Below are 137,038 nucleotides of genomic sequence, written 5' to 3'. Positions count from 1 at the left end.
GCCTGTCGTACCACCCTTAGTGATTTCAACCCAATCATCAGAAGTAGGCCTTGGCCGTGGCAAAGGCTTAAGGCAGTTACAGTTGATTGGTTAAACTCACTTCTACACCATAAAGAAAAAGGCCCTTTTCAGGGCCAGCCATATTTCTCGAAAAGAAATACAATTTCAATTTGCCAATAACTCAAAAATAAACCCACCCATTTTACCCTTATAGTACGTGTCTGTGTATGAGTGCGTGAGTGTAGCTTCTTATTTTAAAATCAAAACTCAAAGACACTTACCTTATATCATTCATGTATTCTTTTATCCATTTTTTTACAATCCAATTCACAATTCACCACAGAACACTTTAAAAAGTTCGTACACTTCTTCTTTTTCATTATTTAGTCTCTCTGTTTTTTGAATTTCTTCACCGTTTTTTCCTCATTTTCTTCCCTTCTTCTTTTCTTCTCCTGTTTCTTTGCCTCTTTTAAACAGAATTGTCTTCTTTCTTCCTCTTATTCCCCTGAAGAATCCCTCTCTTCTTCCGAAGAATCCCTCTCTTCTTTTGAAGAATCCCTCTTTTCTTTTGACTCCTCTTGTTTCTTTTTTGGGCAATCTGGAGACCAATGTCCTTTTTCTTTACAATGATAACAGGTATCTTGACTTTTGTCTCTTTTAGCCCCTGTTTTTGTTCTTTTTTGACGGTCTGGACACTCAGAAGACCAATGCCCTTTCTTCTGACAGATATAGCAAGTATCTTGACTTTTATCTCGAAAGGAAGGAGAGTAGTCTGTCGGCTGGTCTGAAGAGAATTTTCTAATGACCCCTCGCAAAGCTCTGACGAAACGTTCCATCTGGGTAGTCTCTTCCATCGTTGTGCTCAGCTTGAGAGTGAAATGAATAGTGAAAGGACAAGACACACACCCTTTTTATATACGCTGGTTTGCCAAGACTATAAATTAGTCTATGGTGTTTAAACTTGAGTCATTTGACGTTTTGCACTCAAGATGAAACGATCCCATTCATTCGAGAAGAAAGAAGAAGAAGAAAGTAAGAGGCAGAAACGTGATCTATCGCCTCGTACCAGGGCTGAAATCTTGGCACAAATTCATGCCAGTGATTTTGAAGAGGACGTGAGTGAACCAGAATCCGAACCCTCTAAACCAAGTTCACCACCCTTAGTCAACCCTGAAAAGTACTATTCCATTCGAGAGACGGAAAAGCGCTCCTCTAGAAAATTTAGAACCACGGCTTACACCTACACGGTGAAGTTTAAAGATTTCAAGGCCGACGTACCCTTGGGATTCTTTGCTCACCGCACTCAAGCGACAATGTCAACCCAAAGAAGACGATCGCTTGACACTATCCATAGATCACGACGGTTTGAAATCCCCTGTTTGGATCGAGTTTAGCAGACCCGCAGAACTGACCCCTTCGAAAGTCATGGACAAGATACAACACGTACAACAATCTAATGACCAGTTTGACATCACCGATGGTAAAGCCACACTGAAAATGGCCCACGTCTCTCCTCCTTAAGGGACAGGACGCAAAAAGATGTTATTGGTGGACGACCTTCGCAACACCAGAAAGAGTCTCGTCCGAATTAGCAACCCTCAAGACCAGATGTGTTTAGCCAGGGCCATCGTGGTGGGACGAATCTATGCCAACAAGAACGACACGGTAGAATGGAAAAGAACCTGGAACACTATTCAACAATCCGACCGAGCCAGACAACGAAATGAAGCAGAACTCCTGTTGCAACAAGCTGGCCTGTCCAAAGACACACCCTGTGGCATTCCTGAGATGCAAAAATTGCAAGATGCCCTAGCTCCACGCTACACCTTGAAAGTGCACCATCAAGAAATGCGCGGGTCTCTGTTGTTTCGAGGCCAAGACTTTAAGGACGGAAAATACATTCACCTTTATCATCACGATGACCATTTCGATACCATTACCAGTATCACCGGATTCCTGGGATACAGATATTACTGTGAGAAATGTGACTATGGTTATAATAATCGAGAGCAACACAAGCATTGTGGATGGAAATGCCCAGGATGTTTGGCCTCTCCACCCTGTCTGAGCGAAGAACCAGTGCCTTGTTCGACTTGTCTGCGCACGTTTGTCAGCCCTACCTGTTACCAACAACATTTGCAAACACAAGGTTCACAGAAGAAATGTGCTTGTCAACTCGTGAGATTGTGCCCTACGTGTAGACAAGGCATACGTACCAACAATGCCAAGGCACACGTATGTCGAGGAAAGAAAAAATGTCACATTTGTCACCACATCGTGGACTTGGAACACCAATGCTACGTGCAAAAATACCAACCCCCACCAGAGAAAGAGGACGGTCACAAGAAGAAAGGCAATTTCATCGTTTTCGATTTCGAATGCATGCAAGAGACTGGCATTCACATTCATAATTTCTGCGTGGCTCATCGAGCGTGCGAGAAGTGCATTCAAGAACCTATCTACAGTCATTGCCCTCACTGCAGCAAGATTCCTGGAGGACGTGAAAAAATCTTTCGGGGACCAAACACGTTAGCCGATTTTGCCCGATGGGTCTTAGACCCCATCGACAAGACGTGGAGCCAAGAGGACATCGAACGTTACGGAGATTGTCATCGTCATGCCACGGTGATGGCTCACAATTTCTCCGGATACGATGGACAGTTTCTTTTGAGGTACTATACGGAACATGGCACCGAACGTCCTAAAGTGATTTTCAACGGAGCCAAAATCATTTTCATGCAAGTGGGACAAGTACAGTTTAAAGATTCGATGAGTTACTTGGCCATGCCTTTGAGCCGAATGCCTAAAACGTTTGGAATGACAGAAATGGCTAAAGGGTACTTTCCACACTTTTTCAATACGGAAGCCAATCAACATGCTGTTCTACCCCATTTGCCTGAGGCTCACTATTACGACCCCGACAACATGCGTACCGAACAACGAGAAGCTTTCTACACTTGGCACCAAGCTCACGCCTCGGACCCTTTCGACTTTCAGGAAGAAATGTTAAAGTATTGTCGTTCCGACGTGGACATTTTACGGCGTTGCTGTGGAAAATTTCGAGAACTGTTCATGGAACACGGAGGGGTCGATCCTTTGAAAGAAGCTTGCACCATTGCCAAAGCGTGTTCCTTAGTGTACCGCCAACGATTCATGCCTGAAAACACCGTGGCTGTCATCAGTCCTCAAACGACCCACTATGTCAAGCGTCAATACTCGGTCAAAGCCCTACGTTGGTTACATTACTTGTGCGACAAGGAAGACAAATGGATTCAGCATGCCCGCAACGGAGGAGGCGAAAAGACCATCGGAACGTATTCGGTAGATGGGTGGGACTTAGAAAACCCCAAGATCGTGTACGAGTTTAACGGTTGCTTATTTCACGGATGTCCCGTCTGTTACCCTGACCGTGACACTAAAAATCAGTTTTTGCAACGAACCATGGAAGACTTGTACCAGGACACTTGTCAGCGACGCCTAAAGTTAGAACAGCAAGGATACCAAGTGGTGGAAATGTGGGAACACGAGTACGATCACCGTTTGAAAACCGATCCCGAGTTTAAACGCCTCGTGGAAAGTTACCAGTTCATGGACCCGCTGAACCCGAGGGATAGTTTGTACGGAGGAAGGACCAATGCCACCTGTTTGCTGTACCAAGCCAACGAAGAGAAAGGAGAAGAAATCAAATACTTGGACGTGTGTTCGCTGTATCCCTACGTGTGCAAATATTGTCGCTTTCCTGTAGGGCACCCGCAATTGTTCACGGAACACATCGACCTGAAAAACATTCGACAATACGAAGGCTTGATCAAGTGTAAAGTTTTGCCTCCCACGAACCTATACCATCCCGTCTTACCTCACCATTGTCAAGGCAAACTGATGTTTCCCTTGTGCCGTACTTGTGCCGAAACGTGCAACCAGGACCAACCTTGCCATCACAGCCAGGAAGAACGTGCCTTGACGGGAACCTGGGTCAGCGTGGAATTGTTCAAAGCTCTGTACATGGGATACCAACTGTTAGAAGTGTACGAAATTTGCCACTTTCCCAAGACACAACAAAACCACAAGGGTGACCCTACTCAGAAAGGCATTTTCGCCGACTACGTGGATGCCTTTTTGAAACTGAAACAAGAAGCCAGCGGCTATCCTTCCTGGTGTCACACTCCCGAAGACCAAATAAAATTCAAAGAGAAATACTACGCACAAGAAGGCATCTCTTTAGACCACATCAAAAAAAGCGAAGGCAGGCGATCGTTTGCCAGAGTGATGTTAAATTGCTTGTGGGGTAAAATGGCACAACGACCGTGTTTACCCAAGACGGAATATTTGACAGAACCTTCCCGCTACTTCCAGATGATTCACGACAAAACCAAATACATGAAACACGTGGACGTCGTTCGAGAGGATTTGATCTTGGTCAATTACGAAGAAGATCTGGACTTTGTACAAGACGACCCTTTTGGAAATGTCATCATTGCGGCTTACGTGACAGCTCATGCTCGCTTAAAATTGTACGAAGCTTTAGAACTGTTAGAAGAACGCGTCCTGTACTTTGACACGGACAGTTGCATTTACATCCATCACCCGAGTCAACAGCACCCTGACATCGAAGGAGACCGTTTAGGAGCCTGGACAGACGAGCATCCCGACGACAAGATTCTAAGTTTCGTCAGTGGTGGTCCCAAAAATTACGGCTACGAATACCGGGACAAACAAGGAGAGGTGCACACGACGTGCAAAGTGAAAGGACTGACTCTGAATTATCGTACCAGTCGAGTGGTCAACTTTGGGGTATTGAAAGAAGCCTTGCAATCGGGAGAGGATGGAAACTTTAAAGTGACCACCTATCAACCGAACAAGATTGTACGTTTACCCACTCACCACATCGTCAGTCGACCCTTGGAAAAAGTCTATCAAATTGTATACCAGAAGCGAGTGCGACTTCCCAATCACTTCACCTTACCGTACGGACACGTCGGTATTGGTCTGTATATGAAAAGGAACCCTAGGCAAGATCGATAGTTCATTGTTCATTGAAGTAACTTACCATGTCGTTGACGAAGAAGAAACCAGATTGGTTAGGAGTCAAATGTTGGACATCACCGAGACCAGGGCTTTGAGGCTTGGACACAAGAGGTGGCCCAGTATGCACGAGAGTTATTCAAGGAAAAAAGTTACTTTTCAACCTGTGTTAGTGACGGTGCCAGAAGAACCCGTCACCCAGGACAGGACTGTCGTGGACAAGCCTGAAAGACCCTTTCGGGAGGACACTTGTGTGACCTTACCCTTACAATAGAACTGGTTAGAACATTACCCAAAACATGTTGTACAGACACTTGTGTTTATTCCACGTTCATGGTTATCATGTGCCTTTTATTCTTGTACTTAAGCCTTTGGCTTTTATACATTTTTGTCTTTCGTATTCATGTTTGAAACATTCAATAAACGTGTTCTGAAAAAGTATATAAACTCTTGTCTTGTTTGTTTTTTCGTGTCACAAGTGACATTTCTCACACCATGGCTACCCCTGCTGTCTCTGCTCCCTCTTCCTCTACTGTCAAAGTCATCGACGAACACTTAGATCGTGCCAGTTGGGAGGCTTTGTATCTTCGCCATCCCTTTAACATGCTCATTGCTGGACCTAGCGGTTCAGGCAAAACCGAATTCGTCAAACGTTTCATCGAACATAAACATCATTTGATCGATCGACCCCTTCAACGAATCGTGTGGTGTTACAAAGAGTGGCAATCGGCGTACAGCCTCTTGCGAGAAAGTCAAGGCGATTCCATCGTGTTTGTGGAAGGCATTCCTAAAGAAGACGACGGCATCGTCTCTGACTCCCGTCTAACCCATTTGGTCATTTTCGACGACATGTTAGGAGAAGACAAAGAAGAAATTAAACTGTGGTTCACGCGCAAAGGGCATCACCGTAATGCCAGTGTCGTTTACATCACCCAAAATTTGTTTCAACAAAGTAAAGCCCATCGCACCATCAGTCTCAATGCGCATTACGTGGTCTTGTTTAAAAGCCCTCGAGATAAATCGCAAGTGCAAGTCTTAGCCAAACAGTTAGGAACGCCTTGGCTGACTCAGGCGTACGACGATGCCACTCAAACGCCACACGCCTATTTACTCGTCGATTTGAAACCTACGACTCCCGAGGATTTGCGATTTCGTACCCACTTGTTTCACCACTGGTGCCAAGACGGAGGGCCTGTCCTGTACACGTCTCCGTCCTCGACTTCATTTCACTCCCCATAAAAAAATCTATAAAAACCTCAGACCCTTTTTCGTCTGTCTCACTCTCAGTGCGAACATGACGTCCCTTCAGTCGCATCTTCCCGTCAAATTGATTCGTGCCTTGTATGGCATCAGTCGAGAAAAAGATCCACAAACACGAGCTCGTGTCTTAGAAGCTAGTCTCAAAGAAGTCTTACGATGGTTCACGGTGACGGCACGTCAATTACTCCAAGGAATCATTCAGATTCCTCATCAAACCAAACGCTTTTTCGATCGAAACAAAGTCGCTTTGGTCCAACTGGCCGATCCCCGCATCGACACTCAAACCAAAAAACAAATCATTTTGAAACCTGGAGGGAGCGGTACTCTAGGAGGGGTCATCATTCGCTCACTCTTAAGATGGGATCCTTATACCCCCAAAGTTAACCCCAAGACAAAAGTCCAACGAAGCCCCAAGTAGAAAAAGACCAGGTCCCCAAGGAGAACTTCTCCTGTGGCAGGACCCTCCTCTGACCAGACACCACCACCACCCCGGAAAAAGAAAAGAAGCCCCCAGAAAAAGAAAAGTCCACAGAAAACTAGTCGAAGAGAGGCACTTCGGCCAGGACGCACCCTTACACTCGCAAACCACGACCTGCCACGGCGGTGACTGCGTCTCCGGCAGCTTCACGTTTGTCCACTTCTCCGTTAATGACACCCAGAACTGAAGAGTACTTGGAGACGTTGATCACACCAAGAACTTCTCCGTTGATGACCCCCAAAAGAACTTCCCCAGTGGCAGGACCTTCCAATTTAGTGGCAGTGGCTGCTGCTCACAAAGTACCTTCTCCCAAAATCAAAGTTCAAGAAAGATCGGGCATGTTACAAAGTTTGCTGGATTTGTCCAAGCAAGAACTGGCTCGATTTAGTCCGTTACGTACCCCTGCACGACGTGTCATGCCTGTCCTCAAACTAATACGACGTAAAGACAATCAGTGGCGACGCGTTCCAGTATAAAAAAGGCCTGTGACCAAGTCGGGTATCAGTGCTTTTTGGTGCTCCTGAAGACTCAAAGATGTCACCCTCCAGAAAACCCCAAGGAAAGAAAAGGAAAGGACTGCCACCACGTTTAGCCAAACATGGGGACATGTTATCTGTCCTGTCCAAAGCTTCTCCACCCCTACGAAAAAAACTCATTCAAACAGCCTCCAAAGAGGTCATCGATACCGTGTGCGAATGTTGTTTGAACGTTTTGAAAGGCACGATCCCTTTGTCCAAACACCAGAAACAATGCTTAGGCAAACATCGTCACGTTCCTCGCCAAATGGTTCAAAAGAAAATTCCCATTCGTCAAAAAAAGAAGATGTTAGTGCAACGTGGAGGTATTTTACCTCTCTTGTTAGGCCCCATACTGAAAGGAGTCTTGGGAACCATGTTGGGAGGACTGGTGGGAGCAAGATAAAAAGGCCTCGGAAGTTCCAAGATCTCAGAATCGACCCCTGACAACCCCATGGAAGGACGAAAACTAGCTTTAGTACCTTACAAACGATGGATGGAATACCATCGGTGGCAAGAACAACACACCCCGCATTTACCTCCCAATCCCCATTTGAGCGAGATGTCCCAGTTACAACACGAATTGCAGTCCTTGATGGATCGCCAAGATTTGTCCGAAACAGAAAAATCGCAAAAGTACGGTCAACTCTTGCAACGACTGCAACTCTTTCACCAGAAAGCTTTAGACGAAACAGCTCTACCCACTCTGAAAGATTTTAAGACCTTGATGAAAAGTCCAGCACCATCACCAGTACCAGTACCAGTACCAGTACCACCAGTACCCGTGACCAAGACAGAAAAAGGAGAAGAAGAGGAAGGGTTTCAAACTCCACCAGAAAAAGTACGCAAGTTAACAACACCACCTACCTCCAGAATTGGATGGATTAAAAAGATGATGGCCATCCCTTCTTCCTCACAAGAGAAAAAGAAAGTGAAGACAGAAGTGAAGACAGAAGTGAAACAAGAACCGATATCCCCCGCTCAGACATCCTTCTCCTCTTAGACACCTATTGCTGGCCGCACACGCAAAGCATTGCAATCCAAGAAAATACCACAAGAGAAAAAGAGTAGCATCCTCCAAGAGTGGGTGTCTTATTAACACACCAACCAACACAAAGAAAAATGGAAAAAGTCTTAGCCAGCATTTACTACGATCCCTCCCATCCTGCAGGTTACGCAGAAGTTCAAAAATTGTATCGTGCTGCCAAAACGCGACTGAAAAGTCTCCGTTTACCTCAAGTGCAACGATGGTTACAAGAACAAGCTACCTACACTTTACACAAACCCATTCGACGCAAGTTTGCCAGAAGTCGCACCCGAGTGGAAGGCATCGATCATCAATGGCAAGCAGATTTAGCCGATGTCTCTCATTTGGCCAGCTACAATCGTGGCTACAAATATTTGTTTTGTGTCATCGACGTCTTTTCCAAATTTGCCTGGGTCGTGCCCTTGACTTCCAAATCGAGCAGCGAGTTAGTGCGAGCCCTGCAACGAGTGTTGAAACAAAGCGGTCGTCACCCTCTTCGATGGCAAACGGACAAAGGTACCGAATTTCTGAACCAAGCTTTCCAAAAAGAATTAAAGAAACGTGACATTCATTTTTTTTACCACCGAGAATCCCGAAACCAAAGCCAGCATCGTGGAACGTTTTCAACGCACTTTGAAAGAACGCATGTGGAAATATTTTACGCATCACCACACTCTGAAGTACATCGACATCTTACCGCACCTGGTGCAAGCGTACAACCAAACTTACCATCGAAGCATCGGACGTGCCCCGCAAGAAGTGACTCCCGAGAACGAAGTGTTGGTGTTTGAGCGCCTGTTTGGTACGTCCCCGACGAGGGCTGTCCCCAAGAAAAGTGGAGAGTTGGCCGTAGGAGATTGGGTGCGCATTGGCAAAACCAAACGCACTTTCGACAAAGGTTACTTACCTAACTGGACGACCGAATTGTTTCGCGTCACTGGACGAGTGCATGGCCGTCATCCTGCCGTCTATAAATTGGAAGACATGAACGGAGAAGTGCTCAAAGGAACGTTTTATTTGCCCGAGTTACAACGTGTGACCAAAAAAGAAGACGACGTGTACGACATCGAAAGCATTCTCTAACGCAGAACCCGTAAGGTGGGCAAACGACGTGTCAAAGAAGTCAAAGTACGTTGGAAAGGATATCCGCCCAGTTTTGATTCTTGGATCGACGCTTCGCAAGTCATCGACTATAAAAAGAAGTGACCATCATGCCCTTTCACACAGCAGACGCAGCTACGTCGACCACTCCTCCTTCCCCTAGTTCTTCTGTGCAAGATTTACAAAAACAACCCTTGTGGGTGTGGTGTGGAGAACGTGTGCCTAAAACGCAAATCGTCTTTTTCTGCCAAATCTTCGTGGTGTATTGTGTCATCGGGGCAGCCATCGTCAATTTGAGTTTGCAACAAGGAGACAAACAATTGTGGACCATTTTATTGAGCAGTTGCATCGGTTACCTGCTTCCTAATCCCTCCCTGAAATTCACCTCGAACGGGAACCCCGGGAACCTTGTGTCCAGTGCCAGTGCCAGTCACCACTTCAATCACAACCAGAACCCCATTTTAGACGGAGACACGCCTCTGACGTCCAGTAACCCCTCGGACAGCCACAGAACTCTGGAATTATGAGTCACCAAAGCCAATTTTACTTAACTTTACCCAGTGACAGTTCCATGGAGGTGTTTCCCAAGAACACGTTGTGCTGTTACACGGCCAAATTACCTCAGGCCATCCCCTTAGATCACGAAGCCCATTGGGAAGTGGCTTTAGTAGAAATGATTCACCCGACCCAAGTCCTCAATGTCCTTCCCAATCAAAATTTTTTTGATGTGGAATTTCATGACGAGCAAATGCAACAGTGGATGGATAGCAATGTCAAATATGACAAGAAAACCCGTACACAAAAGTACACCACCTATCACTTGTTCATTCCCCCAGGCTATTATTTTAGTGGTCAACATTTGGTCAGCACCATAGCCTCCAGGTATAATGTCGTGTTTCTGAAAGCTTTGGAGCATGTCAACAAAAGTGTCACCATGGAGTACCACAAAGCAGCTCGTCGCTTCTTGATGAAATTTGAACGAAGTAAAATCATGTCCATTTTATTTTGTCCTGAATTGTTTGACATGTTGGGCGGAGACATGGACATGAGAAAGGCCATGCTCAAGAAAAACGAATTACCCATCGTTTACGACAACGAGTCTTTGAGCAAGTTATTTCGTGCCCCGGTAGAACTGAACCAAGGACTGAATTTGATGTTTCTTGTATTCCGATGTGGTGGAGTACAACGTGGTGGGACACACCTCCGTACCGTTACTGCGTGTCATTCCTTTCAAAGTAGATTCTGTCACGAACGCTGACGAGGAAGGTGGAAACACTTACCACGTCCACCGCGAATTTGTCCATACTCACTATTTGCCTGTCAGTAAGTCGTATTTGGACACGGTCAACATTGCTATAAAAGGAGATCTGGGACAAAATATTCCATTCACCAAAGGAAAAGTCACGGTGAAACTCCATTTTCGAAAACGGTTCTCTCACGACTCTTAAGTCATGTATCCAGTGTACCGAGGGGTTGCTCGACAGCGAGGACACGGCTTAGGAGATATGTTAAAATCGGCCTTTCGTTCGGTGGCCCCGGTGTTGAAACCGATGGTGACACGCGGATTGCACGCCTTGAAAGATGCGGCACTGACGCAAGGCAAAGAATTTCTCCAAAATGTCACCATCGACAAACAAAACCCTAAAGAAGCCTTCATGAGGGCAGGCAAAAATGTCTTGCTGCAAACGGGCAAAGACATTTTAGGCCAACGAGAAACACCTATAAATGCCCTGCACGCTACCGAGTCAGGCATTCAGCAAGGACAAGGCAGAAAGAGACGACGAAGAAAACACCCTTTCACCAGACTTCAAGTGAGAAAGGCCAAGAAAAGAAGAACCGTTCGAGACTTAGACGTTTTCGATTATTGAGAGAAAAGAGACAAAAAAATGATGCACCGAGAATCTTGCGCTTGTTCCAAGACGGAACTGGATCTGTTTGCCATGCCCCCCACGATGATGACGATGCAAGAATCCCAGTGGGTGGAATTTCACCCCGTTTCCTCACTGACCGATTCCGCTCCCATCGAGTTTGAAATCAAAGGACAGCCCGAAGATTACATCGATCTGAATAGCAGTTACTTGTACCTGAAAGTCAAAATTCTAGATAAGACTGGAGGTGCTATAGACGATGAAGCAGTAGCTCCCGTCAACAATTTCATGCATTCCTTGTTCAGTGGAGTGGACTTGTACTTGAATAACAAACTGGTCAGTAGCAGCATGGATACTTACCCTTATCGTGCCTACCTGGAAAATCTCTTGACGTACGGAATAGATGCCAAGAACACTCATCTCAATGCCTGTGTGGTATGGGAAGCTGACGAACCTACCAAGTTTGAAATATTGGAAACTGATGAAAAGAAAGACAGCAATGATGGATTTGTAGAACGAAGAAAGAGAATCACGGGAGCCGACACAAGTTTAGAACTGATGGATCGTTTGCATTTGGACATGTGGTTGCAAGAAAAGTATTTGCTGAACGGGGTGGATGTCCGCCTGAGACTGAATCGTAGCAGTGCCGCTTTCCATTTGATGGCTGATAGTGACGGTTACAAAACCAAAATCCTAGAAGCCAGACTCTACGTACGCCGTGTGGAAGTGTTACCTAAAGTGGGAAACGACATCAGTCAGACGTTGAGTAGAACGACTGCCAAGTATCCCATACGACGCGTGGAAGTGAAAACCTTCACCATTCCCAAGGGACAGCGATCCATGATCGAAGATCATCTGTTCCAAGGACAGTTACCCAAACGTTTGATCGTTGGTATCGTCGAGAATACAGCCTTCAACGGAGCTGCCGAAAAAAATCCTTTCTACTTTCAACACTTTGGCGTGTCCAAAATCGAAGTCAGTCGCGATGGCAAGACCTTGTGTACCCGACCTTTCGAACCTGACTTTACCAAGAAGAATTACTTGAGATCGTACTTGTCCTTGTACGAAGCCACCGGACAGTTAGGAACCAATACCAGTCACGGTATTACGTACGAGGATTATGCAGGAGGCTACGCTTTGTGGGCTTTCGATTTCACTCCAGACCAAGGCAGCGACGAGGGACATTTCCACCCTACAAAATCCGGCCAGATTCGTGTGGAAATTCAGTTTAAAGACCGAGACCCTGATGAAACGGTGAACGTCATCCTGTATGCAGAATTCGATAATACCATAGAAATCAACAGTTTGAGAGAAGGCATCCTAGATTACTAGAAACCATGGAAGACTGTTATCCCTCTTTACCTAGTGGAGAAACTTTAAAGATGGAATGTGATGAGACTGTGGAAAAAAATGTTGTGTTTTGAAAAGAATTGTTTGATGTTATGATGTTGGATTATTGTTAGAAATGTTAGAGTTGTTGTTTAGTGTTAAGTGATTTTTGAATAAAAAATGTTGTGTTTTGAAAAAAATGCCTTTGTCTTTTGTTTAGCTATAAGAATGTTGGATTGATGCTCTTTCATTTCTTACTATCCCTCTCATGACACTCACTAAACGTTGCGACTCAAAAACCGTGTGGGGGATGTTTTCCTTCACGTCCGCGCTTTGACTTTAAGAACCGGGTTGTTTCCAGTCTAACCATCCATTGTCGACTCATCCTCCTAAGAAGATGTGCTCCAAACTAGCTAAACTCAACGAAGCCTACGTGAATTTGCATAGGGTCAGACACAGTCTGATACCGAAGCCAGAAGAAATAGAGAATGTGAGAATGTTAAAAAATCACTGAAGACCTGATAGAAGAGCTCTTCAGAGAAGAAATGAACAGGGAAAAAGAAGAATGGACAGAGAAGTACAGACTTCAGAGACAGCAGCAACAACAACAACAAGATCAGCAGCAGCAACCTGAACCTGACAGAGGCTCTGTCGATTGCCGTATCGACACCAAAGAGTTCTTCTTTTCTTTCCGAAGAAGCAGACCTATCGCCAGAAAGTCTATCCTCAGAGGACATCGCATTCTAAGAAGCTAAAAAAAGAATGCCATCAGGGCTACCCCAATACTCTAGAAAAGAAATAACGATCGATTTGCCAATGTGTGTAGGTAGAGTAGTGTGAAAATAAACACTAACACTTTTTTAAAAAATGTGAGGGTATGTGTTTGTGTGTTAGTAAGTGCTTAAGTAAGTTGGTATGAATAGTAGATTAAAATCATGTTTTTTTTGGTGTTTGAGGTGTATATTTGGAGTTAGATTGGATTGCTTTGCGCATGTGGATAGTCTAATGAAGTGATTTATAAAAAATTTTAAAATAGTGATGGGTAGCATAAAAAGGTGAGTGAGTGTTTCTTTTAGGTCCGCGCGTTGTTGTTTTTGGTCATGATGTAGGTAACATCAATTTTATGTTTTTTAGGGGGATGTTTTCCTTCACGTCCGCGCTTTCACTATAAATTGAAACTCGCTGGGCAGTCTAGCTACCCTTGTTGATTGATCAACACCAAAAATGAACACGAGACTGTCTAAACTGTTGGAACTTCATGTGCATCTGGAATATGCCAGGCGCCTGTTGAATGAACTGGCCGCGGAAGCCATTGTGGAGGAGGGAAGGATAAGAGAGGAGGAGGAAAGAAGAAACAAAGAAGAGGAGGAGAGAAGATATAAAGAAGAAGAAGAAGAGGAAAGAAGATACAAAGAGGAGGAGAGAAGAAACAAAGAAGAGGAGGAGGAGGAGAAGGAAAAGAAGAGAAGAAGAATAAATTTCAGAATCCCAGAGAGCGAAAATTGGGATTCTGAAGCGACATATCCTGCCTCTGCTCTCTCCCCCAAAAAAGTAAAAAGTAACTGGGGGATAAGATGTGTATGTGGCGCCAGGCCTGGAAGGTGCCACCATTAACCAGGTGTCCATGAAGTTCCAAAAAAACAGCCCTTTTCAGGGCTACCCAATACTCTAGAAAAGAAATAACCATCAATTTGCCAGTGTGTAGGTAGAGTAGTGTGAATATAAACACTAACTCTTTTCTAAGATAGTGTGAGGGTATGTGTTTGTGTGTTGGTGCTTGTAAGAGCTAAGGTATGTTTGTGTGAATAGTAGATTATGGGTTTCTTTATTGTTTCTTAGCGTATGTGGAGATTATAGTTTGGGTTTTGTAACCGCTCACGTACGATTGTGTGGATAGTAGATTATGGATTTGTTTATTGTTTCTTAGCGTATGTGTTTGTGTGTTTGTGTTTGTGTGTTTGTGTTTGTACCCGCTCACGTACGATTGTGTGGATAGTAGATTATGGATTTGTTTATTGTTTCTTAGCGTATGTGAAGAGTATAGTTTGGGTTTTGTAAGCGCTCACGTACGATTGTGAGGATAGTAGATTATGGATTTTGTTTATTGTTTCTTAGCGTATGTGGAGAGTATAGTTTGGGTTTTATTATATGAAATGAAAAAGTAGGGGATGTTTTCCTTCACGTCCGCGCGTTGTTTGGTCATGATCTAGGTAAGATCAATTTTACGTTTTAGGGGGATGTTTTCCTTCACGTACGCGCTTTAAGTATAAGAACCCACAGTATTCGTCGTTCAAACCATTCTGCAAAGAATAAAAAAAGAAGATGGCTTCTAACCAAATGGACAAAATACAAACATTACAAGACGTTTTAGACAACTTAGGAATGATGGAGCAGATGTTGATAAGACTGGTTGAAGACCATTATTCCTATAGTCCCCATCGTGTAAAGATGGAAATTAATAACTTAAAAAAGGTAAAGGACAAGATTAGTGGTGTCATGAAAGAGATAAAGGAGGAGAAGGAGGATGAAGAGGAAAGAATAAGAATAAGTAAATGGAACGAAAAGATTGAAAAAGAAGAAGAAAATGAGAAGAGGAAGAAAGAAGAGGAGGAAGAGAAGAAGAAAGAAGAGCAGGAGAAAAAAAAGAAAGAAAAGAAGAGAAAGAGTGTTGGAGATAAAATAAGAACTTGGTGGAGAAAAAGAAGAAACTAGAAGCAGAAGAAAACCCAAAGGCCCTTTTCAGGGCCAGCCATATTTCTCGAAAAGAGATAGCCTTTCCATTGCCTACCCCTTTTTTTAAATTTAAATTTAAATTTAAATTTAAAAAAACTTTTTAAAAAAAAAAAAAAAAAAATCCCAAAAGCCCAAACTCTATTCCCCATGTTAATTTCCCTTGTCCCTAGACAGACCCAAACTCTATGTTAAATTCCCATTGTCCCTAGAGTTGCCCACGATTTTTCTCCATGTTAAATTTCCCTTGACGCTAGAGTTGCCCAAGGGGTCTTGTAATGCTAATTCCCATTGACGGTAAAGTGGCCCACTTAACTACTGACGTGTAGCTTTCTGGCATCAACTGCAATTTTCTTAAGGTTTACTTGTAATAGGAAGAACAAACCCAATGTACATACCACGTACTAGTTTGCATTCCATGTTTGCAAGAATGTCTTAAACATGCACAGTACAACGATATTCGTATGCATGTTTGTCTATGCGCTTGAAACAGTATGTACATTCTCCCTGTCTATGACTAATCGATAGGGAACATTGAAGAATAAATGGTATCTTTAGCAACCTTGTTATATAAGGTATGTTACATTGCTGGTGAAGGGGCTTCGAGTAGCCGAGTGGTCTAAAGCGCTCTTCGTTACGGATCACTGCCATCTCACCTCTGTCTGCGTGGGTTCGAGTCTCAGATTCAACTAATGTGGGTATGTGAGCAAGCTTGCCAGTAGCTTCTCGTGGGTCAGTGGTTCTTTCCGGGGTTTCTCCAGGGATCTTTCTCCACCATTAATACTGGCTGCCATTCATAGCCTATCGCGTGCTGAAATATGGCGTTAAACCCTACAACAACAACAACAACAACAACATTGCTGGTGAAGGTTTCGTGATGTTGATTCTACTGGTATACTTTCTTATTTTACATTTTACGTAGGAATCTATTCAGGTAGTCATGCGTATGTATTATTTTAACATGTTCTAATTATTTCAAGTATGGAATTTGTGGACTTGCGGCAAACCCATGCCTCCAGATAATAAAAAATATGTGTCACTATCCTATCAAGCAGATGCTTCATCGATTTTTGAGTTCCATTATCTTGTCAGCGCAATAAACCGTGGATGATGGTGTGATTCATATTTCCCATTCTCTCTAATGTATACATTGTTTGCTATTCCAAAGACACCGCCATTAACTGAAAATTCGAGCACTGTGATTTAGATTTTCTTGCCCTCAACTTGTCCGTACGCTAGGTTTAAACTATACAAAATGGTCGTACCTTGCATTATTAACAATGATACGTGCAAAATGTATGCCACAATATGATCTTATTTACAATTAATACGAGAAAATATTAAGTTGTTAATTTGGATGTGAAATTAATGATATTTTGCTTAACGTATATAATAAGTAAACAGTATAAGTGTAAAGTTGTTGTTGTTGTTGTTGTTGCTGCTGATGTGGGGTTTAATGCCATTTTTCAGCACTCGATAGGCTATACCATTTTTCAGCACTCGATAGGCTATACATGGCGGCCAGCATTAATGGTGGAGGAAGAACCAGGGAAAACCCCGGAAAGAACCATCGACCCAAGAGAAGATACTGGCAAGCTTTCTCACATACCCACATTAGCCAAATCCGAGACTCGAATCCACGCAGACAGAGGTGAGATGGCAGTGGTCCGTAACGGAGAGCGCTTTAGACCCCTCGGCCACTCGGGGCCACTAACTGGGAAGTAATAAGGCAGTAAGTTGAAATAAAATACTAGACAGTATATCACGATTTATATATCAAGGCTTGGTTTGCATAGATAGATAGATAGATAGATAGATAGATAAACAAACAGAAGAAAAAACCTAATACAAGGAAATAAGACTTTATTGAAGAGGATAATATGACTGAGATAAAACTAAGATTAATAAAACTTCATTACACCTATAGTGATAAACCACACAAATGTCTTTTCTAAGGTTTGTAAGCATGTAATTCCCACTTGTTAATGGAATACGGTGTAATCATGTCAACCTACGTACATGCAACACACATGGCAATATAATAGAGGAGAAAAAATATGGTATGCTATTTCAGAAATATGTCACTCTCAATAAAAGTACAACACATGAGTAATCAAGACTGTCACCTGTAGATATCTTAATAGTTTCAATCGGTTGTCGAAGTTGTGCCAAACTGATCAATTGGTGCATGACAACGCCCATCCAAAATGACCAAAAAGAAGAAATAAAATTTACAAGCAAAATGGGGTAAAATTCCAACAAAAATATAATGATATCCGTCGTAAGATTTAGCAAGTAAATGTATCATAATATAATTGTCTTTCCCTTTCATCTGATAATGAAATTTGTTGCACCAATGGACTTACTTTCACAGCATTACCATCTGATCCAAATGTTTGTGCACGTAGAACATGTGTACACAAATCCGAATGGCTCAACTAATGCGATCAATGCAACTTCAATCTGACGAAACGTGACACTTTATTTCTGTTAAAATTAAAATTAAAGTTCAGTGGAAGGAATCCTTTCTGATATTTGCCCTTTTCAAGAGAGAAGAAATAATTTTTATCTGAAGTAGCTTAAACAAAGCTCTTGGTTTCAGACCATTTACATTTCTTTGCTCATGATGCATTTCGTTATACATTAGTACAAACAAATTAGGAAACTCTAACTGATCCAAGATGAAGGTTGTCTCTACTGGGTATAATACAAGATTGATCAATCAGACGTTTGCTTAGAAAGCTATACATACAAATATATAATATTAGCCATTAAAGGCATAGGTAAAGTCATACTGTGTGTTCTTTTGGTCAAGCATATTCGGTGTTAATATTTTAAATGTCTTTAACAGAATACAGGATGAGAATAAAATAGGAAATTAATATTGTCTTTATGATCTAATTTCTTTGAAGGATCAGTTACATTTTACTAAAATAAGAAACAGCACATGATTTTTCAGGGCATTGGAACATCTAAGAAACATATTCTAATACAATTAATTAAAATCTATTCTAATATAAAACATTGCAAAACTGTTTATTCTAACTTCAAGCTCTTGTAAAGCTAGCACTAGAAGCTTCATATGAAATGTTATGAATAACCAAGATATGGTCATTGCATCATTTTGCAAGCATATAACATCACAATAAAAAACACGCATTAGATTAGAAAGATAGTTTATCCAGTATCTAAATTGATCCAAACGCGCATCCACGGAATTTAAATGAACGATTAGTATGTAACTGATGCATTATTAACCATGATCAAGCAGATCAAAATGAGATTACATGTATGTATATTGGTGTTCAGCCAGTAAGGCCTGCATACTCTGTCTACTTTTTAGTAGTTATGACAGCAAACTAAATGAAAGGATAAAATACTAAAAGTGGACATTGACCTATGAGCATCTTTGGGCCATTTATGTGTTTTATAACAAATTCTATTGCCAAAGAGTTCTCAGTATCGTGCTAAATTTATCACAGATCTTGTTCACACCTGATTTTCTTTTAAAACGTCAAACATATGATTTCATGAAAATTGTTGGTACAATATTTTCAGATGTTTAAAATGAAATCGCTGTAATCAAATGTATTAGCAATAAATACAATTTCTGCATTCCCATAGAGCTTCATAATATGCACCCCTGACCCAGTGAGAATAAATATCAAGGAAAGCACAGGTTTGTGAGGATCACGTGGCAAAATTAAACCATAGACACGGTGTCTTGTATTTAGATAAACTTAGCAAGCATAGGTTAAACAGTCTAAAGACCTTCTGTGGTGGCCGTAAAGGCATTTAAGAAAACATACATGACACTATCCTTAGGTGTCACACGAAAAGAAAAAACATCTTACAGTAAAGTACTATATTGTCAAATATGCATTTAGTCCAGAAAGTATTCACATACATGTTATGCATGAAATTGGAAGATGAAAAATCACATCTGCACTTTCTACATACAATATGCTACATCAAACGACCACAAAATAACAAATGGCAGAACCTCTTTACTTTCTGCCGAAGATGGTTGCAGGAGCAGTTCTATGAATCTTTGACTGAAATGGCATAAACCTTTATTCATTGCCGGTTACTGCGATATAAATTACGCAGCCCACCAATATCAAAACTGCTGCAATCACAACGAATTTGAAAAATATAATAACCAAGGCTACCAGAACCACCAATAATGCAAACAAAAGGAACATATGACTGTATTTATTGCTCATGGTATTTTCCTGTCTGGACAAGAAGTCATCTGCAAAATCAAGTATATGTTCGAGAGCCAGAAGCGAAAGATTACTGATCTTTTCATTTAGATCCGTTTCTTTCTCATAATTTTTGATGGGATAAATTTTATTTTCCTCAATACCAAGTTTCTGGGATACTAAATCCACAGCCTTCTTGACTTCCTGACTATAGAAAACCTTGGATACATCATCACCTAATGGTATTGAGAACTGGTCAATCTTCGTCAACAGAACAGCTCTTGGAAGCCCTGTATCAAAATGAAAAAAGCAAAGGCATGCTCAAACAAATCAATGTAAAAGAAAAAGTGACATCATCTGCAAATAATGCGTCTCTATTGTCAGTTGACCCTTTTTTCAAATTTCTGATGCATGCGTGGAAGGCAGCATCACTCCACAAACACAAATGTAAAAAAAAAAACAATAAAAACAAAAAAAAACCAAAAACAATTAAACATCTTATTTATTGGTGTATTCAATAGGCAGGGAGGAACAGTAACCACAATCGACCAAACGATGGCCAATTCCGTTTTGAAAAATGTACCCAGATAAAATAGTTTGCTAAAATTTCAAAGAAAACAGATTAGCTTTAAAGTACCTATTGTTATAAAAATGTACTAAGCAAATGGAAATAAAATCAGCCCCAGTCATGTAATACAATTATTTGATGATGCCGCCACAATACGAAATGGGCTTTTGTTTGGTTCTCCAAAGCTGTCCTTTAGTGGTGACTTCAATAAGGCATGCACCCTTTATTAAAAAGTCGACTATAATCTGTAATAAAAACAGAGGACCTTTCTTCAAAGGAAATCAGTACCAAACTTAATTAAAAGCAATGAAATCTGATGGATTGTTTCATTTTCCACGTGACTGGAACATGTTTACTGTGCCACGAAAGTTTCCTTTTTGCAGGAAAAAAATTATGCTTATGAACGCTACCAAAGTCGACTTTAAACGCAACTAACGTTTACCAACTTGGGCCATAGTGAAACGTACATGTGCTTCATCATTCGTTACGTGATTGTGCTATTTTTGTCCACTGAATTCTGCCTATATAGCCTGTGACAAAAATTATTGAATATTTTAAATGTGTGTGTGCACATTTTTCATGGAATTACTTGTATTGTGGATTCAATGTATGTGATGAGATTCGCGGGTGAGTACGCGGTCTTGATACGCTATTCAATCTATATGTGAGACATGTATATATAACGAGTGTACACGTATATGTACCAGTGTGTGGTCCTCTGAATAAAGTAAATTATGACACATGCCTTCTGTTTTCACTACAGGTGTATTTCTCATTTAATATGCATCGATATAAGATGGTAACTGTGCCAATTAAGCATATATTTTTGTGCCTGCATTTATTTTCTACACCCCATTAACCCACCCCCCCACCCCCCACCCACCCCCGCCCCTGCAAATTTTTGGGGTACATGCATCATTTTTTCAGTTAACTGACCTAGTTGCTTAACATGGTTCGGACTATAACACGGTCGGGTACTATGGCTCCCATCTACCGTGTTATAGCGAGGTCAAACTGTACTAATACCAAGACACAAAGACAATAACGGCCTGTATCACATATATTCCTCTTCATTTTCAAGAACCTCTGTAGTAGTAAATATGTGATTTTCTTGAATCAGAAGATGCTAGCACTGAACGATATTTTGGACTCGTCTAATTATTAATAAACCACGAGAAGTGCACTTTAAAAAATGATGTCCTTCGTTTTTTAAATCGATAAATTCAGCCAATATATTTTCCTAATTTGTTATAAACTATTAAAGATATGTATGATTAAATATTAAAATACACTAAAGGCGGATAATTTCATATTTAAGACAAATATATCATTCAATATCGTCACCTTCATCTGACATGTAGTGAATGGCAAAGATAATTATTACCTTTATTTTTCATTCGAATTTGTAACTGATTCAACTTCTCCCAAGTTGGATCCGCAATAATGCCGACTGATGTGGCATCAAACACAAACACGACACAATGCACCATATTCTTTAGTCCTGGGTGTTTGATGAAGCCAGGAATGTCTTGTGTGATCGGCGCTGATGGATTGAACTGTGAAAATGAAGGAACATGTGTGAGCCTGAGATTGCTCTCTTGGCTTACATTTCATCAATCTGAAAGGCAAACCTAAAGGCAGTTGGTCAAAGGCTTGGAGGACGCTGTCTGTCAAACTTTCATGGATTTTGTAGAATGGCCCAAACCAAAATGCATTCTAGCAGTTAGCTTTGCGAAAGCTTGTCACAAGGTTGCAGCTTGTATCATCCAAATAAGCTTGCAAATAAATATTTGTTAGCTTGTTCAAGCTTGCGCAAGCATGGCACCATTTCTGGTCATTTCGTTACCAGCATCTCCAAGCTTGCATGATTCTCAAGCATATCAAAAGCACAAGCTTCCACATATTTCCAGATCCAATATATTATGGAATTTTTGGTCATTGCAGGTTATTTGCATATAAACTGCGAATAACTATTAAACAATTTCGGATAGCAAATATAAAGAAATAATTTTATGATAAAGATGACCTCAGTTAATTTAACAATGCAGATTATTTAATTTCGAGCAATTATATTTTGTTATATTTAATATTATCAAATTGATACATTTTCATTAAGGTAAATATCAAAAACTTTTAATACATCTACTACTGCACTTATAATAATAATAATAATAATAATAATAATAAACAACTCCACTATTTACAGACGAAAGATAAGCAAATTAATATGATTTTATTTCTTGTCGTTATACATTTCCCTAAAATATCAATGCTTAAATAATTAATCTTTTTCAACCCAAAAGGATGGATAATCAGCCCTTATTAATAAAATTCCATTGTTCTGAAGCTTTTGATTATCATCATGCATAGTATGTTGTAAGTGTTGTTGTGAATAGGATGATGATGATGATGATGATGATGATGATGATTAGAAACAAATCATTGGCAGTTCTTTTTATACTAAAAAAAAACCAACTTAAAATGTATATAATTATTGTTTTCTGAGAGAGAGACCATTCTGCCAACATTCTATAAATAATTAAGGTTCATGAATTTATTTTTATTTAAAAAAGAAATAACATAATAAAGTCATCCAAGATGAAATGTGGTTTTCCACGACAGAAACCTATTTCGCCATCAAGACATCAGCAAAGGTTACTTCCCTTGTTTTCAGTCTTGAGACTGGTGTACGAAGCCGAATCTGTACATAACATATCTAAGTCAAATAAAAAACAAGACAGCCTCAGTTTCAAACCGGGCTCCATTTTCAAAATGGGACCGTCACAATTTAGCTTGTCAATTCGGGAAATTTCATTGCAAGCAGTACCAACGCCCAAGTAGGGGCGTTATGCAAATGCGGACCAGGGCCTCGATCCCACCCATCTACTCTGGAGGAAACAAAGAAACTATAAGTGCCATAAACAAAAATTAAATATTAGCATAGAAACGAAAGTCTCTCTTCAAGCTAAACTATAATATAATGTAATATATAATTTAATGAGAACTCTGTTAAGTAATACTTTCCTTAATTCACCATTTCCCCTTAAGAGGGATGGAACAGGGCAACTATGTGGGGTAAGTACGAAGTAATGACGCCATGGGGCTATATCACATGGCGCCACACGAAGTGGACAGGCCCATGAAAAAGCCTAAGAAAAACATCCCACGTAGAACACAAACATACACATACAAACATAACATAAACAGAGGGATTAGGAACTCTTTCAAACCCTTCTCACTTTCTATATTTCCTCTGAACAACTATACAGCTCCCGTACTTTATAGTTAAATAAAAAAACATTTGTAACACTTTGGCTAATAACCTAAATTAGGAGCGGGCCAAACTCTTGTCTGGAGATATACAACTAAATAAACAAAAAATATGGACCCTAACTCGAGTACAGCCACCTCATTTTAAGAACAAATTCTAAGAGGAGTGACACACGTGATCACACACATAAAACAATAGGTTTTCTTTTTCTAATCATAATTAACGTACCACTCACTCGTCGAAATTCGAAATTATACTTATATATAATAATAATATAGGTCAGTATGACAACTGGGGTGATTGAAGAATACTGCTGTCCCGACACGAAAACTATATATAGCACTCACACAATATAGCAAAACACACATAGCAAACATGGAACTTAGGAGACCTCTAGCAAAGGTCACAAATATATTCTAGGGAAGGGATTACTAGTAAGGTGAAGGAAATCTAGCTCGGATGAACAACCTTATAGAAAACGCTAGGAAACTATAAATACCCCATCACAAATTTAATCAGAGACATTTTTGATTGAAATTCTTATTTTAAATATAACAAACAACACACCTTCAAGGGATACACATACACATAAAACACTTTTTTTTCCTTCGGAAATTGGGGGGGGGGGACATCTTTCTGGTGCCCCCCCCAAAAAAAATATATATATATATGCAGCAATTGATCAAGGAATCCCAGAGATAATCCAAGTTCACGGAGTTATCATATTTTGGGTACAATCAAAGATTATTTTGCATTTTGCCCATTTACTGGTGACCAAATTAGTATTATATATCACTGATTATTTTTGTTCTGGTGGCAGGGTTCTGGTTCTAACCCTACCGACCCCCACCCACACACACACAACACTGATGCTGATATTAGCATCTCCAGAATGATAATGAAAGGTTAGGTACTGCTTGTTTTATATCAGTCTAAAACTATTTCTAAAGCACATTATTTACTTTAAATGTGTGATGTCTTTAAGTTTGCTAGAAGAGTTTATAGAAACTTTTCACTTCTGTCACTGACAACATAGCATTTCTGTCATTCACTCCTAACATTTATAACTTCCAAATCTTTTCTTGACATTCATGAAACATTGTAAAGGAATTTTGATTTTGTACTGAAACTATGCTGGTAAACAAAGACCAAAAGCATTGTAGGTTGCAAACCATTTGAAATCTTTCAAGAAATGCAGTCAGTCGGTCATAACTCACAATGTAAATAATGCAATGCTTTTTGCCACAAATTAGTCACTTTTCTGAAAGCGTAATACCATTTTTAGTATTGCGCACATAAAGTTTTCCTTTATACCATTGTACTAGATAATGTCCAAATATGTGATACGTACACAACTTTTGACATAAACCATTTTCAGCCAAATTCTTAAGGTGGCAGGGTCCAGTTTCGTAAATTGGCCCCTGGCAAATTTCTTAACTTAAGACTATGGTGTGACTTTTTCAGCTATTTAAAGATATGGATATATTTGTGAACTAGGTGCTTTGGGCGTGTGTTGTTCTTGAAATTGATGTCAGGCATATACACCTTCCATAGCTACTCTGCAGTATGTTGATAGTGAAATACCAATAGTCGGCTAGGAAGAAGAGCTAGCCTCCCATAGCAGTAAACACATGGGTTTGGGAGAAGTAGAATAATTCAAATCGGCTTGGATGACAGCTATTTTCAATTGCATCAGCCTGTTTAGTACACACTGTTTTCAGAACTGTCATCTAGGAAAAGGGCTTGTGTTTGCACTGTGAGCATCACATGGTGTCAAAAATGACCTTCAGACATGAGAAATGAGGTATAAATTTGGGGGTTGGGGTGCATAAACATCTTCTGCTATGAACTGCCATTAACTTCTCTGGTCAAGTGGATACTATTCTTATGCTTTGTTTTAATATATGTATCCAAAAATATGGACCTTTTTGACCTCACTTGTGTATTTGGTTTTTTTTAATCATTTTTATACTAGGTCATTGATTGTGGCATTAAATTTGTACATAAAAAATGGCCCTTGCCCCCTCTGGAGTGTAGCACTAAAACATAAACAACATGTGATACGTCCTACATAGTAGGACTAGCAGCCGATTTTACTGTAGTATTATTGCTGCGCAGCATTTGCTTACAAGACATTAAATGTTCAAAGGTGTCTTTTTAATCTTCCTCCGCATAATCACTGCGATCATTATTATTTACTGCTGTGCCTGTCCAACTGCAGATTTCTATGCAATGTTTTCAGTTATCGAAAATAGGTTGATGCAAGCGTCAATCTCATTTCCGTTTTTCTTAGGGGCATTTTTATTCTCGCATATCAAATTCGACAGACTGCTCCGGTGACCTAGTGATTAGAGCGTCCACCTCGGATGCAGGAGGTCGAATGTTCGAACCCCGGCTGAGTCATACCAAAGACTTATAAAAAGTGGTACTAACAGCTACCTTGCTAGGTGCTCAGCATTAAGAGGTTAGTGTTAGGACTGGTAACGCCTGGTGCCAGACTAATGTGACTGGGTGGGACATGATGCTATATGTCAGCGACATGATGCCCCAGTGCTAAACACAACTATAAACTGCCACACTGCAGACATCTTAGCGATATGACTGAAAATTGTTAAAAGTATGTTAAAAATCCAAATCACACACACAAATTTGATAATCACTTGCATGCAATTAACTTTAATTTAGATAAGTTCAGAGGTCACTGCACTGATCTGTTTTTTTTTTATTTAAGCTTTTAAGTTTAATAAAAATGGGAGGATTTCTAAGCTCTCCAAGTATCAACTGAGTAATTTCATTCCTTTCTTCTGTTTAAAGATGTATAAAGTACCAATCATTAGGCAGATGTCATATCCCTTCAAAATGGATGGTAAAACTAATATTTAAGAACGGTTTAAATGATGGCTAATTTGTGTTAACACTTTTAGAAGTTTATATAACTTGTGAAATATTTCTCTAATGTTGAACTTAAATGAAATGCCTTTGCCAAAGAGGTAAAAAGATAAATATTTTGACCAGTTTAGGTAATAAATGTTGCTGTAATCTATTTCAGTGGACCTGACTAAAAGAAGCAGGGGAGGATGAAGGATTTTTTTCTGAGAGGATTTGCTTAGAAGAGGTGGTTAAATGTATTCAAATGACTAACACTGTTTTTCACCTAGTATTATACAGTTTTAACAGAAGGAAGGGGAATGTAACCATCTAACACCATACTTCCCCAAATGAATTTCTATATGGATGTGAAGTAAAAAGTTTTTGAAGTGAAGCCATGCAGACACAAATGTGAAATTTTTTCCACATATTCAAGAAAACGACTGTGCAAGACTCCTCAGACTGAAGAGCTTGCTTTTCTGTGTAGCATTCAGAATTTCTGGAATGTTCCCTTAATACATTAGATATGATACGGCTTATGTGAGTTTCAGATTTTGTTAGACGATATTACTCAAGTGAGTTCTACGTAATTTGCATGTTAAAATGCGCACAAGACTAACATGAGTTAGATATAATTTAAGCAAAGCTGATACTGCATTTGCAATCAGCAAAACAGGATTTTGGATTCCAGAAAGTATTAAAAATTTACCATTCATGCATTCAAATACAAAATCAGTATGCACCCATAATGGTCCAAGTTGTTTTACAGTGTCTGGTAGATGCAGCATCTGATGTAAATTTGCTGACATATGCTTTTCACCATACAATATAGAGAATTAGCAAAAGAATTTTATAAGAAGTTTATATTTTCTTTTTTAAAACTTTATAAAGAAGGCTGTTTTAAGATATATGTACTTTGTAAATAAATCTACTTCCAAAATAGTTGAAATTTGTTCCATTTATTTCAGATATTTTTAATATATAATCTTGTTTCTAATTTAACTGCAACAATTTTATCATCACAATCAGTATTCTAGATTGGCCTGTAATGTCATTCTTCATGCAAAATTTGTATGGCAAGGAACCTTGCATAAGCTTGCACAAGCTTGTTTGTCTATGCAAGCTCGTTGTTTTTCTGCGCAAGCTTGCCCTAGCATGTTGTTCACTTAGCATGTATATATTTAGGAGTGTACAAGCTTGCAGCAGTCTTCTGCAAGCTTGTAGTGTTTCTTACATGTGGTTCATGCAAGCTTGACATTTTTTCAGTGCAGACTTGTCTCAAGGTTTCAGTATGCAGATTACAGATAGACATATAGTTATCATATATTTATATGCAATTCTCAATGATGAGAAGATAACAACGATACTTTCAAACAGACTACCTGTTGGCTGCCGTGAGTTTTATCCAATGTTTTAGGCCATCTAATGGTGGCTCCATTTAACTCCCTTTGTTTTGTACAACATGCATAATTTCAAAACATCATTACCAATTTCATGTCTCAGTTACACTTGGATGATATTCAGATGTTATCTTCAAAACAGAAGAAATAATGAAATTTCCTGTTGCAAAGAAAATCTCATCTACAACAAATGGGGGCATGGGAATAACGTTGAGTACCAACAAAATCAATCACATTTTATTTCCTGCAGATGCAAAAGTCTGCTGCAGCCACAGTTACTTGTATTTGTTAGTGAAGACGGAAAACTATTGACTACACCCAGTCTTATTCTGCAATTTTCTTGCACAAGGTGATAAACTTGAACAGTTTGAAATCTGCTCCATTGCTCATTCTATGCTAATTTCATTTATTCCATCAGCATTTTCATTCACTGGTTAAATATCTCTGCATGACTAGAGAAATTCCAAATTTGTTTCCCATGTACAATTTATGCTGACAAGATTTTATCTTAAGGGAGACTGCCCCCTTGATCAAAGAAAAAAGGAGGGGAGGAAGAAATGGTCATAGGTCAATATTTATCTAAACTTCAACATCTGTTTCTCTTTCTTCCTACTCTTCTTTCTTATAGCTCTACTGAAATCAACATCTTTGACAGATGTCATCTCAAGTTATATAAGTGTTAATCGGTTAATTAATTCTGAGCATACTCTGCTCTTTTTCGTTACATCAATATTGTTTTGTCCTTCTTTCTGAAGGGGCATATACATAGCTAGCTTTGTTAGCTTGAATATGTTGGGATACTGATCTTTGTTACTGTTATGTACAATTTTCCAGAGATGAAAGATATTATCGTGCTGCATAAATCTGCTCCTAAATAGGATTTTTTATTAATCTGCACCACTAAAAATATGCTCTCTCAGAACGCTTAAAGCTGGTGCAGACAAATAGCGTCTAGCTAATTTGGCAAAGTATGGGAACTGAAACCTGTGAGTGTTCCACCAGCTGTATATGTCTTCTCGTGTCAACAGAGGGCTGGCCAGATACAATTCAAGCATCGCGTCAACGGAGTTGTCCATGTGGATTGTTTCATTGACAGTACGGACAGGTTCGTCACAGGCCACAGAAACACATAAAACAAATCCCAGAGACACAACGTTGATGGTCCAGTGGCATTTGTTTAAGTTTCAGTTTTTCTTTTTTTGATTGGGGGTTCCTCCTGCTTGTCAGCTGACGCAACTATGATGCATTCTGCTCTAAGCCATTTTTTGGATCTGGTCACAAGTAATTCTTCGCTGAATAGACGATGTTTGAATCGTGGATCCAAGATGGTGACTAAGACAAACTTCTTGTTGCTGGCAACGTCAGCACAGCGTATGTTTAGTGATGTCAAGATATCACGGCGCATTGTCTGAATACCTTGACTCGCTTCATGCTCGCGAGCCAGCAACATTCTGAGCATTTCCAGCATAGTAAGAATGATGGATACTGATGTTTGGCTATCACTTACTTCTTTGGTAATGTCCATGAATAGGCCTAACGTGTCCACAATATTGCTAATGAAGACCCACTGTTGGGCTGTTAGGCTAGGCAGTCATAGAGAGTAGCATAAGCCCCCAAGACTTGTTTCTTTTCATATAACAAAACCAACATATTGTATGTAGAATTCCAGTGTGTCTGATTATCCTGGATGAGCTTCGTATGGGCAATGCCAAATTTGTCCTGCTGTTTCTCGAGCTGCTGTTGTGCCTGGATGGGGTGCCAGAACTAGCTGACTATGGATCACGAGATCGCCAAAATTCTTAGACATCTCGTTTCAACAGAATGCCATCACTGACAACAAGCTGTAGCATGTGTGCAAAACAGCCGATGCTGTCGATTTCATCCAGATACATTGTTTTCAGCATGTTTGGACCTCCGTAACGCAGAAGAACATGGATATGAGTTTTGGGAATGTTGCATTCGTACATAATTTGTCCAGTTTGCTCGCCAAATATTCTCCTATGTGATTCATTGAGAGGTGTTGCTGCTAAAATCATCTGTTTCCGCTGAAAGTCTTCCGTCAGCCAGTGTGCTGTAAGACTCAACAAGGCTATGCCGATGGACAGGTCTGACCATGCATCATAAGTCAAACTAAGGTCAGATTAGGCAGAAACTAAATCAGTCACCTTGCTTTGTATCGCCTTATTCATGTCAGGTATCAAAGATGTGGAAAAGTGCTTCCGACTTGGAATTTTATAGTACGGTTCTGCCTTGGCGATCAGACATCGATAAAAAAAAGTCTTCAACAACCTAAAATGGTTGCACATCTACTGTCATGAACTCTGCAATAGCTTGTTTCAACTAATAGTTCTTGGGTCATCAAATGAAAATAGCTGCTTACGGTCCAGCATGGCATCAGTAGTCAGAGTACGAGGAGTTGTTGCAGCTGCTGAGGTTAACTGCGCAGCTTCTTTTTCTTTTTTTATCTGCCAGAAACAGACCATGTTCGACGATGTGCTTGCAGCGCAAGTGCTGGACCAGATTTGATGTATGATGGAAATGCATGCTTTGCAAAGTATGCAATTTGCTTTGGACTCGTCGACTGCATTTACTTTGAAGTAATTCCAGACTAAACTTGAGTGCTTCGAGTTCGACATTATGCATAGGCTTGGTAGTATATTTATTAGTGTATAATCGCTAGTCAGTATTAATAATCAATTGATTCGCACTCTTGAAACAGTGTTTTAAACTGAGTAAGTAACTACTAAGTTGTCCACATTGCTGGATGGATGTATGCACCATGCTATGAGTCGTGCGCTGAATCAGCTCAGCAGATGGAGTATCCAGGGTTAACATTGCTGGTGCTGGCATGCCATTATCAATGCTGCAAAATATTTGTATGTCAGTGTTCATCTGCTTCAGCGTGTGACCGCTATTCATTGATTAGCAGCATTGTAGGACTGGTTACAGAACAGAATAGCTATAGTGAGTCATAGTTTCGTAGTAGTTGGAAATTTCGCTACCTATCTAATCTGCCTAGCTATCTGCTAATGTGTATGCTGAAGTTCAGCAGCCACACAAGGCCTCATTGGCTGGTTGGCTGTTGTGACTGGGATGAGTGCATGAATGGTATTGATAATTTGTTGCGTGCAGACAACCAGCGGTAGTTTACAGCAAGCGTGTTAAAAAGTATTTACTTTTAAGAATATATTGTCTTTCAGTTAACCCCCAAATCAAATGCTTATTCCTTAATTTCCGCTATTTAAGTCTGATTTAAAATTCAAGCCATGTCAAGATGAATGGTATGATTGAATTTATATTTTGGAAATTTGTTTACATCAGCACCGATTATTTCTGCCGATACTCATTATACTGATTGTTCTAATAATCGGCCTGTTTATGAGTACGACCAGTTAATCGGTACAGCTTTACTGGATATTTAAATATCTCAATTCGTTTTTTCATACAAATAGATAAGTAAAAGCATTGAATCAAAAATATTCAGCCTTTTAAAAGAACTATCTTGGAAAATATTAACACATCATACTGCACTTAAGATCTAAATGACGTTGAAATGTTTACCAGATGCATCAGATATAAACATCCTCGGCCTCAAACCTCTTATTAGGTAATGAATAAACAGATCACGAGGAGAAATGTCAAACATTCTAAACTCAGAAAGTGTATTATACTAATATTTAAAATACCCGGTAGCCATCTGGAACATTTCCTTCAATAAGAAACATAAGCTCCGCCAGATCAGGGCCCTGGTTGTCTTCTATTCCACATGTGTCGCAAAGTTGGAAATTCAAATATTTACCTGTCGTATGTCCTTTAATCTTGTACTGTCGATACTGAAAAATAAGAAAATTCTTGTCATCCCTTTTATGATAATACATAATTTAGAAATAACATATCTATGAAAAGCATGAAATTTAAAACCTAACTGAAAATTCCCTGTCTTTATAATGGAAATGTTTAGTTTCTTTCCATTTAGACATAACTAAAAACACTAGGAAATGCAAAAATAACGAAAAATCTCATGTGTCTGACAACCATGTAGATAAATGGAACAACAAAAACATAGATTAATAGATGGAGTTGCAGTAACTTGCAGTCATAATTACTGAATGCTTTTTCTAATTCAATCTTAGTTAAATCTCTGCTAAATCAACCCTTAAAGTTCTTCTTACAAAATCATTGTTAAACATCTGCTAAATATCACAATCTTGACCTGAGGAGAACATCTTTAATAACAACCTATGTCGGACCACATACTATGAAACCTCATTTCACTGCTGGAAATAGTCGAATGGGAATAAATTTAAAACATGATGTTGATTCAAGATGTTTACAGGAGACACTTTCTGTAACCAGCAGACATGCAGGTATGAGAGAACTGTTGGTTATAAATGTTCGTTTTCTCCTCCTCCTTCTTTGAACATTGATTTCTTTCATTTTAAAAAAAAGGATTGGAGGAAACATTTGCAGGCAGCGTATTGATTCAGTCCCATGAAGTATAGTTTCAGGTGAAATGTTTATAAGAAGGTTTTCATTTCCTGCATACACAACGGTATTATAAACTTTTTAAACAGGTGCAGATAGGAGAATATCTGCATCCTAGTTTATAAATGTGGTCTAAGGTTGACATTGCCCGGGGTGGGAGTGGGAGACAAGCGCCCCAATCCTCCAAAATGCCCCATACGGCCTGCGTCTCTTACTGCCTCTGTCAACTAAAATCCAGCTCCTGGCCTTCGCGAGTGGCTTAGATTTGAAGCCCGGCAGACCATGTTTTCTACTAACAGGAGAAGGCGTGAAGGCGGCCCACTGGCGCCTTAAAACCAGTTGCTTCGGGTAGATGGGACTCGTAAACCTTGGATGGTAGCTCATCTAGGAGAAGGAAAACTCCGATTCCAAACCTCTGCTGCCTTGTGGCTATACCCACTCATGGGAAAGGCTAAGGGAGTAAACCCCGACAGAAAATCCGGAGATGGAGTCCCTAAGGCGGTATGACATTGACTTCAACGTCATTCCGGCAACTCCTGCGACGCCGTTGGTGCCAAGCTGTATCGGCATTCGTCGTTCCCTTGGGCACACCAGCTGCGTGGAGAGGGAGGATCTGCTGCATGGGCAACAGATGATTCTCCATACCACCCTGCCCAGGCTTCATAGCTCCACTGGAGAGGACACTCCAGCGTCGTCGTACGGCGTCGGCACAACACGAGAAGTAGCAGTTTACCGGTTCTAAGTCAAAGCTCGATTGGCGTAGAGCTTGGCGCCAGGGGTTACTTCTGACGATGGGAGAGATCATCAGGTCTCACTGGATAGCTACCGCCCGCCTCAAGCTGGGCAGCCCCCAGTCAGTAAGGCGCTGCCCGCCATGGCCTGCCTACTTCACTGGGTGCGTGGAGCTTAGAGAACCATCTCGACAAGTGGGCCACAAAACTCTGCACCAGGAAAGAATAAAAGAAGAAATAAAAAGAATCCAACTCTTCGTTTTGCAACCTGGAACATCAGGACCATGTGTCCTGGATTGACCACTGACCTACAGCAGATCGACGATGCATGGAAGACTGCTGTCATTGACGGAGAACTCTCCCGACTGAACATCGACATTGCCTGCCTCCAGGAGACCCGACTGGCTGACAGCGGCACAATCAGGGAAGCCAATTACACATTCTTTTGGCAGGGGAAGCCCTTGGATGAACCTAGGCAGCATGGTGTAGGCTTTGCCGTCAAGAACACGCTAATCGCCTTCATTGAACCTCCATCATCAGGTACTGAGAGAATCCTTGCCCTCCGGCTGTCAACATCCTTAGGCCCGGTCAACATCTTCAATGTGTACGCCCCTACCCTCTACTCCACCTACGAGGAGAAAGACAAGTTTTATGAGGCTCTGGATCAGGCAATATCCAGTATCCCCAACAATGAAAGCCTTTACTTACTAAGAGACTTCAATGCTAGAGTGGGAGCTGACCATGAGGCCTGGTCCACCTGTCTCGGCTTTTACGGAAGGGGCAAGATCAACGAGAATGGTCAGCGACTGCTGGAGATGTGCTGCTCCCACAGCCTATGTGTGACCAACACTTTCTTCAAATGCAAGGAGATCCACCAGGTGTCGTGGAGACACCCACGTTCACGCCACTGGCACCAGCTAGACCTCGTCATCACCAGGCGTGCAGAACTGGCCAGTGTCCTCCTTACCCGCAGCTACCACAGTGCCGATTGTGACACGGACCATTCCCTCGTGGCCAGCAAGGTGCGAATATTACCCAAGAAGCTGCACCACGCCAAGAAGAAGGGTCACCCACGTATCAACACCTGCTGTGCAAGCAACCCAGAGAAAACACAGCAGTTCGTCAGCAAACTGAAGGAAACCCTCACCAAAGTGACACCTGATGACACCATTGATTCCAAGTGGTCCCATATCCGTGACTCTGTGTACAATTCAGCCATCACAGCTTACGGGAAGAGGGAGCGAAAGAATGTCGACTGGTATGAGGCAAACTGGGAGGAGATGGAGCCCGTGACTGAGGCAAAGAGGAAAGCCCTCCTGGCATACAAGGCTGCACCTAGCCCCAGAACACTACAAGCCCACAGGATTGCAAGGAATAACGCCCAGAAGACCGCCCACCGCTGTGCAAACACCTACTGGCTGAACCTTTGCAACAGTATACAGACAGCTGCTGACACTGGGGACACAAGAGGAATGTATGAGGGTATCAAAAAGGCGACAGGCCCCCCCCCCCCCAGCTACAAGACAGCCCCCCTCAAGTCCAAGACGGGCGAAGTCATCACAGACCAGGGGAAACAACTGCAGCGATGGGTTGAGCACTATCTCGAGATATATGCAACCCAAAACAATGTCACTGGAACTGCCCTGGACGCCATTCCAGACCTGCCTGTCATGGAGGAGCTAGACACACAGCCCACCCTGGAAGAGCTCGGAAAAGCCATCGATTGCCTTGCCTGTGGGAAGGCTCCTGGAAGAGACGGCATTCCGCCTGAAGTCCTTAAGAGCGGAAAACCAGCACTGCTCCAGCCCCTACACACACTCCTCTGCCTTTGCTGGGAACAGGGATACATCCCACAGGACGTGCGTGACGCCAACATCGTCACTTTGTACAAAAACAAAGGAGACCGTAGCGACTGCAACAACTATCGGGGCATCTCCCTCCTCAGCATCGTCGGAAAGGCTTTCGCCCGTATTGCCTTGGCGCGCTTGCAGATCCTAGCCTTCCGCGTCTACCCATTTTTCCAGTGTGGATTTCGAGCCGGCAGGTCAACTGTAGACATGATCTTCTCACTACGTCAGCTGTAGGAGAAGTGTCGCGAGCAGCAGATGCCACTCTACATTGCCTTCATAGACCTGACGAAGGCGTTTGACATGGTTAGTCGGAGTGGACTCTTCAGACTCCTGCAGAAGATCGGCTGCCCCCCACGTCTGCTTGTTGTCATTATGTCGTTCCACGAGAACATGCACAGCACAGTGTGCTTCAATGGCGCAACATCTGAAGCATTCCCAGTCATTAGCGGAGTCAAACAAGGCTGTGTCCTTGCACCGACGCTCTTTGCCATCGTCTTCTCCATGCTTCTCCAGTACGCATTCAAGGACTTCAGCGATGGAGTGTACATCCATACCAGGGCTGACGGCAAGCTGTTCAACATCGCCCGTCTCCGTGCTAAGACTAAAGTCACAGAGGTACTCATCCGTGAATTGCTCTTTGCTGACGATGCAGCCTTGACATCACACACGGAAGATGGACTTCAGCAGCTGGTATGCTGCCTCTCCCATGCATGTAAGGAATTTGGACTGACCATCAGTTTGAAGAAAACAAATGTCATGGCACAGGACACAGACTCCCCTCCCTCTGTCTCCATCGATGGGTACAATTTGGAAGTTGTCGAGAACTTCACATACCTCGGGTCTAACATCTCCAGCTCACTCTCCATTGATTCTGAGGTGGGCGGCAGGATTGCCAAGGCAGCAGCAGTGATGGCCAGACTTAACCAGAGGGTCTGGAACAACCCCAACCTCACAGAGAAGACCAAACTGCGTGTCTACCAAACGTGCGTGCTCAGCTCACTTCTCTACAGCAGCGAAACATGGACCACCTATGCAAGACACGAGAGGAAACTCAACAGCTTCGGGGATGTCTGCGGCGCATTCTGCACATCCAGTGGCAGGACAAAGTACCCAACACAGAGGTTCTAGAACGCGCCAACATGAACAACATGTTCTCCATACTCAGCGAGAGGCGCCTTCGCTGGCTCGGCCATGTCAAGAGAATGGACCCAGGTCGCATTCCCAAGGACCTGTTATATGGGGAGTTAGCAGAAGGTGCACGACCAACTGGACGACCACATCTGCGCTACAAAGATGTTTGCAAGAAGGATATGAAGACAGCAAACATCAATGTCAACGACTGGGAGAGCTGTGCAAACAACCGTTCCAGCTGGCGTCTAGCTGTCAGGCAGGGAGTTCAAAAAGCAGAGGAAAAGAGAAGAATAAAGCAAGCTGAAAAGAGAGCTAAAAAGAAGGATAAGCAAAAGCGTACTTTGGAGCTATGCCATCGTCTCTCGTAGACGGACGGATGCCAAGGAGCTAAGGAGCAAGGAGTTTATAAATGTGCAAAGAAGCACATTGATCTGAGGAAAAACCATCTGTATATGTGTTAGAATTTATGCAGATGTTTGAACTTTTATTTTATGCATACTATTATGAACTCTTTGAAGTGTCAATCCCAAAATCAATGAGTACATTTGAGTAAGTGATAGGTAAAACAGTGAACTCGTAACATAATAAAAGTCATATCAAGAAATGGCTGCTTATGGGATTTACTGCATGAATGTTTGAAAAGGAATTAACATAGATACATTTTGAACATGAGGTCTGGCTTGGTGGATTCCAAAGAAACTTTGCAGAAATCTGTAAGAGATATTGGAGACACTGTTTCATACAAGAGTTTTACAATCGCAAGGAGGAGAGTATCTAGAGTGACTACAAATAATAAACGTTCATAGAACATTCCAAAGGTCAAATTAGATTTGATCAAATTCTACTTCAGATATGATCGCTGGTGCAATGTTTCAGGATTCTTCTAGGTATGATTCTGGGCAATCAAACACAATAATTTTTAGCTTGGTGTACATTTTCTTGTGCTACTTATAGTCATCAAATTTTAACATGCTCAGAGATCATGCACTTGTCTTTTTAAAAACACATATTAAAGTGCATGTTGGTGAGTAATAATATTTTATTACATCGAAATTAATAAAATCAAATAGGTTTTTGAAACAGAATTCCTGTGCGTTCGATTTATAACAGACTGCACATCAATAAAGTTTTCACAAATGTCTCTTACACTTTTCATTGACTTCAGCATTTAATTTCATAGCAATGCTATTGCAATTATTAAAATTTCTAAATCATTTTTCAGTTTGATTATTTAGCAAGAGACCTAATTAGCAACCACTTTATTTAAAGTCCAATCTAAAATAATTTACATCGGTAAGACACTTAAGAGTGGAGTGACCTGATGTCGATGATGTTGCAGTGATGACATTTTGAGTTGCAGTCACCATTGCTATTACAAAGCAAAAATCCTTTAATATGTAATTTTCTGGATAGTCTTGCTAATGCATCTGATTTTTCGTTATTATTTGCAGCAAAAATAAAATAGTAAATGCTAATATCCAGCTTTGATGACAAAAAATATTGGAAAAGGAAACAAGGATGTCTAAAGGTGCCATATAACTCCGTTTCCGACATCTTTTTGCTAAATGTTGTATTTATTAAAATATATGTGTCCATTTTAGAGTTATTGCTGCTTATCACTAGAAGACCCAAACCCTAACAACCGGACCACCTAGCTAATGTATGTGTCATGTAATTTATTCTAACATGTCATATGACATTTTATGTCTTTTCCAGCAGAGTGTTGTTTACCAAATCTACAGTTTTAAAGACATAATATCTCAGATATGAGGGTATGTACAACTTCAGTGTGAATTAATGAAAGTATGTGACTTTGTCAAATTTGGTTATTTTACGGACAGGCAATTATGAAATGATTCCTTGCTGCACTCTTCCTTACTGACATAACAAACATTGATCCTAAAACCAAGCATGATACCTTAAAACTGAACGATCAAACCTTACCTCTGTTGTGAGGCTTCTCTGAGAGCTCCCACTCATACTCTGTTGGGATATTCGCCCAAGGAATGTAGAATAAATACTGTTGACGAAACTAGACTTCCCTGCTCCTACAGGCCCAACCATTAGAATTCTTGCAAACGGAATTCCCAGCTCAGTGGGTGGGCTGTAGTTCTTTATCTTTTCCATTGTCGTCAACAAGTTCTTTTTAAGTAATTAAGGTAAACATGAAAACATTAGCAAAAATAAAACAAAATATACACATACTTCAATTTTGATTTATGCCAGAGCGCGACACCCACCCCACAATGACGCTTAACTATTGAAGGTTAGAACCTTAGGTTTCAAATAATATATAATTCATCATAAAATGTACTTCTCAACACCTAAGTATGAAATACTGTGATACACAGGATGCAAATTGCTGTCTAAAACACTTCCAGATACTATTAACACATATCAGAGTCAAATATTTCTATTACTCAAACTTTCCTACCACGCAAGTGTTCCATACTCATCCCCAATTATTTGTTAGATGTGGAAAACAACAGTACCTTTCCAACTGAAAATGAATCATTGCACATCTGTAGAGCATTTGTTAATTCTTTCCATCATTATGCATGTGTGTTTGGATCCCTTTACTTAAGAGTAATGACGGAGTTTAAATTAGATAAAATACTGTTCGTTACACCAAGAACTGAACACAATAATGTCTATACATTACCTCTCTACTCAAGTGTGGTGTTGGTTGCCTCCATGCTTTGCTATTCGAAAGTAACGAAGATCTGTCATTTAAAAAGTCATTAGCAAAAGCTAGTATCTGTTCCAGAGCAGTAAGTGCCAAATGACTAACGTCATCGTTCAGATTCATTTCATTCTCGTAATTTTTGATCGGATGGATACTATGTCGCTGAATGCCAAGTATTTCAGAAACTTTCTCCACTGCTTCATAGACCTCTCTACACTCAAATACATCGGACACGTCGTCTTGTACTGTCTTAGAGAGTTTATCGATCTTGGTCAGTAACACAACCCGGGGTATCCCTGCAAACATCACTGACTGAAATTTATTGTATTTTAACTAAAAAACTTCTATATTATTTATTTCTCAATACTGATGACATCTGACACAATTTTTTTTAAAATTACACCTAACAAAAGGGTATTTGTTTCCCAAGTTCTCCATAATCTGATCCAAGTGTTTTGTGAAGGCTTCTTGTGGCTACAGAATAGCATCCCTGATACTTACGTTCACTGAATTTGGTTTTTATTCTTTCTTGAAGAATCACAAGCTCGTTCAGATCAAAATTAACAACAACACGTTGATCAACGTAACCAAGAAAAACCTAGTCAAATCCACATCAATGCGCTCCAGTCGCGTCTCTGTGTTTTGCGTCCGCAGATGTCCATTGACATTTTGTATACCTTAAGAGTAGTGTCTCAGTGACTTTATCACTGACAATGTGAAATCAGCAAGCGTTTAATTTGCTGGTGAATGCTCAATTTCCATATCGCGCAGGTAAAATGTGCCCATCCTTGTTCACAATTAGAATGGGTGGTTGATGTTTGCTGCATTGAAAGTACACAGGCGTTGCAAAAGCAATAAACATTACATAACCTGGAGGCTACTTTGAAGCGAACCCAAATAATAGTGAACCTTGAGGGGCAATGCTCATGCAGACTCAGTGTTCTAAATATGAACTGTAACTGCCGCTGATGGCGTCCCATGTTAGATTAACCTGAAGAGTTAAGATGATCCAGACAATGCTTGGAACCATGTACCTGGTACACTCTGGTCCTGCAGACAGGATTTGTTCCTCCGTTGGCATTTCATTATTATTTTCTTGTGAAGTGAGAACCATTATCAATGACGACTGTGCGATGTCAACCGTGTACTGTGGAGATTCAATCAAGACGGCAGAGCTAGGTGTCGGCTCACGTTTGCATTTCCTGATTTTTTAATCGCAGTTGGTCATTATTTTTATCTTTGGTCAGATCTAATCATTGAGTGAATTAATCTTTTAAACGCCTCTAGAAAGCACAATATTACTCCATGCGACGGTAATTTCTGACAATAATATGAGTTATTCGCATTGAAACTCTCAATCTTATTAGGCCACTATTGGATGCTAGTGCGATCTCAAGTATGTGGAATTCTCCACTGGTGATGGGCGTAGAAGAAAAACGTGAAATTCTGGTTCATAGACGAGTTTGTATTCATTGATGTAACCGGTAGGGTTGTGTTTGCAGTGGCATACTGAATTGAAGCACCGATTTTACATTTCAATAATTTCAATGGAAAACACCTGAAAATTTATCATTTCTATATATGCTTTCATCATATACATCAATTATATTTTCGATGACAACACAGATCAATGTTTGAAATGTCTCCGCTTCCATACTACAGTAGGTGAGCAAACGCTGACAAGTTGATGTTCGGATTCATTGATGACTTTTTACATTGTTGCTAGAACTTAATGACCCCACTAATGTTTCCAAGCTGTCAGATAGTATGTGGACGTGTTGCTGGTCTTCGGTCATGCAATCAGCTATAGATCTTTTGTTTGGGCAAATATTGTGCTTTTCAGAAAACTTTAACCAGCAATTTGTCTCTGACAACTTTTATAAGCAGTCTCCTGCACTGATCGCAATTTTTCTACATCACCATTAAATTCCTTCAATATATTCCTCGCCGAGTCCTCTATAAACTTATCCCGATATATGGTTATGTTAGATAATTATTTCCATCATCTGAACCGCAATGTCTGAGACTTTCACCACTTTCGCTACAGTTTCTAGTGTGTGATAAGCGGCCTAAACATTTGTTTAAAACCCACATGCAGAAAAGTTGGCTGGTGGGCATTTGATATCAGCTGTTGTAGTTGTTGTAGGGTTTAAAGCCATTTTTCAGCACACGATAGGCTATGCATGGCGGCCAGTATTAATGGCGGAGGAAGAACCCGGGAAAACCCCAGAAATAACCACCGACCCACAAGAATCCACTGGCAAGCTCTCTCACATACCCACATTAGCCATTTGATATCAGACAGCCGCCGCTGTTATGCGGTCACTGGCGATATTTGTCATTGTATACATCTATCACCGCTGTTAAATTTCTTCACAAATTCGTGCCCAGAATCGCGCAAGATGTTCACTCGATGCAGTTGGTCAAATCAATCGTAATGAAGCTATACAGGTCACTGGTGACAAGCGCAACCATATTCCAAAACTCATCACTGGAACTATCGACTGCACACATGCCCAAACATTTTTGCAAGTCCGTGTGTATCAACCGCACAAAATGTCATCAACATGTTAAAGTCCTCCCAGATCACTTCAGGCACTTGTGGATATAGTTGTTTCAAATAGATCACGTTGGTGTCTGTATAAAACACCCTTGAAATACTCTAGTGACATTGTCTTGAGCGTCAAATAAGTCATCGCACATAACCATATTATTCACCGAAAGGTCAGAGTCATCAAGGGCTGGGGCTTAAAGGAAAAGAACTGGATTGAATGTTCACCACTCGATGACAGAGGTTCAAGAGCATTCGTAAAATCTCATCGAATGGCTGATAGTCCTGTGAACTCTCGTATGACCATCAAGTGATCAAATTTGGCAACAGTTTTCCCGAATGCGACTGAGCCAATCATAAGAACGCGAACAGAGTTTGCAAACATGGGAGTGGTTCTATTAGGTGCCAGTTGAGGTGACGGCTTGACTGAACAGAAAGTCAGTTACAAAAAAGTGGAGCTTTTCCCATTTTTTGTGATTTTTCCCTTTTGAGTTGATGACATGTTGAAATCGATTTTTGTTGAACATATCAACAGGATGACGTATTACATACAGTCACCTACAAAAACAAGTACCGCCAATGAACACGTAATAGCTGAGCCACAATAGTTGAAACTTCTGTCTAGTGTGAAGTAAAGATATCTACATTCGTAAAAACTTAAGTGTTTAGACCTTGAAGATCCATTGGTGGAGGCAAACATGTCTCACATTCAGGTTAAAAGAAAATGTTCTGGCAGTTATATCGCTGCTGCATTGACAAAGCAATCCAGGACACTGTAGAGTAAATTTCGTGGTGAAAAACACATCCTGGATAAAAATGCTAGTTTTGAAGCATGAATGGATCCCTGACTGCACAGTGATTGACCGATGCCAGGAGAAGACCCTGTAAACCTCTATGATGCAGCATGTTGCCAGTATGATCTCGTTTCTTAGGCATCCAAAAATATCTACGCTAACAAATTTCTCATGCATGATGAAACGCAATTACACTCAGATAGATCATCAACGAGGCATTACTGCCAAAATTGTAATTGGTGGCAAAGCCTCTATTTAACAAATATGATACAGAAAACATGACATAGTTGATGGGCGGACAATGCCGTGATCAACTGCAATACCTGCATTTACAGGAAGCTTGAAGCAGTGGTTGAAAAGGTAGTGAGCACAGCAACAGTGACCTACTGGGTCGCTCAATGATTGCTGTCCAAACACGAGCTGTGTCATATTTTACCTGCCCAGAGAATGATTTCCAGTGGATGGTTTGATGTTTGTTTTTCTCACATCATCTGTTACATGGACACACATAGACCTACATAGATTTCAGCAGCGGATACTAGTAAGTGCAAGGAAGCCGAGATGGTGATGTTGCAAACGTATTCAACATGTATACACGGTTAACATTAACATAGCCTCAGATTCTACATGTAGATCCAGTTTAAAAAAATTGCGGGCCCGTACAGTTACTGTGTCATTGATGAATGTGCCATGCGCGAGTTTGGCTTTGACATGTCAATGAATATCATGATCAAGCCATCATAGAACAATTAAACCGCTAAAATGCGGATATATTATTCGAGCACAAATATTAATTCAAGCCAGTGTTGTCTTGAATATTGGTGATACAGCTTTGCCAGGTCATAGCTGCATTGAACAATGAAAACACGTGTGTTGAGTATAAGACCAGCTGACTCGATTCTGCTGAAGACCGTCACGACCTCACGAGGTGCTTTACTGTTGTAGCCAAAAAAGTTAGACTTAGTTGAGAACAATATGGTTATGTATTTGCATGCTCCTAGGGAGCTGAAAGGAGGATGACATCATGCTACTGACCTAGTCGTGCGAGAGGATGATGTGTCTATATCCACGTAGTTTTACATCTGTGGTAATGTGCATCAGCAACTAGTCCGTAACAGTGTACAACATCCGTATGCTGTCACCTAGAGGTGGTTTTATCTTGGAATAATAACATGCATAAACAAGTCCAACACGAACAACAAACATAGTGCCCTCTACAACTGTGTCTCTGGAATAGTCTGCAAATGCTCACTGGTATGCAGAAAACCATGTGTGGGATTTATAGCCTTTCTATTTCTAGCAGGTGGTCACTGTTGTTGTTGTACTTGTCTGTGTCTGTGTCAGTGTTAAAAGACTGATCGTGGCTATCAATTAGGTTTTGACAACCAAACATGGACTAAACGTTTACGTGCACATAGTCAACGATTTGCCCTCATGGGGCAGCAATGAGTAAAAGGCAGCAACCGGTGGCAACTGAGTTTCAGAAAACTTGTCCCAGTCTCTCATGTATTCAATTTAAACAGACAGATTCTTTTGCGGGTGAGCAACTTAAACTTTGCATCATTAGCACCAATATAATGTAAGTGATTTTTAAAATGATTGTTGTAATGTTATTGAAAAGATGATCCATTAAGGAATACATAAACTGCCTTGAATCAATGAACTGCATTTGCTTCATTCGAAACGTCATATATATGTTCATACTATTCAAAATGGAACTTATTACTGCATTTTAAACCACTTGCGTAATCAGGTGTCGATCATACCTGCACATGTAATATAGCACATGTAACAGGAATTCTTATCTTGCTTGGGCAAAATCGTAACTTCAGATTACAAGAGCCATGCACGGCTCCTCTGTACGCAACTGTGATGTATTAATGTTCACGAATATGTTAATCAGAGCTAAACTCTCCTTCACAGATTGATCATAAGTTCCATCGTAAATCTCATTAATGCCATTGTTGGTCATGGTAATGTTTTCGGGCGAGGCAAGCTGTTGCCGGATCAATTTTGCTATCACTTCAAGTAATTTAACAAGTACTTTAATTGAGTGTCTGCTGGGGTACATCCTTTGCTATGTCGCATCTGACAACAATATAACAAAATCCGCACTTGTTCACTCACTGTATTGACTAAATGATTTTCCATGCTTCTTGTTGTAATCATGGCCAAGTTTCTGACACGCACGCTCAAACGCGATCTCTAAGTGGTTCATGTTTTTAGTGTGCTTCAGATTTAAAACTCATAGAGCATTCAGGGGCTTCTTTAGCAAATGGATATGATGAATTCAGGTCAAATAGTGATTATATTGTTTCATGAAGCAACACAAATGCACAATTTGTCAAACAATTTAGCTCATGCATTGGCCACGGACGTAAATTCTTTAATGATACAGTACATATCAAACAGTGACACAGTTATATAATATTCACTTTAATCATTTAATATAATATTCGCTAATAAAAGGGATGGTCATGTCGATAATATATTTATGAGATCAATATGCACGTTGGTATCTTAAGTTGTTGAAAACTAATTTCTTACGGTCAGCAGATGTGTTACTAATCAGTGTTAATTCAGATAATGTGAATTTAAAGCCCCAGATGAGCTGTTAAGGTGCGAATAATGTCCTTGAAGGTTTGAATGTAGTTTCAGACAAACGTACCTCATAACTAATTATACCTGACTATTAGATAGTGTAATTGACACTGATGGTGCATTGTCAGATCTGACATTCATTTTGACTTTCATATGACTTCAATTTTTAGTGCAAGCAAACCCGAGATTGACAGTCACTCAGTTATGGGATTTCTTCCACAGGCATGATTCGAATCTGGAATGTCATGATTAAGAGTGAGATACACTAACCTACTAGGTCACGCAAATCACCTAAAAACATGTGTATGTGTGTGTGTGTGTGATTAGATTTCTGATGTAGTTTTAACATATTTTTAGTCATATCACTGTCTGCGGTGTGGCAGTTTATAGTGATGTCTAGTACTGGACATCATATTGCAGACATGTAACATCATGTCCCAGCATCCAGTCACATTATAGTGACAGCAGGCAGACCGGTCCTAGCATTAACCTCTTAATGCTGAGTGCCAGTGCCATTTTAATAAGTCATCGGTATATCATGACCAGAGTTCGAACCCGCAACCTCCCGCATGAGGCGGACGCTCTAACTACTTAGGCTACCGGAGTGGTCCCAAAAACAGGAGAAGTACCACTAATACGTGAACTTAACAGAGCTGGCAAATACATGTATTTCACTCCAACTCCATGCTCTAATGTGAACTTAAATCTGAAAGCATTAATTTGCACGCTCCCCAACAATAATTTTATCCATTTTTGCATCAATCATAGTTATAATTCTGCAGCTGTGGATTTTAATCTATGAAATCTTCGATTCTTCTTTAAGAATCAGGCATGCTGAGCCAATGAATTCTTAGATTACTATGATATCAACAACAGCAGATAAGCATGTGCTAATGCAGCTGCAGGCAGACTCGCAATCAATCACTGGTCAATAATTCATAGCTGCACTCACTTGAAGCGATAAGGGGCCTTGAGGAGTTTGTCGAACAATGATTCCACAGAGAGACAGTTGCACAGCAGTCACGATTTCTGCGGAGGTAAAGTCGAGATGGATATAAAGCGATAACCCACATGAGTGAGGAAAATGTCCATTATACACACCTTATATAGTGTGCGAGTTGAGTTTCAAAGAGTCAGAATTTGTACTTTCTTTGCTGTCATTGTTTTCATTGAAGCAGTTCCTGTTTCTTTCTGTTGGTTATGTCGTAAAATATATTTTTTTAGTTCATCGATATATTGTAATACCCATCGGGGAAAGTAATTTCCCAAGCTATATTAGTTTTCAACTAAATTATTGATTTACTAAAATAAATGTCTCTCTGTAAAAGGTATCTTTCCATCTTTCCTTTATTACCCTTGGTATGTCTCTGACATCTTTGCTTTCTGTATTGCTTGTTTTCTATATGACTACGTGCTTATTATTATTTTACCTGCTGTACTCACTGATGATCAAATTAAACTACTCATTATTGATCTCAGTTTCACTGATTGTTCTGCTTTTCATGCATCTGAGATTGTTCAGCTTGCTGACAGCAGACATTACTACATCAACATAACTTGCAAATGTTCCTGTACTTATTTTATGACAATAACTATCAGTATTAAAACAATAACTATTCCATTTCCATCCATCCTAGCTGCAGAAACAGCAGTAGTTAAGTGGGGCACCCTAACGACAATGGGAATTATCATTACAGACCCCCTCCCCCCTCCGTCACTCTAGCGACAATGGAAATTTAACATGGGGAAAAATCATGGGTCACTCTAGCGACAAGGGAAATTAACATGGGAATAAATCGTTGGTCTGTTGAGCGACAAGGGAAATTAAGATGGGGAAAATTGTTGGGTCACTCTAGCGACAAGGGGAATTTAACATGGAACTATAGTGTGGGTCTGTCTAGCGACAAGGGAAATTAACATGGGAATAGAGTGTGGATCTGTCTAAGGACAATGGGAATTTAACATGGGGAATAGATCGTGGGACTGTCTAGGGACAATGGGAAATTTGACATGAGGAATAGATCGTGGGACTGTCTTCGATGTCGTACACGTCTTCTTTTTTGGTGACACGACTTGATTTGAAATAAGTACGGGCTGGCGTTTTGGGGAGTACTTAACATCCATCGCTGGCTTGCTGAGCACCTTTTCTCCTCCTTTACCACCCTCGGACATCGTACACGTGGCAGAATGTGGAACGATTTCCACCTGCCACACGCCCATGTGTCCTAATGTGACGTTATCGCTACCGACCAAACGTAGCGGGCTTTACATACTGCTTGGGTTGACACCTGAGGCATTTCAAACCAACTAAGAAAAATGAGTGTGTGGTGAGACTATTCCCACTCATGTTTAAAGCCTTTCCGTCAGGTTGTTAAGGACTAGTTAGTCCTAAACCTTGAGTGGCTAAATTTAAAAGTAGTCTGTGAGTACATAAAAGCCTGGGGGATGAGGCTCTCTTTCCTTCCCCGGGAGTAATTAAAAATCACGCGGTGCGTGATTAAATCAGTGATACATGCTCCATTGGAGCGAAAATCACTTTAATTCAAGTAAGCAAGCAAGCAAGTTCGGGTACCGTCTCTAGCACTCTTGATGACACCAACTGTCTGGGTTATTTTCTTTCTTGCAAGCCCCTATGTTCCACTTCTGTTTGTGATAATAACTTGTGATACTTCACATTTTCTAAAGTGGAAATCTTTACAAGCAGTACAAAATACAAAACTTATATGACGTTGGCTTTTGACACTTGCACAGACTCTTCACTTTACAAGTGTCACGAGAAAATTGTATATCCAATTTTTACCATTTTCAAAAACACGCACACACTTGCAGCCTGACCAGAAATATGTACATCTTGTTTTGTGAATAAGTCACAGACAAGTCCAAGCATATATAGGTGATTATGAACGTTAGGAATATCCCCTCATTTTGTTTTAGAAATATCAAAGCTTGTATGTGCATTTTCCCTTTTCCACTCTATATTAGTGCTTAGATTTGTTCCAAAAAAAGAAAAAAGAAACGAAACAATTTTTTAAAAAAAATGAATTTTGAATTCAGATTTCTCTCTGTTTATAATTTGTTCAAGTTGATGGTGCATGACAGATTACATTCGCCTACCTTTCCAAAGTGAGAGACATTTCTTCACATGTCATTGCCTTTGTTAAATTCGGTTTCATTGGTTAGTTATCTTTAATCTTTAATTTTTTGATGCATTTCTTTTTGATAGAAGATTTAAGGATTTCTGGTGTTGTAACGGTATTTATGTTGTTTAGTCTGTTGATGAAATTCTCTATAGCAAAGTGCTTAAGATTTTTCAGTTTTTTTTTATTTCAAGCCCTACAAAATGAGACCAAGTTTGTCTGGAAAGAGGATTGAAACTCTAAATTACACGGGCGTGAAGGAAAATATCGTTGTGTTTATTCTAATCATGCTTGCCGTATCTCTTTGTGTTTTAGAGGTCATATTTCTTCTTAAGAAAATACACGCATCAATAGACAGACAGATTGGGTCATCATCTTTGAGTTTCACTGTACTTTAGGTTCTTTACTTCATACAAACCCCAAATTTATTAGTTTGAAGAAAAAAAAAGATAACATGCCCCTCAATACTGTAACAGTCTGTTCTGACTCTACCGATGTGAGTGTGAGTGTTTATGTTAAAATGTTTAAGTAAGATATCAAAAAAATTGTCAGATTTTTTCAGGTTTTTTATTATTAGAGGTCATATTTCTTCTTAAGTAAATACACGCATCAATAGACAGACAGATTGGGTCATCATCCTTGAGTTTCACTGTACTTTCGGTTCTTTACTTTATACAAACCCCAAATTTATTAGTTTGATAAAAAAGATAACATGCCCCTCAATACTGTAACACATCTGTTCTGACTCTACCGATGTGAGTGTGAGTGTTTATGTTAAAATGTTTAAGTGAGATATAAAAAAAATGGTCTGCTTGAAAACGCGAACCAATACTGTGACGTTCAGTATTTTGATGTGGTAAGAAGAAATGGTAAAATACACAAAGAGGTCTTGTAAGTTCACATTCCAGTCTGTCTGCACTGTAGTGGTAACAACGCAAGAGCGTAGGGATTATTATGCCACATAGTCTTAGAACAAAACAATGCATCACCCGTTGTAAGCCATTTCATTGGCTATACTTATTTTCTTACCGCGTTCACTTCGAATTGACTTGAGTAGCTATTCACACAGTGACGAGAATGGCGATGCTTTACTGGGTCTATCCTATAGGCGATTTATATAAAAAAATATTTAAAAAAATTAAACTAATGCACGAACAATGGTACCATGGGCGATCCCATGGAAATTGTGTCCGTCTTATTGCAAAATACATCAACATTTAATTTAACCGTGCAGATCGCTAGAACAAACCTCTAATAATACACATTTTGAAAAGTGTTGTGTGACACGGATCGCCATTGTCGCTTGGTGTCTGCTTTTTTCTTCGAAAAGAGATCGTTTCGTCTTGACTATAAAAATTTAATTTGACTAAGTTTTACGCACTACTTGAACTCATACATTTCACGTTGTAGGTGTAAGCCGTCGTTCTCAGTTTTCTGGAAGTTCGTTTTTGCGTTTCTCAGATGTGATACTATATTTTACGGACTGAACGAAATTTCTTTTGGCGTGAAGCAGGACTCGTGGTTTTGTGGCATAGGTGGAGAACATTGATTAAAGCTCAGTTATGTCGTCTTCGAAATCGCTGACACGGATCTGAGCTAACACTTCAGCTCTTGTGTGAGGCGACACGGCACGTCATTGCCTTTTACTTTCTCAATGAAATCGTTTCATCTTGTTGCAAAATTACATTTGACTAGGTTTCATACGCAGCAGGTCCCTGTACATAGGGAAAGTGTCTTAACGTCAGAGTATTCATTCCACTCTCAAACGATCAAGAAGATGGAAGAGTCAGCAGAGATCGACCTGCTGGTCAAATATATGCTAAAAGTCATACGAAAGCATAATTCACAGGCGAAAGTGGCAACAAAACTTACTCTTTTGGTCGTTGATTTGATGAGAGTCATACGAAAGTGTGTAAGTGCTGATGAAGTTTGCTATATCTGCAAAGGTAAATGGATATTTGTCTTCAGAATACCTGCTTCGTCTAAGAAAGAGAGACAAAAGTCAAGATAACTAATATCGTTGTCAGGAGAAAGAACATTGGGATTCAGAGTGCCCTACGAGAAAAGAGAAGAAACAAAAACAAGACGAAAAGAGAAGAGGGATTCACAAGAAGAAGAAATTGAAGATGAGGAAGAACTGGTGTCAGTGAAGACATGGAAATGGAAAAATTGACAATGTGAGCCGATGCGTTGGCCCTGATGTGAAATTTCATACTACCTTCTAAAAGAGAATAGACCAGAAAGAAAACGTAAGTGTCTCTTGGTCTTGACATTGTATAATAAGGATGGCGTGTTTTGTTTTTACTCACACTTTATGAAATTGTGCTCTTTCACCTCTCTCTATCCCTCTGGATCATGTTTTAGTTAGAATTGAAATGGAAGGATGTTTTCCTTCACGCACGCTCTTTAGGCATGCAAGTTGGTAAACAATAGTCAGTCTATTCATCCGTCATTTTGTGTCTTGATGTTTCCTAAATCACACACTGATGCCATAAAATAACGGGTTAAATGGATTTTGTAGTGTTGGGAGTGGGGGGGTGGGGTGAAGGTGTTTGGCAGAGTTGGTCATTGCAGGTGCTTTCAAAAAACTCTTTTCTTCTTCACTCTGTGTTGATGGAATATAATGGGTTATTTTCTTCACTCTCTGTTGATAGTATATATAAAGGGTTATTTCTTCACTCCGTGTGAATAGTGTATAATGGTTTTCTTCTTTACTCTGTAGTGTATGTGTGTGTGTGTGTGTGTGTGTGTGTGTGTGTGTGTGTGTGTGTGTGTGTGTGTGTACGTTGTGTAGATCGTATATTTGGTTGTTTTTTTTTTCTTCTTCCTCCCAAGTGTGGATAGTATATTTGGGGTTTGTATGCGTTAGCGACATGGTGTGGATAGTATATTCGGGGTCTCTATGCGTTCGCGTAAGTTTCTATGGATAGTATATTTGGGGTTTGTATGCATTCGCGTACGTTTGTGTGGATAGTATATTTGGGGTTTGTATGCGTTAGCGACGTTGTGTGGATAGTATATTTGGGGTTTGTATGCGTTCGCGTACGTTTGTATGGATAGTATATTTGGGGTTTGTACGCGTTAGCGTACGTTTGTATGGATACTATATTTTAATTTTGGTTTATTCTTCGATCTGTTGTGTGTGTGTGTGTGTGTGTGTGTGTGTGTGTGTGTAAGAACGTCTGGATAGTATATTTGTTGGGTTTTTCCTCTTCCCTGTGTGAATAGTATATTTTGGATTTGTTTTTTCTTCTTCCCTCTGTGGTGTGCGTATTTGTGTGTGTGTGTGTGTGTGTGTGTGTGTGTGTGTACTGGTCTCTGTTTGTCACTATAAAACTCCATTTATCCCTATCAAATACATTCAACCTACCTACCTACACTAGCGCGTATTCAGGTCAGCCGCTTGCAACACTGTTGACATTTATCCCCTAGTGTTCAGTACAGTGACGTCACTGACGCTGGAAATTTTAAGACTGTAAATATGGACTTGGGGATTTCCACAGGTTGTAGCTATACATATGTACTAGAGTTCATAAACAGGAACGTCACTCAAGCTGAGACTATAAAAAGATAGTGGGGTTTTCCAAAGGAATAACCCACAAGTTGTAGTATAAATAGATAGTGGGATTTCATATGAATTTTAGCTGATTATAGCTATAAATGGATACATGGGTGTTTATCCACGTTCGTCACACAAGTTGATTTTGTAAGTAGTTACTAATTTTATCCATTTTAGTCTAAACCATTGTTACTTAATTTTCGGGAATATGTTTATTTTCCTTTAAATTCTGGGACAATTTCGTCATTTTAGCGTTACTTTTAGTCACATCTATTTTGTCGTTGAGCATTTCCTTGATTATAGTTATTTATAGCACCATTACAATTATGCAAATTTTTGAACACCCCAGCAAGATTTCAGGTCTTGGTAATGCTTTATATATAAATCTCACGCTTGTACTAGTGTATATATGTCTCTGTCTCTGTTGTGTTTGATCCTCTACCATCATTGTCCCTAAACAATCCCACCATGTTCAATTCCCCTTGACGCTATACAGACCCACCATGTTCAATTTCCATATGTTAAATTCCCTTGAGGCTATATCCCCTAGGGGTTTCCGTAATGTTAAATTTCCCATTGTCCCTAGACAGTCCCACGATCTATTCCCCATGTTAAATTCCCATTGTCCTTAGACAGATCCACACTCTATTCCCATGTTAATTTCCCTTGTCGCTAGACAGACCCACACTATAGTTCCATGTTAAATTCCCCTTGTCGCTAGAATGACCCAACAATTTTCCCCATCTTAATTTCCCTTGTCGCTCAACAGACACACGATTTATTCCCATGTTAATTTCCCTTGTCGCTAGAGTGACCCATGATTTTTCCCCATGTTAAATTTCCATTGTCGCTAGAGTGACGGAGGGGGGGGTCTGTAATGCTAATTCCCATTGTCGCTAGGGTGCCCTACTTAACTACTAACAGCGGTTGAAACTGTTTAGAATATTTTCTTCATCAATTCATTAGTTTGTATAGTACTTCCTATTTCTCTCCCACACTTCTATATTGTCCAATCTCTGACTAAATTATTATTTGCAAAGTGCTTTCTTGAAAACAATTTTCTTAGGTATAAGTCCTGATACAGTTGGGTAGTCTGTTGTAATCTATTTCAAATAAAGTGGAATAATTTGATTTGCAACTTGTTTAGTATCAATGGCTGATGAAACAATAATTGTAAACTTTGATAGTTTTTGAAAGCAGCAAGAATAGCTTAACATTTCATGGTAAATTATGCTGATGACGATTTTGTTTCAGTCAACATCTATTTGTTTATCTTGATAAAATAAAAGAGAATGCGATTCGTACTTGCATATTGCTCACTGGATTTATCTGCAGGTATAGGCTATTTATTATCTAAAAATGTTAAAGGTTTCTCAAGTGATTTTATAACCTTGTTTTCATTCTGTTTTGTGTTCTTCGTGTTATATTGAACTTACAGGGTAATTTGGCAGTTGAATAAAGGATAACGATTTTTATGTCAATGTTATCGTCTGCATTCATTTATAATATATCACAGTGTAGCTTTACTGACATTTATAATTTAACAAATAGACTTTTTATCATGCATGTTATTTGGTTGTTGTTGTTGTTGTAGAGTTTAACGCCATTTTCAGCACAAGATAGGCTATACATGGCGGCCAGTATTCATGTTGGAGGAAGAACCCGGGAAACCCCTGGAAAGAACCACCGACCCACACGAAGCTACTGGCAAGTTTTATCACATAACCACATTGGCTGAATACGAGACTCGAACCCACGCAGACAGAGGTGAGATGGAAGCGATGCATAGCAGTGAGCACTTTAGACCACTCGGGGCCCCCGTGTTATTTGGTAACAGAACTATTCGAATTAAAGATATAGACAAATGCATACTCCTTCTCTCTTTCTTTCGCTTTCTCTCTTAATATCAGCCTTGATTCTTTCATGTTAACCTCAGCAAGAGAATATAATTTTGTTTCATGTTATTACTGATCTTGTGTTAAATAAGACATATCATAGCCTGTGTATACCAAGGTCCATAGACATGAAAACAAGAATGAATGATTGAGAAAATAAATGTGTAATACAACACTACCAGTAATATATACTAATGGCCATGGACATAGGGACAGTTTTGCTTTAAATATGAACCATCTTCAGATTTTTCGTGTATTGATACAAACTTTGCAATTGCCAAAACAAATGACGTAATTTAATTAGCTGGTTGTACTTATCATCATGTACAGAAATACCAGTGTATATAACCACACATGGGCATGGGTATTTAACAAAAATACTATTGGCCTAGAAACATTCTCCTACATATATACCTTATATTAAATTGCAAATATTTGATTGTGCAGCACTCTCAGTTTTGTTTACTACAATGATTTTTCATAAATATGACATGATTAGACTCATAACACTTTAAGCTATTTGTTGAACTAAATGAACACTGGGATCCACCATCTTACCATTTTTCATTAAATAGGACGGACTGATAGAAAGCGTAAATTAGATATAAAATCCTCGAGCATTATTTAAAAGTGATAACCTGTATAACATATACACATTTTTTTCTAGTCATTTACCTGAAGTAACTTTAGAATTACATTTATATAAATGTTATATCTTCTCCACTGTCTTTCTGAATATAATAAAGTGACTTATAAGTGGAGAATTGATGACAGTGTGTCATTTGATGCACGGAATAGTTAATAGGTTTCAGACATATTACCTCTCTGGCTGACTTCCTCTTGTATTTGCTTAAATTTGTTCCACATTTCGACAGACATAACATCAACCACGGTTGCATCCAAAACAAATGCTACACAGTGAACCTGATCCACCAGTCCCGGACGTTTTATGAACCCTCGAATATTTGGACTTATTGGCGAAGACCAATTGAACTGAGGAATGCAAAAGGATAATAATGAGTATTACTTGATGAAGCCTTATAAAGACTGTGTACAAAATTTATTATTTGGATTTCTTATTAATCAGTTGGAGAGATGATGATTCAAAATCTTTACATTAGAGCAAGGTTTTTGAAGAATTTTTAAGTGTCATAATCATAGATACAGATTTGAAGATTCCATCATAAAAGTTGCAATGTCTGCAATTTAGAATTTAGAACTCAGCACCTTTAAAACAGGCTCATATAATAATACAAAAATGTGCTATTTATCTGAATAGATGAGTGATGACAAATCAAGAAAATAACGTATATATGAAACTCGTCTCTAGGATTATACTATTTATCAATTTTATAGTCAACCATTTAGAATATTGTCATATTCTTTGGTCACGTTTTTCTGCCTTATATCTATTTATCTATCCATTCTAGTACATTTGGTAATTCAGATTGTCCCTGAATATTTACATCACGGTTTGTTATGTCATTAGTTGATGACTTTGCACTTAGTATATAATATGCGTTATATTTTGGTATTATCACACCAAACTACTCTGTTAAGCCTACTCGTATTACCAATAGCATTCAAAAAATTGTCATCGTATGCTGTAGAAGCAACAATGTAAATGTTCCAGGTAGTGTTTAATGGCGTACACCAACCTGATATTCGTCTGGCACATTCCCGTCAAGAAGGTACTTTATATCCCCAAGACTAGGACCCTCTCTTTCCTCAATGCCACACGTGTCACACAGGCGAAATTTCAGAGTTTCTCTGTTTCCTTTCGGTCGAATCTGGTATTGTCGATACTGACAAATACAGTATGAGAACAAACAGTTTAGTAACTAATAGTTCTATCAAATATATCATTTTGGATTACCTATTTACAAAGAAATCCAATACGGTCTCACCATATAGAATGAAATATTCAACATAATTCTAGCAAGAATGAAACACCTTTATACTATTATACTTGTATTTATTTTTAAATAATGTATATTTAACTACACTACTTTCTCAGATGTAAATGTTTACAGGTTTTACTTCCCTTTGCAAAAATGTAACGGTCCACAAATAAAATATTGGATCCTTTATCCAAGTTCATGCTCATACTAGGAAAATAATTTGTGATTCTAATTAAAAGTCTGTACAATTTTAGTTAGGTCATCAACTTTCAAATATCTTAAATATTGGTAATAATATATGAAAGCAACCCTTGAGCTTATCATAACATCTGCATCAATTCAAGTAGGAACTTTAGATTTTGTGCCTCTGAAAGGAAAATAATTCTTGATAAAATGTTAATATTAACTGTAACTCCTGTGATCATAATTTACTTGCATTAACGTGCAGGCATGATGAGTAATCAACAAACATTTCACGTTTTAAATGTTTACGTCGTAAAGTAAATCAGATGTGATCCCAAAAGTCTTTCCAAACACAGGGGTTAATCGATTATACTAACAGAGAAATAAAATGCATCTAATTGGAGTTACTGTGGGAAAGTATTGAAAACATCTATAACGTAAAAGGTCAATGGCTTATATATTTCGAGAGAAATAAAATTTATCCAATAATATTCATAATTGGTGGTGTTCTTCAAAATTTGATGGGATAAATAAAACATATATGAGAAGTAAAGATATTATTGAATTACATTATCACTAATCTGTCTAAAAATGCAAAAAGGGAAATACTGTTCATAACGCAATAGACCAAATGCTTTCAACTACAAAGTATTTCAGTAAAGTTTCAGGTTTAAGGTACAAACGAAATAAATTTATCCACACTTATTGGTACTGAAGGTTTTAAGTATACATAAACCATCTTAGTACAGCGTCATATATTTTAACAAGAATATCATACGGAAAGGAAAAGTTTATTGTAGATCTAAGTAATGTGGGGTGTTTGAACCTTCAAGGTTTTTCGTTTTATTGGGCATCTAGAATATAATGCAGCTGATTTGCTTGTTGACACTGAGTAAAACATTTATTAAGTTACTATACAATAATTTGTAATTATTTCCTTTTGACACATTCAGCAATATAACAAACATAAAGGATTGTACATGGTGTTTAGCATTGCAACAGGTATTTGCCATGAGGAGATCGATGACAATTCAGAAGTGAATTACTGTTTTCAGGTGTATTATCCTGTCAGGAGCAATGATCAAAAGCTTTACGAAATGATATAAATGGTTCCTATTAAATTGCCATACATGCCATACAGCAAAATAAAAAATATGAGGCTAAATGTGCAACAACAGATAATTTCAGTCAAGAAGAATAAATTTAGAAGGCACGGAATGGGAGTTGGTAATGCGTATGCACATACTTATTCCTTTTTGTTAAAAGTCACACCCGCAATGGACACAAAAATAAGTTTGATTTCCAGGTTAACAAATATGTTCGTCAAAATAGCTAACTTTATGTGCAACCTGCATTTTACTTAAAGCCTTTATAAGATAATATAATAAATAGAGGTTATTTGCTCGTGTAGAGTGAATGGCAGATATATTTCATCACATGGTCGATTATATGAGATTTTGTACCCATGATATGAAATATGTCTGGTATTAGCAAGGAACAAGAACTTTGTTGTTTTTTATTTTATGCTCTATATCATGCTGACTAGATGAAGTGCATAACAGACTAACGAAGTTGATTTCTAACAGTAATGCAAATTGTTAACGATGTATGTTCTGCTTTGTTTTGTTTATGTCTATATATATGAGTAGTAACAATTATTTTTCTAATTCACAGAAAGAAAGCATATATTTGGGAAAAAAGGAAGCAAAGCAAGCCTCTTCGTTTATGTGTAAGGTAGATTAACAGTGTGCCGGATGAAATTCATTGATTTTTATGTTGACTGATTTCCATTGATCTTTGTGAAAATCATTACTCGTCTGATGAACAGCGCCACTAACAGCGTCTTAGGAAATGCGGTATTTTAAACGTCTTTTGCAACATTGGAAACAGTAGCATGTTATTTAGATAGAAGGTTATGGTGCGGAATGTTTGGAAACTGGAAACTATGTATCCAAGATTGTTCAATTTGGAAGATTTATTTGAATGGCATGGAATCATGGGCTGAGCTGGCTGCATCGACACCTTTAAAACGTGTTTTCAAGGTTAATGACTTATATTCCTTGCAACAGATAGTAAGACGAACCGATTAACTTTATTGAAAATAAATGAAATCCAAAGACTGAAATTTCAATAATTACAACAACGTGACACTGGGAGGTTATCTTAAGACGATAAGTAATGTTTTGGTATAGTCAAAAACAGCGCAGAAGATTAGAGGAATGATGTATGGTTAGAAATGGCAAAAAAATGAGAACATTACAGTAGGAGATTGAAATTATCGGAAACAGTATCATTGGGAAACTGTATGTGCAAATGACAGAAAAAGAGGTTATAAGTATTGTACTGATGCAGCGAGCAAGTGAGCTTCAGATGTTAGTAAATGCTCATATCTTTTGCGGATTAGAAGGCCTTGAAAATTTGAGATTTAAAGTTACCACTTTAGTGAAGCTTCTATCTGCACTCCCACATGGACTTAGATGAGTGATCTCGTCAGAAAAGATGGAGTTGATGGTGTTGAAGAAACTTGACTTCCCCGCTCCAACCTGACCTACCATCAGGATTCTTGCTGGTGGAGATTCTTTCTTTATTTTCTCTTTCAAATTTTCAAGGCTCTTTAATTTGATAAATAATTATGAGTGGTAATGCATACAATTGCATGAAATGCAATCAGTTTTCTTCATAACTTTCAGAACTTGGAAATTTAGTGATGAGCCCGTTCGGAAATATAATTATGTGCATTGCTTGAAATCATGAAGAAACACTATTGGGAGTAGATAATATGCATACGTTAAACACAACCAAATACATCCATAATTTTGTAAAGGTGTTTTGATTGTTCTTCTGCCACAGAATGTATTTACAACAGTAACAGTAAATTCATTTGTTTTGGGACAAATAATGACAACGTTTATGAATAACATTATTCAATGAAGTTAAGCATTCTAAGACAATGCAACTCTCTGTACGAAAATTCAATTATATCCATTTAAATTATCCCGACAGTTTGTTAGGAGGCTTCATAATTAGAATGATATACAAATTTTACATCATCTTATATATGAGTGTTTACAACTGTGCCCCATGTGATCATTGGAAAGACGGTTAACTAACACTGGAAACATTATTCCTAATATAATTTCAAAAGGCAAATGCATTAAAATACATGTCACTGGTGATGAACTCAGTAGTTAAGTAGGATACCACAGCCTCAATGGGAAAATACATTCCACACCCAAATGAGACACGCCCTGGGACTGTCTAGCGACAAGGGGAATTGAACATGGGGAATATTGGGACTTTCTAGCGTCAAGGGAAAGTGAGGTTGTTGTATAAGGACTATAGGAATGGAACATATGAGGTGACGTCATGGTACTAACGATTGATAATGTTTCAGCAATGAAGGAACATGTGATGTGACGCCAATCGGGACCAAAGAGCGGGGAAAACATAGAACGTTTGGCGGGACAGAGACTTATATAACACAAGCAACTATACAACCAACTAAAAATAATTTAGGCAAGAAAGTAAATCTTTTTGAAGCATATGAGTGGACCTGAAAAGGGCCTGTGGGTTCTTCTACTATCTTCTCCAGTTTTTCCACCATTTCCTCATTTTCTCAATGATTCATTTCTTCTTCTTTTCCTCCTCTGGCATCTATTCTGGATGTCCCAAAGATCCATACATATAAATTTTGTCTGCACCTTCATCCAGTTTTGACCCTTTGTCGCTGATTCCACCTGAAAAGGTCTTTCCTGAGGGTCCACATCGACGAACGGACCGCTACTTCCAAGCTGGTATGTTGTTGCTTGAGTATGGCAGAGTAAGATTCCTGTTACTAACAATATAATACTCCACTATTGTTTTATAGTGGAGACCCGTTATAAAGTAGGTATTGACGGACAACTGTCTTTGTTCTGCCATAATTCTGTGGGTCCCTTTGTCCGCTCGCGCAGCGTGCATTTAATGCCCCCTTCTTGCAGATTCGTCACTGTACCAGCTGGGGCTCTGAAATAATCCCTCAAGGGAGCCTTAAAAAACCATGGTTCAGCAAGACAGCTTTCCAGCAAAGTACTCCTGCCCTACTCTAAACCGTCCAAGGCAAACAATCAGTCCTTGTTTGGTTGATGGCTCATCATTTACCCAATCTTCCTGGTAAATTCATAGCCGCCACACAAATGCGAACGCTTTTTATTTTATATGTGTCAAGCATGGACGTGAAGGAAAATATCCATTACACACATGGGAAGGAGAAAAAACAAACTCAGATATAATATCCACTCACAGAAAGGAGAATAAACAAACCCAAAATATACTATCCACGTGTGGGAAGAAGAAACTAAATATTATCCACAAAACCCCAATATCTACTATCCACACATGGGGGAGGAGAAAAAAAACAGACCCAAAATATACTGTCCACACATGTAAAGAAGAAAAAAAACTATTTTATGCTATTAAAAAAAAAACAATATCTACTATTCGCACACAGGAAGGAGAAAGAACAAAACCAAAATATACTATAGAAAACCCGGATATTTAGTATCCACACACGGGAAGGAGAAAAAACAACAATCTATGCTATCCACACAAACGTATGCAAATGCTTAGAAAACCCCAAAATCTACTATCCACACAAACATACGTGAGCTTATACAAACAAACACACATACTCACTATCACAACAGTAAGGGAGTGAATGTTTATCATCACACTACTCCACACTCATACCAATTGACTACTTGTATAGTCTCTTTTCTAGAGATTTGAAAGTTGCCTAGTCGAATTTATATCGTTTTCATATTGGCTGGAGAACCCATTTTGATCAAATCTATTTTAATAACCTAATTTGATCTAACTAAAGTTTTATTCTAAAATGTTTGTCTTATGCGTGATGCACACTATGTACAAGTTACTTTGGCTTTGCCAATTGGTATTTATTAGTCTGCTTTATGTACACTCTGTACACAAAATTCCAACTTTATTAATGAATGAATCATTTTCGAAATTTTAGACTTGATATATTAGTATCATTTATGTCCATTAAATAACTATACTAGATTTGGTTAAGTACAGGCTGGCGTTTCAAGGTTCTGTGTTGTCTGAGTCTGTTTCCAGGTACCTCTCCTCCCTTGCCTCTCCCGGACTTCTGTACGATGATGGAGATTTGTACTATTACCACATCTCCAAACCTGAATGTCCAGCTGTGATGTCATAATGGTGACCTATCGCTAATGGCATCACATACTGCTTTGGTTGACACCTCACTCAGTGACGGCAGACTGAAATATTTCTACTTGGGAACGAGCGTGTGTTGGGTCCATTCCCACTCATGTAAGCCCTACATTCAGGTCGTTAAGAAAGGCTGAATTAATCCGTGCAATGTCAGCGCATAAATGCAATGGAAGTGCTTATAGTTACGCTTCTAACAATTTAGTCAAGCAAAAGAAGAGCTTATAGACACACTTCTTTTTTTTAACTTACTAACATACTTACTAGCATAATATTAGCATTGAATTAGTATCTCTTTTCTAGAGTTTTGGGGTAACCCAGAAAAAGGGCTGTTTTTGTTTACAGTGCGTCTAAGATTGTGTCCCAGTCTGCCGACAGATTTTCCCACAGGATAAGGTCTTCTTCTTCGGAAAGAGAAGGAGAACTCTTTCATGCCTACATGAATGTCTACAAAACCTCTGTCTGGTTCCTGCTGTTGCTGCTGTTCTCTCCGCTTCTGAAGTATCTACTTCTCTGTATATTCCTCATGGTCTTGATTTTCTCTCTGATTAGCTCTTCTATTAGGTCTCTGGTAACTTTCAAGATTCGGACAGTCTCTATCTCTTCAGGCTTCGGTATCAGGCTTTGCCTGACACAGTGTAAATTCACGTAAGCTTCGTTCAGCTTGTCTAGCCTTGAATACATCTTTATAGGAGCATAAGTCAACAATGGATGGTCATACTCTCATATCATCATGTTTAATTAATCGCCCATACAGGCATGTACGTCTGTTTTATATCCGAAACAGACTATTTAATTGGTCATGGGGAGCGGAATGGTGCCACATTCCCCAGTCATTACAGTGCATAATAGGCACTATTTATTTGAGCCGTCAGGTCTTGGGTCAATGTGAATGGCTTCATAAACCCTATCGACCTGGATGTAAGGCTGCACTCAAGTGGGGATAGTCCCAGCACTCACTCGAGTTAGAGGTGGTAATTCAGTTTGCATTTACTGCGCCTGGTGTTGACCAAGCAGTATGTGACGTCAGTAGCGATTGGTTGCCACTATGACATCACATCAGGACACCTGGGTGGTTTAGTTGTTTGTTCAAGAAGAGATGAAAAAGTGCCTCTCACTTCATGTAATTAATATTTGCTTGGCACATTAATTAATTTTATGTCTGGAAGTGGCAAGGAAGAAGGTTCTGGCAGAGAGGAGTCTGTGCATCGGGATGGCACCTTAGTGTATCCAGGATATTTATTTTTGACCCCCTTGCCAAAAGGTTACAGAATTTCCGTCTTGACGGAATTTTGAGATATATTGAAGAAATAATCTGTGCTGTTTTAATTAGGGATAGTATCACACCAGTGACCGCTTATCTAGGTGCTCTAATTGGTTATAAAAAAAATTGTGCCTGAAGGTGATGCTGTGCCTTAGTGATATAGCGCTGATTGTGCTACAGATAATCTGCAGTCACCAAAGATGTTAGTGTCCTTAATTTTATGTTGTACAATTTTGGTGCCCTGGGAAAATAATTAGTTATAAAGAGAAAAAAAAAATGAAAAATCTTTTGTTGGGGTTATATTTTTAAAAAATAATTTTTTTCTTTATCTTTTTCTAAAAAAATACATATTTTTTATTTTAATGAATTAATAAAATATAAAAAATGAAATATAATTGTAAATTTTTTTTTTTTCTTTCCCTCCTCCTCCCCCCCCCCCCCCATATGTGTGGGCTTCAGGATTGTTTGATTTATTTTCCTAGTTTTATTGATGAAGATATTATTATGTTGTTATTGTTATTTTCAGGCTAAATCTATTTTAATAAGATAGATATCTTTGCCAATTATTCGAGTGGCTATGACATTTCAAAGACATCTGATCTTATTTGTTCCCAAGTTTTAAGTTTATTAGCCTGTCTACCAGTTTTGATAATTGTTTCTTTTTTGTTTTATTTATGTGACGTTATTTTATTTATGTTTGTTAGCATGACTGCTAGTTCGATTGATTGATAGATATTTATCTTTTGTTTAAATCTCACCATTTTTCACAATATCAGTAAGGAAATCTATGATATTTTGTTAATGAGTGTCCTTATTTAGGGTTTGTTCTTTAAGGAATTCAGGATAGGTCGGTGGGGACCCTATTTTTTGTTATTTAGTCCTAAACCTAATTCTTTGAGTTCTATACTTATAGCAGGTGTTGAATACATCTTCTTGGTGTGGGCATTTGCCATTTGAGTTTGTGGTGGATGTGAAAGATTTCCTATCGCTGGTGGCTAATTTGGTTTTGCCTGTTATTATCCTATTGATAAGTTTCTGGTCCTGAATTCTAACGAGTTGTTGTGGTTTGTTATGTCTTGTGACCTTGTTTAGTATGGATTATAGCTTGCATCCTTTTTTGCTGCTATCCCACAGTTGTTGCCATTTACTGTCAATTTTAAGTCTGATAATACTGTACAATTCTTGGACGCTGTAGTATAATGCTACTGAGTTAGGTTCATGTAGATGCTACTTGATCTGCTTTATCGTTACCTGTTAGTCCGATGTTGGAGGCCCACACATGAAATCTATTTTTTGTTTGCTATGTAGCAGTTGTATAATTTAGTGATTGGTTTCAATCAGAAAGTTGCTTCTTGTGATAGAGTGGTTTGATTTAATCGAGGTGATGACACTAAGAGAGTCGTTAGTGATAACTGCTTTTTTAATGTTTGTTAGGTGGAGCCATTTTACGGCTTACATAATGGCCCAGAATTTGGCTGTGTAAATGAAACAGATGTCGGGTAATCTTGCTCCGAATTCTGTGTTTGTTTCAGGTATTACTATTGCTGGTGCAGTTTTGTTCGGATTTGTAATCTTTGAGCCATCGGTGTATATATAGGTGTACCCTCTGTATTTTTCCTCACGTTTGGCTAATAATGTGGTCATTATATCATGTGTCTGATATAGTTTGTTGCCATAAATAAGGGCTGTTGTATTGCAGTTTGGGTTATCTCTGGTCCAATGTGTAATTACATTGCTCAGCTTGTAGCGTAGGTACAATGATAAGATCTTTAGTTAGCTCATGCATTTTGTTTTCACTGGGTGGTTGTGGTACTAGTTTTCTACTGCACGGGGTTACTTGCCTTTGTTGGATACTTTTCCTGGTAGGGTGGTTAGTTTTGTAAATTGAAATTCGTGCATATCTTAATATGTTTTCATTTCTTCTTAGTTTCAGTGGTAGTTCTCCTGTGATAATTTGGAGCTTCTCTAGGGAGGTTGAGTTTAGTGCTCCAGTGCAGATTCTTAGTGCCTTATATTGTATTGAATCTAGTTATTAAGTGTTCTTTGTTTCGCTGATGCATATACTTGGCATCCGTAATCAAGTTTGGATCTTATATGTGACTTGTATAATGTTAAAAGGATTTCTTGATTGGCCCCCACGTAGTTCCCTTGACGTTGCTTAGTAGGTTTAGATCAGTTTTACTTTTGCAGGTGAGCTCTTAATGTGGTGTTTCCATGTAAGGTTTTCATCGAGGTACATTCCTAGGAATTTGGTTACCTTGGTGAAATTTCCCTTGTAGGTATAGCTTTGGGTAGTCTATGTTCGATAATGTGGGGAGAACACCATCGCTTCTCTTTTAGTGTTTGAGATTTTTAAACCCCATTTATCAGCCCTCCGGTCTATCAAGTTTAGGCTATCTTGAATGTGCTCTATGAACTTTTAGGCTGCAGGGATTTCCTGCTTTTCATATCCCGCTGTCATCAGCAAATTGGAATAGGTCAAATTGTATTTGGTTGATTACTTTATCTAGATCGTTAATCGTGATATTAAAAAGTGTAGGGCTAAGCATGCTACTTTGTGGTGTTCCATTTTGTAAGTTGTGCATGTCTGAATATTGATCCCCTACTTTAATATTTATTTTACGATCTGTCAGGAATTCTGATATCCAATTTTGCATGCGGCCAGTGATTCCGTATAGGTCTAGTTTTGCAATTAGACCCTTTGTCCATACTAGATCAAATGCTTTTTCCAAGTCTAGAAATACTGCTATTCAATGTCAGTCGCACTTGCGCTTGGCATTGAATGCTAGTTTGATACTTTAAGCTTCAAGTCTAAAAAGCTGATCTAAGGTGGACGTTTTGTTGCGAAAGTCGCTTTGATTTTCAGATATAAGGTTATTGTTTTTCAGGTGGTATTTGAATCTATTGTTACTCATTGTTTCCATTAGCTTACAGATGTTATCGGTTAGTGATATAGACCTATATGCATTGATGTCAGTTGGATCTTTGCCTGGCTTAGGTAAAGGGATGATGATAACAGTTTTCCACTTCTTGGGGATTTTACCATTTTGCCAGATAGTGTTGAGGAGGTCTAGTATTAATTTGGTCATATGTTTGGGGATGTGTTTATAAATTTCATAGCCAAGTTGATCTTCCCCAGGATATGCTTGGTTTTTTTTTGTTTTTTTTTACTAGTGCAGCTGTCCACTCGGCTAGTGTGAAGTTTTCATTTAATGGTGACTGTTTGGGGCCAAGATCAGTAAATGACTGGGGTGTTTTAATTCTATTGTTTGTCAGTGATCTTGAAAAATTTTTGTATGGTTGTTGTTACTACTCATATTTGTAAAATGTGTTGCCAGACAGTTGGCTTTTTTCTTTGTTAGTGATTTTACCTTGTTTTTTCTCCGCTGCTTCTTTGTGGAATTTGCTTCTCTCTTTTGCTTTTGCTGTTGAAGGAGAAAAGCTTGTTCTGCCGCTTTCTGCTGTTGTAAAAATATATCCATTTCTTCTTTCTGTCTCTGTTTAAAATCCTCAACGTGTATTAAAGAAGGAGAAGGTGGCGATGGTACTGGTACCGGAACAAACTCTTGCGAAGAAGAAAGAAAATAGACCTCTTTTGGAAGTAGGCCTGTGTTGACTTTGGTAGCCGCTGCTATACCATCATTTCTCGTCTACACAGCTGGTGAACCCCAATTCAGCATCTTCTTAATTACCGTCATGTTTGAAAACTCTTTTGCATGGACTCAATGCGCACAAACGCTAGCGCAAATATGTAGGGAATGTGACATCACCGGTAGCTCTCCTCGGATTGGAAGACAGACTCTGTACTGTGACTGAATTTTGTAACGCTTATTAGGATTGGTGCAAAAACTCAATCCGTTTCGTTCCGCTCTACCACTATAAATAATCTCGTTCAGTTCATTCCGTTCACCTGTTCTCGTCACAAGATGTGGACAAATATATAATCCGGAACCCTCGTATCATCGATGCTGTTCATTACGGACTTAACCATGTATGTGTAATCATCATGGACATGTATCCGGATCACCGATACAAGCGTTTAAAAAAGAAGAATTTATGTAGAGAGACAAGGCTGTTTGAAGAGAGTCCTTATCTACGGACCAGAAGTGAGAAGAAGTTTGAGAAAGAGAAGAAGACCCTCTATGTTAATGGAATGATGTTAACATGAACCCAAAGGCCCTTTTCAGGGCCACTCATATGCCTCGAAAAGATTTGCTTTCTTGCCTGATTTTTTTTAACCGGTTGTATAGTTCTTTGTGTGATAGATTGATTTTCACCAATTTGTGTCTGTATGTTGTATGTGTAATATATATCTCTATCCCGCCAAACGTTCTAGGTTATTTCCCGCTCTTTGGTACCGACTGCCGTCACCTCACCTGTTCCTACATTGTTGAAAAATTGTTACCAATCTTCAGTACCGTCACGTCAACTAACATGTTCTATTCCTATAATCCTTATATAAGAACCTTACTTTCCCTTGACGCTATACAGGACCCGTATTCCCCATGTTCAATTCCCCTTGAGGCAAGAATGAGACAGCTGGGTTTGTAATGCATTTTCCTATTTTCGGTTTGAGTATCCCATTTAACTATTGAACTGTTATAAACGGATGTATCACAGTTTGTCATGTTTCTGTTGAATGGGATGTTCGATTGCCTATGAATATGGAAATGCTAGGAGATTTTGCTGCAGTTAGTATACCGCAGTAGTGAATGGGGACGGTTCAGCGTCAAAGGGAATTAGCATTAAAAACACCCGTGGGACGATATAGCGTCTATGTAAATTTAACATGGGAAAAACTCGTGGGACGATATAGCGTCAAGGGAAATTTAACATGGGAATAACTCGTGGGACAGTATAGAGTCAAGGGGAGTTTAACATGGGGAAAAATAGTGGGTCTGTTGAGCGTCAAGGGGGAAATGAACATGGGAAATGGAACAGGGTCGGGACCCTATTTTAAAATGGTCCCAACCTGATGGGTCTATGGAAATGGAACCAGGGAGAGGGATATAACACACACACACACACACACACACACACACACACACACACACAAAGTAAAAATGGGGTAGGCAATTGAAAGAGATCTCTTTTCAAGAAAAGGGCCTTTGGGTTTTATGTTAATATTAAGATATATTAACATAAAGGGCAGCGCATTGGTCTTCTTCTTGTCCTTAGGATGCACCTGACTGTAGGACCGTAAATCAGGACTCTTTTGAGGCATCCTTGACGCTACACATAGACTCTTCGCATCCACAGACTCGTGTCTGTCCTGTGGACAACTGTCCGCTTGGATCGGACATACATTGGTATGTCCGTCCTGAACATCATCGAAGATACAAGGGTTGAAGATTCAACGTCGGTCCACATCTTGAGGCGCCGAGAACAGGTGAATCAATGCAGTGAACTGCGCTTATTTATAGGTAGAGGAAGGATTGAAACGGATTGAGTTCATTGACCAATCCAAACACGCGTTGCAAAATTCAGTCAGCCCGCATCCAATCCGAAGAGAGCAGTCTGTGACGTCACGTGCTCTATATAGAATTGCTAGCGCCTGTGTGCAGTCAATCTATGCGACAGTTATTCAACATGACGGAAACTCAGAAAGCGATCAATTCGGGTGCACCGAAGGTGGAGACTACCCAAAGGAACCCGGACTTACTTTCAGAAGAGGTGAATTGGGATTTTGTGGATTTGCTTACCTCGCAAGAATTTGTTCCGGAACCTTCGTCACCTTCTTCATTACCGCACGTGGAGAATTTTAGACAGAGACAGAAAGAAGAATTGGAGAAATTTATACAACAGCAAAAGCAAGCGGAACAAGCTTTTCTCCTACAGCAAGAAGAAGAGGTAAGAAAAAAAACCACAAGAAGAAGAAGTAGCAGCAAAGAAACAAGGGTGTGAAAATCAAACGGTCACGGTACTGTTAGACATTTTAGCGGAGTTAAGAAGTCTGAAACAAATGTATCAGACTTCTTTATCACGACCGAAGAGAATACGACCTTCCCGAGCTAAACACTCCAACCCTGTGACTAAGCCTACCGTACCACCCTTAGTGATTTCGACCAAATCATCATCATCAACAGTACGCAGTCCAGAAGTAGGCCTTGGCCGTGGCAAAGGCTTAAGGCAGCTAAAGTTGATTGCTTAAACTCACATCTACACCAAGAAAAAGGCCCTTTACAGGGCCACCCACGTCTCTCGAAAAGAGATAGACTTTCAATTGCCAATAACTCAAAAAAAAAAAAATTTACCCCTATAGTACGTGTGTATGAGTGTGTGAGTGTACGTTCTTATTTTAAAATCAAAACCCAAAGACACTTACCTTTTATAGACTTTCTATTCTGGTACAAATTTTACAATTCAATTCACAATTCACAACAAATCATTTTAAAAAGTTCATAAACTTCTTCTGTCTCATTTTTCACTCTCTCTATTTTTTCAATTTCTTCACAGTCACAGTCTTTTCCTCTTCTTCCTCTTCACTTTCTTCCCTTCTTTTCTTCTCCTGTTTCTTTTTCTTTACCTGTCTACTTTCTTTCTCCTCCTCTTCTTCTTCCTCTCCATAATCCCTTTCTTCTGGCTCCACTTGTTTCTTTTTTAGGCAATCTGGAGACCAGTGTCCCTGGCGGGCCCCTCCTCTTACCAGACACCACCCCGGAAAAAGAAAAGAAGCCCCCAGAAAAAGAAGCAGAGAAAAAGTCCCCAGAAAAAGAAAAGTCCACAAAAACTAGTCGCAAGAGAGGCACTTCGGCCAGGACGCAACCGTACACTCGCAAACCACGACCTGCAACGGCGGTGACCGCGTCTCCGATAGCCTCAGGTTCATTCACTTCTCCGTTGATGTCACCAAGAACTGAAGAGTACTTGGAGACGTTGATCACACAAAGAGTTTCTCCGTTGATGACCCCAAGAACTTCTCCAGTGGCAGGACCCTCCAATTTAGTGGCAGCGGCTGCTGCTCACAAAGTACCTGCTCCCAAAATCAAAGTCCAAGAAAGATTGGGCATGTTACAAAGTTTACTGGATTTGTCCAAGCAAGAACTGGCTCGATTTAGTCCGTTACGTACCCCTGCACGACGTGTCATGCCTGTCCTGAAGTTAATACGACGTAAAGACAATCAGTCGCGACGCGTTCCAGTATAAAAAAGCTCTGTGACCAAGTAGAGGTATCAGTGTTTTGGTGCTCCTGAAGATGACACCCTCCAGAAAACATCCCTCTTCTAAACAACCCCAAGGAAAGAAAAGGAAAGGACTACCTCCTCGTTTAGTCAAACATGGGGACATGTTATCTGTCCTGTCCAAAGCTTCTCCACCCCTACGAAAAAAACTCATTCAAACAGCCTCCAAAGAGGTCGTCGATACCGTGTGCGAATGTTGTTTTCACGTCTTGAAAGGCACGATCCCTTTGTCCAAACACCAGAAACAATGCTTAGGCAAACATCGTCATTTTCTTCGCCAAATGGTTCAAAAGAAAATCCCCCTTCGCCAAAAGAAGAAGATGTTGGTCCAACGTGGAGGAATTTCACCCCTCTTGTTAGGCCCATTACTGAAAGGAGTCTTGGGAACCATGTTGGGAGGACTGATGGGAGCAAGATAAAAAGGCCCTCTGGAGTCCCAAGATCTCAGAATCGACCCCTGACATCCCATGTAAGGACGAAAACTAGCTTTAGTGCCTTACAAGAACAACGCACCCCGCATTTTCCTCCCAATCCCCGTTTGAGCGAGATGTCCCAGTTACAACACGAATTGCAGTCCTTGATGGATCGCCAAGATTTGTCCGAAACAGAAAAATCGCAAAAGTACGGTCAACTCTTGCAACGACTGCAAATCTTTCACCAAAAATCTTTAGACGAAACAGCTCTTCCCACTCTGAAAGATTTTAAAACCTTGATGAAACGTCCAGCACCATAACCAGTACCACTACCTCCATTAACAGTGACCAAGAGAGAAAAAGGAGAAGAAGAGGAAGGATTTCAAACTCCACCAGAAAAAGTACGCAAGTTAACAACACCACCTACGTCCAGAATTGGATGGATTAAAAAGATGATGACCACCCCTTATTCATCAGAAGAGAAAAAGAAGGTGAAGACAGAAGTGAAACAAGACATCCTCCTCCTCCTCCTCGACACCTATTGCCGGCCGAACAAACAAAGCATTACAATCCAAGAAAGTACTCCAAGAGAAAAACAGTAGCATCTTCCAAGAGTGGGTGCCTTATTAACACAAAAACCAACAAATGGAAAAATTCTTAGCCAGCATTTACTACGATCCCTCCCATCCTGCAGGTTACGCAGGAGTTCAAAAATTGTATCGTGCTGCAAAAACTCGACTGAAAAGTCTCCGTTTACCTCAAGTGCAACGATGGTTACAAGAACAAGCTACCTACACTTTACACAAACCCATTCGACGCAAGTTTTCCAGAAGTCGCACCCGAGTGGAAGGCATCGATCATCAATGGCAAAGCCGATTCAGCCGATGTCTCTCATTTGGCCAGCTACAATCGCGGCTACAAATATTTGTTTTGTGTCATCGACGTCTTTTCCAAATTTGCCTGGGTTGTACCCTTGACTTCCAAATCCAGCAGCGAGTTAGTGCGAGCCCTGCAACGAGTGTTGAAACAAAGCGGTCGTCACCCTCTTCGATGGCAAACGGACAAAGGCACCGAATTTCTGAGCCAAGCTTTCCAAAAAGAATTAAAGAAACGTGACATTCATTTTTAACCACCGATAATCCTGAAACCAAAGCCAGCATCGTTAAACGTTTTCAACGCACTTTGAAAGAACGCATGTGGAAATATTTTACGCATCACCACACTCTGAAGTACAACGACATCTTACGGCACCTGGTGCAAGCGTACAACCAATCTTACCATCGAAGCATCGGACGTGCCCCGCAAGAAGTGACTCCCGACAACGAAGTGTTGGTGTTTGAGCGCCTGTTTGGTACGTCCCCGACGAGGGCTGTCCCCAAGAAAAGTGGAGTGTTGAGCGTAGGAGATTGGGTGCGCATTGGCAAAACCAAATGCACTTTCGACAAAGGTTACTTACCTAACTGGACCACCGAATTGTTTCGTGTCACTGGACGAGTGCATGGCCGTCATCCTACCGCCTATAAATTGGAAGACATGAACGGAGAAGTGCTCAAAGGAACGTTTTACTTACCCGAGTTACAACGTGTGACCAAAAAAGAAGACGACGTGTACGACATCGAAAGCATTCTCTAACGCAGAACCCGTAAAGTGGGCAAACGACGTGTCAAAGAAGCCAAAGGACGTTGGAAAGGATATCCACCCAGTTTTGATTCTTGGATCGACGCTTCGCAAGTCATCGACTATAAAAAGAAGTGACCATCATGTCCTTTCACACAGACGCAGCTACGTCGATCACTCCTTCACCTAGTTCTTCTCTGCAAGATTTACAAAAACAACCTTTGTGGGTGTGGTGTGGAGAATGTATGCCTAAAACGCAAATCGTCTTTTTCTGCCAAATCTTCGTGGTGTATTGTGTCATCGGGGCAGCCCTCGCCAATTTAAGTTTGCAAAAAGGAGACAAACAATTGTGGACCATTTTATTGAGCAGCTGCATCGGTTACCTGCTTCCCAATCACTCCCTGAAACTCTCCTCGAGCGGGAACAACGGGAACCTTGTGTCCAGTGCCAGTGTCAGTCACCACTCCAATAACAACAACAACAACCCTATTGTGGGCGGAGACACTCCTCTGACGTCCAGTAACCCCTCGGACAGCCACAGAACTCTGGAATTATGAGTTACCAAAACCAATTTTACTTAACCTTACCCAGTGACAGTTCCATGGAGGTGTTTCCCAACAACACGTCGTGCTGTTACACGGCCAAATTACCTCAGCCTATGCAAGGAGACCACGAAGCCCAATGGGAAGTGGTTTTAGTGGAAATTATTCACCCGACCCAAGTCTTCAATGTCCTTCCCAATCAAAATTTTTTTTGACGTGGAAGTTCATGACGAACAATTGCAACAGTACTTGGATACCCATGTCAAGTATGACAAGAAAACCCCTGTCACAAAAATCAAAAGTGGACCACCTATCACTTGTTCATTCCCCCAGGCTATTATTTTAGTGGTCAACATTTGGTCAGCACCATAGCCTCCAGGTTCAATGTCGTGTTTCTGAAAGCTTTGGAGAGTGTCAGAAAAAGTGTCACCCTGGAGTACCATAAAGTAGCTCGTCGCTTTCTGATGAAATTTCCTGAGGGGCACAAAATGTTGTCTTTCTTATTTTGTCATGAATTGTTTGACATGTTGGGCGGAGACATGGACATGAGGATGGTCATGATCAGGAAAAACGAATTGCCAGTCATTTCCGACAACGATTCTTTTGCCAAGTTCTTTCGTGCCCCAGTAGAATTGAACCAAGGACTGAATTTGATCTTTGTGTACTCCGATGTGGTGGAGTATAACGTGGTGGGACACATCTCCGTACCGTTACTGCGTGTCATTCCTTTCAAAGTGGATTCTGCCACGCTCGCTGACGAGGAAGGTGGAAACACTTATCACGTCCCCCGCGAATTTGTACATCCTCATTATTTGCCCGTCAGCAAATCTTATTTGGACATGGTCAACATTGCTATAAAAGGAGATCTGGGACAAAATATTCCATTCACCAAAGGAAAAGTCACGGTGAAACTCCATTTTCGAAAACGGTTTTCTCACGACTCGTAAGTCATGTATCCAGTGTATCGAGGGGTTGCACGACAGCGAGGACACGGTTTAGGAGATATGTTAAAATCGGCCTTTCGTTCGGTGGCTCCGGTGTTGAAACCGATGGTGACACGCGGATTGCACGCCTTGAAAGATGCGGCACTGACGCAAGGCAAAGAATTTCTCCAAAATGTCATCATCGACAAACAAAACCCTAAAGAAGCTTTCTTGAGGGCAGGCAAAAATGTCTTGCTGCAAACGGGCAAAGACCTTTTGGGCCGACGAGAAACACCTATAAATGCCCTGCACGCTACCGAGTCAGACATTCAGCAAGGACAAGGCAGAAAGAGACGAAGAAGAAAACACCCTCTCACCAGACTTTACACTTCTAAAGCTAGAAAGGCAAAGAAAAGAAGAACCGTCCGAGACTTAGACGTTTTCGATTATTGAGACACAGAAAAAATGATGCACCGAGAGTCTTGCGCCTGTTCCAAGTCGGAACTGGATCTGTTTGCCATGCCCCCCACCATGATGACGCTGCAAGAATCCCAATGGGTGGAATTTCATCCCGTCTCCTCTTTGACGGATTCCGCTCCCATCGAGTTTGAAATCAAAGGACAGCCCGAAGATTACATCGATCTGAATAGCAGTTACCTGTACTTGAAAGTCAAAGTGATCAAAACGGACAACACCAATCCAGGAGGCGATGCTAGAGCAGCTCCCGTCAACAATTCCATGCATTCCTTGTTCAGCGAAGTGGACTTGTACTTGAATAACAAACTGGTCAGCAGCAACATGGATACTTACCCATATCGTGCCTACTTGGAAAATCTCTTGACGTACAGAAAAGAAGCCAAGAATACTCATGTGGATGCTTCCGTGGTATGGAAACCTGACACGGCAGGTGTAGCCACGTTTAGCGACACAGTCCTGACAGAAGATGACAATCCTCACAATGTCGGGTTGAACGACCGTCGTAAGAAAATTCTGCAAGGGCGAAGTTTAGAACTCATGGATCGTTTGCATTTGGACATGTGGTTACAAGAAAAGTATTTGCTCAACGGGGTGGATATCCGTCTGAGACTGAATCGTAGCAGTGCTGCTTTCCATTTGATGGCCCATGCCAATGAATACAAAACTATCATTCAAGAAGCCCGACTTTACGTGCGTCGTGTGGAAGTGTTACCCAAAGTGGGAAACGACGTCAGTCAGACGTTGAGCAGAACGACCGCCAAGTATCCGATACGACGCGTAGAAGTGAAAACGTTCACCTTTCCCGCTGGACAGCGATCTATGATCGAAGATCATCTGTTCCAAGGACAGTTACCCAAGCGTTTGATTGTTGGCATAGTCAGGAATTCAGCCTTCAACGGAATGTACAACGAAAACCCTTTTGAGTTTCAACATTTTGGCGTGTCCAAGATTGAAGTCAGTCGTGATGGCAAGACCTTGTGTACCCGACCCTTTGAACCTAACTTTGGTGCCAAGAACAATTACTTGAGATCGTACTTGTCCCTCTCGAAGCCACGGACAGTTAGGAACCAACACCAGTCACGGTATTTCGTACGACGATTATGCAGGAGGCTATGCTTTGTGGGGTTTTGATTTCACTCCAGACCAAGGCAGCGACGAGGGACATTTCCACCCTTAAAATCGGGTCAGATTCGTGTGGAAATTCAGTTTGCAAACCGAGGTCCTCCTGTATGCAGAATTCGACAATACCATAGAAATCAACAGTTTGAGAGAAGTCATTCTAGACTATTAGAAGCTATGGAAGACTGTTATCCCTCTTTACCTAGTGGAGAAACTTTGAAGATGGAATGTGAGGAGACCGGGGAAGAAGAATCTCAAAACAAAGACGAACAAGTTATCATGATGAAGTCGAGATGGCCAGAACAAGAAGCCCATTTAGTCTCCTGTTTTGTTACATTCCTGGCAGATACAATGAAAGAATTGATCAAGGAAGAGTGCTATGGATGTCACAACCATCATCCCAGTCAAATTCAACACGACAAATGTCTGATGTTGAGTCAAGAAGAAAAATTGGACGAATATCTGGGCAAAGCTTGGGATCACATCGAGATAGATTTCGTGTTGAATGAGTGGTATAAAGGCTTGGATAAACATTCTTCTCCTCCATTAACGTCTCTGGAGTACCGTCGCATCGAATCTCTCTTTGACCAGAGTAAGAAGTCGGATCTAAACGCCTTTTACTTCTCAGACATTTTCAAGTAAAAAGTCAGGATCGAATTGATCACTTATCATTACCTGTGAAGAAGAAAAAAACCACACAAATCAATGGATACCTGGGAACTTTATTATCTTTTGAACCACAGTTCGTACACGGCTTCTTGGAATCCTGTCGTCTGTGCTAAAGATGAACTCCCTCATCGCAAACCTCAAGACCATCAAGCTTATGTGATCAACACGGACGACAGTCATCTCCCAGGAACCCACTGGGTAGCCGTCTACTTTCCTCAAGAAGGATGTGTGGAATATTTCGATTCCTATAGATTGCCTCCTCTGGAAGAAGATATCATTGACTTTATGAGAAGAAATGCTCAGAACACCCAATTCAATAATGTGAAATTACAAGGCACAGATTCCTTGGTGTGTGGACAATATTGTGTGTATTTTCTGCATCATCGCAGCCTGGGCTATTCCTTAGAACATTTAGTGACTCATTTTGATCCTTGTTCTTCTTCTAGAAACGATGTGAAAGTAGATCGATGGTTTTGTGACCATTATGCTTATCTTTTGTCTCAAGCTAGGAAACGTAGTGTCCATCAATGGCCTAATGACTTCCAACAGTGGAAATCACAATTTCATTCACAACGTTGTCAGCCCTGTCCAAAATAATGTGTGAATTGAAAAAAAAATGTTTGTTATTTGAAACAAATGTTTGATGTTATATTGTTGGATTAGTGTTAAAAATGTTAGAGTTGTTTGTTAGTGTTAAGTGATTTTTAATAAAAAATGTTGTGTTTTGAAAAGAATGCCTTTGTCTTTTGTTTGGCTATAGAAATCTTGATTCATGCTCTTTGACTTCTTACTATCCCTCTCATGACACTCATTGAACGGTCCGACTCGAAAACCGTGTGGGGATGTTTTACTTCACGTCCGCACTTTGACTTTAAAGCCGGGGTAGCCTCCAGTCTAACCATCCATTGTCGACTCATCCTCCTACGAAGATGTGCTCCAAACTAGCTAAGCTAAACGAAGCCTACGTGAATTTGCATAGGGTCAGACACAGTCTGATACTGAAGCCAGAAGAGATAGAGAATGTGAGAATCTTAAAAGTCACTGAAGACCTGATAGAAGAGCTCTTCAGAGAAGAAGTGAACAGGGAGAAAGAAGAATGGACAGAGAAGTACAGACTTCAGAAACAGCAGAGAGAGCAGCAACAGCAACAACAACAACAGCAGCAGCAACCTGAACCTGACAGAGGCTTTGTCGACTGTCGTATCGACACCAAAGAGTTCTTCTCTTTCCGAAGAAGCAGACCTATCGTCAGAAAGTCTATCGTCAGAGGACGTCGCATTCTTAGAAACTAAAAGATCGCCCTAGCTTCAACTTCACGCAGCCAAAAAAAAGCAGCCTTTTCAGGGCTACCCCAATCTCTAGAAAAGAAATAACAATCGATTTGCCAATGTGTGTATGTAGAGTAGTGTGAATATAAACACTCACTCTTTTCTGGTGTGATTGTATATGTTTATGTGTGTGGGTGATTGTAAGCGCTCACGTAGGTTTGTATGGATAGTAGATTATTGGGTTTTGTAAGAGCTTAAGTTGGTTTGTGTGGATAGTAGATTTGGGTTTAATATTAATGCTTTGCGTGTGTGCATAGTATTTTATTTTTTTCATGAAATTTATTTAGAATAATGATGGGTAGTATGAAAAAGTCACTGAGTGTTTCTTTTAAGTCTGCGCGTTGTTTGGTCATGATCTAGGTAATATAAATTTTGTTTTAGGGGATGTTTTCCTTCACGTCCGCGCTTTTAGTATAAATTGAAAATCGTTCGGTAGTCTAGCTACCCTTGTTGATTGATCAAGAGAATGAACACCAGACAAGCAAAACTGCTTGAACTTCATGTACACCTGGAATATGCCAGGCGTATAGTGAATGAGCTGGCTGCAGAGGCCATAGTAGAAGAGGGAAGGATGAAAGAGGAGGAGAGAAGAAACAAAGAAGAGGAGGAGAGAAGAAACAAAGGCGAGGTAGAAAAGGAGAGAGGAAATTTCAGAATCCCAGAGACAGAAGATTGGGATTCTGAAGCCACTTATCCCGCCTCTGCTCTCCCCCCCAAAAGAGTGAAAAGAGACTGGGGAAGAAGATGTGTGTGTGGTGCCAGGCCTGGAAGGTGCCATCATTAACCAGGTGTCATGGAGTTCAAAAAACAAAAAGCCCTTTTCAGGGCTACCCAATACTCTAGAAAAGAAGTAGTAATCTATTTGCCAATGTGTGTATGTAGAGTAGTGTGAATATAAACACCGACTCTTTTTTCGTGTGTGTGTGTGTGTGTGTGTGTGTGTGTGTGTGTGTGTTTGTGTGTTTGTAAGCGCTCACGTACGTTTGTGTGGATAGTAGATTATTGGGTTTAATTATAATGCTTTGCGTGTGTGGATAGTAGATTTGGGGTTTGTTAATTGCTGCTTCACTTATGTGGATAGTATATTATATGAAATGAGAAAAGTAGGGGATGTTTTCCTTCACGTCCGCGCGTTTCAAGTGATGATCTAGGTAATATAAATTTTATGTCTTGGGGATGTTTTCCTTCACGTCCGCGCTTTAACTATAAGAACCCACAACGTTTGATGTTCGAACCATTCCACGGAATAACGAGAAAGAAGATGGTAGTTGTAACAGAGTTATTCAACAACTTGAGACACAGTTATTTTTGGATAGTACATGGAGTATATGTGGTGGAAAGAGTAGAAAAGGGATGGAAATATCCAGTTACAAGGGATTTTGTGACCAGACAAGTGAGGAGTGTGAAACTGGCTATGGATCTCCTTGACGGCATGTTAGAAGAAGAAGTGAAGAAAATAAGAGGATTCATTGACCCTCCCTATGTAAGAGTAGGTATCTTGAAGGAAGCTCTGGATAATACAATCTTAGTAAGATGCTTCCTACAAGATATCTTAGTATAGAGTGAGTGGTCCTATGTGAAATGGGGTGTTGACCAACTTATAAAAGCCGAGGAACTTATGAAACGAGTGCTGACCCAAGATGTAGAGAACATAAAGGAAAGGTGGACTAAAGAAAGAAAGGAAGAACAGAATAAGAAGAAGAAATTAGAATTCGACCAACTGAATAACAATTGGATGAAGATACAGGCCAAGTTTAGAGCCATGGGTCACCCGGACTGGATACCGGAAACAGAAAAGAAGAAGAAGAAAGGAATGATGGAAAAAATAAGGGGATGGATAAAGAAGTTAAGGAGTTAGTTAAAGAAGAAGAAGAAACACAAAGGCCCTTTGCAGGGCCACTCCAATCTCTCGAAAAGATATCTACTTTCAATTGCCTACCCCATTTTTATTTTGTGTGTGTGTGTGTGTGTGTGTGTGTGTGTGTTATATCCCTCTCCCCTGTTCCATTTCCATAGACCCATCAGGTCAGGACCATATTAAAATAGGGTCCCGACCCTGTTCCATTTCCCATGTTCATTTCCCCCTTGACGCTCAACAGACCCACGATTTTTCCCCATGTTAAATTCCCCTTGACGCTATACAGTCCCACGAGTTATTCCCATGTTAAATGTCCCTTGACGCTATATCGTCCAACGAGTTTTTCCCATGTTAAATTTACATAGACGCTATATCGTCCCAGGGGTGTTTTTAATGCTAATTCCCCTTGACGCTGAACCGTCCCCATTCACTACTTACCGCATTTGTAATGAATGGGTATTCAGTAAGAGAGTCATTCAAAAAGCGTGATGGAAAGTTTAAACATGCAAGTGTGCACTAGTATTCAAGTGCTGGCCATATGCGTATGCATCTGGCCGAAGGGTTCTCAATCGATTGAGCCTATGTAATACCCAAAGAATAAAGCAGAATGGATATTACTAATATCTGATCGTCAATGCCTTACCATGTAACTGAATTGGTTGGATGTTCTCCATGGTCCAGAGTCTACGTCAGTTGTGGATTCGGCGTCACCATAAGATGAAAAATCTGAGGAAAAATATTAAGCGAACCAGAACAGTTGATGCTTTGTAACAAATGAATGCTGGAAAAATGGTAGCAGTACTTTGTTACTAAATGGAGCTGCTTTGTGTCATGTTATTGAGACAATTAGACACATTTATCTATTCGGGTTTATAAAAGTCATACATCTAAATTATCTGGTGCAAACAAAAATACAAATCAACTATTGAGAAAACTGATATATATTGAACTTCATTCCCAACACACACAGAGACAAACACACACGTCAACCCCGGGCAAAAATAATTTATGAGAGAAAATCTACATCAGGATGTTACTATCGCATACCTAGTGATCTAACGTGTTTTGCAAAGATTACGTGACGACAGGTTGAAAATGTTGAAATTGTAGCCTAATATTTGCTAAGTGATTTTGTCGATCTCATATATATTTAACCTCTCATGTTGGCTGAAAAAGCTTCAGTAATTGCACAGTTCCGGCCCTCCACTTTGTAAGAATATTTTTAAAACGATAGGGATTATAATTTTCGCAACAAATGGCAGGGGCAAGGTAAGGGAGAATATTCCGAGCAGCTTACGGCTAAACATATGAATATCATATCCCTGGAAAACACCTGTTTGTCTAGCTTCTGTAATATAGTTATTGAACTTCAGGAAAATAAACATAACTTGTAAAACTAATTTTAGTCGTTTGGATTTTGAATGTGACACACAACACATTATGGACTTTATAATGCCGGGGAGATCGCAGCTTAAGGTCTTTCCCAAGGACACAGTGAGACACCTGACTTTGGATACATGAGCTTTTATCATATCATGTATATATATCTTGATAAAACAAATAAGAAGAGTGAAACTAATATCGAACCCATTCTCCTGAGTTTGCAGTTTGTTTTTTCCTTCGTACTTAAAACCGTTGCAATAAGTTATTAGGAGAGTATCCTACTGCTATCCCAAATATTTGACTTTAAACCGTGCTGTAAATTAAAGAATTTGCAGCCCTGTTAAAAGTCACAAGATCAATACAGAGCTTAACAATGACATTTAAATGCTTTAGACCAAAGTTTTTTCCATCTGTGCTCAACAAATTTCAAGTGTACTCCGAGAATATAACATTTGACAGACACTGCTTTATACATACCTGTACTTGTAGTACGGGGACCTGTTTCACTTTCACCTGTCAACAGCCTTCCGACTGCAGTTATACCTCTCCCGATGGCAGTTACACCATGGTCAAACACTTCGCCAATCTTACTAAAAAGTCCCATTTTTATATCAACATAAATACTTCTCTACGTTTCTATACGAGTGCTCGTTTCCAGTAAAGACAAAGTATCGAGTCCTTTGATTGTTGTTCAACTGTTTGTACAATTGCTCCTTCGCAACGTCAGTCAATACTGTACTATTAAAAACGCATGACAGTAAATGAACCAGGAATTTCCAAGATAAATTTCTTCCTCTTTCGGTTTCTTTTCTTTTTTTTTAAAGTGCACAGTAGTAAATGGTTCATATCTCAGTATATTTGTACAATATTGTATGCATGACTTTCTTGACAAAACATGAAGTATATACGTGCACAATCTATAGATCTCACACACGTATAAAGAAAGAAAACATGTCTCCTGTTAATTCAAATTCAATAAGAGAGACAAACAGTCATACTTACTTTTGTATTTCTATAAGGTATATACAACTTATCAATTTTTTATGAAAGTTTTATACACTTTTATATAGTACCTTGGTATTAAGGCCATTAGGATACAAAGTATCAAACTTATATCTAACAACTTTCCTTTATCAGTTTATTCATGTCTCCATTGGCATGAAAGAAAAATCGAATAGAGAGTGATTATTTGTATTAAAATGTATATAGACATTAGAGAACTCAGGATCTCTATTATTATTTTTTAAGAAAGCGATGATTATTCATTCTCTAAGAAACTTGAAGTGTTTGTCCAACATATTGTTATATGTTTCAGTTCACTGATTCAGTTTACATTTAAAGACTCAAATCTTTTCAATCCTGTCACAACACACACACACACACACACACACACACACACACACATATAATTGCTATTATTAGGCATACCAATGACGTAATTGTTATTTTAAAACATTTTGTGCCTGAAGAAGCATACAGTAAATGCAAAACTAGTTGCACAGAATTATCGGCCTTTGGTTTTTTTCTATCGCAAGTCAAACTCAGTAGAAACTTTGGCTATAAATCAAGATAGGATATGGATGGCTCACAACATGCCTCTTTTTAGGTGGAAAGATTTGAATTTAAAAAGATCATCCACGAATGTTATTTCGTCTTAATACGATAATGTTCAAGCAGTGAATACATATTTCAAGGAATAAAAGTGCAATGCACATATACTTTAGTATTAAATATCGATAACAATTTGGATGTGTAAAGGATTTAATAAGAATTGTCTTGAAAAAAAAAAAAGCAAAACGTTTCCTCCAACGGGACATACGTGTTTACTTGGTTTTGAGTTCACGACATTGATTTTTCCCTTGGTTAAAGTAACGACAACTTATTTTTTGTCAAGGTGAATTTTTTAAAAAATTTTCACAAAATTCAACTTTATTTACATTTTCGGGTTATTGCGATATAGGTCCAGTGCGAATGTATATAAGATTGTTTGTATCAAAATTATTCATTTTTATTATAACACCCGTCAAGTGGAATCATTTCTAGTTGTCTTGTTTGAATTTGAGACGATTTTTTAGTTTAAGTTGTTCATTAGAATTACAAAGTACTTACTGACCTTTGGGGCCCCGCGTGGCCGAGTGGTTTAAAGCGCTCTCCGTCACGGATCACTGCCATCTCACCTCTATCTGTGTGGGTTCGAGTCTCGGGCTCGGCCAATGTGGATACGTGAGAAAGCTTGCCGGTAGCTTCTCGTGGGTCGGTGGTTCTTTCCGGCGTTTTCCCTGGTTCTTCCTCCACCATTAATACTGACCGCCATGTATAGCCTATCTTGTGCTCAAAAAATGGCGTTAACCCCCATAACAACAACAACAACTTACTTACTTTTTGGACTCTAACATTATTTTGGCATTATTATGATCCATTCAGTGACACTCTGGATGATATCATTATGATAAAGACTGTTAGTTCATCAGCTCATTCAAGGATAATGACATAACAGCACATCGAACAATGGATTTCATTCGGAACACTTCGCGTTCGAATTTTTATAGAGCTTTTAGATCTTTTGGGATTTATTTCACGATGCTGTCATTTCGTTTTAAATTTCCACTTTGTACTGTAAGGGAATTAATAGAGTCGTAACAGAAAATTTAGGGCTCATCTGGGATTTGAATTGTTTGATAATATTTCAGAGAAATCAAAACTTTTCTTTTGAAACTTAAAGAGACTTTTTCGGAATTTATGTTGTCAATTATTGAGAATTTTTGTTCACATATTTGAGAAATCTTAGTAAAACCGGCAAGCTTTTACAATGTCATTTAAGATGGAGAACTTTCTTATAATAATCATACCCAGGAAGGGTTAGAGTCTTTGAAAAAGGACGAGTTGCTTGCTCATTCAAAAGATTTCGCTGAAGCTGTGGTTTATTTAATGAAGCTTGAGTTATACAATATTTTGGTTCAAAATGTATTCAGACAAACGTTTTCAAAAAAGTGATTTGGGTCTCATTAGTAAACCTGTCGCTGGTTTTGAAAGGAAATTAACCTAATTACCGATTAAATTTGAATGTATCGAAACCTCATCTTCAGAAAATGGAATTGCAAATTTAGAAAACGGTAACGAATAAACAAATCTTAAGTGCAAATGTAGAGAAACAGAAGAAAAGGAAACGTAAAATAAGAGACAATAAATCCAGAAGGAGAAAGAGTGAGCAAGTAAAGGAAATGCTGAAATTAAAAGAATTGGAAGTGGAAGGCGGAAAACACTCACACGCCTCCCTTTCAACAAGGGATCACTCTTTGATGTTACCAGAAATATTAGTGATCCATTTAAACAATGACGTAGATCAATACTTTCCTCATTTTGAGATAATTGCTAAAAACTTAAAGAGTCTAATAAAGCATCGGATTTTACAGGTAAATTATATTTTTGGAATTTACTAAGAAAGTATGCATGATTCAGGCATACAACAGTTTAAATCTTCTGTATATTACCCTGAAAGACTAAGGGTTTTAGAAAGATTTCATCAAATTTTGAAGAATATGCTTCTATCATATTGCATAATACATGCAACATCTGGAATTTTAGTGTTCATTAGCTGTTGTTGGCTACTAGTTTATCAGCTCAAGAATCATTAGGTTTTAGTGATATTGAACTAGTTTTAGGCATAATGAACAAGGGTGCTATTAAAAGAGAAAATTCTTTGAAAAAAAGATTCCGAGATTACTCTTCTTGGCTATATCTCTAAATGTCTAACAGTAAAAACAACAACTTTGGATATGGCTGGATATTATCGGAAATTCTGCTCATATGTTTGTACAATTGCTGAACCACTGCCCAATTTGTTCAGTAGGAAATCGAAGGTTCTTCGGTCTGACGAATATCAGGAAGCTTTTAATACATATTCTTAAAGGTGTACCATTTCTTTCAGTTCCAGATACTGTAGGGGTTGGTCGAGTATCGATTCAGGAAGACAAATTGGCGAGGATTATCTTGTGTGCTATTTTTCTAAAATATTAAACAAGCACAGCAAAATTATTCCACAATCGAGAAGCAATCTTTGGCTTTGATATTTGATCTGCAACACTTTGAAGTTCTTTCAGTTCTTTCTCCAGTTATTATATTCAATGATGACAATCCCCTTACTTTCATTAACACAATGAAAATATACTTTAAGATAATGATCATTTGCAAACATTTTGCTTACCTGGATTTGAGTTCAGGACATTTATTGTTTCCTTTGGTAAAAAAACAAAAAAACCTTGGTCGATTTTATCATTGTTAGGCTAATTTTCCATATTTAAGTAAAATACCCGACCTTGTTTACAACTTAGAATGTCCTGAAAAAGGAACTCTTGACACACATCCTGGTCTTCTTAGTGTGTCTTCGATTTTTATTTAAAGTTGTTTTCGTCAAAATTATGAATTCTTATCCTTAAGGTTTAGTTATATTCAGATATAATATATATCTGAATCATTTACTTAAATTATTCATTAAAATTACAAAATACCCACTAACATTTTAGGCTAGTTCAATTTTATTTTGGGAGTATTATGGATTATGACTGTTGGCACATCTGTTCATCCTGGATTATTTGCACATCTTATCCAATATTGGAATTGATTCACACTATATTTTTGGACTTGTGAGAGAACATTTAGGATCATTTAGTATTTAGTTCACAATATTATGAGTTAAAATTGGGAGGCATTGTCTCTTCGCCATCCCTTTAACATGTTGATTGCTGGACCAAGTGGTTCGGACAAAACCGAATTTGTCAAGCTCTTAATCGAACACAAATCACACTTATGTGCTTTCCCACCGAAAGCATGGTATTGTGTTACAAAGAGTGGCCATCGGTCTACACGTTAATTCTGAAACGTCAAGGAGATTCCTTTTTTTGTCCAGAGGGCATTCATCGCTAAGACGATGATATTGTGCTTGACTTGTTTGACTTGACTTGTCATCTTTGAGAGGAAGTAGAAATTATACTTTGGCATACGCGAACAGAACATCATGTAATGCCAGCAGTATTTACATTAAACATACCATACTTCAACAAAGAAAATCATATCGCAACACCAGTCTTAATGATCATTATGTGGTATAGTTTAAAAGTCCAAGAAGTAACTCTCAAGTACAAGTGTTAGCCAAACATTCAAGAACACCTTTGCTGAATTGAGCCTAAGACGATGCAAACTTCGTGCATATTTGCTCACCGATTTAACTCTGATCACTCAGGATTATTTAAGAACTGGTTTCGATTCGTTCTACCATTGGCATCATCAAGGATGTCATGCCATTTACACGTCCCATTTGGAACCAGTCTGAGGGAAACATTCATACACTCTATTTCTCTCAGTCTTTAACAAGACCTACTTTCAATCTAATCATTCTTCCAAATTGATTCATGCGCTATGTGACATCAGTCGTGAAAAAATTAACACGTCCGTGAACATCTGTTAGAATCCAGTCTCAAAGAAGTAATATGATAGTTTAATTTGACCATAACATACATACTTAACAAAACACCAAGCTGGGGTAAGTTAGATATATCTCTTTAAACGTGGCAATGAATGCCTTAGTCACAGTCCATCCTATGTTAGGACATGCTTATAATAACAGTTTATTTATGGCTATCAGCCACATCACCACAACAAAGTCGATTCCACAACTGTGCCCACATAATGGTGTTTGCAAAACCTTTAGTGTTGTCATATTTGGCACATCCAAGAATCAATATTCAAACCTAAAATCAAATAATTATGAAACCTATTGGAACTGACTCTTTAGGATATGTCATTAATCGTTCAGTTTCAAAATAGGTTCCCAATGCTGAAGCTCGAACAAATAAAAAGTCACACACACCCCAAAATAATGAAGCAGTCTCAAACAAAGAGTATTGGTGGTGATTTCACAAGAACACATACAATAGAAAGGCCCCAAGAAGAAAAGTCCCTAGAAGAAAACAAACACCTGCCAGAAAAGAGGTACTACTTCTAGTACGAGTGCTATCTCCTGAAACCAATACTGGTCGGTGACTGGGTCCCCTCCTCTTGCAACATTTAGGTCTTATTCGGCGTTTACGATGACGCCTGCCAAACATGATTTAATACCTCTGTTTCCTGATTTAATGACAACATTGGAAATCTATTTATAAAGGAACGCCCATTTATCCGGAGGCAGCAACGAGGTCTTCTTCTTTTGAAACTGATGTTGCAGGTAAAATAATGTAGCCTCACCACATATACAAAAGGACAACAAAGTTTATGGATTTTCATCCAGACAAGTACTGTCATGATGAAGTCCGTTAAAGACACTTCGTCTTCTGGTGATGCCCATTGTTACGTACATTTAATCTGATTGTTAATTAGATTTTTCAATTTTTATATTTCATTATATGGCATTGGCAATGTGATATTATATATTTGACTTGGCCTTGTCCAAAATCAAGTTAATTTTCTACTTGACCCGTGTAACAAGATAACCGGGTGTGATTTTTGTATTCACAACAGAACACTTTTGACGATGATTTAAATACAATGTTTAAAAAGGATGACTTGAATGAGTAGTTAATTATGAATATGTGCGTGTATATATAATCCAAATATTGGATTTAATTAACATAAGAACGCACAGAGTTAATGATGGAAAATACAAATAAATTAATTTAGCATATACAAAGACAAGGGGTGAATGGTTCACAACGATTTGACAATGAAACGACGAATATAGTTTACTAAGGTAGCAAATAATGTAGAATATGACTCATGTAGGAAAATGAATTCACTCGGGTAGTGAAATGGTGATAAAAAAGGGACAGATATACAACTTATCTTTACAATCCCGAAAGACACAGTGGGTTTTACGAACCCCAAAATTAGAGCTCGGTTAACAAATTACATGTAAGGAGATACGCTCCGTCATCAGCACACTTTATTTCAGCTCCACGGCTGCTACAGTTCACCTTCACAGCTGCTACGGTTAATTCCTGTGGTTGGCTTTACAGCTTGAACCACGTCGAACCTGATTACTGGTAACTTTGAACGCTCCGGTCATTCTAGACACCTTAGATACTCTGGACACTCCAGACATTAGACCCTCCGGACACTCAACCCTCCGGATACCCAGGGCATTAGACCCTCCGGACACCCCGGATATTAGACACTCCAGACACCCCGGACATTAGACATTCCAGACACCCCGAACATTAGACACTCCGGACACTCCGGACATTAGACAGCTGAAAATATATCCAATACCGTGTACTATACATGACACGGGCATAATAACGTAATGTCGCTATACACAGTAAGTTATGTATATTACATTATCAGCACAATAATTACAAAATGGCAGGTTCAAACATAAACCTAACCCTGCTCGATAAGAATCCTAATATATGAAACAGTTCTTAAACAAAATGTAGCTTTAAATTACTAATATAAATCCCTTAATAAATCGAAAACAATAATAGAAATGTGTGCATTATACCGCGTACACCAAAGCTACATAGAAAACATACAAAAATAAACGTGGTAATACAGTAGTTATAACTTATAGACTAGAAATTAATAAACTTACATACCTCAAAAGCTGAATATGTGCAAGCCGTTAAAGCAGACTGCTGGCTGACAAGACCATCCGTATTGTAAAGAAATGTACGTACAGTGATGTATTTATACACAGACATACTCTGTGCTTTGTAGGCCATCGGTTCGTCCCATCGAGAGCACTTCGCACGTGCGGCATGGGATGAACCGAACTCACTATTTCGAAATACGATACAATATACATAAATCGCCCTCGGGCATCGTTGCACACAAAAAACGAAACCCGAGTACATGTATTCAATAAATAAATGAATTTAATTACGTGACAACCTGATTCATTGATTTATTTGATTTTGTGAAAAACTAATATCTAGCAAATAGTTTCTTGTGAGTATTGTGTTAACTATTTCAATTATTATCTTGGCCTGAGTCATGTCATTGTGTTCAGCATTTTCTTTAAAACTATTTTATCTAGTAAACATTTTGAACCTTCTAGAAAGAGATTTTCCATTAGGTAATAGTCTTTGTTAGAAAATACTAAGTGAAGTCAACTAGAGGATTATATTATCTTGTTTAGCAAACTCAGTTGTATTATTGTTGTGTCCAGTAATTAATTTGGGCTGGAATTTATTTCTTAAAATTATTTTTTCCGTGGAATTGCAAAATGTTCTTCAAAAATAACATTCTTGGAAAGAGAGACTTGAATTTATTATGAAATTTCAAATAAGGATATATTCATGAATTGTATTATTGTGATCCAACGAACGACTGTTTGATACAATTCCACGACATGGGCCACCACAATCATATCAACACTTTCAGCGTTGGATTTACTTTGGATTCCTACTGAAGTCTATTCAGAACCTTAATGTGTCTGTAATTCTATGATTATTTGGGATTTAATTCGCAATGCCGTAGTTCTTTTTACATTTTTCACTTTGTATCCTAGGGAAGCAAATTATTTCTTTAATTTTGCAAATCATATTGCTTCTCACTTTAATATTACTTAATTTAAGACCACAGCGTCGTAATACAATATGTAGTTCATAGGACGTGGATACAGTTTGTGGAGACGAATTCCAGTATAAAAAGAAGTTTTTCTTTGATACGATTCATTTCATTGGTTTTGTTCCTGAAACAAAAAGTGTCACCTAGAGGAAGTGAACACCTCGTTGACCCAAGGCACATATTTCTTTAAAATAAACTGAAAAGAAAAGGATTCCGTCTTCATTCTGCTAAACATTGGTATGTTTAGTGAATACTGACTAAATTGAATTATCCAGTGTGAAAACAAATAATTCAATACGCATACAAATAAGTCATAGATACCGATTGTGGATGTTGTTTAAATGTTTAGAAACGAACGGTACATTTGTCCAAGATACAGAAGCAAAGATGAAGAAAATATCCAAACTTTCTTTCTCAGATGGTGAAATAAAGTATCTATCAGTCAACAAAAAATTGATTTAACGAGTTTTCCTGTGTATGCTTATAGGACACTTGTTGACAGTGGCTCCTCCTTAGTTAGGATCGATTGCAAGAACACTTTTAGACACAGTCGTGAGATACAGAGGACAAACACATAAAATTACACATCTTTCTGGAAAGATATCACTTTTTCACCATTAAATCTCATGGAAGTATGAAAACTCGTTGGTACGAAGAACTGATAACTCATTTACCCCCGAATCCTAATTTCACAGAGAGGTTACATCTACATCAATAACAATAATTGTTGATGGATCGATCATAGTTGTCAGAAACAGAAAAAACAACTGTATAGCCAAGTATTGCAAAACTTTCAGATCTTTCACTAGAACGTTAGAGACAAAACAGTTAAAATTATTCTAAGATATTTCAAGACGATCACTAAAAGCAAACCCATACATAGTTTAACTGATAGAATAAGAAGACACAAGAAAAGTGTTTCAAACTCCGTCCGCACCAATGTCAAGCTAAACTGCCGTTTCATTGTTATGACCCTCCCCAACCTGCAAACGAGAAGAAAAGAAAGCTTTGGTCAAACCGATGATGTCTGTGTCTTCTTCGGTAGAAGAAACAAATAAAGAAAGAAATACAGAAATGAAGAAAGACATCGGGAAAAAGAAATTGTCCAACAAACGGCTTCTACTCCTTTTATTCGTTGGACATTTCAAATCTCGTGCAAAACAACACCTTTCGAACCTAAGAGTAGTATCGAGCTATGGATAACTTACCGAGGCGTATCAACAAGCAAAATACAATCCAATATGGAAACACCTTAATATAGCATTTACTACAATCCTGCGCATGGGGGCCCCGAGTGGCCGAGTGGTCTAAAGCGCTCTCCGTTACGGATCACTGCCATCTCACCTCTGTCTGCGTAGGTTCGAGTCTAGGATTTGGCCAATGTGGGTATGTGAGAAAGCTTGCCAGTAGCTTCTCGAGGGTCGGTGGTTCTTTCCGGGGTATTCTCGGGTTCTTCCTCCACCATTAATACTGGCCGCCATGTATAGCCTATCGTGTGCTGAAAAATGGCGTTAATCCCTACAACAACAACAACAATCCTGCGCATGCTACTGGTTACAGAAAAGTTTTTTAAAAATTGCATCGTGCTCCTTAAATCAAATTTAAAAGTATACGTTTATCAGGAGTACAAGAAAGGTTATGAGAACAGGCAAGTTATAAGTCACACAAACCTATTTAACGATAATTTTCCAATAGCCCAAAACTGATCACAATGGCAAACAGATTTGCCTGATTTCTCTCATTTGGCATCGTACCATCATGGTTGCAAATATTTAATCTGTGTCATCAACCTGTTTTCCAAATCAAATTCGGTCGTTCCTTGGACTTTTAAAACATTGAAAGCAAGTACGAGCTTTAAAATTAGTCTTCGGCTAAAGTGGTTGTCACGCTCTACAACAGAAAACCGAATGTCTCAACGATGCTTTCAAAAGAGAATTGGAAAAGGACACACATTTTTCCATCATGAAAAGCATGAACATAAATTCACTGTTATGACACGTTTGAAAAAATGAAAAGAACGTATGAGGAATTTTTCACGCATTAACACACTCTCATGTACATCGACCTCTTACCACGTCGCGTCAAGGTGTACAATTATTCGTACTACCGTATCATCGGAAGAGTACACGAAGAATTGACACCCGAATACGTCTTCGACTACCTCAGTCATAACGTATTTTTTAAATCAAACAACAAACCGAATGTTAAATTGATCTGAATCATAGTCACTTGTTCCTGAAAGTTAAAATTCTCAAATTGAACAGCAGTAACGCAGCCAGAGATGCATCCGGCAACAATTTAATCTATTTAATGTTCAGCGAAGTGGATTTGTACCTTCAAAACAAACTGGTCATCAGCAGCATGGATACGTACCTTTACAGACTGTACCTGGAAAATCTCTTGACGTATTAAAAAAGCTATGAACGCACATCTGGATGCTTGCGTGGTATGTAAACCTGGCACGTTCGACAAGCCAATCGACACAGCGTTGATTTCAGATGACGATACACACGGAAATGTTGAATTTAACGACCGTCGAAACATTATTAAACATGGAAGCAGTTTGGATCTGATGGATCGCGTGCATTTTGATATGTGTTTGCAAGGCAAGTATATGTTGAAAGGAGTTGATATGCGCCTGAGACTAAATTGAAAACGTAATGCGTTCTCTTTGATGGACACTGCTAACGAGTACAAAGCCATCACAGAAGAAGCCAGAATTTCCTACACTGTGTAGAAGTGTTACCTGATGTTGGAAACGAGATCAGTCAAACTTTGAGCAGAACGTCACCTTTTTCTCTGGACTGCGATCCAAGATCGAAGACGATGTTTTCCAAGGATAGCTACCCAAACCTTTACTCACTAGCTTCATCTGCAGTGCAGTCCACAACGGGGGCCCCGAGTGGCCGTGTGGTCTACAGCGCTCTTCGTTACGGATCGCTGCCATCTCACCTCTGTCTGCGGCGGTTCGAGTCTAAGATTCAGCCAATGTGGGCATGTGAGAAAGCTTGCCAGTAGCTTCTCGTGGGTCGGTGGTTCTTTCCGGGGTTTTCCGGGTTCTTCCTCCACCATTAATACTGGCCGCCATGTATAGCATATCGTGCTGAAAAATGGCGTTAAACCCCACAACAACAACAACAGTCCACAACGATGACATCACAAAATTATTTCGATTTCCATCTCTTCAACGTGCATAAGATATAAGTCAATCGAGATAGTCAAACATTATATACCAGATCTTTTTAACCTAAATTGTCCAATAGAAATTATTTGAGCTTTTTCTATTACTATGTTTAAAGCCACGAGACAGTTATTCACGTCATTTAGGACGACGATTATGCAGAAGGGCATGCTATCTGGGTTTTTTATTTCGCCACAGACCAAGGTAAGGACGAAGGATATTTCCAAACAATAAAACGGGGCCAACTTGTGAGGAAATTTAGCTAGCAGTAGCTCTGATCAACATATTCAACGTCAGAATTTGAAAAACTCTGGAAACAAACAGTTTGAGCGAAATAAATCTAAGCTAACAGGAAAGAAAACGTAGAACACGAAGAACCCATGGAGATAGGCGATAAGGATGCTTTTGAACAAGAAAAAGAAGAATAAAATGGCAACAATACAGTCACGGCGTCACGCTGAACAGAGCAAGAACAACATTTAGTCTCCAGTTTAACTGGGGAGTTGGCAAACAGAGTTACAAGTCTCAATAGGGAAAATTGTTTTGATGTGAAATCGGCCATCCGTGTTATAAATGTATGATGATGAATCAAGAAGAAAATTTGAAAGAGTATATGGAAGCGGCGTGGACTCTCAATTCAGAAGAGATTTTGAGAAAGTGGTATAAGACGTGGGTAACCATTCTTTACCTCCATTGATTCTCTGGAGACCAAACGCATCGAAGCTGTTTTGCAACCTTGGCTGTTATTACAGACATTTTCAAGAAGTCACGTGTGCACTGAGTACTTATCTTTGCCTGTGAAAACATGACAGAAAAAGGAATGTATATCTGGTAATTTCATCAGCTTCTTACTCATAGTTCGTATAAGTGTCTTGGAATACTGTGGCGTATGCTAAAGGTGAACTTCCCCATCAAACACCTACAGATTTGTAAGTTTATTTCATCAACACGGACGACACTCATCGACCAGGAACCCGCTAGACAGTTGTTTGCTATCTCAAAGATCACATTGTGACACATTATGATTCCTATGGATTACCTCCTCTGAAAGACATCATTGACTTAATGAGAATAAATGCTATATCAACCCGATTCAATTGTGTGAGTTTATAAGTATCAGATTTCATGGTATGAGGACAATATTGTTTATATTGTCTTCATCAGCGCTGTCTTTGATTTCCCTTGGAAACTTTAGTGATTTGTTTTAGTCGTAAGTACCATGAAATAATAGAAAGATAGTTCTGTGAACATTATTATATTTTCCTTTTAGTTCAGAAAGGAAGTGTGCATCGATAGCAAAATGACTTTTAAGTTAAGTTTGACTTCACAACGTTAGCAACCTAGCAAATAAGTTCGTTTTTATTATTGTATGAGTAGTTAATGGGGATCTTATAGGGTCAATGGGATTTATCATTACAAACACCCTTGGGAACATATAGGGTCTATGTAAATTTAACATGGAGAAAAATCGTGGGAACATATAGGGTCTATGGGAATTAACATGGCCAAAAACCCTGGGACAATATAGGGTCTATGTATATTTAACATGGTCAAAAAACCCTTGGGACTGTATAGGGTCTATGTAAAATTGAAACAGGGAGGGTCTCTATTTTTTTTTTTAAAAATAAAAAAATAAAATAAAAAAAGGGGTAGGCAATTCAAAGACTATCTCTTTTCGAGAAATATGGCTGGCCCTGAAAAGGGCCTTTGGGTTTTCTTCTTCTTCTTCTAATTTCTTCTTTTCCTCCACCAAGTTCTTATTTTATCTCCTACACTCTTCTTCTCTTTCTTTTTTTTCTTCTCCTCTTCTTTCTTCTTCTTCTCTTCCTCCTCTTCTTTCTTCCTCTTTTCATTTTCTTCTTCTTTTTCAATTTTTTCGTTCCAATTGCGTATTCTTATTCTTTCCTCTTCATCCTCCTTCTCCTCCTTGATCTCTTTCATGACACCACTAATCTTGTCCTTTGCTTTCCTTAAGTTATTAATTTCCATCTTCACACGATGGGGACTATAGGAATAATGGTCTTCAACCAGTCTTAATAGCATCTGTTCCATTATTCCTAAGTTGTCTAAAACGTCTTGCAAGGTTTGAATTTTGTCGATTTGGTTTGACGCCATCTTCTTTTTATTCTTTGCAGAATGGTTTGAACAACGAACACTGTGGGTTCTTATAGTGAAAGCGCGGACGTGATGGAAAACATCCCCCTAAAAAACATAAAATGGATCTTACCTAGATCATGACCCAACAACGCGCGAACGTGAAGGAAAACATCCCCACTTTTCTCATTTCATATAATATAACCCAAACTATACTCTCCACGTACGCTAAGAAACAATAAAGAAACCCATAATCTACTATTCACACAAACTTACTTTATTAGTTACTAACACAAACACACAATCACATACACTTCCACTATTAATAAAGAGTTAGTGTTTATTTTCACACTACTCTACCTACACACATTGGCAAATCGATCGTTATTTCTTTTCTAGAGTATTGGGTAGCCCTGAAAAGGGCTGTTTTGTTTGGAACTTCATGGACACCTGGTTAATGGTGGCACCTTCCAGGCCTAGCGCCACATACACATCTTATCCCCCAGTTACTTTTTACCTTTTGGGGGGAGAGAGCAGAGGCAGGATATGTCGCTTCAGAATCCCAATTTTCGCTCTCTGGGATTTTGAAATTTCTTCTCTCCTTTTCCTCCTCCTCTTCTTTGTTTCTTCTTTCCTCTTTATATCTTCTTTCTTCTTCTTTATATCTTCTCTCCTCCTCTTCTTTGTTTCTTCTTTCCTCCTCTCTTATCCTTCCCTCCTCGACAATGGCTTCCGCGGCCAGTTCATTTAATATGCGCCTGGCATATTCCAGATGCACATGAGCTCCAACAGTTTCTCAAGTCTCGTGTTCATTTTTTGGTGTTGATCAATCAACAAGGGTAGCTGGACTGCCGAACGAGTTTCAATTTATACTGAAAGCGCGGACGTGAAGGAAAACATCCCCCTAATAACATAAAATTCATCTTACCTAGATCATGACCAAAAAAAACAACAACGCGCGGACCTAAAAGAAACACTCACTCACTTTTTATGCTACCCATCACTATTTTAAATTTTTTTTATAAATCACTTCAATAGACTATCCACATACGCAAAGCAATTCAATCTAACTCCAAATTTACACCTCAAACACTAAGAAAAGATATCATTTTAATCTACTATCCACACCAACTTACTTGAGCTCTTACAAACACAAACACACCAACACATACCCTCACATTTTTAAAAAGAGTTAGTGTTTATTTTCACACTACTCTACCTACACACATTGGCAAATCGATCGTTACTTCTTTTCTAGAGTATTGGGGTAGCCCTGAAAAGGGCTGTTTTTTTTGTTTGCTATGGCATTCTTTTTTAGTTTCTAAGAATGCGATGTCCTCTGAGGATAGACTTTCTGGCGATAGGTCTGCTTCTTCGGAAAGAGAAGAAGAACTCTTTGGTGTCGATACGACAATCGACAAAGCCTCTGTCAGCTTCAGGTTGTTGCTGCTGTTGCTGTTGTTGCTGCTGTTGCTGCTGTCTCTGAAGTCTGTACTTCTCCGTCCATTCTTCTTTTTCCCTGTTCACTTCTTCTCTGAAGAGCTCTTCTATCAGGTCTTCAGTGATTTTTAACATTCTCACATTCTCTATTTCTTCTGGCTTCGGTATCAGACTGTGTCTGACCCTATGCAAATTCACGTAGGCTTCGTTGAGCTTAGCTAGTTTGGAGCACATCTTCTTAGGAGGATGAGTCGACAATGGATGGCTAGACTGGAAACAACCCCGGTTATTATAGTGAAAGCGCGGACGTGAAGGAAAACATCCCCCACACGGTTTTCGATTCGCAACGTTCAGTGATTGTCATGAGAGGGATAGTAAGAAATGAAAGAGCATCAATTCAACATTTCTTATAGCTAAACAAAAGACAAAAGCATTTTTTCAAAACACAACATTTTTTATTCAAAAATCACTTAACACTAAACAACAACTCTAACATTTTTAACAATAATCCAACACTATAACATCAAACAATTTTTTCAAATCACAAACATTTTTTTTCTCAATGGACAATCTACTTTAAACAGGGCTGACAACGTTGTGAATGAAATTGTGATTTCCACTGTTGGAAATCATTAGGCCATTGATGGACACTACGTTTCCTAGCTTGAGACAAAAGATAAGCATAATGGTCACAAAACCATCGATCTACTTTCACATCGTTTCTAGCAGAAGAACGAGGATCGAAATGAGTCACTAAATGTTCTAAGGAATAGCCCAGGCTGCGATGATGCAGAAAATACACACAGTACTGTCCACACACCAAGGAATCTGTGCCTTGTAATTTCACGTTATTGAATCGGGTGGTTTGAGCATTTCTTCTCATAAAGTCGATGATATCGTCTTCCAAAGGGGGCAATCCGTACGAATCGAAATATTCCACACATCCTTCTTGAGGAAAGTAGACGGCTACCCAGTGGGTTCCTGGGAGATGATTGTCGTCCGTGTTGATCACGTAAGCTTGATGGTCTTTAGGTTTGCGATGAGGGAGTTCGTCTTTAGCACAGACGACAGGATTCCAAGAAGCCGTATACGAACTATGGTTCAAAAGGTAATAAAGTTCCCAGGTATCCATTGATTTGTGTTTTTTTCTTCTTCACAGGTAATAATAAGTCGTCAATTCGATCCTGACTTTTTGCTTGAAAATGTCTGACGAATAAACGGTTATTCGTTCTGTTTCCTCACTCTGATTCAGGACAGCTTCGATACGATGGATCTCTTGAGTGGTTAATGGTGGACAAGAATGTTCACGCAAGTCTTTATACCACTGGTGCAACACGTCTTTGTTCGAGATGAGACTCCAAGCTTCGTCCAGATACTCGTCCAATTTTTCTTCTTGACTCAACATCAGGCATTTATCGTGTTGAATTTGACTGGGATGATCGTTTTGACATCCATAACAATTTTTCTTGATCAATTCCGTCATTTTGTCGATCAAGTGTTTGGCAAAACAGGAGACTAAATGGGCTTCTTGTTCTGGCCATCTCGATTTCATTATGACAACTTCTTCGTCTTTGTCTTGAGATTCTCCTTCCATGGTCTCCTCACATTTCATGTCCAAAGTTTCTCCACTAGGTAAAGAGGGATAACAGTCTTCCATGGCTTCTAGTAATCTAGAATAACTTCTCTCAAACTGTTGATTTCTATGGTATTATCGAATTCTGCATACAGGAGGACGTTCACCGTTTCATCAGGGATTCGGTTTGCAAATTGAATTTCCACACGAATCTGGCCGGATTTTATAGGGTGGAAATGTCCCTCGTCGCTGCCTTGGTCTGGAGTGAAATCGAAAGCCCACAAAGCATAGCCTCCTGCATAATCGTCGTACGTAATGCCGTGACTGGTGTTGGTCCCTAACTGTCCCGTGGCTTCGTACAGGGACAAGTACGATCTCAAGTAATTGTTCTGGGTAAAGTTAGGCTCGAAAGGTCGGGTACACAAGGTCTTGCCATCGCGACTGACTTCGATCTTGGACACGCCAAAGTGTCGAAAGTTGAAAGGATTTTTATCGACAGCTCCGTTGAAGGCTGTATTCTCCACGATACCAAGGATCAAACGTTTGGGTAGCTGTCCTTGGAACAGATGATCTTCGATCATAGATCGCTGTCCCCTAGGAATGGTGAAGGTTTTCACTTCCACTCGTCGGATCGGATACTTGGCGGTCGTTCTGCTCAACGTCTGACTGATGTCGTTACCTACTTTAGGTAACACTTACACACGTCGCACGTAGAGTCTGGCTTCTTGGATGACAGTTTTGTAATCGTTAGTATTAGACAACAGATGGAAAGCGGCACTGCTGCGATTCAGTCTCAAGCGGACATCCACTCCGTTCAGCAAATACTTTTCTTGCAACCACATGTCCAAATGTAAACGATCCATCAGTTCTAAACTATGACTTAGTGCAATTTTCTTTCTTCGTTCTATGAATCCCGATAAATTTTGAGTATCCCCATCAATTGTATTGCTGTCGAACTTTGCACCTAATGCGTCAGGCTTCCATACTACGCAAGCATCCAGATGAGTGTTTTTGGCTTCTTTTCCGTACGTCAAGAGATTTTCCAGGTACGCTCGGTAAGGGTAAGTATCCATGCTGCTGCTGACAAGTTTGTTATTTAAATACAAGTCCACTCCACTGAACAAGGAATGCATGAAATTGTTGACGGGAGCTACTCTGGACGTATCAATGAGAGGGTCACCGTCCACTTCGGTTACTTTGACTTTCAAGTACAAATAACTGCTATTCAGATCGATGTAATCTTCGGGCTGTCCTTTGATTTCAAACTCGATGGGAGCGGAATCGGTCAATGAGGAGACGGGATGAAATTCCACCCACTGGGATTCTTGCATGGTCATCATGGTGGGGGGCATGGCAAACATATCCAGTTCCGTCTTGGAACAAGCGCAAGACTCTCGGTGCATCATTTTTTTGTTGCTGTGTCTCAATAATCGAAAACGTCTAAGTCTCGAACGGTTCTTCTTTTCTTGGCCTTTCTAGCTTGAAGTCTGGTGAAAGGGTGTTTTCTTCGTCGTCGTCTCTTTCTGCCTTGTCCTTGCTGAATGCCTGATTCGGTAGCGTGCAGGGCATTTATAGGTGTGTCTCGTCGGCCCAAAATGTCTTTGCCCGTTTGCAGCAAGACATTTTTGCCTGCCCTCATGAAGGCTTCTTTAGGGTTTTGTTTGTCGATGATGACATTTTGGAGAAATTCTTTGCCTTGCGTCAGTGCCGCATCTTTCAAGGCGTGCAATCCGCGTGTCACCATCGGTTTCAACACCGGGACCACCGAACGAAAGGCCGATTTTAACATATCTCCTAAACCGTGTCCTCGCTGTCGAGCAACCCCTTGGTACACTGGATACATGACTTACTTACGAGTCGTGAGAGAACCGTTTTCGAAAATGGAGTTTCACCGTGACTTTTCCTTTGGTGAATGAAATATTTTGTCCCAAATCTCCTTTTATAGTAATGTTGACCGTGTCCAAATACGACTTGCTGACGGGTAAATAATGAGGATGTACAAATTCGCGGTGGACGTGGTAAGTGTTTCCACCTTCCTCGTCAGTGTTCGTAGTAGAATCCACTTTGAAAGGAATGACACGCAGTAATGGCACAGAGGTGTGTCCCACCACGTTGTACTCCACCACATCGGAGTACACAAAGATCAAATTCAGTCCTTGGTTCAGTTCTACCGGGTTTCCAAAAGCTCTGTAAAAATCCATATTACTGTTGATCTTGGGGCTCCAATTGTTTGCGACCATTGTTGGATGTCCACCCAAAATTTCAAACAAACTACCATTGAACCTGAGGGACAATATTTGGGTGTCCTGAAATTTCATCAGTAAGCGACGAGCCACTTTATGGTACTCCAGGATGACACGTTTATTTACTTTGTTCAGGGCTTTGCCAAAGGCTAACTCGAACCTGTCCGCAATAGTGTCCACCAAATGTTGGCCACTAAAATAAAACCCTGGTGGAATTTTCAAGGTGTAGATTTTGAAGGCTGGATTGCTGGCTTGTGTTGTGATCCCTGAAAACCCGCCGATTTCATTTATGGTCTTTTGTAATTGTTCGTTCAGGATTTCGACCTCAAAAAAGTTTTGTTTTTCGGTGATGTTTTGGATTTGTGTAGGGTGAATCATTTCTACTAAAGCCACTTCCCAATGGGCTTCGTGATCTAAGGGGATGGCCTGAGGTAATTTAGCCGTGTAACAGCACAACGTGTTATTGGGAAACACCTCCATGGAACTGTCACTGGGTAAGGTTAAGTAAAATTGGTTTTGGTGACTCATAATTCCAGAGTTCTGTGGCTGTCCGAGGGGTTAGTGAACGTCAGAGGCGTGTCTCCGCCCAAAATGGGGTTCTGGTTGTGGTTGTTGTTGGAGTGGTGACTGGCACTGGCACTGGACACAACGTTCCCGTTCGAGGAGAATTTCAGGGAGGGATTGGGAAGCAGGTAACCGATGCAACTGCTCAATAAAATGGTCCACAATTGTTTGTCTCCTTGTTGCAAACTCAAATTGGCGATGGCTGCCCCGATGACACAATACACCACGAAGATTTGGCAGAAAAAGACGATTTGCGTTTTAGGCACACGTTCTCCACACCACACCCACAAGGGTTGTTTTTGTAAATCTTGCACAGAAGAACTGGGTGAAGAAGGAGGAGTGGTCGACGTAGCTGCGTCTGATGTGTGAAAGGGCATGATGGTCACTTCTTTTTATAGTCGATGACTTGCGAAGCGTCGATCCAAGAATCGAAACTGGGTGGATATCCTTTCCAACGTACTTTGACTTCTTTGACACGTCGTTTGCCCACTTTACGGGTTCTGCGTTCGAGAATGCTTTCGATGTCGTACACGTCGTCTTCTTTTTTGGTGACACGTTGTAACTCGGGCAAATAAAACGTTCCTTTGAGTACTTCTCCGTTCATGTCTTCCAATTTATAGACGGCAGGATGACGGCCATACACTCGTCCAGTGACGCGAAACAATTCGGTCGTCCAGTTAGGTAAGTAACCTTTGTCGAAAGTGCGTTTGGTTTTGCCAATGCGCACCCAATCTCCTACGACCAACTCTCCACTTTTCTTGGGGACAGCCCTCGTCGGGGACGTACCGAACAGGCGCTCAAACACCAGCACTTCGTTGTCGGGAGTCACGTCTTGCGGGGCACGTCCGATGCTTCGATGGTAAGATTGGTTGTACGCTTGCACCAGGTGCCGTAAGATGTCGATGTACTTCAGAGTGTGGTGATGCGTAAAATATTTCCACATGCGTTCTTTCAAAGTGCGTTGAAAACGTTCCACGATGCTGGCTTTGGTTTCGGGATTCTCGGTGGTAAAAAAATGAATGTCACGTTTCTTTAATTCTTTTTGGAAAGCTTGGTTCAGAAATTCGGTGCCTTTGTCCGTTTGCCATCGAAGAGGGTGACGACCGCTTTGTTTCAACACCCGTTGCAGGGCTCGCACTAACTCGCTGCTCGATTTCGAAGTCAAGGGCACGACCCAGGCCAATTTGGAAAAGACGTCGATGACACAAAACAAATATTTGTAGCCACGATTGTAGCTGGCCAAATGAGAGACATCGGCTAAATCGGCTTGCCATTGATGATCGATGCCTTCCACTCGGGTGCGACTTCTGGCAAACTTGCGTCGAATGGGTTTGTGTAAAGTGTAGGTAGCTTGTTCTTGTAACCATCGTTGCACTTGAGGTAAACGGAGACTTTTCAGTTGCGTTTTGGCAGCACGATACAATTTTTGAACTCCTGCGTAACCTGCAGGATGCGAGGGATCGTAGTAAATGCTGGCTAAGACTTTTTCCATTTTTTTGTGTGTTAATAAGTCACCCACTCTTCGGTGATGCTACTTTGGGTGGGACGAAAGGGTGGTTTGGAAACGGATTTACGTGTCCGATGGGCTACGGGAGTAGAAGTCGAAGGTAGTGGTGGTGGAGGTGGAGGAGGCAATGGAATGGCTTTGGTTTTCTTTTCTTTTTTCGCTTCTGGTTTCCCTTCTTTCTTTTTCACTTCTGTCGAAGGAGGTGTGGACATCATCTTTTTAACCCAAGCTTTCATTTCTTCTCGTTGGGGTGTGGGGGACGGGGTCAACAAGGATGCTGCAATCTTACTCGAAATGGGAGCTGCTGACGGTGTTTGAAACACTTCGCGCATCTCTTCTTCCTCAGGTCTTTGTGGGGTAGCATCTCTGGTGACCCATGGGGATGGTAGTGGTGGTGGTAATGATGATGATGGTGCTGGACTTTTCATCAAGGTCTTAAAATCTTTTAGAGTGGGTAAAGCTGTTTCGTCTAAAGCTTTCTGGTGAAAGAGTTGCAGTCTTTGCAAGAGTTGACCGTACTTTTGCGATTTTTCTGTTTCGGACAAATCTTGGCGATCCATCAAGGATTGCAATTCGTGTTGTAACTGGGACATCTCGCTCAAATTGGGATTGGGAGGTAAATGCGGGGTGCGTTGTTCTTGCCACCGATGGTATTCCATCCATCGTTTGTAAGGCACTAAAGCTAGTTTTCGTCCTTCCATGGGGTTGTCAGGGGTCGATTCTGAGATCTTGGAACTTCCGAGGCCTTTTTATCTTGCTCCCACCAGTCCTCCCAACATGGTTCCCAAGACTCCTTTCAGTATGGGGCCTAACAAGAGAGGTAAAATGCCTCCACGTTGGACCAACATCTTCTTATTTTGACGAATGGGAATTTTCTTTCGAACCATTTGGCGAAGAACGTGACGATGTTTGCCTAAGCATTGTTTCTGGTGTTTGGACAAAGGGATCGTGCCTTTCAAAACGTTCAAACAACATTCGCACACGGTATCGATGACCTCTTTGGAGGCCGTTTGAATGAGTTTTTTTCGTAGGGGTGAAGAAGCTTTGGACAGGACAGATAACATGTCCCCATGTTTAGCTAAACGTGGTGGCAGTCCTTTCCTTTTCTTTCCTTGGGGTTTTCTGGAGGGTGACATTTTTGCTTGTGGGTTCCGGGACATTCACCGAACAGACACTAACGTCGATGACTTAACGCACACCCTTTTATCTTTTTTTTGGGACTATCGCTTTGTCATAAAGGTGACAATGTTTTTCCCAAAATCACCAAGGAATCCTCCCCTTTGTTGACGCCTCTTTTTCTTGGAACGACTGTGTCTTTTCTTAGGGTAATGTCGATGCTTGGCTAAGCGCCTTGTCGGATGACGCGTCTGCCTTTGTCTCTTTCTTTTGTGGCTTCTTGGAGGTGACATCTTTTACAAGTTCACTGATACCCCGACTTGGTCACAGGCTCTTTTTATACTGGAACGCGTCGCCACTGATTGTCTTTACGTTTTATCAGTTTGAGGACAGGCATGACACGTCGTGCAGGGGTACGCAACGGACTAAATCGAGCCAGTTCTTGCTTGGACAAATCCAGTAAACTTTGTAACATGCCCGATCTTTCTTGGACTTTGATTTTGGGAGAAGGTACTTTGTGAGCAGCAGCCACTGCCACTAAATTGGAGGGTCCTGCCACTGGGGAAGTTCTTTTGGGGGTCATCAACGGAGATGTTCTTGGTGTGATCAACGTCTCCAAGTACTCTTCAGTTCTGGGTGTCATCAACGGAGAAGTGGATGAACGTGAGGATGCCGGAGACGCAGTCACTGCCGTGGCAGATCGTGGTTTGCGAGTGTAAGGTTGCGTCCTGGCCGAAGTGCCTCTCTTGCGACTAGTTTTCTTCTGTGGACTTTTCTTTTTCTGGGGACTTTTTCTCTGTTTCTTTTTCTGGTGGCTTCTTTTCTTTTTCCAGGGTGGTGGTGTCTGGTAAGAGGAGGGTCCTGCCACTGGAGAAGTTATTCTTCTTGGGGACCTGGTCTTTTTCTTTTTCTTCTTGGGGCTTCGTTGGACTTTTGTCTTGGCGATAACTTTGGGGGCATTAGGATCCCATCTTAAGAGTGAGCGAATGATGACCCCTCCTAGAGTACCGCTCCCTCCAGGTTTCAAAATGATTTGTTTTTTGGTTTGAGTGTCGATGCGGGGATCGGCCAGTTGGACCAAAGCGACTTTGTTTCGATCGAAAAAGCGTTTGGTTTGATGAGGAATCTGAATGATTCCTTGGAGTAATTGACGTGCCGTCACCGTGAACCATCGTAAGACTTCTTTGAGACTAGCTTCTAAGACACGGGCTCGTGTTTGTGGATCTTTTTCTCGACTGATGCCATACAAGGCACGAATCAATTTGACGGGAAGATGCGACTGAAGGGACGTCATGTTCACACTGTGTGAGACAGACGAAAAAGGGTCTGAGGTTTTTATAGATTTTTTGATGGGGAGTGAAATGAAGTCGAGGACGGAGACGTGTACAGGACAGGCCCTCCGTCTTGGCACCAGTGGTGAAACAAGTGGGTACGAAATCGCAAATCCTCGGGGGTCGTAGGTTTCAAATCGACGAGTAAATAGGCGTGTGGCGTTTGAGTGGCATCGTCGTACGCCTGAGTCAGCCAAGGCGTTCCTAACTGTTTGGCTAAGACTTGCACTTGCGATTTATCTCGAGGGCTTTTAAACAAGACCACGTAATGCGCATTGAGACTGATGGTGCGATGGGCTTTACTTTGTTGAAACAAATTTTGGGTGATGTAAATGACACTGGCATTACGGTGATGCCCTTTGCGCGTGAACCACAATTTAATTTCTTCTTCGTCTTCTCCTAACATGTCGTCGAAAATGACCAAATGGGTTTGACGAGAGTCAGAGACGATGCCGTCGTCTTCTTTAGGAATGCCTTCCACAAACACGATGGAATCGCCTTGACTTTCTCGCAAGAGGCTGTACGCCGATTGCCACTCTTTGTAACACCACACGATCCGTTGAGGTGGCCGATCGATCAAATGATGTTTATGTTCGATCAAACGTTTGACGAATTCGGTTTTGCCTGAACCGCTAGGTCCAGCAATGAGCATGTTAAAGGGATGACGAAGATACAAAGCCTCCCAACTGGCACGATCTAAGTGTTCGTCGATGACTTTGACAGTAGAGGAAGAGGGAGCAGAGACAGCAGAGGTAGCCATGGTGTGAGAAATGTCACTTGTGACACGAAAACAAACAAGACAAGAGTTTATATACTTTTTCAGAACACGTTTATTGAATGTTTTTTTATCAAACATGAATACGAAAGACAAAAATACATAAAAGCCAAAGGCTTAAGTACAAGGATAAAAGGCACATGATAACGATGAACGTGGAATAAACACAAGTGTCTTTACAACAATCACATCTTTTGGGTAATGTTCTAACCAGTTCAACAGGGGGTAAGGTCACACAAGTGTCCTCCCGAAAGGGTCTTTCAGGTCTGTCCACGACAGTCCTGTCCTGGGTGACGGGTTCTTCTGGCACCGTCACTAACACGGGTTGAAAAGTAACTTTTTTCCTTGAACAACTCTCGTGCATACTGGGCCACTTCTTGGGTCCAAGCCTCAAAATCCCATTCTTTCCAGGCACGGACATCTGTCCAATGGGGATGTAAGTCACAAGCTACACACACATCGTCATACACGTCTTGGGTAGCTAAAAGTTGACGAATCTTTTTTTCCCGTAGAGGTCGAGAAGTATCCAGATGAAAACGCAAGGCTTTGAGCAAAAGGAGTTTTTCGTGACCATTTAAGGCCATGGAGGTGGTAAGTACTGATCGTAAAGAGTCCACAAAGAATCGGCTGGTAAACGAAATCCTAGAAAAACAAGTCACTAAGACACACACCACTTGTCGTCCCAAATTGAATGGATACAGTTCTTGTAATAATCGATGGTAATGATCCACGGTTTGAATATGGTCATTGAGTTCCTTCCACGGAATCTGTTGGATGACATGTGACATAAGTCGTGGCATGGCAGCCTGTTTTTATAGTCTCTTTGTTTCGGAAACAATACACGTACTTTCTAGCCAGAGATCTTCGTTCTCCAGTAGGGAATCTAAATCTTGCATACTGTAACCGAAACTTCAGAGTTCGTTTAGAAGTTTCCTCTTCCTCTAAGTAGATTCCACGTAAAATATGTTGATAATCCTTTAACTTGTCTTCCTCAATGTATTGCTGTAGGTGAATCTCGAAGTAACCAAAATAATGAACATTTCGATCATTCACTAACTCAAAGTGTTGAACAAGGTCTGACCACTGAAACAATTTCTGACGAATCAGTTCTCTTATACCATTCAGGTACCAGTGGTTAAAGATCTGGTGACGTAACGGATGCAATTGTTCTTTACGTTTGACTTGTATTTTCACCAGCTCTCGGTAAATGCGTTCTCTCAACTCCACAGGCAAAGCACGAATGTTCTCTAGCAAAGTATCCATGAATAGGTCATACTAAATCCTCTTTGGTCTGACACAAGAAATGTACTCTTTGCACAAACATGGTTTCACTTCAGTGTCAAATTTAAATCGTTGAGTCACTAATCTACACATTACAATTCGTTCAGAAGTTTCCTCTTTCACTAAGTTGACATTGTGTTCAAGATGTTGGTAATTCGTTAACTCTTCCTCTGGAATTCGATGCAGTACGTTTACAATGATGTAGGTAGAATCGTCCATACCAAACCAATCCTTTTTAAAACTAGAGGATCGTTGATCAATGTCTGTCCGATGGAACACTTTCAATTGAATCAATCCTTGTATAGCCTTCAGGTACCAGTGGTTCAAACACCGGTGACGTAACGGATGCAATTGTTCTTTACGTTTCACTTGTATTTTGACCAGCTCTCGGTAAATGCGTTCTCTCAACTCCACAGGCAAAGCACGAATGTTCTCTTGTAAAGTATCCATGAACAGATTATTATGGTAAGAAGTTACTTCAATGTCTCGGTCCCACTAAGGGTAAGTAATGACAATTCGGTGACCATCGAGCATGTTCTACGTAGGCCGAATCTTGCGGTTCTCAGTGGTGAAGTGTCACATCGCAACTGAAGCACCTGACTTTATCTCCTTCGCCCAAGTAGAAAAATCCGGCTCTGGCTAATTCTTCGGGGGTCGGTCCTCCCAGATACTTTGGCCATTTTCCTTTGAACGATTGAAGACGATTTTCAAAGTCGCAGTATTCCGACAAACGCACAGGAAACGAATATTCGTTTTTCACAGGTTCGTTTCGATGAGGGTTGAGTGACATGGGTAGGAGTTTGCTCAAGGCTGGATGACATCCGTAGGGGGGTAGACGTGAAGGTGAACATTCCCCTTTAAAACGAAACCCAGTAAAATGTCCAAGAGGACGAGCGGCATCACTTTCGCATCCGACAGGTTTGACACGCACAGCATCCCTTTCCATGATAGGGGTAGGGGCACTAAAGTTCCCATGATGCTTTACGGCATCGCTCAGGTCACAACGTACAGCATCGTATCCATCGCAAGGCTCACAATCGCACTCGTCTGCAAACTCCGTTACGCAATTACAATGGTAACCACATGGACAATCGCAGTTTCCTTCCGGACATTTTCCGTCGCAATGCCTGGGTCTTATCCATCCAATATTAGTCACACTAGAGGAAGATACACCTTTTTTACAATCCCCAAACTGGAACGATGTCTCTTTCAAAGTATTCATCTTGTTTGCTCGGTCTTGGTAGTCACAATGAACTATCGATCTTGCTTAGGGTTCCTTTTTATATACAGACCAATACCGACGTGACCGTACGGTAAGGTGAAATGATTGGGAAGTCGAACTCGCTTCTGGTACACGATTTGATAAACTTTTTCCAAAGGTCGACTGACGATGTGGTGAGTGGGTAAACGTACAATCTTGTTCGGTTGGTAAGTGGTCACTTTAAAGTTTCCATCCTCTTCCGATTGCAAGGCTTCTTTCAATACCCCAAAGTTGACCACACGACTGGTACGATGATTCAGAGTCAGTCCTTTCACTTTGCACGTCGTGTGCACTTCTCCTTGTTTGTCCCGGTATTCGTAGCCGTAATTTTTGGGACCGCCACTGACGAAACTTAGAATCTTGTCGTCGGGATGCTCGTCTGTCCAGGCTCCTAAACGGTCTCCTTCGATGTCAGGGTGATGTTGAATTGGGTGATGGATGTAAATGCAACTGTCTGTGTCAAAGTACAGGACGCGTTCTTCTAACAGTTCTAAAGCTTCGTACAATTTTAAGCGAGCATGGGCTGTCACGTAAGCCGCAATGATGACATTTCCAAAGGGGGCGTCTTGTACAAAGTCCAGATCTTCTTCGTAATTGACTAAGATCAAATCCTCGCGAACGACGTCCACGTGTTTCATGAATTTAATTTTGTCGTGAATCATCTGAAAGTAGCGGGAAGGTTCTGTCAAATATTCCGTCTTGGGTAAACACGGGCGTTGTGCCATTTTACCCCACAAGCAATTTAACATCACTTTGGCAAACGATCGCCTGCCTTCGTTTTTCTCGATGTGGTCTAAAGTGATGCCTTCTTGTTCGTAGTATTTCTCTTTGAATTGTATTTGGTCTTCGGGAGTGTGACACCAGGAAGGATAGCCGCTGGCTTCTTGCTTCAGTTTCAAAAAGGCATCCACGTAGTCTGCGAAAATGCCTTTCTGAGTAGGGTCACCCTTGTGGTATTGTTGTGTCTTGGGAAAGTGGCAAATTTCGTACACTTCCAACAGTTGGTATCCCATGTCCATAGCTTTGAACAATTCTACGCTGACCCAGGTTCCCGTCAAGACCCGTTCTTCCTGGCTGTGATGACAAGGCTGGTCTTGGTTGCACGTTTCGGCACAAGTACGGCACAAAGGAAACATCAGTTTGCCTTGACAATGGTGAGGTAAGACGGGATGGTATAGGTTCGTGGGAGGCAAAACTTTACACTTGATAAAGCCTTCGTATTGTCGAATGTTGACCAGGTCGATGTGTTCCGTGAACAATTGCGGGTGCCCTACAGGAAAGCGACAATATTTGCACACGTAGGGATACAGCGAACACACGTCCAAGTATTTGATTTCTTCTCCGTTCTCTTCGTCGGCTTGGTACAGCAAACAGGTGGCATTGGTCCTTCCTCCGTACAAACTATCCCTCGGGTTCAGCGGGTCCATGAACTGGTAACTTTCCACGAGGCGTTTAAACTCGGGATCGGTTTTCATACGGTGATCGTACTCGTGTTCCCACATTTCCACCACTTGGTATCCTTGCTGTTCTAACTTTAGGCGTCGCTGACAAGTGTCCTGGTACAAGTCTTCCATGGTTCGTTGCAAAAACTGATTTTTAGTGCCACGGTCAGGATAACAAACGGGACATCCGTGAAATAAGCAACCGTTAAACTCGTACACGATCTTGGGGTTTTCTAAGTCCCAGCCATCGACCGAATACGTTCCGATGGTCTTTTCGCCCCCTCCGTTGCGGGCATGCTGAATCCACTTGTCTTCCTTGTCGCACAAGTAATGTAACCAACGTAGGGCTTTGACCGAGTATTGACGCTTGACATAGTGGGTCGTTTGAGGACTGATGACAGCCACGGTGTTTTCAGGCATGAATCGTTGTCGATACACTAAGGAACACGCTTTGGCAATGGTGCAAGCTTCTTTCAAAGGATCGACCCCTCCGTGTTCCATGAACAGTTCTCGAAATTTTCGACAGCAACGCCGTAAAATGTCCACGTCGGAACGACAATACTTTAGCATTTCTTCCTGAAAGTCGAAGGGGTCAGAGGCATGAGCCTGGTACCAAGCGTAGAAAGCTTCTCGTTGTTCGGTACGCATGTTGTCGGGGTCGTAATAGTGAGCCTCAGGTAAATGGGGTAGAACGGCGTGTTGATTGGCTTCCGTATTGAAAAAGTGTGGAAAGTACCCTTTAGCCATTTCTGTCATTCCAAACGTTTTAGGCATTCGACTCAAAGGCATGGCCAAATAGCTCATCGAATCTTTAAACTGTACTTGTCCCACTTGCATGAAAATGATTTTGGCTCCGTTCAAAGTCACTTTAGGACGTTCGGTGCCATGTTCCGTATAGTATCTGAGAAGAAACTGTCCATCGTATCCGGAGAAATTGTGAGCCATCACCGTGGCATGACGATGACAATCTCCGTAAAGTCCGATGTCCTCTTGGCTCCACGTCTTGTCAATGGGGTCTAAGACCCTTTGGGCAAAATCGGCTAACGTGTTTGGCCCCCGAAAGATTTTTTCACGCCCTCCAGGAATCTTGCTGCAGTGAGGGCAATGACTGAAGATAGGTTCTTGAATGCACTTCTCGCACGCTCGATGAGCCACGCAGAAATTAGGAATGTGAATGCCAGTCTCTTGCATGCATTCGAAATCGAAAAAGATGAAATTGCCTTTCTTCTTGTGACCGTCCTCTTTCTCTGGTGGGGGTTGGTATTTTTGCACGTAACATTGGTGTTCCAAGTCCACGATGTGGTGACAAATGTGACATTTCTTTTTTCCTGAACATACGTGTGCCTTGGTACTATTGGTACGTATGCCTTGTCCACACGTAGGGCACAATCTCAGGAGTTGACAAGCACATTTCTTCTGTGAACCTTGCGTTTTCAGATGTTGTTGGTAACAGGTAGGGCTGACAAACGTGCGCAGACAAGTTGAACAAGGCACTGGTTCTTCGCTCAGACAGGGTGAAGAGGCCAAACATCCTGAGCATTTCGATCCACAATGCTTGTGTTGCTCTCGATTATTATAACCATGGTCACATTTCTCACAGTAATAACCGTATCCCAGGAATCCGGTGATACTGGTAATGGTATCGAAATGGTCATCGTGATGAGAAACATGAATGTATTTTCCGTCCTTAAAATCTTGCCCTCGAAACAACAGAGACCCGCGCACTTCTTGAGGGTGCACTTTCAAAGTGTATCGTGGAGCTAGGGCATCTTGCAATTTTTGCATCTCAGGAATGCCACAGGGTGTGTCTTTGGACATGCCAGCTTTTCGTAACAGGAGTTCTGCTTCACTTCGTTGTTTGGCTCGGTCCGATTGTCGAATGTTCTCCCAGTCTCTTTTCCATTCTACCGTGTCGTTCTTGTTGGCATAGGTTCGTCCCACCACGATGGCACGGGCTAAACACATCTGGTCATGAGGATTGTGAATTTGGACAAGGCTACGCTTAATGCTGCGAAGGTCGTTCACCAATAACATCTTTTTGCGTCCGGTCCCTTGAGGAGGAGAGACGTGGGTCATGTCCAATGTGACTTTTCCATCGGTGATGTCAAACTGGTCATTAGATTGTTGCACGTGTTGAATCTTGTCCATGACTTTGGAAGCGGTCAATTCTGCAGGGGTGCTAAATTCGATCCAATCAGGGGATTTCAAACCGTCGTGTTGTATGGAAAGTCTCAAGCGATCGTCTTCTTTGGTTTGACATTGTCGCTTGAGTGCAGTGAGCAGAGAATCCCACACTCCGGTGATGAACCCTTCTGCTTTCTCTAACGGTACTTCGGACTTGAAATCTTTAAACTTCACCGTGTATTTGTAAGCCGTGGTTCTAAATTTTCTAGAGGAGCGCTTTTCCGTCTCTCGAATGGAATAGTACTTTTCAGGGTTGACAAAGGGTGGTGGACTTGGTTTAGAGGGTTCGGATTCTGGTTCACTCATGTCCTCTTCAAAATCACTGGCATGAATTTGTGCCAATATTTCAGCCCTGGTACGAGGCGATAGATCACGTTTCTGCCTCTTACTTTCTTCTTCTTTCTTCTCGAATGAATGGGATCGTTTCATCTTGAAAGCAAAAAGTCAAATGACTCAAGTTCAAACACCATGAACTACTTTATAGTCATAGCAGACCAGCGTATATAAAAGGGTGTGTGTCTTGTCCTTTCACTATTCATTTCACTCTCAAGCCGAGCACAACGATGGAAGAGACTAACCAGATGGAACGTTTCGTCAGAGCTTTGCGAGGGGTCATTAGAAAATTCTCTTCAGACCAGCCTACGGACTACTCTCCTTCCTTTCGAGACAAAAGTCAAGATACTTGCTATATCTGTCAGAAGAAAGGGCATTGGTCTTCAGAGTGTCCAGACCGTCAAAAAACAGGAGCTAAAAAAGACAAAAGTAAAGATACCTGTTATTATTGTAAAGAAAAAGGACATTGGTCTCCAGATTGCCCAAAAAAGAAACAAGAGGAGTCAGAAGAAAAGAAGGATTCTTCAGAAGAAGAGAGGGATTCTTCAGAGGAAGAGAGGGATTCTTCTGAGGAAGAAAGAAGACAGGTGAAGAAAAAGAAACAGGAGAAAAAAAGAAGAAGGGAAGAAAGCGAGGAGGAAGAAGAGGAAAAGAGTGTGACGGTGAAGAAATTCAAAAAACAGAGAGACTAAACAAGGAGAAAAGAAGAAATCAATGAACTTTTTATTAAAGTGTTGTGTTGTGAATTGTGAATTGGATTGTAAAAAATGGAGAAAAGAATAAATGAATGATATAAGGTAAGAGTCTTTGAGTTTTGATTTTAAAATAAGAAGCTACACTCACGCACTCATACACAGACACGTACTATAAGGGTAAAAATGGGTGGGGTTTATTTTTGAGTTATTGGCAAATTGAAATTGTATTTCTTTTCGAGAAATGTGGGTGGCCCTGAAAAGGGCCTTTTTTCTTTATGGTGCAGGGGTGAGTTTAAGCAATCAATTTTAACTGCCTTAAGCCTTTGCCACGGCCAAGGCCTACTTCTGGACTGCGTAATGATGATAATGATTGGGTTGAAATCACTAAGGGTGGTACGGTAGGCTTAGTCACAGGGTTGACGTGTTTAGCTCGGGAAGGTCGTATTCTCTTCGGTCGTGATAAAGAAGTCTGATACATTTGTTTCAGACTTCTTAACTCCGCTAAAATGTCCAACAGTACCGTGACCGTTTGATTTTCACCCTCTTGTTTCTTTGCTGCTACTTCTTCTTGCTGTTGTTTTTTTCTTACCTCTTCTTCTTGTTGTTGTTGCTGTAAGAGAAAAGCCTGTTCCGCTTCCTTTTGTCGTTGTATAAATTTCTCCAATTCTTCTTTCTGTCTCTGTCTAAAATTCTCCACTTGCGGTAATGAAGAAGGTAACGAAGGTTCCGGAACAAATTCTTGCGAGGAGAGAAAATCGACAAAATCCCAATTCACCTCTTCTGAAAGTAAGTCCGGGTTCCCTTGGGCGGTCTCCCCTGCTGGTGCACCCCATTGGATCGTTTTCTGAGTTTCCGTCATGTTGAATCACTGTCGCATAGATTGACTGCACACAAGCGCTAGCGAATCTATATAGACTACGTGACGTCACAGACTGCTCTCTTCGGATTGGATGCGGGCTGACTGAATTCTGTAACGCGTGTTCGGATTGGTGAATGAACTCAATCCGTTTCAATCCTTTCTGTCCCTATAAATAAGCGCAGTTCACTGCATTGATTCACCTATTGTAGGAGCCTCAACATGTGGACCGACGTTGAATCTTCAACCCTTGTGTCAACAATGATGTTCAGGACGGACATGCTCATGTATGTCCGATCCAAGTGGACCGTTGTCCACAGGACCAGCAGCAGCCTGTGGATAAGAAGAGTCTATATAGAGAGACAAGGTTGCCTCAAGAGGACTCTGATGTATGGCCCTGCTGTAAGACGAAGTTTGAGGACAAGAAGATGTCGCAAATGCCCTTTATGTTAAGGGCATATTAACATAAACCAAAGGCCCTTTTCAGGGCCAGCCATATTTCTCGAAAAGAGATAGTCTTTAAATTGCCTACCCCTTTTTTATTTTATTTTTTTATTTTTTAAAAAAAAATAGAGACCCTCCCTGTTTCAATTTTACATAGACCCTATACCGTCCCAAGGGTTTTTTGACCATGTTAAATTTACATAGACCCTATATTGTCCCAGGGTTTTTGGCCATGTTAATTCCCATAGACCCTATATGTTCCCACGATTTTTCTCCATGTTAAATTTACATAGACCCTATATGTTCCCAAGGGTGTTTGTAATGATAAATCCCATTGACCCTATAAGATCCCCATTAACTACTTGTATGTTTGTTTGTTGTGGCCTTGCTTTGTGTTTAAAAAGGTTATCATAATTATTATTATTATTATTATTATTATTAAACATCTTGATGTTTGGAAAATAAGTGGTGTTGTCTTGATTTTGTATTGATTGCCAAAAAAATCGAAAAAATTCCTATGGACATTTTCTTTCACATTTCTCTCTATCGATCTTATTTATTTATTTTTTCTTTACGTCTGCTTACCCAATCGGAGGATGTTTTCCATCAAGTCTGTACTTTTTCCATATAAAGCACTGCATTCACCAGTCTGGCAACACATAGTAAAATTGACAAAGAAGACAGGAATGAGCAGAAATACTGCCGGAAAGCTTAAAGAGATCTTAGTACACTTAGAGTATGTTAGTCGCCCCCTTGATCAACACATGGAGCTCGATCCAAATAGGAAATTGTTCCAAAGGACCATGGTGCATTTAAAAATGTCCATCAGCTGGTCATATCAACACTGGAGGAAGAAGGGTAGAGAATGAAAAGAAATGGGAGAAAGAAAAGTTGCTACCGACACGTCCCTGCTGTGCTGTCAAACCCATGGTGAGGACTCCAAACCCACGTCAGCAGCGGAAATGAATAAGGATCACCAGACTGAGAAATGGAACATGGAGGTGCAGCGGCAACCTCAACAACAAAGTCAGTCAATCATTCATAGTCCCCCAAATTGATGATTGGGAGGTGTTTACACTAGGTCTGCAAGACAAAAATATCCATTTCAGCGCCACCAAATCTCTTGAAAAAGATAACACTAAATTATTGCTACAAAATGTGTTTTGTTTTATGTATGTTTACAACTAAACATATACACCTACCCCAGTGAGATAGTGTGTGTTTGTGGCTATAAAGTGCTTAGATAAACACGTTCCTAACCATAAGCTATAAATTTATAATTCTCAATGATAATATGGACATGAACTGGAAAAGATGAAAAGACTATATCGTTTAGGTTTGTTCATTTTATCTTTGCTTTGATATACTGTGCATGCTGCATTTTGTTTTTTTTTTTGGTTTTTTTCGGGGGGGGGGGGGGTCTGTTTTCCTTCAAGTCCTTCTTTCAAGCATATAAAGATGTGTGTTCGCCACTCTTGACATTCATTCTTTTAGGCAGTCAAGCCATCAGAATCAAGACGCACCTGCTGTGGTAGGAATATGATGGGGGAGGGGAGCCACATGTGCGGTTGCCCTTATTGCCACTTTCAGCTAATGACTGGCCTACTATCTGAGTTCACCGCATTCTGGGGCATATCTATGAATACGTGGAAGTACGACACAGAGATAGCCGATCTACCCCCTCCCCTTTATCGAGAAGTATAAATGAAGTGACCAGAATACTTGGGGAATAATCGGAACGTACCAGGATGCAGTGGGTGCTAAACCAGGTGTAAAGCAGGAAAGGAAAGAAGCCGGGAGGCAAAACAAAGTCATACTCCAGATTGTGTGGGAGTACTTTAAACGGAGCCTTTGACTCGGAATCTGCAGATGCTTAACGGTGAAAAGAAGTTTCCTGGACATATAAGACGAACGGATTTGTGGGTGATACCATGTTTGTATGAAAGCGTATGTCTATTGTATCCTTCTTCTCTTACATCCTACCCAGCTCTTTTGTATATGTATGTATGAAAGCGTGTGTATCAACACTACGTACCCTTTCGTTGCATAGGGTGGGGTGGATAGTATATGTGGTCGGATAGTAGAAAACAATGTTTAACAATAAATTTTCCCTTGCCCCTATAAAATGTCGACCCGTTTATCCTTTCATTATTTTAGCACTACCATCCCCGCTTGTCACCGTAAACACTGTTGTCTACATAGCTACTTGTCCAGTAAAAAAAACCCAACTGTTTAGTTAATAACAAAATTTATTGGGAATATCGACCTATGATGGTTTATACACTGCTCTGTGGTATTTCTGCGCACGTCAGGTTTGCGTCACCAATATGAAAGGAGAACGCATACCTAATTCGTCCGATTGACGAAAATAATAAATTACTGTAATGCTTACCGTTTGAATATTCTGTTAAAAAAAAAAATATTAATTATGGGTATACGGGATACCACCCCTGTGTTGTCATGACTGGCGATATGTCGGCCTTATCTGCGCGTGTCTTTGAAAAGATGTAATGTTTTTACATCGGGCTATGGAAATAAAATACATTACTTTGGACTGTTTCTGTCAGCATTTCAGTCGAGTAATTAGTTCAGTTATATAGCTGGTTTTACAAATTTCAACGTAGCAATGACAATAAATAGCAAGATATACTAAGCAAACAAAACCGATCTTGTCATAAATTAGCAAAGTTCAACATTTAATATAAAAACAAAAATAAGCTATTATGTTGAAGAGGAACAAAAATTAATAGGATGTAATGTGTTAACAGAGTCTTGTTTATGGGTAAAATATTACTAAAGAATTTAGAAACAGACTATACGCCGGGGAATTGTTTGAGAACCCCATTCTAGCGGCAAGTTGACAGTTTGGATAACAAACGATATTGTACATGTAGGACGACTTCTTGGAAACTTAGATTAAAACGCAGCATTGTTTTAAGGCATCTCCATCTTTTATATAATGTATTTATTTGTATGATTTTGGTTAACAAGTTTAAGAAGGTCATACAGTGGGTCTTCATGTTGACATTTAGAAATCACATTTTCATATGCATTTAGGGAAGAAATGTGGAATACTTTTGTACACTTTATGAATATCACTTCCTTAATTAAAGGACGATCGTTCTATCTTGAACGCGGGAACATTCCGGTGGCCTAGTGGTTAGAGCGTCCGCCTCGGATGCGGGAGGTCGCGGGTTCGATCCCCGGTCGAGTCATACCAAAGACTTACAAAATCGTTCTAACAGCTGCCTCCCTTGGCGCTCAGCATGAAAAGGTTAGTGTTAGGACTGGGTGGGACAACATGTCTGCGGCATGATGCTCCAATGCTAGACATCACTATAAACTGTGTCACTGCAGACATCGTAACGATATGACGGACAAATTGTTAAAGCTACGTTAAAAATCGCAATAACACACACACACACACACACACACTTTCTTGATATAAAATGGATATTCCACCGAAAACAACACGTGATCTAATGTTTACAGGAATATCGTATCATTGCGCAAAATTACCCGACACGTAGAATTGGCCGATATGGTGGGTATATGTACACCTAACAGGTGAATAAGGAGAAGTAATCATTATATGCCACTACTGTTAGCTAGGTTGGAACGAACGACGCAATATAAATAAAGTTAACATAAAAGTCTGCGGTGATTGTTTCCATTATTGAAAACTTGAGATTAGAACTACGATAGGTGTGCCCCTGTATAAAACACTGCATGATATGACAGTTCATGCTTGTTCGCGTTTGCTGCGTAGGCCTTGGCCTGAATTCGAACTATTCTCCGAAAACGAAGTTACACTTTCATTTCTTCTTTGCTGAAAATAGAAGGTCAGCATTGTGTTTTACCCTGTATGAATGCTTATTATGTATCTCGTGTTAAGCAGGCTGGCTTTATGTATACAGGCTACATAGGGGAAATCTATATTAGGAGACCATCTCTCTCTCTCTTTCTCTCTCTCTCTCTCTCTCTCTCTCTCTCAACAAATTCATTGCTTGATCCAGGAAGGTAAAATATCTTTATGTTCTTATTTTCTCTCGATCATATGACTTGAACTTAGGTACTTTTAAGCGTATTTATATTTATTAAGTACGTGAGTTAAATTAAATTTATTTAAAAATACAAACACACACATGCACACCCCCAACTAGTTCTTAAATATGTTCAATGTTATTATGCGAATACATGCATGTAACGTTATCATTATATATCATTATACCGCTCAGGTGGCCTAATGATTAGAACGTCCACCTCAGATGCGGCAGGTCGCGGGTTTGAACTCCGGCCGAGTCATACCAAGGACTTATAAAATGGTACTAGGCGCTCAGTATTAAGCGGTTAGTGTTTGGATAACATGACTGGGTGGGGCATCATGCTACATATGTGCGGCATGATGCCCCAGTGCTAGACGTCACTATAAACTGCCACACTGCAGGTATCGTAGTGATATGACTTAAAACTTATTAAAACTTCGTTAAAATCCAAATCACACAGATGCGCACACTTATAAATATATAAGATTTCATTTTCGAGCTACTCAGTAGAGACTACCATTGATTGGGTATACCCTATCTTATTTAAAACGGGGGAACAATTATATTTCCATTGCACCACAAAAACACAATCTGCAAATCTTAGTAAAGAGAAATGCTGAATAAATGTATATGGAAAATAATCCGCCATTCTGTTTTATCACGACTGCTGCTTGTGCTGAGATTTCCATTTGTTTATTATATACGCATAAACAAAATTTAATCATCAACAACGCAATTTAACACTATCTTACTTGCCAGTGGAAATTCCCGTTGTGTGCCAGATCATGCTGGGTCAAATGGGCTCCTTGTAACAAAGTGCAGCAGGTTGTGTACCAAAGTGAAAACCCATATTGACAATCATATACAATGTCTGAAAGGACTCAGAACCAAACAAAAGTGCATTGAGAAGCAATAAATGTTTACAATCTTTAACATGTATTTCGTGATGTTGAAAATTTAATTAAAGAATAATAGCGTGGGTCGGACTCGGTCGATTGTTTGCAGTTGATTGATATCAGTTTGTGGTGATTTAGTTCATGACTATTTTAGGATTCCACTGTTGATTGCAATACGTATAATGTTTCAAATTTAAAACTGATTTTGATTTGTTGACCTCTAAAGTTACAAAACCTTTTTCAAAACAAGAACTGAAAGGTCTCACTTATTTTGAGGTGAATAACCTGCAACGTTTATTAACTGAGTTCCAGTCAGAGAAGAGTCTAGTCAAGTTTTCTTTATAAAACGAAAGTAGGTCAGTACAGATCCCTTAAATGTTTGAATAGCTATATATTGAGACAAATACGTGAAACTAGGATAAGAAAAGTCAATCTGTATTTTTTTTAAATAGAGCGTTTAATTTATTAATATAATGATTTTTCTCGAAATACTTTGAGAAAAAAAAATACAAACTGTCTTAACTCATTGAACCATCAGTTTTGTTTCACTATAATTTCTTTGGGAAAAAAATCTCCCACTATAGCAAGCCTTCCTTGGTCTATAGACAAACAGCTCACGTAGCCGCCATTTTGTTAATCGCTGCATTTAAAAATTATGAGGGACTAGAAAGATATATCCTCAAACGCATATCAATAACGTAAATTCATTTAGCAGTCACATTCTTTTGGCTTTGGTCCAGCCTATTTATACTAGATTTAACCCGAACAATAAGCCCAGGAATTCGTTTTTGTCATATAATATGAAATAAGCCATATAAGTATCATATTTCCTATTAGTCCATGGATATTTAATTTTACATGGGAAACAAAGAGATACGTCTACTTATTACTGAGCAAGTCTCAAAATAAAACAGATCACAATAACTCGAATAACATAACTGAAATATCAAAAGCGTGAAACGACCACATCTTTCTGTCAAGTGCATCAGAAACCAACTGTTGACTGAAGTTGGTGACAACAAAATACCATGATTTTCGTTACACATCGGGGAAGTGTGCATAACCTAACTAAGAATACTTTCATTTTCTATTGGGTTGGTCGTTCTTACCGGGGTTTTCCCGCGTTCTTCATCCATGTATAGCCTTGAGCTGAGAAACAACAGCAACAACAACAACTTTCATTCTGACGTGACACAGTTTATCACAAGTCACGTAAGTATTATATAATAATGGCGCACCGAGATCACACATAAGGGTTTTAGTCACATTATCCTGACATCAGGCCGACAAATCCTAAAACTAGCCTCTTAATGCTGAACGCCAAGCGAGACAGATGTTAGTGCCATTTTTATATGTCTTTGGCATGACTCGGCCGCGGATCGAACCCACGGCGGATGCTCTAACCACTAGGCCACCGGAGCGGTATAACCAGAGAGAGAGCAGGCAGTGATAATTTTCCTCATGAGCGGTGAGCTACGCTATCGACACAAATCTCTTTGTTTCGTATTGAAAAAAAAAAGATATAAAAAAAAAACACGTCGGATCTTGTCACTATGCGAAAAGCTACTGAAGTCAATTCGAAGCGAACGCGGTAAGAAAGTAAGTATAGCCAATGAAATGTTTATGATGAGTGATGCATTGTTTTTTTTTTCCTAAGGTAGTGTGGCAAAATAATGTCAACGCAAGAGCGTTGTTACCATTGAAGTGCAGACAAATTGGAGTGTATACTTACAATCCCTTTGTTGCGTGTTGTACCATTTCTTCTTGTCACATCAGATATTGAGCGGCCACAGTATTGGTCCGCGTTTTGAAACTGACAAACTTTTTAAATCTCACTCAAACATTTTGACAAGCACACTCGCATCAGCAGAGACAGAAGTGTTACACAGTACTGTGTGCTTTTATTTTTCTTCAAACTGGTGAGTTTGGATTTGTATTAAGTAAAGGAGCTAAAGTTCAATGAACGTCAAGGATGGTGACCCAAGCTACCTGTCCAATGATGCATGTATTTACATAAGAAGAAATATGAACTCTAAAAAATACAAAGATATAAAGCAATATTTTGGAAAATGGTAAAAATTCGTTTCTCGTGACACTTGTAAAGTGAAAAGTCTGTGCAAGTCTCAAAATCAAAAGTCATGTAACTTTTGTATTTTGTACGGCTTGTAAACATTTCCACTTTAGAAATAGTGAAGTATCACACGTTATTATCACAAAGAGAAGTGGAACTTTGGGGTTGACAGTTGTTGTTTAGATGCATCCACTAAACTTCACAACTTACTTGCTCTGTTTCATACTTTGGTATTAGGAAAGATCACATTTGTATGTGCAGTAACAGTGGTAACATCTGGAGGAGACTCCACCGCTGCTGTCAAAGAGGGTAGTTCTTTTAATAACGGGTTTAGTATTGTTTTTTTAAAAAATATCAAATGAAGAAAAACGTGCGTTAAAACAGGGTTGGTATACATCGTGGCCAACGACACAGTAGAAGTGACTGAGAGAAGGAGACATTGTTGCCGAGTAACGTGGTTTTCCGGAGTACGTACGTGTCCGAACGGCACAGTGCCGTCTCTAGTTCTCTTGTGGACACCAGCTGTCTGAATTTATTTTTTGTCGTGCAACTTTTTCCTCTCATGGTAGGGTTTGAATCGAAGGGTCGTCAAGATGCATGAGGTGTTTAAGACACACCATTATCGTTCGCATAAGTCAGCCAGGGGTTCCTATCTGTTTGGCTTTCACTTGCCCTTGTGAAATATATTAAGTCATTGTCACAGCAAGAGGTAGAGAGGGTATATATACAGAGAGAAAGAACTTGATTAAATCATTTCTGAATTAGCATTCGAGATGAAACTATCGCACGATTTCTGTGCGAGAGAAAAAGGTAAGAGGCAGCGACGTGACGTATCACCTTACACACGAAAAGAAGTGTTAGCTCAATTCGAAGACATGAGCAAACCTGAACCAACACCTTCCACGTCTGCGACCAGACCTAGAGAGCCTATTAGTAGTAAAGGGGGATACATTAGCGACAATGGGAATTAGCATTACAGACCCCCCTGGGACAGATTAGCGACAAGGGAAATTTAACATGGAGAAAAATCGTGGGTCAGATTAGCGACAAGGGAAATTAACATGGGAATAAATCGTGGGTCACTCTAGCGACAAGGGGAATTTAACATGGAACTATAGTGTGGGTCTGTCTAGCGACAAGGGGAAATTAACATGGGAATAGGGGACTGTATAGCGTCAAAGGAATTTAAACAGGGTGGGTCTGTCTAGCGACAAGGGGAAATTAACATGGGGAATAGAGTTTGGGCTTTTGGGATTTTTTTTTTTAAATTTAAATTTAAATTTAAATTTAAAAAAAGGGGTAGGCAATGGAAAGGCTATCTCTTTTCGAGAAATATGGCTGGCCCTGAAAAGGGCCTTTGGGTTTTCTTCTTCTTCTTCTGCTTCTAATTTCTTCTTTTCCTCCACCAAGTTCTTATTTTATCTCCAACACTCTTTCTCTTCTTCTCTTTCTTTTTCTCCTGCTCTTCTTTCTTCTTCTCTTCCTCCTCTTCTTTCTTCCTCTTCTCATTTTCTTCTTCTTTTTCAATCTTTTCGTTCCATTTGCTTATTCTTATTCTTTCCTCTTCATCCTCCTTCTCCTCCTTTATCTCTTTCATGACACCACTAATCTTGTCCTTTACCTTTTTTAAGTTATTAATTTCCATCTTTACACGATGGGGACTATAGGAATAATGGTCTTCAACCAGTCTTATCAACATCTGCTCCATCATTCCTAAGTTGTCTAAAACGTCTTGTAATGTTTGTATTTTGTCCATTTGGTTAGAAGCCATCTTCTTTTTTTATTCTTTGCAGAATGGTTTGAACGACGAATACTGTGGGTTCTTATACTTAAAGCACGTACGTGAAGGAAAACATCCCCCTAAAACGTAAAATTGATCTTACCTAGATCATGACCAAACAACGAGCGGACGTGAAGGAAAACATCCCCTACTTTTTCATTTCATATAATAAAACCCAAACTATACTCTCCACATACGCTAAGAAACAATAAACAAATCCATAATCTACTATCCACACAATCGTACGTGAGCGGGTACAAACACAAACACACAAACACAAACACACAAACACATGCGCAAAGCAATCCAATCTAACTCCAAATATACACCTCAAACACCAAAAAAAAAACAAAAAAAAAACATGATTTTAATCTACTATTCATACCAACTTACTTAAGCACTTACTAACACACAAACACATACTCTCACATTTTTTAAAAAAGAGTTAGTGTTTATTTTCACACTATTCTACCTACACACATTGGCAAATCGATCGTTATTTCTTTTCTAGAGTATTGGGGTAGCCCTGAAAAGGGCTGTTTTTTTTTTTTGTTGTTTGCTATGGCATTCTTTTTTTAGTTTCTAAGAATGCGATGTCCTCTGAGGATAGACTTTCTGGCGATAGGTCTGCTTCTTCGGAAAGAAAAGAAGAACTCTTTGGTGTCGATACGGCAATCGACAAAGCCTCTGTCAGGTTCAGGTTGCTGCTGCTGCTGCTCTTGTTGTTGTTGTTGTTGCTGCTGTCTCTGAAGTCTGTACTTCTCTGTCCATTCTTCTTTTTCCCTGTTCATTTCTTCTCTGAAGAGCTCTTCTATCAGGTCTTCAGTGATTTTTAACATTCTCACATTCTCTATTTCTTCTGGCTTCGGTATCAGACTGTGTCTGACCCTATGCAAATTTACGTAGGCTTCGTTGAGTTTAGCTAGTTTGGAGCACATCTTCTTAGGAGGATGAGTCGACAATGGATGGTTAGACTGGAAACAACCCGGTTCTTAAAGTCAAAGCGCGGACGTGAAGGAAAACATCCCCCATACGGTTTTTGAGTCGCAACGTTTAGTGAGTGTCATGAGAGGGATAGTAAGAAATGAAAGAGCATCAATCCAACATTCTTATAGCTAAACAAAAGACAAAGGCATTTTTTTCAAAACACAACATTTTTTTATTCAAAAATCACTTAACACTAAACAACAACTCTAACATTTTTAACAATAATCCAACAATATAACATCAAACAATTTTTTTCAAAACACAACATTTTTTTATTCAAAAATCACTTAACACTAAACAACAAGAACTCTAACATTTTTTAACAATAATCCAACACTAAACGTTTCTCCACTAGGTAAAGAGGGATAACAGTCTTCCATGGTTTCTAGTAATCTAGGATGCCTTCTCTCAAACTGTTGATTTCTATGGTATTATCGAATTCTGCATACAGGATGACGTTCACCGTTTCATCAGGGTCTCGGTCTTTAAACTGAATTTCCACACGAATCTGTCCGGATTTTATAGGGTGGAAATGTCCCTCGTCGCTGCCTTGGTCTGGAGTGAAATCGAAAGCCCACAAAGCGTAGCCTCCTGCATAATCCTCGTACGTAATACCGTGACTGGTATTGGTTCCTAACTGTCCGGTGCCTTCGTACAGGGACAAGTACGATCTCAAGTAATTCTTCTTGGTAAAGTCAGGTTCGAAAGGTCGGGTACACAAGGTCTTGCCATCGCGACTGACTTCGATTTTGGACACGCCAAAGTGTTGAAAGTAGAAAGGATTTTTTTCGGCAGCTCCGTTGAAGGCTGTATTCTCGACGATACCAACGATCAAACGTTTGGGTAACTGTCCTTGGAACAGATGATCTTCGATCATGGATCGCTGTCCCTTGGGAATGGTGAAGGTTTTCACTTCCACGCGTCGTATGGGATACTTGGCAGTCGTTCTGCTCAACGTCTGACTGATGTCGTTTCCCACTTTAGGTAACACTTCCACACGGCGTACGTAGAGTCTGGCTTCTAGGATTTTGGTTTTGTAACCGTCACTATCAGCCATCAAATGGAAAGCGGCACTGCTACGATTCAGTCTCAGGCGGACATCCACCCCGTTCAGCAAATACTTTTCTTGCAACCACATGTCCAAATGCAAACGATCCATCAGTTCTAAACTTGTGTCGGCTCCCGTGATTCTCTTTCTTCGTTCTACAAATCCATCATTGTTGTCTTTCTTTTCATCAGTTTCCAATATTTCAAACTTGGTAGGTTCGTCAGCTTCCCATACCACACAGGCATTGAGATGAGTGTTCTTGGCATCTATTCCGTACGTCAAGAGATTTTCCAGGTAGGCACGATAAGGGTAAGTATCCATGCTGCTACTGACCAGTTTGTTATTCAAGTACAAGTCCACTCCACTGAACAAGGAATGCATGAAATTGTTGACGGGAGCTACTGCTTCATCGTCTATAGCACCTCCAGTCTTATCTAGAATTTTGACTTTCAGGTACAAGTAACTGCTATTCAGATCGATGTAATCTTCGGGCTGTCCTTTGATTTCAAACTCGATGGGAGCGGAATCGGTCAGTGAGGAGACGGGGTGAAATTCCACCCACTGGGATTCTTGCATCGTCATCATCGTGGGGGGCATGGCAAACAGATCCAGTTCCGTCTTGGAACAAGCGCAAGATTCTCGGTGCATCATTTTTTTGTCTCTTTTCTCAATAATCGAAAACGTCTAAGTCTCGAACGGTTCTTCTTTTCTTGGCCTTTCTCGCTTGAAGTCTGGTGAAAGGGTGTTTTCTTCGTCGTCTCTTTCTGCCTTGTCCTTGCTGAATGCCTGACTCGGTAGCGTGCAGGGCATTTATAGGTGTTTCTCGTTGGCCTAAAATGTCTTTTCCCGTTTGCAGCAAGACATTTTTGCCTGCCCTCATGAAGGCTTCTTTAGGGTTTTGTTTGTCGATGATGACATTTTGGAGAAATTCTTTGCCTTGCGTCAGTGCCGCATCTTTCAAGGCGTGCAATCCGCGTGTCACCATCGGTTTCAACACCGGGGCCACCGAACGAAAGGCCGATTTTAACATGTCTCCTAAGCCGTGTCCTCGCTGTCGAGCAACCCCTCGGTACACTGGATACATGACTTAAGAGTCGTGAGAGAACCGTTTTCGAAAATGGAGTTTCACCGTGACTTTTCCTTTGGTGAATGGAATATTTTGTCCCAGATCTCCTTTTATAGCAATGTTGACCGTGTCCAAATACGACTTACTGACAGGCAAATAGTGAGGATGGACAAATTCGCGGTGGACGTGGTAAGTGTTTCCACCTTCCTCGTCAGTGTTCGTGGCAGAATCCACTTTGAAAGGAATGACACGCAGTAACGGTACGGAGGTGTGTCCCACCACGTTGTACTCCACCACATCGGAATACACGAACATCAAATTCAGTCCTTGGTTCAGTTCTACCGGGGCACGAAATAACTTGCTAAAAGACTCGTTGTCGTAAACGATGGGTAATTCGTTTTTCTTGATCATGGTCTTTCTCATGTCCATGTCTCCGCCCAACATGTCATACAATTCAGGACAAAATAAAATGGACAGGATTTTACTCCGTTCAAATTTCATCAAGAAGCGACGAGCTGCTTTGTGGTACTCCATGGTGACATTTTTGTTGACATGCTCCAAAGCTTTCAGAAACACGACATTAAACCTGGAGGTTATGGTGCTGACCAAATGTTGACCACTAAAATAATAGCCTGGGGGAATGAACAAGTGATAGGTGGTGTACTTTTGTGTACGGGTTTTCTTGTCATATTTGACATTGCTATCCATCCACTGTTGCATTTGCTCGTCATGAACTTCCACATCAAAAAAATTTTGATTGGGAAGGACATTGAGGACTTGGGTCGGGTGAATCATTTCTACTAAAGCCACTTCCCAATGGGCTTCGTGATCTAACTGGATGGCTTGAGGTAATTTGGCCGTGTAACAGCACAACGTGTTCTTGGGAAACACCTCCATGGAACTGTCACTGGGTAAGGTTAAGTAAAATTGGTTTTGGTGACTCATAATTCCAGAGTTCTGTGGCTGTCCGAGGGGTTAGTGGACGTCAGAGGCGTGTCTCCGCCCAAAATGGGGTTCTGGTTGTGATTGAAGTGGTGACTGGCACTGGCACTGGACACAAGGTTCCCGGGGTTCCCGTTCGAGGTGAATTTCAGGGAGGGATTAGGAAGCAGGTAACCGATGCAACTGCTCAATAAAATGGTCCACAATTGTTTGTCTCCTTGTTGCAAACTCAAATTGGCAATGGCTGCCCCGATGACACAATACACCACGAAGATTTGGCAGAAAAAGACGATTTGCGTTTTAGGCACACGTTCTCCACACCACACCCACAAGGGTTGTTTTTGTAAATCTTGCACAGAAGAACTAGGTGAAGGAGGAGTGGTCGACGTAGCTGCGTCTGCTGTGTGAAAGGGCATGATGGTCACTTCTTTTTATAGTCGATGACTTGCGAAGCGTCGATCCAAGAATCGAAACTGGGTGGATATCCTTTCCAACGTACTTTGACTTCTTTGACACGTCGTTTGCCCACTTTACGGGTTCTGCGTTCGAGAATGCTTTCGATGTCGTACACGTCGTCTTCTTTTTTGGTGACACGTTGTAACTCGGGCAAATAGAACGTTCCTTTGAGCACTTCTCCGTTCATGTCTTCCAATTTATAGACGGCAGGATGACGGCCATGCACTCGTCCAGTGACGCGAAACAATTCGGTCGTCCAGTTAGGTAAGTAACCTTTGTCGAAAGTGCGTTTGGTTTTGCCAATGCGCACCCAATCTCCTACGGCCAACTCTCCACTTTTCTTGGGGACAGCCCTCGTCGGGGACGTACCAAACAGGCGCTCAAACACCAGCACTTCGTTGTCGGGAGTCACGTCTTGCGGGGCACGTCCGATGCTTCGATGGTAAGATTGGTTGTACGCTTGCACCAGGTGCGGTAAGATGTCGATGTACTTCAGAGTGTGGTGATGCGTAAAATATTTCCACATGCGTTCTTTCAAAGTACGTTGAAAACGTTCCACGATGCTGGCTTTGGTTTCGGGATTCTCGGTGGTAAAAAAATGAATGTCACGTTTCTTTAATTCTTTTTGGAAAGCTTGGTTCAGAAATTCGGTGCCTTTGTCCGTTTGCCATCGAAGAGGGTGACGACCGCTTTGTTTCAACACCCGTTGCAGGGCTCGCACTAACTCGCTGCTCGATTTGGAAGTCAAGGGCACGACCCAGGCAAATTTGGAGAAGACGTCGATGACACAAAACAAATATTTGTAGCCACGATTGTAGCTGGCCAAATGAGAGACGTCGGCTAAATCGGCTTGCCATTGATGATCGATGCCTTCCACTCGGGTGCGACTTCTGGCAAACTTGCGTCGAATGGGTTTGTGTAAAGTGTAGGTAGCTTGTTCTTGTAACCATCGTTGCACTTGAGGTAAACGGAGACTTTTCAGTCGCGTTTTGGCAGCACGATACAATTTTTGAACTCCTGCGTAACCTGCAGGATGGGAGGGATCGTAGTAAATGCTGGCTAAGACTTTTTCCATTTTTTTTGTGTTGGTTGGTGTGTTAATAAGACACCCACTCTTGGAGGATGCTACTCTTTTTCTCTTGGGGTATTTTCTTGGATTGTAATGCTTTGCGTGTGCGGCCAGCAATAGGTGTCGAAGAGGAGAAGGATGTCTGAGCGGGGGATATCGGTTCTTGTTTCACTTCTGTCTTCACTTCTGTCTTCACTTTCTTTTTCTCTTGTGAGGAAGAAGGGGTGGCCATCATCTTTTTAATCCATCCAATTCTGGAGGTAGGTGGTGTTGTTAACTTGCGTACTTTTTCTGGTGGAGTTTGAAACCCTTCCTCTTCTTCTCCTATTTCTGTCTTGGTCACGGGTACTGGTGGTACTGGTACTGGTACTGGTACTGGTGATGGTGCTGGACTTTTCATCAAGGTCTTAAAATCTTTCAGAGTGGGTAGAGCTGTTTCGTCTAAAGCTTTCTGGTGAAAGAGTTGCAGTCGTTGCAAGAGTTGACCGTACTTTTGCGATTTTTCTGTTTCGGACAAATCTTGGCGATCCATCAAGGACTGCAATTCGTGTTGTAACTGGGACATCTCGCTCAAATGGGGATTGGGAGGTAAATGCGGGGTGTGTTGTTCTTGCCACCGATGGTATTCCATCCATCGTTTGTAAGGTACTAAAGCTAGTTTTCGTCCTTCCATGGGGTTGTCAGGGGTCGATTCTGAGATCTTGGAACTTCCGAGGCCTTTTTATCTTGCTCCCACCAGTCCTCCCAACATGGTTCCCAAGACTCCTTTCAGTATGGGGCCTAACAAGAGAGGTAAAATACCTCCACGTTGCACTAACATCTTCTTTTTTTGACGAATGGGAATTTTCTTTCGAACCATTTGGCGAAGAACGTGACGATGCTTGCTTAAGCATTGTTTCTGGTGTTTGGACAAAGGGATCGTGCCTTTCAAAACGTTCAAACAACATTCGCACACGGTATCGATGACCTCTTTGGAGGCCGTTTGAATGAGTTTTTTTCGTAGGGGTGGAGAAGCTTTGGACAGGACAGATAACATGTCCCCATGTTTGGCTAAACGTGGTGGCAATCCTTTCCTTTTCTTTCCTTGGGGTTTTCTGGAGGGTGACATCTTTGAGTCTTCAGGAGCACCAAAAAACACTGATATCCGACTTGGTCACAGGTCTTTTTTATACTGGAACGCGTCGCCACTGATTGTCTTGACGTCGTATTAGTTTGAGGACAGGCATGACACGTCGTGCAGGGGTACGCAACGGACTAAATCGAGCCAGTTCTTGTTTGGACAAATCCAGTAAACTTTGTAACATGCCCGATCTTTCATGGACTTTGATTTTGGGAGAAGGTACTTTGTGAGCAGCAGCCACTGCCGCTAAATTGGAGGGTCCTGCCACTGGGGAAGTTCTTTTGGGGGTCATCAACGGAGAAGTTCTTGGTGTGATCAACGTCTCCAACTACTCTTCAGTTCCTGGTGTCATTAACGGAGAAGTGGACAAACGTGAGGATGCCGGAGACGCAGTCACCGCTGTGGCAGGTCGTGGTTTGCGAGTGTAAGGTTGCGTCCTGGCCGAGGTGCCTCTCTTGCGACTAGTTTTCTTCTGTGGACTTTTCTTTTTCTGGGGACTTTTTCTCTGTTTCTTTTTCTGGGGGCTTCTTTTCTTTTTCCGGGGTGGAGGTGTCTGGTCAGAGGAGGGTCCTGCCACTGGAGAAGTTATTCTTCTTGGGGACCTGGTCTTTTTCTTTTTCTTCTTGGGGCTTCCTTGGACTTTTGTCTTGGGGATAACTTTGGGGGCATTAGGATCCCATCTTAAAAGTGAGCGAATGATGACCCCTCCTAGAGTACCGCTCCCTCCAGGTTTCAAAATGATTTGTTTTTTGGTTTGAGTGTCGATGCGGGGATCGGCCAGTTGGACCAAAGCGACTTTGTTTCGATCGAAAAAGCGTTGGGTTTGATGAGGAATCTGAATGATTCCTTGGAGTAATTGACGTGCCGTCACCGTGAACCATCGTAAGACTTCTTTGAGACTAGCTTCTAAGACACGAGCTCGTGTTTGTGGATCTTTTTCTCGACTGATGCCGTACAAGGCACGAATCAATTTGACGGGAAGATGCGACTGAAGGGACGTCATGTTCGCACTGAGAGTGAGACAGACGAAAAAGGGTCTGAGGTTTTTATAGATTTTTTTATGGGGAGTGAAATGAAGTCGAGGACGGAGACGTGTACAGGACAGGCCCTCCGTCTTGGCACCAGTGGTGAAACAAGTGGGTACGAAATCGCAAATCCTCGGGAGTCGTAGGTTTCAAATCGACGAGTAAATAGGCGTGTGGTGTTTGAGTGGCATCGTCGTACGCCTGAGTCAGCCAAGGCGTTCCTAACTGTTTGGCTAAGACTTGCACTTGCGATTTATCTCGAGGGCTTTTAAACAAGACCACGTAATGCGCATTGAGACTGATGGTGCGATGGGCTTTACTTTGTTGAAACAAATTTTGGGTGATGTAAACGACACTGGCATTACGGTGATGCCCTTTGCGCGTGAACCACAGTTTAATTTCTTCTTCGTCTTCTCCTAACATGTCGTCGAAAATGACCAAATGGGTTAGACGGGAGTCAGAGACGATGCCGTCGTCTTCTTTAGGAATGCCTTCCACAAACACGATGGAATCGCCTTGACTTTCTCGCAAGAGGCTGTACGCCGATTGCCACTCTTTGTAACACCACACGATTCGTTGAGGGGGTCGATCGATCAAATGATGTTTATGTTCGATCAAACGAATTCGGTTTTGCCTGAACCGCTAGGTCCAGCAATGAGCATGTTAAAGGGATGGCGAAGATACAAAGCCTCCCAACTGGCACGATCTAAGTGTTCGTCGATGACTTTGACAGTAGAGGAAGAGGGAGCAGAGACAGCAGAGGTAGCCATGGTGTGAGAAATGTCACTTGTGACACGAAAAAAACAAACAAGACAAGAGTTTATATACTTTTTCAGAATACGTTTATTGAATTTTTTTTTTTCAAACATGAATACGAAAGACAAAAATGCATAAAAGCCAAAGGCTTAAGTACAAGAATAAAAGGCACATGATAACCATGAACGTGGAATAAACACAAGTGTCTGTACAACATGTTTTGGGTAAAGTTCTAACCAGTTCTACAGTAGGAGTAAGGTCACACAAGTGTCCTCCAGAAAGGGTCTTTCAGGCCTGTCCACGACAGTCCTGTCCTGGGTGACGGGTTCTTCTGGCACCGTCACTAACACAGGTTGAAAAGTAACTTTTTTCCTTGAATAACTCTCGTGCATACTGAGCCACCTCTTGTGTCCAAGCCTCAAAACCCTGGTCTCGGTGATGTCCAACATTTGACTCCTAACCAATCTGGTTTCTTCTTCGTCAACTACATGGTAAGTTACTTCAATGAACAATGAACTATCGATCTTGCCTAGGGTTCCTTTTCATATACAGACCAATACCGACGTGACCGTACGGTAAGGTGAAGTGATTGGGAAGTCGCACTCGCTTCTGGTATACAATTTGATAGACTTTTTCCAAGGGTCGACTGACGATGTGGTGAGTGGGTAAACGTACAATCTTGTTCGGTTGATAGGTGGTCACTTTAAAGTTTCCATCCTCTCCCGATTGCAAGGCTTCTTTCAATACCCCAAAGTTGACCACTCGACTGGTACGATGATTCAGAGTCAGTCCTTTCACTTTGCACGTCGTGTGCACTTCTCCTTGTTTGTCCCGGTATTCGTAGCCGTAATTTTTGGGACCGCCACTGACGAAACTTAGAATCTTGTCGTCGGGATGCTCGTCTGTCCAGGCTCCTAAACGGTCTCCTTCGATGTCAGGGTGCTGTTGAATCGGGTGATGGATGTAAATGCAACTGTCCGTGTCAAAGTACAGGACGCGTTCTTCTAACAGTTCTAAAGCTTCGTACAATTTTAAGCGAGCATGAGCTGTCACGTAAGCCGCAATGATGACATTTCCAAAAGGGTCGTCTTGTACAAAGTCCAGATCTTCTTCGTAATTGACCAAGATCAAATCCTCTCGAACGACGTCCACGTGTTTCATGTATTTGGTTTTGTCGTGAATCATCTGGAAGTAGCGGGAAGGTTCTGTCAAATATTCCGTCTTGGGTAAACACGGTCGTTGTGCCATTTTACCCCACAAGCAATTTAACATCACTTTGGCAAACGATCGCCTGCCTTCGTTTTTTTCGATGTGGTCTAAAGAGACGCCTTCTTGTGCATAGTATTTCTCTTTGAATTGTATTTGGTCTTCGGGAGTGTGACACCAGGAAGGATAGCCGCTGGCTTCTTGCTTCAGTTTCAAAAAGGCATCCACGTAGTCGGCGAAAATGCCTTTCTGAGTAGGGTCACCCTTGTGGTACTGTTGTGTCTTGGGAAAGTGGCAAATTTCGTACACTTCTAACAGTTGGTATCCCATGTCCAGAGCTTTGAATAATTCCACGCTGACCCAGGTTCCCGTCAAGGCACGTTCTTCCTGGCTGTGATGGCAAGGTTGGTCCTGGTTGCACGTTTCGGCACAAGTACGGCACAAGGGAAACATCAGTTTGCCTTGACAATGGTGAGGTAAGACGGGATGGTATAGGTTCGTGGGAGGCAAAACTTTACACTTGATCAAGCCTTCGTATTGTCGAATGTTTTTCAGGTCGATGTGTTCCGTCAACAATTGCGGGTGCCCTACAGGAAAGCGACAATATTTGCACACGTAGGGATACAGCGAACACACGTCCAAGTATTTGATTTCTTCTCCTTTCTCTTCGTTGGCTTGGTACAGCAAACAGGTGGCATTGGTCCTTCCTCCGTACAAACTATCCCTCGGGTTCAGCGGGTCCATGAACTGGTAACTTTCCACGAGGCGTTTAAACTCGGGATCGGTTTTCAAACGGTGATCGTACTCGTGTTCCCACATTTCCACCACTTGGTATCCTTGCTGTTCTAACTTTAGGCGTCGCTGACAAGTGTCCTGGTACAAGTCTTCCATGGTTCGTTGCAAAAACTGATTTTTAGTGTCACGGTCAGGGTAGCAGACGGGACATCCGTGAAATAAGCAACCGTTAAACTCGTACACGATCTTGGGGTTTTCTAAGTCCCAGCCATCGACCGAATACGTTCCGATGGTCTTTTCGCCTCCTCCGTTGCCGGCATGCTGAATCCATTTGTCTTCCTTGTCGCACAAGTAATGTAACCAACGTAGGGCTTTGACCGAGTATTGACGCTTGACATAGTGGGTCGTTTGAGGACTGATGACAGCCACGGTGTTTTCAGGCATGAATCGTTGTCGATACACTAAGGAACACGCTTTGGCAATGGTGCAAGCTTCTTTCAAAGGATCGACCCCTCCGTGTTCCATGAACAATTCTCGAAATTTTCCACAGCAACGCCGTAAAATGTCCACGTCGGAACGACAATACTTTAGCATTTCTTCCTGAAAGTCGAAAGGGTCCGAGGCGTGAGCCTGGTACCAAGCGTAGAAAGCTTCTCGTTGTTCGGTACGCATGTTGTCGGGGTCGTAATAGTGAGCCTCAGGCAAATGGGGTAGAACGGCGTGTTGATTGGCTTCCGTATTGAAAAAGTGTGGAAAGTACCCTTTAGCCATTTCTGTCATTCCAAACGTTTTAGGCATTCGGCTCAAAGGCATGGCCAAGTAACTCATCGAATCTTTAAACTGTACTTGTCCCACTTGCATGAAAATGATTTTGGCTCCGTTCAAAGTGACTTTAGGACGTTCGGTGCCTTGTTCCGTATAGTATCTGAGAAGAAACTGTCCATCGTATCCGGAGAAATTGTGAGCCATCACCGTGGCATGACGATGACAATCTCCGTAACGTTCGATGTCCTCTTGGCTCCACGTCTTGTCGATGGGGTCTAAGACCCATTGGGCAAAATCGGCTAACGTGTTTGGTCCCCGAAAGATTTTTTCACGTCCTCCAGGAATCTTGCTGCAGTGAGGGCAATGACTGAAGATAGGTTCTTGAATACACTTCTCGCACGCTCGATGAGCCACGCAGAAATTAGGAATGTGAATGCCAGTTTCTTGCATGCATTCGAAATCGAAAAAGATGAAATTGCCTTTCTTCTTGTGACCGTCCTCTTTCTCTGGTGGGGGTTGGTATTTTTGCACGTAGCATTGGTGTTCCAAGTCCACGATGTGGTGACAAATGTGACATTTTTTCTTTCCTGAACATACGTGTGCCTTGGTATTATTGGTACGTATGACTTGTTCACACGTAGAGCACAATCTCAGGAGTTGACAAGCACATTTCTTCTGTGAACCTTGCGTTTTCAGATGTTGTTGGTAACAGGTAGGGCTGACAAATGTGCGCAGACAAGTTGAACAAGGCACTGGTTCTTCGCTCAGACAGGGTGAAGAGGCCAAACATCCTGAACATTTCAATCCACAATGCTTGTGTTGCTCTCGATTGTTATAACCATGGTCACATTTCTCACAGTAATAACCGTATCCCAGGAATCCAGTGATACTGGTAATGGTATCGAAATGGTCATCGTGATGATAGACATGAATGTATTTTCCGTCCTTAAAGTCTTGGCCTCGAAACAACAGAGACCCGCGCATTTCTTGAGGGTGCACTTTCAAGGTGTAGCGTGGAGCTAGGGCATCTTGCAATTTTTGCATCTCAGGAATGCCACAGGGTGTGTCTTTGGACAGTCCGGCTTGTTGCAACAGGAGTTCTGCTTCATTTCGTTGTTTGGCTCGATCGCATCGTTGAATAGTTTTCCAGGTTCTTTTCCATTCTACCGTGTCGTTCTTGTTGGCATAGGTTCGTCCCACCACGATGGCACGGGCTAAACACATCTGGTCTTGAGGGTTGTTAATTCGGACGAGACTCTTTTTGGTGTTGTGAAGGTCGTCCACCAATAACATCTTTTTGCATCCAGTTCCTTGAGGAGGAGAGACGTGGGCCATTTTCAGTGTGGCTTTACCATCGGTGATGTCAAACTGGTCATTAGATTGTTGTACGTGTTGAATCTTGTCCATGACTTTGGAAGGGGTCAGTTCTGCGGGTCTGCTAAACTCGCTCCAAACAGGGGATTTCAAACCGTCGTGATCTATCGATAGTGTCAAGCGATCGTCTTCTTTGGCTTGACATTGTCGCTTGAGTGCGGTGAGCAAAGAATCCCACATCTCGGTGATAAACCCTTCTGCTTTCTCCAAGGGTACGTCGGCCTTGAAATCTTTAAACTTCACCGTGTAAGTGTAAGCCGTGGTTCTAAATTTTCTAGAGGAGCGCTTTTCCGTCTCTCGAATGGAATAGTACTTTTCAGGGTTGACTAAGGGTGGTGAACTTGGTTTAGAGGGTTCGGATTCTGGTTCACTCATGTCCTCTTCAAAATCACTGGCATGAATTTGTGCCAAGATTTCAGCCCTGGTACGAGGCGATAGATCACGTTTCTGCCTCTTACTTTCTTCTTCTTCTTCTTTCTTCTCGAATGAATGGGATCGTTTCATCTTGAGTGCAAAACGTCAAATGACTCAAGTTTAAACACCATAGACTAATTTATAGTCTTGGCAAACCAGCGTATATAAAAAGGGTGTGTGTCTTGTCCTTTCACTATTCATTTCACTCTCAAGCCGAGCACAACGATGGAAGAGACTACCCAGATGGAACGTTTCGTCAGAGCTTTGCGAGGGGTCATTAGAAAATTCTCTTCAGACCAGCCGACGGACTACTCTCCTTCCTTTCGAGATAAAAGTCAAGATACTTGCTATATCTGTCAGAAGAAAGGGCATTGGTCTTCAGAGTGTCCAGACCGTCAAAAAAGAAAAAAAACAGGGGCTAAATAAGACAAAAGTCAAGATACCTGTTATTATTGTCAAGAAAAAGGACATTGGTCTCCAGATTGCCCAAAAAAGAAACAAGAGGAGTCAGAAGAAAAGAAGGATTCTTCAGAAGAAGAGAGGGATTCTTCGAAAGAAGAGAGGGATTCTTCAGAGGATGAAGAGGAAGAAAGAAGACAATTCTATTTAAAAGAAGCAAAGAAACAGGAGAAGAAAAGAAGAAGGGAAGAAAATGAGGAAAAAACGGTGAAGAAATTCAAAAAACAGAGAGACTAAACAAGGAGAAAGAAGAAGTCAATGAACTTTTAATTAAAGTGTTCTGTGGTGAATTGTGAATTGGATTGTAAAAAAATGGATAAAAAAATACATGAATGATATAAGGTAAGTGTCTTTGTGTTTTGATTTTAAAATAAGAAGCTACACTCACGCACTCATACACAGACACGTACTATAAGGTAAAATGGGTGGGGTTTATTTTTGAGTGATTGGCAAATTGAAATTGTATTTCTTTTCGAGAAATGTGGGTGGCCCTGAAAAGGGCCTTTTTATTTTGGTGTAGGGGTGAGTTTAACCAATCAACTTTAACTGCCTTAAGCCTTTGCCACGGCCAAGGCCTACTTCTGATGATTGGGTTGAAATCACTAAGGGTGGTACGATAGGCTTAGTCACAGGGTTGGCGTGTTTAGCTCGGGAAGGTCGTATTCTCTTCGGTCGTGATAAAGAAGTCTGATACATTTGTTTCAGACTTCTTAACTCCGCTAAAATGTCCAACAGTACCGTAGCCGTTTGATTTTCACCCTCTTGTTTCTTTGCTGCTACTTCTTCTTGCTGTTGTTGCTGTTGTTTTTTTCTTACCTCTTCTTGTTGCTGTTGCTGTTGCTGTAGGAGAAAAGCTTGTTCCGCTTCCTTTTGTCGTTGCATAAATTTCTCCAATTCTTCTTTCTGTCTCTGTCTAAAATTCTCCACTTGCGGTAATGAAGATGGTAACGAAGGTTCCGGAACAAATTCTTGCGATGTAAGAAAATCCACAAAATCCCAATGTACCTCTTCTGAAAGTAAGTCCGGGTTCCCTTGGGCAGTCTCCCCTGCTGGTGCACCCCAATGGATCGTTTTCTGAGTTTCCGTCATGTTGAATCACTGTCGCATAGGTTGACTGCACACAAGCGCTAGCAAATCTATATAGACTACGTGACGTCACAGACTGCTCTCTTCGGATTGGATGCGGGCTGACTGAATTTTGTAACGCGTGTTTGGATTGGTGAATGAACTCAATCCGTTTCAATCCTACCTGTACCTGTAAATAAGCGCAGTTCAGTGCAATCACTCACTCAGCTATTCTCGTAGCCGCAAGATGTGGACTGACGTTGAATCTTCCACCTTCGTGTCTTCAATGATGTTCAGGACGGACATGCTCATGTATGTCCGATCCAAGTGGACCGTTGTCCACAGGACCACCAGCAGTTTGTGGATACGAAGAGTCTACATAGAGAGACAAGGTTGCCTCAAGAGGACTCTGATGTATGGCCCTGCTGTAAGACGCAGCTTGAGGACAAGAAGATGCCACAGATGCCCTTTATGTTAAGGGCATATTAACATAAATCCAAAGGCCCTTTTCAGGGCCCCCATATTTCTCGAAAAGAGATAGCCTTTCCATTGCCTACCCCTTTTTTTAAATTTAAATTTAAATTTAAATTTAAAAAAAAAATCCCAAAAGCCCAAACTCTATTCCCCATGTTAATTTCCCCTTGTCGCTAGACAGACCCACCCTGTTTAAATTCCTTTGACGCTATACAGTCCCCTATTCCCATGTTAATTTCCCCTTGTCGCTAGACAGACCCACACTATAGTTCCATGTTAAATTCCCCTTGTCGCTAGAGTGACCCACGATTTATTCCCATGTTAATTTCCCTTGTCGCTAATCTGACCCACGATTTTTCTCCATGTTAAATTTCCCTTGTCGCTAATCTGTCCCAGGGGGGTCTGTAATGCTAATTCCCATTGTCGCTAATGTATCCCCCTTTACTACTCCTATTGCAAACCAAAGTCTACACCAGTATCACCCGCAAAGTACTACCACATTCGAGAGACGGAATAGTGCTCCTCTAGAAAATTTAGAACTACAGCTTACACCTACACGGTGAAGTTTAAAGATTTCCGGTCCAACGTACCGTTTGAGAAAGCAGGTTCCATCGCCCAGGTGTGGGATTCCTTGTTAACCACACTTAAACGACAATGTGAAGCCAAAGAAGACGATCGCTCGAGACTTTAAATTCATCACGACAGTTTGAAGTCCCCCGTTCGGATCCAGTTTAGCAGCCTGGCAGAATTAACTCCTTCTTAAGTCATCGACAAGATTCAACACGTTCAGCAATCCAACGACAAGTTTCACATCATCGATAGAAAAACGACACTGTTCATGACCCACAACGAGCCTCGTCCGTATTAACCAAGACGGAGTATTTGTCCGAACCTTCCCGCTACTTCCAGATGATTCATGGCAAAACCAAATACACGAAACTCGTAGGCGTCTTTCGTGATGACTTGATCTTTGTCAATTACGAGGAAAAACAGTGCTTTGTAAAAGCTGACGAATTTGGAAATGTGATCATTGCGGCTTACGTGACAGCCCATGTTAGCTTAAAATTGTACGAAGCGTTGCACCAATTAGGAGATCCGTGTAATGTATCTTGACACGGACAGTTACATCTATATCGATCGCCTGGGTCACCGGCACCCTGACATCGAAGGAGACCATTTTTTTCCCTGGACGGACGAGCACCCCGTGAAAGGATTGACGCTCAATCATCGCACTAGTCGAGTGGTGAACTTTGGCG

General features: G+C 40.6%; 1 protein-coding gene across 2 annotated transcripts; it reads right to left on the bottom strand.

Moving 5' to 3' along the window:
• Positions 1-17,176: 17,176 nt before the first annotated feature.
• Positions 17,177-79,892, bottom strand: LOC149800456 (uncharacterized). Of its 2 annotated transcripts, XM_089960079.1 has the most exons (10): positions 79,627-79,892; positions 78,410-78,492; positions 57,582-57,758; positions 54,721-54,867; positions 53,884-54,055; positions 38,502-38,821; positions 37,784-37,981; positions 31,329-31,475; positions 21,488-21,659; positions 17,177-19,825 (listed from the first exon to the last, which is right to left on the bottom strand). In XM_089960079.1, exons 1-10 carry the CDS (start codon positions 79,751-79,753, stop codon positions 19,404-19,406), a joined length of 1,965 nt encoding a protein of 654 aa, XP_089816205.1. In that variant the 5' UTR covers positions 79,754-79,892; the 3' UTR covers positions 17,177-19,403. The 2 variants fall into 2 exon arrangements, with proteins under 2 accessions (XP_089816205.1, XP_089816206.1); XM_089960080.1 differs by lacking the exon at positions 57,582-57,758.
• Positions 79,893-137,038: the final 57,146 nt, after the last annotated feature.

The sequence above is a fragment of the Sinohyriopsis cumingii genome, chromosome 5, assembly GCF_028554795.1.
Source record: "Sinohyriopsis cumingii isolate HCF-2022 chromosome 5, ASM2855479v2, whole genome shotgun sequence".
NCBI lineage: Eukaryota > Metazoa > Mollusca > Bivalvia > Unionida > Unionidae > Sinohyriopsis > Sinohyriopsis cumingii.
The sequence above is the reverse complement of the archived record's forward strand: the minus strand, read 5'-3'. Positions and strand labels throughout refer to the sequence as shown.

Coding starts and splice junctions, on each gene's coding strand:
- LOC149800456 (XM_089960079.1), bottom strand. CDS start 79,753: ATGGGACTTTTTAGTAAGATTGGCGAAGTGTTTGACCATGGTGTAACT. Junction 78,493..79,626: donor TCCCCGTACTACAAGTACAG/GTATGTATAAAG, acceptor ATTTTTCCTCAG/ATTTTTCATCTTATGGTGAC. Junction 38,822..53,883: donor AGAGGAAGTCAGCCAGAGAG/GTAATATGTCTG, acceptor TGATGTTTGCAG/GGATACCCCGGGTTGTGTTA.